Source organism: Oncorhynchus tshawytscha, linkage group LG04, assembly GCF_018296145.1.
Source record: "Oncorhynchus tshawytscha isolate Ot180627B linkage group LG04, Otsh_v2.0, whole genome shotgun sequence".
In the NCBI taxonomy this organism is placed as follows: domain Eukaryota; kingdom Metazoa; phylum Chordata; class Actinopteri; order Salmoniformes; family Salmonidae; genus Oncorhynchus; species Oncorhynchus tshawytscha.
The window spans coordinates 26,939,563-27,083,741 of record NC_056432.1 but is presented as its reverse complement, the minus strand read 5'-3'; the positions used below and the strand labels follow the sequence as shown (position 1 = coordinate 27,083,741).

At 41.8% G+C, this 144,179-nt stretch overlaps 2 protein-coding genes and 2 pseudogenes across 2 annotated transcripts in view; 3 read left to right on the top strand and 1 right to left on the bottom strand.

The window, feature by feature from the left end:
- The window catches only part of LOC112248443 (leucine-rich repeat transmembrane neuronal protein 4-like), a 31,229-nt gene extending 2,046 nt beyond the window's left edge, over positions 1-29,183 (bottom strand). Inside the window, exons 1-11 of the mRNA XM_042320159.1 lie at positions 28,889-29,183; positions 28,188-28,527; positions 28,041-28,074; positions 27,092-27,474; positions 26,922-26,993; positions 26,682-26,818; positions 26,439-26,550; positions 26,195-26,340; positions 20,289-21,346; positions 19,788-19,934; positions 17,914-18,030 (exon numbers count right to left, since the gene is read on the bottom strand). Of these exons, the coding sequence (XP_042176093.1) occupies positions 17,914-18,030; positions 19,788-19,934; positions 20,289-21,266 (1,242 nt within the window). The 5' untranslated portion in view covers positions 21,267-21,346; positions 26,195-26,340; positions 26,439-26,550; ... (4 more) ...; positions 28,188-28,527; positions 28,889-29,183. The remainder of the gene's footprint in view (positions 1-17,913; positions 18,031-19,787; positions 19,935-20,288; positions 21,347-26,194; positions 26,341-26,438; positions 26,551-26,681; positions 26,819-26,921; positions 26,994-27,091; positions 27,475-28,040; positions 28,075-28,187; positions 28,528-28,888) is intronic.
- A 42-nt stretch (positions 29,184-29,225) lies between these two features.
- LOC112248442 lies at positions 29,226-30,691 on the top strand (annotated as a pseudogene).
- A 174-nt stretch (positions 30,692-30,865) lies between these two features.
- LOC112249490 lies at positions 30,866-50,662 on the top strand (annotated as a pseudogene).
- An 8,395-nt stretch (positions 50,663-59,057) lies between these two features.
- LOC112248441 (leucine-rich repeat transmembrane neuronal protein 4-like) lies at positions 59,058-128,267 on the top strand. Its single transcript, XM_024417468.2, has 3 exons — positions 59,058-59,601; positions 70,160-71,729; positions 126,344-128,267. Exons 1-2 carry the CDS (start codon positions 59,598-59,600, stop codon positions 71,701-71,703), a joined length of 1,548 nt encoding a protein of 515 aa, XP_024273236.1. The 5' UTR covers positions 59,058-59,597; the 3' UTR covers positions 71,704-71,729; positions 126,344-128,267.
- Positions 128,268-144,179: the final 15,912 nt, after the last annotated feature.

The window sequence follows — 144,179 nt, the reverse complement described above, 5'->3', positions numbered from 1 at the left end:
TCCTCAGTTCTTTGCTCTGTGTTTGAATGTTAGCACCCAGCCCCAGCGATGCTGTGAACATTTGTTGCGCCAGTTGGACTGTCTTGTGGTACTCTGTTTTTGTTCTCATTTATTTTGGATTATCTTTTGAGGCTTTTTTTCTGCTGTACCTACCACCTTGTGGATTTACCTTTTGACTTGGAGGATTATCTTTTTCTCTTGGAATGACTTTTTGACGTTGTGGATTTATATTTTTGCCTTAAGAACGTTCCTTTTTACTTTATTAAAACACCGTCTCAAGTACTGCTGTGTCACCTCATCTTCTGGGTTCTGCCGACTATTAGTGGCTCAGTTTGCTAAGTGACTGTTTCTCACACCGGAGACCCGAGTTCGTAACTGGGTCTTGACAGATTACAGCCTCGAGTCTTCTTGGGTATGATGGGTTGAGCAGAGAATTTCAAACACAGATTCAACCATTAAGATCAGGGAGGTTTTCCAAAGCCTTGTAAAGAAGGGCACCTATAGGTAGATGGGTATAAATAAAAAAGCATGCATTGAATATCCCTTTGAGAATGGTGAAGTTATTAACTACACTTTGGATGGGGTATCAATACACCCAGTCACAACAAATATACAGGCGTCCTTCCTAACTCAGTTGACGGAGAGGAAGGAAACTGCTCAGGGATTTCGCCATGAGGCCAATGGTGACTTTAAAACAGTTACAGAGTTTAATGTCTGTGATAGTAGAAAACTGAGGATGGATCAAAAACATAATTGTTATTCCACAATAGTTTTTCCCCCCGGATAAGGATAAATGGAATATAGCTAAGCACAGGCAAAATTCTAGAGGAAGATCTGGTTCAGTCTGCTTTCATACAGACACTCGGAGACAAATTCACCTTTCAACAGGACAATAACCTAAAACACAAGGACAAATATACACTGGAGTTGCTTACCAATATGTCATTGAATGTTCGTTAGTGGCCTAGTTTCAGTTTTGACTTAAATCGGCTTGAAAACCTATGGAAAGACTTGAAAATGTCTGTCTAGCAATGATCAATAACCAACTTGACCTTGCTTGAAGAATGTTTTTGAAGGAGCTCTAATCTATTTTTCCAATAAACAAAAAAATCATCAATTTTATGTTTCAAACATTTTTGTGGAAGAACAGTATTTCAACATTGAGCCACATGGTAGTAAAAATCAACACTTATTTATCATAAACATAGAGTATATAGTATGTTCACAGGACATGATGACCTCTGATAAAGCTCTGCTCTAAAATTAGTTGCCAACATCAATCTCACATTCCTATTCTACACACATAAAAATGTACAAAAATACAACACAAACACACATTGCCTCCAGCTACAGTATTAGAGTTGTGATGGTGGACATCAGAATCCAAGAATGTATGTTTAATCTGCCAAAGACAGTGTAGTTTGGCAGAGAGGGAGGATCCATTGAGAGTGTGGTCTCCCAAGCCTTGCCTGGAGGAGAAGTGGAAGGAAGTAGGAACTGCCACTTTCTGATAAACAATTTCGCATGACTTTCTCCATCTGTTTCATGTTCACATTTCTAAGAATCTGCCTGTCACAGATTTGAGGAAGTATATTGAAAAGTGGACGGTTAAATCAATCATGTAAAATGGCTGGCTCAGTAATACAGACATGCTCAAATTTGTTGATACCCCTCCACAAAATACGAAGAATGCACAATTTTCTCTGAAATAACTTGAAACTGACAAAATTGATTGGCATCCACTATTGTTTATTCCATATTTAATAGAAATCAGACTTTGCTTTTGATTTTCTCATACAACATAATATTGTAAATAATAAAACACACGAAAGTGGCATGGACAAAAATGATGGGACCCGTAGCCTAATGTTTTGTTGCGCAACCTTTAGAGGCAATCACTGCAATCACATGTTTTCTGTAGCTCTCAATGAGATTTCTGCACCTGTTAACAGGTAGTTTGGCCCACTCTTCCTGAGCAAACTGCTCCAGATGTCTCAGGTTTGATGGGTGCCTTCTCCAGACTGCAAGTTTCAGATCTTTCCATAGACGTTAGATAGGATTCATATCAGGACTCATAGAAGGCCACTTCAGAATAATTTTTTGTTCTTATCCATTATTGGGTGCTTTTAGCTGTGTGTTTTGGGTCATTATCATGTTGGAGGACCCATGACCTGTGACTGAGACAGAGCTGGGCAGTACGTTTCACTCCAGAATGCCTTGATAGTCTTGAGATTTCATTATGTCCTGCACATATTAAAGGCACCCTGTGCCAGGCGCAGCAAAGCAGCCCCAAAACGTAACCAAGCCTACTCCATGTTTCACTGTACTGTTGGTATGGTGTTCTTTTCTTTGAAACCTTCATTTTTTAGTCGGTGACCATAGAGCTGATGTGACTTGCCAAAAAGCTCCAGTTTTGACTAATCTGTCCAAAGGACATTCTCCCAGAAGGATTGTGGCTTGTCAATATGCATTATAGCAAATTCCAGTCTGGCTTTGTTATGTTTTTCTTTCAAAAGTGGAGTCCTCCTGGGTCTTCTTCCATGGAGCCCACTTTCGCTCAAAAAGCAACGGATGGTGTGATCAGAAACTGACGTACCCTCACCTTGGAGTTCAGCTTTTATCTCTTTTGCCGTTATCCTTGTTTCTTTTTCTACCATTCGCACTCTCCTTCTGTTCAATCTGGGGTTGACTTTCCTCTTACGGACACGCCCAGGGAGGTTGGCTACAGTTCCATGGACCTTAAACTTCTTAATAATATTTGCAACTGTTGTCACAGGAACATCAAGCTGCTTGGACATGGTCTTGTAGCCTTTACCTTTACCATGCCTGTCTATTATTTCCTTTCTGATCTCCTTCTTTGCTTTCTCTATTCCATGTTCAGTGTGGTGCACACAATGATACCAAACAGCACAGTGACTACTTTTCTCCATTTAAATAGGCGAAATGACTGATTTCAAGATTGGAGACGTGTGATACTAATTAAAGAAACTAATTAGTTTGAAATATCACTATAGTCCAATTATTTATTGTATTTTCTAAGGGGTACCAAGAAATGTGTCCAGGCCATTTCAGAATATCTTATAGAATAAGCAATAATTCATCTCTTTTCACAGCTTCTTCGCCTTATTCTATGACATACCAAAGACATGCAAGTATACATGATAAAATAGGTTTTAATTGAATCACTTTTCAGGAGGAATGAAGCATTATTTCAATGAGCTGTAAGGGTACCAACAAATTTGAGCACGTCTGCAAGTAAATTCCTCTTTACTTCCCATTTACAAAAGGCATTTTCTTCGCTATTGCTAGCTAAAATGTTATTGTTGTCATTGACCACTGCCAACTAATGTGGGACATCGGGCAACAACTGAATATGAAAGTAATTCCATGTTATTGAATGCAGCTCATGTTGCATAATCTAGAACTGTTTATGTTCCTACACAAACCAAATGATTAATTATGTGCCATAGTCTTCTTGTTATTTTAATTGAGAATGCAGGAATCTATTTAATTTCAAACTCAATATTGAATAATTTGAACAGTATGAAACTGTCACTTGCTTATCAGAGGTGTCTCTAAAGGATGGAGAAAAAAGTATTGTTTGAAAAAGCTAGCCTTAGCTTTCCTAACTGTCTGTGTATATTGGTTCCTAACTTCCCTGAAAAGTTGCATATCACAGGGGCTATTCGATGCTAATGCAGAACGCCACAGGATGTTTTTGTGCTGGTCAAGCGCAGGCAGGTCTGGAGTGAGCCAAGGACTATATCTATTCCTGGTTCTACATTTTTTGAATGGAGCATGCTTATTTAAGATGGTGAGGAAGGCACTTTTAAAGAATAACCAGGCATCCTCTACTGACGGGATGAGGTCAATGTCATTCCAGGATACCCCGGCCAGTTCAATTAGAAAGGCCTGTTTGCTGAAGTGTTTTAGGGAGCGTTTGACAGTGATGAGGCGTGGTCGTTTGAATGCAGAACCATTACGGATGCAGGCAATGAGGCAGTGATTGCTGAGATCTTGGTTGAAAACAGCAGAGGTGTATTTGGAGGGCGAGTTAGTTTGGTTGATATCTATGAGGGTGCCTGTGTTTACGGATTTGGGGTTGTTTACGGATTTGGGGTTGGTAGGTTCATTAATAACTTTGTGTGAGATTGAGGGCATCAAGCTTAGATTGTAGGATGGCTGGGGTGTTAAGCATGTACCAGTTTAGGTCACCTATCAGCACGAGCTCAGAAGATAGGTGGGGGGCAATCAATTCACATATGGTGTCCAGGGCACAGCTGGGGGAGAGGGTGGTCTATAGCAAGCGGCAACGGTGAGAGACTTGTTTCTGGAAAGGTGAATTTTTAGAAGTAGAAGCTCAAATTGTTTTGGTACAGACCTGGATAGTAAGACAGAACTCTGCAGGCTATCTCTGCAGTAGATTGCAACACCGCCCCCTTTGGCAGTTCTATCTTGGCAGAAAATGTTATAGTTAGGGATGGAAATTTCAGGGTTTTTGGTGGTTTTCCTAAGCCAGGATTCAGACACTAAGACATACGGGTTGGCAGAATGTGCTAAAGCAGTGAATAAAGCAAACTTAGGGAGTAGGCTTCTAATGTTAACATGCATAAAACCAAGGCTTTTACGGTTACAGAAGTCAACAAATGAGAGCACCTGGGGAGTAGGAGTGGAGCTAGGCACTGCAGGTCCGGGATTAACCTCCACATGACCCGAGGAACAGAGAAGTAGGATTAGGGTACGGGTAAAGGCTATAAGAACTGGCCGTGTAGCACATTCGAACAGAGAGTAAAAGGAGCAGGTTTCTGGGCACGATAGTATAGATTCAAGGCATAATGTACAGACAAGGTATGGTAGGAAGAGAGGAAGAGATGTGATGGAAATAAGCAAATTGTATGATGGTAAAATAAAAATGATTATATACTGGAGGTACAAATACATAAAGTCATAATTTTGTTGCTCTCAGGATATAATGTGATTTTCTCTGTATGTCTGACAACAACTTAGAGAAATACAGACCATTAATTATATTCACTGAATGGTAGGTGTATATTGAATTCATAATGAAATCAAATTGATTAAATTAAACATTGTGCTTTAATAAATTAAAAATATGGGTGGTAATGTTGCAAGAGCAATGGTTTGCTTACACTAATTGTTCAACCCTTTCATGTGGTAATTTGCTCAATGCTTGCTGCTCTCATAATGACTGTACTAACACCTGCATCATCCAATGAGGAATTACTTAAATGTTACACTGTCAGACTTGGTGATAGAAACCCTGTCTCCTCCCCTTGAACATAAACAAGCCACTACAATAACTAGTTAATTAAGGGAGGGGAGAGGAGGTGAGGCTGTAGGACTGAATCTTGCTGTCTTTCTTCAAATCAAGGAGGCAGTCTCAATGAAATGTGAGTCACTATTTTGACCAGCGGAAACAACTGGAAAAATCCCAGTGGTTCGTAAGATAGTGGGGAATCAGTGTGTCCTGTTCACTTGAGATCCCACTAAGACATTATTTTTTTTTGGGGGGGGGGCCTGATGCAAAAAAGAAACACATTAGCTGTGCTGGAGATGAAGATTCACTGGACCAGAGCCAGGGCCTCTGTGCAATTACAGAATGTCAGTGGAGAGAGTGTTCTTTTCTAACCACTGGAGTGGTCAATGCCACAGAGGTGACCAGGAGGCATGGTGCTGCTCCATACAGTATGAAACCCCCATTAAACAGAGGTTAATAAATAAATGGAAACAATTCCAAACTCCAGAGATCCCATGGGGATCCAACAGGAGTTGATCATTTGAAACATTGGATACGTTGACTCATTTTGTGCCCTATGATTTTACAAGGACATTTGAATCTACAGTATGTAGTACAGTCTAAAATGAAGGTTACAGTAGGTTTGGTTTGGGCCTGTAATGGTTCCTGGTGGCATTGGAGTCCTCTGGAATGAATATAGTGTTTAGCCACTGAGCGGTTTGTCAGTGAACTCTGGGTAATCTCCAAGCCATGCTCCTGGTAAAGGTCTTGGATTCGTTCTAAGTGAGGCAATGAATAAGAAAACAATTAAATGTTAACATGAGACATTTCTATAAAAGTTTTGTATAAATAAATTAATTATCACAAAATCTGAGTGCAACTGGTATAACAGTTGTAAGCACCTACAATGCATAAAATATGAGATATTTTAAATCTTACCTTCCTATTTAATTACCATATACATAGTGTTAGAACCATTGGCTTTAATGCAAATACATAGGTTAGCGTCACTTAGGGGGCAGCGGCTAGCCTCGAGGTTAGAGAAGTGGGCCAGTTGCTGGTTCAAATCCCAGTGCTGACGTGGGGGAATATCTGCCGGGGAGTGAGCCGGCAACCGGACGGTTGCTGGCATCAAAATCTCAGGTGCCACCTACCACCGGTGTTCCCTTGACTATGGAACTTAACCCCCTAAACTGTTCATTGGGCTGCGGATGTCCTCTGCTCCAGCCTCCCCAATTAAATGTGTGTTTGTGGGTATGTGTATATTGGAGCAGAAAACAAATGTCGATCTCGCGTGGACTAGTGGAGTGGAAAGTATATCTAATATAAATGGCATTGGACCACTTTCCAGGAAAACTATTAATATAGAACAGCATACTACAGAGAAGCACCCATACTGATCATTGCACTCATACTGAGCATTGCACTCATACTGAGCATTGCATTAAAAAGCAAGTTTGCGGCTGTTAGTGATGCATATTCACTAAATTACCATGAATACATTCAATAAATGGATGCAGACTGAGTACTTCACAACATAACACGTTGAGAGGAAGGGAGGATTCAATTAAAATAGTGTTTTATCGCAACATTAAATTAATTACAAAAAGCATTATGAAATACAAATTATTGTCATCTGTAATAATTAGTACATTACAGTATGAGTTGGTCTGGAAGGAAAGACATCAGCCAGAGTATACCACAACATGCAATGGAATGCTCATCTTAATCAATCGTTGTGAAATCAAATAGGTTTCTTGCTCACAGCTAGGGTTAGAAAGGGTCAGAAACTTTCCGGTAAATTTACAGAATTTTCCATGGGAAAATTTGGGGAATTTTGCTTAAATTCATCAGAAAAGTTAGCTTATAACAGTTAACCTTTTTTTGTGGGATACAAATAAGGCAATTATAGGTCTTGTGGCATATTTTGGTGGAATTATCCCCAATTCAATGGAATTGCAACCCTCTGCATGCACAGTGCACTCTTCCATCACATGTACAGCGGATTCTCAATATCTTGCACACTAATGAGATGCTAATGAGCCCACACTACTTACTACCCTGTCTGAGCCATGGACTACATGCTTCTGGTAAGTTTTGATTACAACACTGGGTGTGAATATATTTTATATATAACATACATAATTTTTTGTTAACTGGTAAATAGTAGCCTACAGCAAAGTGTGTTTAAATCATTTCTATCTTGTTAACAATTTCTGCTAGTTTGTTTTTGCTACCATGTGGGCTTGCTTGAGCATGCTAACTGAGAAGTGTTAATTCACCTGTTTCCATACATTTATCTTACAAAGGAGTTGTTTAATCTAACTGCTTAACTATTTATCTGTACATGGAATTGTATTTGTGGTTTTTTTACTAATTATTTTCAAATCTTTACAGGAAAATTCCACGGGCACTATCTGATGTGTGGAGACATTTCACTGCATCTAATGTAGAAAGAAAAGCTATGTACATTTGCAAATACTGAGCCAAATCATGTGTGAAGAATGCAACAAAGATGCAGAATCATCTAGCCAAGTGCATAAAGTTCCCTCAGAACAAGCAACCTCTGACAAAAGTCAGAATCAGACACCTTATCGATAGCAGAAGCTCATGGTCCTCCTGGAATCAGAAGTGTTTTTGACTCAATGGAGGAACGTAGTCAGAGAAATGCTGATGAATGTCTTGCTCAAGCTGTGTATGCAACTGGTTCACCTCTGATGCTCACAGGCAATGTGTATTGGAAGAGATTTCTGAATGTTCTCCGCCCAGCATATACCCCTCCAACCAGACATGCTTAATCTACTAATTTGCTGGATGCAGATTTCAAGTGAAGGTCAAGCAAATCATAGATAAAGCAGACTGTATTGCAATCATCTCTGATGGGTGGGTGAATGTTTGTGGGCAAGGAATAATTAACTACATCATCTCCACCCCTCAACCAGTATTCTACAAGAGCACAGACACAAGGGACAACAGACACACCAGTCTCTACATTGCAGATGAGCTGAAGGCAGTCATCGATGACCCTGGTCCATAGAAGGTATTTGCACTGGTGACAGACAATTCTGTGAACATGAAGGCTGCTTGGTCTAAAGTGGAGGAGTCCTACCCTCACATCACACCCATTGGCGGTGCTGCTCATCCATTGAATCTGCTCCTCAAGGACATCATGGCACTGAAAACAATGGATACACTCTACAAGAGAGCCAAGGAAATGGTTAAGTATGTGAAGGGTCATCAAGTTGTTGTTTTTTTAACTAGGTGTCACGCCCTGGTCTTAGTATTTTGTGTTTTCTTTATTTATTTGGTCAGGCCAGGGTGTGACATGGGTTTATTTTGTGATGTGTTTGTGTATTGGGGTTTTTCGTAGGTTTTGGGATTGTGGCTTAGTGGGGTGTTCTAGCAAAGTCTATGGTTGCCTGAGGCGGTTCTCAATCAGAGGCAGGTGATTCTCGTTGTCTCTGATTGGGAACCATATTTAGGCAGCCATATTATTTGAGTGTTTCGTGGGTGATTGTTCCTGTCTCTGTGTTAGTTGTCACAAGACAGGCTCAGTCACTTTGTTTTTTTCTTTTTTCCTTGTTTTGGAAGAGAAGAGAACGAGCGCCATTCTCCTTGCGGAGATGGTGCAAAATACATCAACACGGTCGGTCCCTGGGATTGGGCTGGCCAACACGATTCAGTTTGCTTGGAAGGAAAAGGAGTTGGAGCCTTTAGGACGGGAAACTTTTGGAAGGATAATATTGATGGGGATTCTAAAGCTGACGGTGAAGGACGTGTTTTGTTTCCAAGGCAACTCGTTGGAGGGAGCATACGACGTGGCACTATATACAGAGGAGAAACACGATGATATCCTGAGAAGGGCAAGAGCAGTGGGAGGTGAGAGGCCGATGAGCCACTATGAAATAACAAGCCTGGCGAAGAACAACTTTAGGGTTGTAACTGTCAACATTTACAACCCATATGTTAAGGACGAAGAGGTGAGGGCCTTTCTGGGGAGATACATGGATAATGTCTCCTCAGCAAGGCACCTCAAAGACTCCCTTGGGTTTTGGAATGGGAGGAGAGGCTTCCAGGCCCTCCTCAAGGAGGACCCAAAGGGACATGGTGGCTACCTCCATCCTCCTGCTATGTTCTCCCTAGGGGCTGACAGGGGGACGTTGTTTTATGCACGTCAGCCCCCATTTTGCAGGCGCTGTATGGCCTACGGCCACATATTTGCTTCGTGCAGCACAAGAAAATGCAGATTTTGTGGATCTGAGGAACACGAGGCGAGGGATTGTGACAAGCCTAAGGCGTGCCACGGGTGTGGCTCGTCAGCACACCTGTGGCGGGGTGCCCGGCCCGTCAGAGGTCATATGCGTCTGCGGCTGGGGGGAGCAGGAGCGGGGGATGGGGGAAGAAGAGGAGGGGAAGGAAGCACGCCTCATGACCAGAGTACAGGTCCAGAGGGGAAGGCCGCAAGGAAGGAGGAGGAGCAAGAAGCGGCGGATGGAAGAGAGAAGGAAACAGAAGGCACGGGAGTAGGAGAACCAGGAAAAGCGGCGGAAGAAGGCAACCGAGTGGAGGAGCATGAGAGAGAAGAAAGCGAGGGAGGAGTGTTGGAGAAGGAGACGGTGGAAGAGCAAGTGGACTGGGGGGAAAGTGCCCTGGTGGAAGAGATGAGGGGTATGGTGGAGGAGCTGGCGGGGGGGGGTGGTATCTCTCCACTGCCGCCATCACCAAAGAAGAGAATGAAGAGGAGGGTGAGATTGGCCGACAGTGAGAGGGAGGGGATGGCCAAGAGAGTGATGGGGGTGGGAGAAACCTCTGGGTTGCTGCTGGTTTCCCCAGGGCCTCAACTTCTGTTGGGTGGGGACACACCTAACAAGACTCAAGACTGGGTACAGGAGGAGGTGGGGAGTTTTTTGTTTAGGGACTCAGCCTCCCGATTTTTTCCAAACCAGCTGCAGCACTGGGGAGGGGGAGGAGTGTGGGGGTAGACCCAGGGTGCAGGGCACCCCGGAGCCAAACACTATTCCTGCATCCTGGGTTGATGAGATGGAGGAAGAGGGGGATGTCGGGAGTACGGATGGTGTTCTCACCGGTAGATATGGAGCAGGGAGCATCGGGTGAGTCTCCTGTTTTTGTTTTTTTTCTGTCTGGGTTTAGTATTTGAGTGTATTACATGTTTTTATTTTATTCTTTCATGGGGTCTAATTTTACTTTTGTTAGTTTAAATGTAAGGGGTTTAAGGGATTTTGTTAAGAGGAGGGTGGTTTTTAGTTATTTGGAGGTTGTGGGGTTTGATTTTTGTTTTTTACAGGAGGTTCACCTGAGGGATGGAGGGGATGTTAGTAGGTTTAAGAGGGAGTGGGACAAGGGGAGTCGGTTTGGGGTATTGGGGGTGCACTCATCGGGGTAGGGATTTTGTGTGGGCACAGGGAGGTAAAAGTGGAGGATTATTTTGTGGTAATGCAGGGGAGGGTTATAGGGGTGGATGTCACGATAAGGGATTGTAAATTTAGATTAGTGGTGGTGTATGGGCCACAGGTGGTGGCAGACAGGAGGGAGATGGTGGACTGTCTGACGCCCCTGTGTGTCACAAATAGGACATTAGTGATAGGGGGGATTTTAATACAGATTTAGGAATAGGGGGGATAGCAGTGCAGGCGCCATTACCGGGCTAATGGCTTGCCATGGTCTGGTTGATGGTGGTCTGAACACCACTCCGAAAATGGCCGGTCCTACATGGCGCAACTCCAGGGGGGTTGAGCGGAGGCTCGACTATATTTTTGTACCCAGGTCTTTGGGTAAGTTGTGACGGGGTGCTCCTGCAGGTGGGGTCACCAGTCTGCCTCTTTGGTAGGGGGTACTGGAAGTTAGATCGGGATGTGCTGGAGGAGCAGGCTTTTGTTGACGGGTTTTATGGTTTCTTTTGGAGGCTTGAAGGCCTCCGGTCCATGTGCGAGGGGGTGTTAGAGTGGTGGGAATTAGTTAAGGTGAGGATTAGGGCTTTTATAATAGGGTATTGCAAGAGGAAAAAAAGGGAGGAGAGGAGGGAGGTGGATCGTATCCAAAGGTTAATTGAACTCGAGTACGAGGCAGGCAACCTCGGCGGGTCGTTTGACTGGGAGAGATCCGCTACCCTAAAGGCGCAGCTCAGGGAGTTGAGACTTGTTCTGCTATGTTCTTTAAGTCTGTTAGGGCCAGACAGAGTAGGAAGGTAATGCATGGCGTTAGGGAAGAAAATGGTAGTATAGTTAGAGAACCAGAGGATATGGTCAGGGTGACAACTGATCATTTCCAAGGTTTATTTAAGGAAAGGGAAATAGATGTAGAGCAGGGAAATGTGTTTTTAGAACACTTGTCCAGGCGGTTGCCGGAGGACATTAGAGAAGTGATGGAGGCCCAGATTTCACTAGAAGAGGTTGAGAGCGCTCTTAGGAGGATGGGAAAAGGGAAGGTGCCTGGGATGGATGGGCTGCCAGCTGAGTTTTATCTCAAGTTTTGGGGTATACTTGGACCAGTGGTCCTTGAAGTCTTGAAGGCCATCCTTGAGATGGGGGTCCCGGGGGGATCAATGGCTGTTGGTGTGCTGTCACTTTTATATAAGAAGGGGGAAGTAACAGACCTTGGCAACTGGCGGCCGTTGACCATGCTGTGTGTAGATTACAAGCTACTTGCAAAGGTTTTAGCAGACCGGTTGCGCACGGCCCTTCCCTACGTCATCCATGAGGATCAGACGTGCGGGGTAGAGGGCCGCTCTATTAGATGGAACCTACAGTTAATCAGGGACTCCATCGCTTGGGTTGAAGATAGAGGACTGCCTTTAATGGTAGCAGCGCTAGATCAGGCGAAAGCCTTTGATCGCGTGAATAGATCCTTTTTATTCAGAGTGTTAGGTCGATTAGGATTTGGGGAGAAGTTCATAGGATGGATTCGTACATTATATGTCGGAGCGGGGTGCCGAGTTAGTGTAAATAGTCACTTGGGTGACGTTTTTGACCTCTCGTCTGGGGTCAGGCAGGGGTGCCCACTCTCGGCTCTCCTCTTGGTTCTGTACATGGAGCCTCTGGGGGCTGCCATTAGGGCAGACAGGGGTGGAAGGCTTGTTGATCCCTAGAAGTGGTGGGCTGCGTGTTAAGATGACGCAGTACGCCGACGACACTTCCTTGCTGCTGTGCAAGGACTCGTGCCTGACAAGGTCCCTTGCCATCTTTGGGGATTTCACCCGAGCGTCGGGAGCAGTTCTGAACCATGCAAAGTCTTCCGTCAAGTTTTTCGGAAGATGGCGTGGTAGAACGGATGTGCCCGGGGGGTTATCTCTCTGTGAGGGGGCCCTGAGGATTCTCAGGGTCCATTTTGAGACCTCCGGCTCAGCGACGCTAAACTGGAACATGCGTATCGCAGTGGTAAAGAGGAAGCTAGCAATGTGGAAGGCTAGGTATTTGTCTTTTATGGGCAAAGTCCTGGTCCTAAAAGTGGATGTGTTGCCGTCTCTTTTGTATTTGGCGTACATCTACCCATTGCCGGCTTGTCTGAGGAGGCCTCTAGTGCGGCTTGTGTTTCAGTTCATGTGGAGTGGCAGGTGCGAGTGGGTCGCCAGGGCACGCATGCTCTGTCCCATCGGGGAGGGAGGTAGGGGGGTACCACATTTCCCCCTCAAGCTGGACGCAATTTTTGTTTCTTTCTTGTTAACGGAGCTTGCTCATCCAGTGATACACCCGTCCGGTTACCTCCTGTGGGTGTTCTTCTCGTATCAGGCGAGAAGCGCAATGGTGTGGTCTAACACGGGTCCTCGGGCGGAACAGCTGCTGTGGCACTTTGGTCATGCCGCCAAGTGGCTGCGTGCGCACCCTGAGGTTGAAGTTGCCCGAGTAGGTTTAGATCACAGGCATCTGTACGAGGAGGTCAGAAAGGCAGGGAGTCCGGGGCCTGTAGTGGGCATCTCGGAAGTGTTCTGGGAGGGAGTGCAGGCGCGGGGTCTGGACAACAGGCTCAAGGACCTGAATTGGTTGAGCCTCCATAAGTGCTTGCCGGTACGTTCCATCATGTACCGGTATAGTTTGGTGCAATCCCCCACCTGTCCAAGATCCACTTGTGGCAGGGAGGAGACTGTGCGCCATGTCTTTTGGGACTGTGCCTTTGCCGGAGTAGTATGGGCTAGGGCACAGGTGTTGTTAGGTTTGGTAAGGGGGATTTTGTATTGACGTGGGCCAGGTTAGAGAGAGGTGTAGGGAGAGCGAGAGGGACGGATAGGGACAGGTTTCTGCTCTGGCTTCTCATGAATCTCTTTAAACGGGGGCTGTGGGAAGCCAGGCAGAACATGGTGAAGACAGGGAGAGATTGGGGGTGGAAGGGATAGTGAGGAGGGTGGAAGGAGATTTGAGGGGAGGATGAAGAGGGAGGAGAGGAAGTGGGGGCAGCATGCTGCTCGGGAGAGGTGGAAGGGGGGTTTAGGGCTGGGTGTCATTTAGATTTGTAAGGGGATAGATTAGGGACGGGGAGATAGGGAAAGGTAGTTTGTAGGGTGATGGGGAGGGAAGATGCTCCCCTGAGGTTTTGTTTGGGGTTTTTGTTTTGTTAAATTAAAATACCATTGTTGGAGTATGTATGAAAATTATGAGTTGTAAAGAATGAATGGTATTGAAGGTAATAAATTATTTTTTATAAAGAATTTAAAAAATAGGCTGTATAGGTTTTCACGTTCCGTTTGTTGTTTTGTATTGTTCGTGTGTCATCTTCATTAAAGATGTATATTATCAACCACGCTGCATTTTGGTCCGACTCTCCTTCGACGGAAGAAAACCGTAACACTAGGCAAGTCAGTTAAGAACAAATTCTTATTTTCAATGACAGCCTAGGAACAGTGGGTTAACTGCCTTGTTCAGGAGCAGAACGACATATTTTTACCTTGTCAGCTCAGGGATTCGATCTCGCAACATTTCGGTTACTAATCCAACGCTCTAACCACTAGGCTACCTGCCACCCCAGTTAGCAGCAATCTACCTCACCAAGCGAAGTGAGAAGAATAAGAGCACCACATTGAAGCTGCCCTGCAACACCCATTGGGGTGTTGTTGTCATCATGTTTGACAGTCTCCTGGAGGGGAAGGAGCCTCTCCACAGTCTGCCGATATGGACAGCCCCATCAAGAGGATCCTCCTGGATGATGTATTTTGGGAGAGAGTGGTAAGTAGCCTGTGACTCCTGAAACCTATAGCAGTAGCCATTGCACGGATTGAGGGAAACAATGCCATCCTGTCTGATGTTCAGACTCTGCTTGCAGATGTAAGAGAAGAAATCCATACTGCCCTGCCCACTTCACTGTTGCGCCAAGCAGAAGAAACTGCAGTTCTGAAATACATCAAAAAGCATGAAGACTTCTGCCTGAAGCCCATACACGCCGCAGCATACATATTGGACCCCAAGTACGCTGACAAGAGCATCCTGTCTGGTGAAGAGATCAACAATGGTGTCATCACTACCGTGTCTTGCCACCTTGGCCTGGATGAGGGCAAGGTTCTTGGCAGTCTGGTGAAGTACACTTCCAAGCAAGGGCTTTGGGATGGAGATGCAATATGGCAGTCGTGCCAACATACCTCAACAGCAAACTGGTGGAAGGGACTTTGTGAATCTGAGGCTCTTTCCCCTGTTGCCTCCATCATCCTCCAAATCCCACCAACATCAGCCACCTCAGAGCGCAACTGGTCCTTGTTTGGGAACACACACACCATAGTACGCAACAGGCTGACCAATACAAGAGTTAAAAATTGGTGGCCTTCCGGGCAAATTTGAGGATTTTTGAGGAATTTTGAGACTGACAACGAGCCATCCTCAACAAGGTTGGAAACGGACAGTGAAGATGAGGCCTCATAGTCTGATGTTCAATAGATGGACATTGAGGAGGTCCAGGAAAAAGACATCATTTTACAGATGTATGCTGAAAACATTTCTGGGAGATGCGATGGATCATTGGGGATCATTCAATATTCCCTTTCTTTTGTTGTTCAGTGAAATCATCCCATGTGAAGAGTCAACTCATTTAATTAAATTACTCATTTAATTAAATTCAGAACTAAATAGTTTTTTATATTTAATCATTTGCAATTATGTCTACTTATGGTCAAAGGTTTATGTTTCTGTCTCCATATGATATGGTAAATATATCCAATGCAAAAAACATCTACATTTAAATGGTATTAATATTCATTTGCATATATTTCTGTTAATTCCCATATATTCCCACAGAAAGTTTCCACCACTGAATATTCCCCAAAATGTGCAACCCTACTCAGGGCACACAGTGTGTTGTCAAATCTGTGAATGTATTGTAATGTTTTTAAAATTGTATAAACTGCCTTAAATTTGCTGGACCCCAGGAAGAGTAGCTGCTGCCTTGGCAAATACAAATGTAACCTTTTTAAAAATACAATTATCCATGTTGTATTTAAGCAATAAGGTAGAGGAGGTTCAGGGCTGTTCCACGGCTCAGGGCTGTTCTTCAGCAAACCCCGTGCTTCACAGTTGGGATGGTGTTCTTCGGCTTGCAAGCATCCCCCTTTTTCCTCAAAACATAACGATGGTCATTATGGCCAAACAGTTATATATATGTTTTTCATCAGACCAGAGAACATTTCTCCAAAAAGTATGTCCAGTTGCAAACCGTAGTCTGGCATTTTATGGCGGTTTTGGAGCAGTGACTTCTTCCTTGCTGAGCGGCCTTTCAGGTTATGTCAATATTGGACTAATTTTACTGTTGATATAGATACTTTTGTACCTGTTTCCTCCAGCATTGTGATAAATTGCTGGGTTCGTAGTCTGAGTCAGGCACAGGACACAGGTTTGAGAAAACACAAAAGTCTTTACTCAAAATATTCAAAACCGGAATATCTCCAACAAGGAAACATAACGTATAGAGAGAACCCTCCAACACACACGGTAACACAAAACAATCACGGACAAAACAGAAAGGGAGACGAGAGGGTAAATAAGGAACATAACAATAAGGGAATAGAAATCAGGTGTGCATAATCAAGACAAAACAAAAGGAAAAAGGGAACATGGATCGATGATGACTAGAAAGCCGGTGACGTCGACCGCCGAACGCCGCCAGAACAAGGAGAGGAGCCGACCTCAGCCGAAGTCATGACAAGCATCTTCACAAGGTCCTTTGCTGTTGTTCTGGGATTGATTTGCACTTTTCGCACCAAAGTATGTTCATCTCTAGGAGACAGAACACGTCTCCTTCCTGAGCGGTATGACGGCTGCGTGGTCCCATGGTGTTTATACTTGTGTACTATTGTTTGTACAGACGAACGTGGTACCTTCAGGCGGTTGGAAATTGCTCACAATGATGAACCAGACTTGTGGAGGTCTACAATTGTTTTTCAGAGGTTTTGGATGATTTCTTTAGATTTTCCCATGATGTCAAGCAAGAGGCACTGAGTTTGAAGGTAGGCCTTGAAATACATCCACATGTAACACCTCCAATTGACTCTAATGATGTCAATTAGCCTATCAGAAGCTTCTAAAGCCATGACATAATGTTCTGGAATTTTCCAAGCTGTTTAAAGGCACAGTCAACATAGTGTATGTAAACTTCTGACCCACCGGAATTGTGATACAGTGAATTATAAGTGAAATAATCTGTCTGTAAATAATTGTTGGAAAAATTACTTGTGTCATGCACAAAGTAGATGTCCTAAACGACTTGCCAAAACTATAGTTTGTTAACAAGAAATTTGTGGAGTGGTTGAAAAACGTGTTTGAATGACTCCGACCTAAGTGTATGTAAACTTCTGACTTCAACTGTAACTACAATATGGAAGGAATGAGATCAATTTACCAGTTTTATAATTTTCATAACAATGCTCTTTTGTTCGCATAGGAAGGCACCATTTGCATTCCAAACAGGAATGTATCATAATTGCAGCATGTAGCTGAAGGCATAATACATAACATGGGTATATAAATCTTGCTGCCAGCAGTACCTCCTCTACTGGAGACAAATTAAAACGTGCCATACTTAGAAAGTGAAATGAGTGATGGGAAACATAAATCATTTTGCTATCAAATGAACATCAACCATTCTCAATGTTTGTACACACTCTATTTACGTCACATGATGGCCATGGATACATCATCCCCCTGCCATATTTCAATATATGACTTTTCTGTACAGACATGCCGTATGAGTGAGTTGTAGTTAGATCTTTATAACTGTCTCTATTGGCCTCAAGAACAGTGATCATTATGAATTTAAAAATCTATACACACTATTGGTGGTTAATAACCAGCAAGTTGTCCAGTAGCTGCTAATACCAGCCTATACACAACACCCAGGAGGAGAGTCTCCAAGTCTGAGGAATGACATGTTTCTAGTTCAGGACCAGTAGAAGGATATTATTGTCCTCAAATGAAAGACTGCGACTGAATTCCACCCCTTTTTGATTACGTAGGATAGCTCACGGATATAAATCGTTTTTGAATGCTGGCACCAAGTTGCCCTAATCCTGCCTGACTTACCACATTCACACATGCTTCCTTGCCTACATTTATTTTCCTTTCCTTTGCGGGAGCTGACAAAGGGAGGGAGGAGGAGAGGAGAAGAGAAAACAGATGGAGGCGGGTGGCATTTTTCTAATAGGAAAAGTGCCCTGACCCTTACAGTACCTGTTTGCTGAGTGGCTGTCGCCCCTGTTCTTTCCCTTGCCTGTTACACAGCATGAACACATGACCCTCCCACACCAACACAAGCAGACACAGCATGGAGGGAGCTGAATTAGGTGTCTGCCAGTAGGATAGAAAAGAGGACAATCACAGAATGGTAATGGGGGGAGGGGGCATTTTGGCAAGTTACTCACTCTTACGGCTGCTTTATACAGTGCAGAGGACAGTATCTGCAATATGAATGCTCAGTCATATTGGTGTACTGTCATACAATGCCAACTTCAGTTGACAACCACTATGTCCATTTACGCTTGGTTTTGGATATTGACAGTATCTAATAATGTCAATGTCCCTACTTGTATAGCTATGCAACATACTACTGTAAATATACAAGGGATGATTGATAGTCATGTGAAAATTATAGAACTCCAATCTGTTATTCATATCCAATCTTCACAAAAATCACACCTGCTTTCCTATGAGTTTTTATTCAGCTGATTCAAGAACATGCTATTAATAAACAGCCATTTCCTGTACAACATCAATTGAGTACATTGGCAAAAATCATAATGAGCCAGTCAATTGATGAAACTACTTCCATAGCTAGCCTTGATTTGGCCTGTACTACTTTGAAAGAGTGCTGTGCCATTTTTAGACAATATCAAGCTGCCTCATGGAAGTACGCGTCTTCCTTATAAGGATTATTTTAGTCAAACATCACTTCTTTGTATGATATAAGTCATTGTATCTGTTGGGAAAGAAATAATGTTGAGGTACTTAAATATTCCCTTAAACATAAGACCTGTTAAATGCATATGGTGATTAAGTGAATGCAATTAAGGGATTCTGCATCATGAAGCAAACAAAGGAACCCATACTTTTAAAAACCAGGAAGGAAAGCCTCTTAAAATGAAGCAGATATTTAGACAGAGTAAGATTCAGAGCCATATACAGTAGACTATGCTATAGTGCTCTGGAAACAATAAGCAACTAAAAGGAGGGCAAAAATCTATCATGTGAAGTGTAAATAAAATCTCAATGGAAATGTACGTTTCCATAGTAGAGCCTAGATAGAAATCTGCCCTGTGAAGCCTATAAGCTATGTGATCAAAATCACCATGGCTGCATTTTTCATAGCCTTAGTGGGGTGTTATACCCCACACAGCCATGAAACATTTGTCCCAGGTGTTGGATCAGACAGGATAATCATGTAGATTTTTTTATTTATTTATTGCAATTTTCAGCTGTCTTGTTACACGTCATGGTGAAGTGCCCCAAAAGAAAGTCTACTAATGCTGTTGGACTTTTTGCTACATTGGTATAGTATGAAGATCAAAAACAGGAACATAATCTTGCAATTATGTTTCTGACACCCATTATTTAGTAACTACCATTCACAAGTTTAATGACAATTAAATTACACGGTGATCATATAATTTCATAAAATGAACAAAAGCTAAATATTTAAAAAAACTACACATAACATGTATCAGTTGCATTTATACAAGTACAATAAGATCTCAATATCATCCAAGGATAACAAAAAGTGAAAAGCAGGGTCATTTGTAATCAACAGCAGATAACCGTAACAAATGTGCAGATATAAATTAGGTTTATACTCACAAACAGGATTAATATATTCAATCACTTTGTTCTAATGTGATAACGTTAATTTAAAACAACAGTAAGAACAGAGTCAAACAGAGGATGGATATTTAACTCAGTCTCCATTCGCTCAGAGAGGTTTACAGTGCATCCCTGTGGAAAACATTTCCCTGACTCCCAAGCAGCTGGAGAGTGTGCTTTTAGTTGGCGGATCATACCTCACATTCTCTGGATCCTGAGATTGTGCAGGTGTAGGCCCTTGTCTCATTTACCAATGCATCCATGGTCTGAGAGTTTGTATAAGTCAAATAATACTCTTGTAACTGAGAGTTAAGGTTAAGCTTCTGCTTCCGGGCCTTTTTTCTGTGCTTGCGGTTGACTGAGTGCTGCTGCAGCTGCCTCATGCTATTGGGGTAGCGCTTCCATGAGACATAAATTACCAGCAGGATCAATGACACAGAGAGAAATAGGGCTACACTGCCTGCAATGATTTTATGGAAGGCCATATGCTCAAACTCTAGTTCTGGGAAAAATGATGAGGATTCTGGAGAGATTGAGGTCATGAGTATGGACTCCCTTGTGTATTTTTCTGTCACAATGGGAGAGACAGGTTGTGGAGTGAGTCTTTGTACTGTTGATGCAGATATATCTTGGGTTGTTGTGGTCGTGGAAGGAGGAGGTGTGGTAGGCTTTTTGATGTCCACAACTGAGGCTGTGGTTTGCCTCATGATCATAGCTGTGGTTTGCTCTTCAACTGATATGTTCACACAGACTGTGTAGTTCCTCACTATGTCCATTACTCTGTCTCCCTGAACTGACTTGGGGCTGCTGCATATCATTTTGATGTCCTTTGAGCCTCTGAAGTTCTTCAGCCAGGTCACCAGGGGGCAGATGGTAGGGCTGCAGTCCCAGGCATTACCCACCAGGCTGATGGTGGTGAGGGAGACCCAGGCTGAAACCACATCCTGAGACATGTTGCTCAGCTTGTTGGATTCAAGATGGAGTATTTGTAAGTTTGGCATACACTGGAAAACAGCTGGGTCCAGGATCTGGATGTCATTTCCTGAGAGGTCTAATTTCTGCAGTGTATGCCAGATCCATGGCAGGCCCTGATTGACGGCTCGTATCCGGTTCCATTGCAAGTAGAGGACCTGTAGATTGCTAAGGCGTGGGAAAAGGAACAAATTAATCCTTGAAAATTGATTATGCTCCAGATGAAGCTCTTTCAACTTGAACAGCCCCAAGAAGGTGGTGCGGAATAGGGTGCGTAGGTGATTGTAACCCAGGTCCAGGAACTCCAGGCTGCGACACTCCAGAAAAGTCCGTACAGGTATACTGCTGAGACCATTGGACCGTAGGTGAAGGTTTTGGAGCTTACGCAGACCATAGAAATGACCTGGCTGCAAAGAGTGTAGCTGGTTGTAGGAAAAATCAAGACTGCGCAGGTTTGGTACAGCATTGAAAGCCTTATTGTGTAAAAGTGTGATCTTGTTGGAGCTAAGAATCAGTTCTTTGAGCCTACGCACGCCCTGAAAGGCTAAGCTATCTATGGCGGTGATGGAATTGTGGTCCAGGTAGAGCCAGATGAGCTGGTTGAGATGAGCGAATTGGTAAGGCAGCAGAGTCGCTAAGCGGTTGAAGCGCAGGGACAGACCCTGGCATCCAGTAGAGATGTTTTCTGGAATGTCTTGAAAAATGCCAGACTCGCAATAAACAATCTTTCCTTCGCAGCGACAACTTGCTGGGCACATTCTCTCCCCCTTGCTGAGCAGCAGAAGAAAAGACGTCAGGAGAAAAAGACATGACAGCCTCCTGTCCCAAACTCGGGAACCTGTAGAAGAGAAGAGATTGAGTGCATGGGGCTATCATAGCACATACACCCCCATTTCAATATGGTGCCATGTCACTGTGCAATGTCCATGACAAAGTGGATTGATTTTCACACCGATTTTTTTTTTGCAGTGGCAAGTGACAATCTGGTAAAGTGACAATCCGGTAAAATATGGGTGATGGGTGTTTCTTTCTAAGCCAGAAATGCACAGCAGTAGATAACGGACTCTGAAGAACTTTCACATTTCGCATCGTATCAGCTCCAAATAATTACATTGTTTTCACTTCAAATCTAACACAAATGGAACATGGCTAATTTATATGTAATGTACCAAATATAAAAAAGGAAAGGCATATTTATCAGTGACCAATCTATTTTTATTTTTTTTACATCTGGATTAGAAAACCCTATATAATACATTTGCTGGTTGTACATTGACTAGGAAAAGCAAGCATCAACGAATGTCATGTAACAAATTTTCAAGCGCCATGTAACTTTAATGAAATAGATAGATTTGTCATTTCATTTCGTTTCATTGGTGGTCACTTACTCATGGCGTTAGTAAAATAGCGGCCTTTCAGCACCAGGGAACTGTCCAAATAATTCATTTAACTCCTTTCATTTGACACACGCCTGCTCTTCCACTAGAAAACTCAAATTATTGACTGAATTGTCTCACGAGTTTCAAGAGAGATGCTCACAAGTGTATATCACTGATGATAAGTACGGCATATTTTAAATCAGAATAAAAGACAACAAATAGCGTAAGTAATCTTCCCAACAGTTCAATATATCCGCGGAGGATCAATGAGACGAGGCATAATGCACTCCTCCCTAAATAGTCTGTTGGACTGGTATAGTGTCTTCTTCTGGACGCAGAAAAAAAGCGAATTACTGGCTATGCGCAATAAACAATTCCGTTTGAGCGTGTCTGATTGCACAACCAAGTGCAAATGCAACACCTTGCTCTCCCTCTCGCTCTCTACGCACACATGCACGCACATTCGCTAACACACACACAGAGAGACAGAGAGAATTCCGCTGTAAAAGAATCGGTAACATTCCAGTTAATTAAATAAATCCATACTGTGCATTATTTATTGAATGTTGAAATATCAACGTACCTCAACATACTCCGATTATGAAAGATATATATGTATTTACAAAAGCTACCTAATTAACGAGGAATTCAGGAGAAAGAAATGTAGTCTCCACAATCTGCCAGCTAACATGGGTGAAAAATCGAAAGACTAATATCGCTGTTGTATAGTAGGCCTACTGCCCACAGTATATATAAATAGCATCACAATAAAATACTACACAATATTAATGTTCTAGACATGTTTCATGGGAAGTTGCAAGAACATTCATGTGTCCAGTTCTCTGAGGGTTAGGAGAATATTCCATCAAATTCCCACCAAACATACACAGAACATGGTTGTCATAACATAAGATATTGTTCTATACATGTTTCATGGGAACGTTACAAGAACATTTCAGTGTATCAGTTGTTAGGCTGTAGCCTGATAGTCCCAAAGAAGTGTCCCCCTTTTACTGTGCCAATCAAGGCCCTGATTGGTGAACCACTGACAGCACTTTGTCAGTTGGCAAGGTAAGGGACACTCACACATAGTGCTTTCAATTTATTTGACACACATGATTACACTGTGCATGTTCATTTATACAGTAATTATTATTCAACAGTCCTCACCTGGGATTTGAACTCACAACCTCTTGGTTCACTGTACATCGATCTGCTATACCACCATGTCCATCTCAGGCATTGGTTAATCTGACTATTCTCATCAACAATTTAAAAGCTTTCTGTATAGTTGTCTAATGTTGGTGGTGCATGTTAACCTGTTTTAATGATACTACAATAACAAACACCTTAACCACTGTCCCAATAAGTGATATCTCTAGGACATGCTTATTGGGCCAGTGCAGTTAGGCCCTGTCCAGAAATAACCCTACGCCCATCTCCCTAGGCACTTGTATAGATCTGAAACAATTTGATAGGGGTAGCAATAGGGTAAACACACTTTGAAGTAAATCTCAGCTCTGTTAAAAGTACACTCAAGAAACACTTTTATTGATAATAGTATCATTAAAACAGTTTAACGTTCCCCACCAACATTAGACAACTATACTGAAAGCCCTTAAATGTCTGATTAATCAAATCAATGATGAGAATAGTCAGATTAACCAATACCGGAAACGGACATGGTGGCGTAGCGGGAAGAATGAAGTATGTATGTAAGTTGAAAACACTATGTTAAAATCACTGTGTGCATCCCTAACCTTGCCAGCAGACAAAGAGCTGTGACTGGATCAGTGGTTCACCAATTAAGGCCTTGATTGGCTCGGCAACAGTAACAAGGCGTGATGTGTTATGAAACCCATTTTTTGGGAGAGTGTTTCTTTGGGACCATCACGCCACATCCTGACAACTGATACACATATGTTCCTGCAACGTTCCCATGAAACATGTCTAGAACAATATCTTACGTTCTGAGAACATGGCAACCATGTTCTGTGTATGTTTAGTGTGAAGTTGGACTATTCTAACACACAGAAAACTGGACACATTAGTTCTTGCAACGTTACCATCTAGAACATTGATATCTTATATTCTGGGAACATGTCAACCATGTTTGGTGGGATGTTGATGGAATTTTCTCCTAACCCTCAGAAAACTGAAAACATGAATGTTCTCACAACGTAACCATGAAGCGTGTCTAGAACATGTGCAGTTCAGGTCAGGAATAACAGAGAGAACAATCTCTCCTAATATCTCAATGCATTTGGGAAATCAGTGCCGTTTATACTGATGACAGGATAAAAGGACATTTTGGCCTTCTGCGATTTCTTATCAGACATAAGATTGGATTTTAGTTTTTAAATCTCTAGCCACCACACGTCAGGACGGACATGATGGCACTATACTTTTGTAATGGGTCGTTGTTCACACAGTGGGTCATGTGAACTCTGCTACCAATGCTCAGCAGTGTTTTTTAATTGTTAATTTCATCATGAACTGTCACACCCGTCCCCCCCCCCCCTTCCAGGTGTCGCCCATCTTCCCCATTATCCCCAGTGTATTTATACCTGTGTTCTGTCTGTTGCCAGTTCGTCAAGCCTACTGTACCAGCGGTTTTCCCCTTGCTCCTGTCTTTATATAGTTCCTGTTTTGAGCATTCTGCTTGCCGTTCTGTACCTTGTCACACCACCATGGATTATTGAACTCTGCCTGCTGTGACCCTGAGACTGCGTGCCATTCTGTACCTTATGGACTCTGATCTTTAACTAAAGCATTTACACGGAAGAAAATGATATATAAATGCAACATGCAACATTTTCAAAGATTGAGTTAGTCATAAAAGGAAATCAGTAAATTGAAATACATTCATTAGGCCCTAATCTATGGATTTCACATGACAGGGATGTTAACAAAATTGTGCACAAGATTGTAGATAATGAAGCTTTTTGTGAGTATGGAACATTTTTGGGATCTTTTATTTCAGCTCATGAAACATTGGACCAACCCTTTACATGTTGCGTTTTTTTCAGTGTATTATTTAATCAAATATGTTTTATTGTCACATACACCAAATAGGTGCAGTGAAATGTGTTGTTTTAACACAGGAGCAAAGCTGTTTTACAGAATATTGCTTTCTGCAGTGATCTCATTTCAGCCTTGGCCACACATCCACATCATCTCCATTGCTCTTTGTGTACTATTTTGTTTTGTAAGAGCTTTTCCAGCTCTTGCAGTCTTTCCAACCCTTTTCCAACACAAATACTGTCACAGGAAGGCAGAACATCTAATAACATTCATTGCATATAAAAGCTACAACAACAAATACAATTTAGCCAATGCAGTTACAGGTGTAACGATCAAGCTATGTACGTCCTGAAGAACTGTGGTGCATCGTAGTTCACAACACATTTCACCCCGTTGATGACAATGCCTCTGGCAGCAGCATCAGTGCTGGTCAAACTTGAACGGAACAAATATATATTATTATATATTTGGCAAAGAAAATAGAACATTAAATTATCCTCAAACAGACACTCATTCTCACAGTCTTTCCCTGTTCAAACTCCTTAAGGGTTCTCCTCCTGTCATTGGGAGTCGTGAGGAGAACTCAGCTGCCTGCACTCCACTAAAAAGCTGCACTAGCAGACACAGTCTGTTAGAGAGAACAGAGAGCAAATCATATGGCTGTGGACATCATCAAATAATGCATTAAGGAGAAGGCCAGGGAAGATTAATCAACCTGTGAGCGGATTCTCTGGAATTGGTGAAGCACAGAATGGGACTAAACTTCAGGCACAGTATGAAATGGAGGATGAGGAGGGGCCTCTTAGTCAGAGTGCAGGGCACATAGTACTCTCCAAAAAAAGAGACCACAGTGACATATTGCTCTGGGATATAGGAGAAATAACAAATCTATTGCAATAATTTTTTGGTAAAGAACTGTCAGGCCCTGGGGGAAGTTGAACCTCTCTTGAGACTTAGGGTGGGGCCGTTGACTAACTATGGACCGAGCTGAAGAGTCTGGGCTGATGCAGGCCTAGTTGCTGCAACTTCTCTGGATTCTGAGTCAGTGTGGCTGAGAACAGGAGCTTCCGTTAGAGGCATGAGGTGGTGACAAGCTGCCACAAATAAAAAAAACAGAAATGTTTAAATCACCGAAATGCATATATCCGAGAATAATGTGTGAAAGCACACAATCCATAGGTGTAGTACAGTTTGTATTCTCTAACAAACAAACCACATAGTTGCCGGTCCTGAATTTCTAGTACTGTCTGAAAAGAAGTGAGAACTGAGAAGTGAGGTCTTACCTCGCTGCAGTGATAAGTGCAGGCTCTGTCCTCTTGAAGATCTAGACTGCTTCAGAACCCCTCTTGGATCTGTAAACTGCCTTGGTCACCTGACTGAGCCAAGACTGGTGCATGCTGTCAATCATCCGGTCTGCCTCATCAATGATCTGAGAGAAGGATTTATAATGAGAACATCATGAATTATGAATACATTATTTAAATACTGTTAGTCATAACATCCATGCAAATAAAATGGACACTGTACTTGTATTAGTGACCCACAAGGAAGCGGAGGTGTTCCAAACTTATTGATGTGATCAACCAGTCTCCCAGGGGTTGCGACAACAATGTCTGCCAAACTGTGGCTTGTTCCACCTCTGTAAAAATAGTAAAAGGTATCTCTTTCAGACTGATTCTCTTTAAAATCATGGTGTCATTTATGCACAAAGGACTATTTTGAGTGAAAGGAAACTCTAAGCTTAAACAAATAGAATAATTTAATATCTACCAAGGAAGAAAGACCTTGATGTGTCTTGACTAGGTTTCAGAGAGCGATGCCTGCTCTTTGGCAAAAAACTTTTGACCAGCGATTATAACCACTTTCAAGCTGGTGCCCTCCGCATATGAACTGAATACTTTTCAAACCTGTTTGAGGAAAAACATTCAACGTTTTTCAGTGGATGTGAGCTAACCAAAAACAATCACAAGTTATCTCCATCATGGAGATTGAAGGTTTGACCCTAGTTACCTGCTGTGCAAGCTCTTTGGTGGGCAACACTGTCAAAACACGGATGTCACATAAACCTCGCCCCATCAGTGCCTAAAACGACATGGGAAGATCAAATTGATTACCTTCTATCTAATGAAAGAAAACACACCTTCCATAAAAAAATGTATGCCTGATGGTTTAATTCATACCTGAATAACAGGTATAACGAATGCCAGTCTTGCCACTCCCCGTTGGTGCTGACACACAAATGTTTCTGGGTTTGTAGCCCCTCTTCCGATCAACAGACCATGAGACATTCTCTAAAATGACTGGGATGACCTCTACATGTACTGCACAGTGGACACAATAGAATTTGAGTACCCCCCCCCATATTATGACAGCAAAACAGATTTTAACTTCTACTCCTTCATGCCTGCTAACCTGGAAAGAGGTGCTGAATTCCATTGCCCTCCAATTTCCGTTGCAGTCTAGTACAAATTCCTGGGACATCACTGATGGGGACTAGGTTGCTTGTAATATCTCTCTGGATCACATCTGGCTCAGTAAGCCACTGGGGCAGGACTCTTTGTACCTAACATATGAAATACATACAATTGTATCTAAAGATCAATATTGACATATTACTAGCTCAAAACATTTTCATCTGCTATATGACAAGTGAATCTGTGGGTAATGAGGATTTCAGATAAAAATCCCCCCCCCCCTAATAGAATAGTAGGCCTGGGCGATATGGACAAAATATCATATCACAATATTTTTCACGGTATGGCGGTATTTTATGATATTTTATGTTTTTTAATAATAAATGTTCTAAATATGCTTTCTGAGTAGTTCATGACCCTAAGATGGCAACACAAATTCTAAGTGATTTCAATGGGCCTTTTAAAATTTATACTGTTCAATCCAACTTCAAACAAAAATAAGTTTCAGCATTTTCATACATTTCCTGCACTTTTATTACCATTTCGTTCCACAAATCGAATTGCACCGAATCGTTTTAAACTAAAAGTATTGTATCGTAGCCCATGTATCTAGATGCGTATCGAATTGTGCTTGTAAGGAGAGATGCGCATCTCTAGGACAATTTCCACTACAAGTTATATCAATGTGATAGTGCACTTAACCAAAATACGGTACCTTTTGAATAATCTTTTTCTCAAAATCATCCCATCTAAGAACAAGAAGAGAAGCAAAGACAAAATAAGGAATACAAATATAAAAATGTATTCTATGAATGTTATACTATTTCAAATGTAAATGTGTGACAAAATGATAGATACAGACCTTTGTCTTTTGTTAGTTGTATATTTTTTGTAGCATTTTTCTTCTTTGCATGCATTATCACCTTTGGAAAGTTCTTCAGGGTCAGGTGGAGACATGTTGGTTTACTTGCTCTTTCCTCTTCTTTGGGCGTTTTGTCTCCTCGAGGTTGTCTCCCTTGTTTTTTATTTTCTTCTTCGCAGAGGTGTCCCTGTCATTCTGAACTATTGTTTTTGACTTATGTTCCCCTTGACATGCCAAGCTCTGTTGCTCCTTGACTTTGGTCTTCCTCTGAAGCTTAGCCAACAATACTTTGGATCGAGACTCGTTGCTAGAGCCATCACCTTCCTCATCTCCAAGGTATCTATGAGAAGCATAATTGTCATTGTAGTTCGTTTTAGGTCCTTACTTTATTTAACGTTACTGTACACTTTATAAACACACGTATTACTACATTAATCCAGGAGGTTGCTAGCCATCACACAACAAACACAAACAATGAACATACATATTAATAAGTAAGATAGCTATTGTTCAAATGTTGAAACGGGCTACAACAAAAAGATGTGGGCAAACTTCATGTAGCTCTATTAGCCTATCCACGGATGGCTAGCTGGAAATTAAGTCAGGAGTCTACAATATCACAATGCATTTTTCAAACAGTTCATTATGTCAACTATTAAGAGTCGATACAATTTAGATCTCAGCGTTTGCTTTGCTTTTACCAAAGATATTAGCCACAGTTCTCTGCTTTTACACACATGTATTTTCCTGTTGACAGACGCTTTAAAACGACGTTGGTCGCTTTTTGATGCGAAAACAGAAGGCTTGACCACTTAAAAAATATAAAAAGGAAATGTTTTCTTCCTATCTTGTGAGTAAGTAAAGCTATTCTAATTATCTTCTTTGTTAATAGATATATTGTTCATATTTTGCTTAGTGATAACAATATTTTTATATTTTAAAAATGCAGTGAACGCGTTATAAAACAAGCAGCTTTTTCTTTAAGACCCCTTCCACCCTGTAACGTGCAGCCTTCCAAATGATGACGCACTCCAATGAAAAACAAAGGATGAGACAGTGCGCTAATTTGATTCTACAAACCGTATTCATCCACAACCCACTCTCTTTTAGCGGTGAAATATGGATAACGTGTAGCTAGTTACCGGAGAATATTACGTTCGAAAACATAGCTGAGAACATCAAGCGGGTCAACTTTATAAAGTAGGTTGTTTTGGGACGCTCCCGACCGACTGGAAACCAAGTAAACAAAAACGTTACAGAACGTGAGCCACATGAGTTCTGACGCTAAGCCCGAGCCTAAAAAAGCCAAAATGGAGAATGAAAGCAAGTATATCCCTGAGCTTCTGGCAGAAAAAGACCGTCTGGATTCTTTATTCACACATGCAATGAAACTTATATCTACAGAGATAGAAAGGATTCAGAAAGGAGGGACAAAGAAAGAGACAGAAAGAGAAACTTACCTGGGCCTGTTTACCACAAAGAACATCAAGGTCAAGGAACGTGTACTCATTCCAGTCAAACAGTACCCAAGGTTCAACTTTGTTGGTAAGATTTTGGGACCCCAGGGGAACACAATCAAGTGCCTCCAGGAGGAAACTGGAGCAAAGATCTCAGTATTGGGCAAAGGTTCCATGAGGGACAAGATGAAGGAGGAAGAGCTGAGAAAGGGTGGTGAGCCCAAATATGCTCATCTGGGCATGGAACTGCATGTCTTCATAGAGGTGTTTGCTCCTATACCTGAGGCATACCTGCGCATGGCTCACGCCATGGACGAGGTCAAGAAGTTCCTCATCCCTCAGGACACCATGGATGGTATATGCCAGGATCAGTTCATGGAGATTGGCTACCTGAATGGCGGTCAAGATTCACAATCCAGGGGACGAGGGGGCCCTCCAGGCAGGGGAGCACCCCCACCCAACTCGGTAGGAGCCAGGGGGTGAGGAATGCTACCTCGTGGAGGAGCCCCTCGTGGAGGCACTCAAAGTGGTGGAGCTTCCCGATGAGGACCTCCCAGGGGTGGGTCGTCCAGAGGGGCTCCAGCTGGTCGGGGTGGACCCCCCCCCCTCTACACCTGCTAGAAGAGGCACTACACCCCGTTCCAGACCACCCACCCCAGGGACACCAAGGATTCTACCAGCCCACTCCCACCAGCAGCACCACCACCCAAGGCTGAGGCCTACAATGAATATCCTGCCTATGAAGAAAGCTACGCTGAGCCTGCATATGAAGGTTATGACAACTATTACAGTCAACAACCTCCACAAGCGGACACAGAGTACTATGACTACGGACATGGAGAGGCTCAGGAGGCTTATGAACCCTATGCCCAGGATGATTGGGAGGGTTAATGGTCCTCCACTGGAGGCAAAGCCCCTCCAGCGAGGCAGGATAAGAGGGGGGCCTACAGAGAGCATCCATATGGAAGATACTGAACAGTCTCTGGCAGAGGGTTGCCATGGCAACTATCTCCCATTGTAACTCACTTAACTCTCCAAAGTAATTTCCCTAAATGTTTTTCTTTTAAATTTTCTGTAGTTTAAAAATAAATAAAAAATGATTTGAGAGCAGGACAACTGGATGTATGGTATCGAGTGTGCATAGCAAGCAATTGAAGGATTTGGATAATACGTTTTCATTCAATGTTTGTTTCCACTGCATCATTGACAGTTTTAAGATCTAATTGAATGGTTACTTAGAGAAATGTGATACCTTGTATAGTGTTAAATGTTATTTAAGGTTTGTTTCAGTCTGTCTTGAAATGATTTGTGGCAGTTGCAATCTCATTTAGATTGCATTTCTAACGTATTTTTAGCTCAAACTTGACGTCAATGTAACATCGGCAACTAGACTAAGAATATATGGGGAACAACCAAAATAATTTTCTAGACAAATCATTTTTGCAGAAACTAACATTCCCTATAGAGGCATAGATTTCAATGCTTTTTATTTTCTTAGAGTTTAGAAATCTAGCCTTATTAGACACTGAGACAGTCTGTCCTAAAATATCTCAAAGTATTTTTAAATTCGACTTTGTAGTAAGTACATTCTACTTTAGATAACTTTTGTTTGGCTTACTTTGGTCTACATCTTATTGGGCTGACTTTGATAGAAATGCTGATAAATTGCTCACTTTGTTTGAGTGGTCCTACAAGAATTTGGACATGGTCCTCACATGGTCTTCATGTAAGGGAAAACTGCAGCCATCTCAATATTATATGCATACACTTAAGAACGTTTTGTATATTGCTTTCTAAAGTTGTGCCGTCTCAAATGCATAGTGCTACGTACGTGTGTACTCTTGCCTAAATAGGATACTAAATATATCCAAAAAATGTTTTTCTGCAGTGCGTTGTATCAATAAAGCCTAATTTGTTCGTTTTTTTATCACAGGAGAAAAAAAAGACTGCGCTAATTTGCAATCAGCTTTTGGGGCTAGCCAGAAAGCTAACGTTATTCATCAAGTGAAGGGTATCGCTAGCTGACAGGGAAATGGACGACTTTTTCACAATGGCAGAGGAATCTGCTGTCAAAGTCTGTGTACGCGTTCGACCTCTCATAGAACGGTGAGGCTGTTTTCTCACCTTAAAATATAGCTAGTTAGTTTACTGAACAAGTACCGTTAACAATTTTGATTAAAGTTAGCTAACGTTAGTTCGCGCTGACTTAGTTCTAGTTACAGTAAGTTAGTAGATAACTAATTAATCTAGCAAGCCAACAGATCTGATTTGTACCAACTAATGATTGTATAATAACTGTAAACTGATCAAGTTGAGACATTGGCTTGCTAACTACCTACAGTAGCTTTATCTGTGGTGGAGCTCTAATGTTGTCGTCGTAGGGAGGAAACTGCTGCAGAAAGCGCCGAGCCGGTCAAGTTGTATTGGAAAGCTGATAAGCAGACAATTCATCAGGTTGACGATGGAAATTTTACCAAGAACTTCAGTTTCAGTGAGTTTTCCTAAAGGCGAGTATGAATGTTGGACGAACAAGCAGGCAATAACGAGAATCACTTATTTGTATGATTTGTTTCCTTAGTGTTGAAGAAACAACTCTATAGCTGTACCAGGAACATGCAAAGTCTCTTGTCTCCACTGTTCAAGGTTATAATGGTAAGGGATTGTGAACAGTGTTGCCAACTAATTTTCAGGGTAAGTTGCTAGAGGCAGTGACAACTTCAACAACCGGGGATGAATCAATGAGCATGTAGTGTTAGTGGGTCCAGATCGAAGTGGGGCAATTGGGGTGAAATCTAATTGTGGTTGAGGTCATAGAGGCGCTCGAAGGGGAAGTTCTTTTCAATCTTCTTGATGACTTCCTCTGGGAGCTTCCTGAACTGACACAGAGGAGACATGGACTGCCACCTGTGTAGGAGAGGGAAACATTCAGACAGAGAAGACCAGAGGAACATCACATTTCATTCTAGCCTCGTCATGTACACTAGAAAAAAATATAAACTCAACATGTAAAGTGTTGGTCCCATATTAAAATAAAATATCCCCAAAATTATACATACACACAAAAATGTTATTTCTCTCAAATTTCGAGCACAAATTTGTTTAAATCCCTGTTAGTGCGCATTTCTCTTTTGCCAAGATAATCAATCCACCTGACTGTTGTGGCATATCAAGAAGCAGATTAACAGCGTAATCATTACACAGATGCACCTTTCGCTGGGGACAGTAAAAGGCCACTCTAAAAAGTGCAGTTTTGTCACACAACACAACGCCACAGATGTCTAAAATTTTGAGGGATCGTGCAATTGGCATGTTGACTGCAGGAATATCCACCAGAGCTGTTGCCAGATAATTGAATGCTTATTTCTCTACCATACACCGCCTCCAATGTAGTTTTAGAGAATTTGGCAGTATTTCCAACCGGCCTCACAACTGCAGACCACGTGTATGGTTGGCGTGGGCGAGCGGTTTGCTGACATCAACGTTTTGAACAGAGTGCCCCATGGTGGCTGTGGGGTTATGGTATGGGCAGACATAAGCTACGGGCAACACACAATTACATTTTATCGATGGCAATTTGAATGCACAGAGATACCGTGGAGAGATCCTGAGGTCCATTGTTGTGCCATTCATTCGCCACCATCACCTCATGTTTCAGCATGATAATGCACGGCCCATGTCGCAAGGATCTGTACACAATTCCTAGAAGCTGAAAATGTCCCAGTTCTTCCATGGCCTGCATACTCACCAGACATATCACCCATTGAGCATGTTTGGGATGCTCTGGATTGACATGTACGACATCGTGTTCCAGTTCCTGCCAATATCCAGAAACTTTACACAGCCATTGAAGAGGAGTGGGACAACATTCCACAATCAACTGCCTGATCAGCTCTGAAGTAGCTGTGTTGTGCTGTATAAGGCAAATGGTGGTCACACCAGATACTTCACACCCCTACTTTTTTTCTCCTTTAAAAAAAAAAGAAGGTATTTGTGACCAACAGATATATCTGTATTCCTAGTCATGTGAAATCTATAGATTTGGGCCTAATGAATTTTTCAATTGACTGATTTCTTTATATGAACTCTAATTAAGTAAAATCTTTGAAATTGTTGAGTTTATATTTTTGTTCAGTAGAGATTATATTATGTTGACCATATAAATATATTTTGAACACTTTGACTTGTTTATTGACATAGCTATATTAAATGGCAAACATTTTCTCAGGAACAATATTTGCTTATGGACAAACTGCATTTGGGAAGACATTTCCTATGATGGGGAGTTCTCTTACTCCTGGAGATATACCCTTTGCCATGGAGGATGTCTTCCAGACTATAAAAAACGTGAGTAGTTGTAGATAGAAAATAAACAGTCATATGCATGTGTAAGATGTGTTGTAAATGGTTTGCTTTTAATTTTTTACTTCAGTGTCCAAAAAAGGAGTTCCTTCTGAGGGTGTCATACTTGGAGATCTACAATGAAACGGTGACAGATTTGCTCTGTGGCAGTTGGTAATGGAAGCCTCTAGAAATCTGAGAGGGGAACAATGTAAGTTTGATGGAAACATTGTAAAACAATAGAACTGTTGAACTACAATAACCAAAATATGACGGGTGTTTTTAAATGGTGAAATGTCTGTCTTGGCAGAAAAATGTCTATGTAGCTGACCTTACTGAGGAACTGGTGACATCTACTGAGCAAGCCCTTGTGTGGGTTAGAAAAGGAGAAAGTAAAATGTTCTTATTACTTATTTAAACCATCATGTTAGATTAAATACAATCCATGTATTGACTTTAACATACTGACACTATTCAATGTTAAATGTACGCCTAGAGAATCGCCATTATGGAAAGTCAAAAATGAGCCAGCGACGCAGTTGTTCACACACAATTTTCCGCATGGTAAAACACTTTATTATACATCACAATAGACCATGCATGTCTGGTTATCTGTGTGCTGGAGATAAAGCTGGTGTTTTTTCTCAGATCTTGGAGAGTCGTGACGGGAGACCTTGCATCTGGTGAAAATTCCGACAGCGCCATTATTGTGTTCCATTTGGTAAGCTGCCACAGGGAAGTGTGTTTGGTGAACTCAGATGTGTCCTCCATTTTGTATTTTCTTACCAGTCTCATTTTCATGTAGAATTTGGTTGACCTGGCTGGGGCTGAGAGAACAAGTCAAACAGGCGCTGAAGGTAAGTGGTTTGATATTTGTGCTAATGTAACAACAGTGTGAAATATCTGAACAACCTTCCTTTGGTGGTTGAGTTCAGTTGCATTTTGGGATTTTTGACATCTTATATTGTAGGTACACGTTTCAAAGAAGGATGTAATATAAATCGCAGCCTGTTCACCCTCGCTCAAGTGACCAAGAAACTGTCTGATGAAACCCAGAAGTAGGTGTTTGGTTACTTACCATTTTCCACAGCATTTGTATAACTTATGCAATTTGTTTGTTCATTAATGTGATTTTTATCCATACATTCAGGGGTTTTACTAACTACAGGGACAGTAAACTCACCCGTATCCTCCAAAATTCCTTGGGTGGAAATTGTAAAAACTCATCTGCACAATCACCCCCGTTACTGTGGAAGAAACGCTTAGCACTCTTCAAGTGGGTGAAATATTTGTCCATCTTAAATCCTTATTTTAAATGATTAATATCAGACAAATGTAACATTTATTTTTAAATCAAGTATCTGCCCAGCTCAACAATGTAGTTTGCTAGTGCAGCAAAGAACATGAAGAATGTCAGAGGTTTCTGATGACGGAGCCCTTAGAAGAAACAGAAATTAAATTGTGGACCTCAAGCACCGACTTCATGAGGCAAGTCTAGCTGTACTGGCTATTGGGGTTCTTTAGAAATGTTGCCGGCTTTCCTTTCAAAGAATTTACCCTTTTTACAACTGCAATTTCAACCTTTATTTTTGTGCACTGTCTTAGGTCTCCTCAGTCACTCAAACAACCGTGACAGAAGGAGACTCTGTCCCAGATTTTGCAAGAGAAGGATCAGGTCCAAAGAGAACAAGAAGACAGGATTAAGAATTTTACCAAACTTCTAGTCACCCCCTCAGACTTGTTTCCATCAAAAAGGTTAACTTTTAGTGCCTTACAGATATGTATTGGATGCTTAATTTCTTAACAGTTGTACTTTTAGGTTATTTTTACTTTGTTTTACCATGTCTTTATATTTGTAAAGATGCCAAAATGGAGGGTTACCTGCGGTGGAAAACTGCCATCACCAGCCTTCCACCATGCCGGAGAGTCTGAACAAAGCTTTGCTGAGCCTTTTCTCAAAAAGAGAAATGCTGATATGTCTGTCTTGACAGAGCAGAATGAGGGTAATAACCATAGGAAAAATAAACTAAATATCAATGTCAGTGGTAGCTTTTATTCTGCTATACGGTATGCTATATTTTGCCATACTGGCGCATAAAATCATGTTCAATAGCTTTTTTTCTGTTTGTGTATTCACAGATGGCGATGAGTTAGATTCTTCTACCTTTGACATGGAGATGAACCAGAGAAGTGTGACTGTGCGTAGTTTATCAGAAAGGTGAACATGGACTATTGCCATCTTAACGTGCAATCCGTTTTGTCACCAAAGCCCCATATACTACCCACCATTGCGACCTGTACGCTCTCGTTGGCTGGCCCTCGCTTCATACTCGTCGCCAAACCCACTGGCTCCATGTCATCTACAAGACCCTGCTAGGTAAAGTCCCCCCTTATCTCAGCTCGCTGGTCACCATAGCATCGCCCACCTGTAGCACACGCTCCAGTAGGTATATCTCTCTAGTCACCCCCAAAACCAATTCCTTCTTTGGCCGCCTCTCCTTCCAGTTCTCTGCTGCCAATGACTGGAACAAACTACAAAAATCTCTGAAACTGGAAACACTTATCTCCCTCACTAGCTTTAAGCACCAACTGTCAGAGCAACTCACAGATTACTGCACCTGTACATAGCCCACCTATAATTTAGCCCAAACAACTACCTCTTTCCCTACTGTATTTCATTAATTAATTAATTTTGCTCCTTTGCACCCCATTATTTTTATTTCTACTTTGCACATTCTTCCACTGCAAATCTACCATTCCAGTGTTTTACTTGCTATATTGTATTTACTTTGCCACCATGGCCTTTTTTTTGCCTTTACCTCCCTTATCTCACATCATTTGTTCACATTGTATATAGACTTGTTTATACTGTATTATTGACTGTATGTTTGTTTTACTCCATGTGTAACTCTGTGTCGTTGTATGTGTCGAACTGCTTTGCTTTATCTTGGCCAGGTCGCAATTGTAAATGAGAACTTGTTCTCAACTTTCCTACCTGGTTAAATAAAGGTGAAATAAAATAAAATAAATTGTAACGCTGCATTACCTTCTTGTTGTCCTTCATTCTCATGTTCCTGCGTTCTCTTCTGTTCTTCTGAATTTTTATTTATTTAACCAGGAAGGGCTCATTCAGATTTAAAATCCTGGCCTAGATAGGCAGCACCAAGTCATTACAAATATTGCAGACAAACAACATGAAAAACTACAAGTAATCAAATATAGAATTCACAAGAGTATAACAAAATCAAAAACAGCTAATTAAAATCATTGACAGGTCAGGGAATCAGTCTCAAGATCATTCATCAGTGATTTAAAAATACCAATCGGGACAAGTTCTTCCAAGACAATGGCACAGAGTACATAAAAGCCCTTTTACCAAATTCAGTTCGGACATTTGGAACAGTTAGCAGGATAAAGTCCAGCGAACGAAGAGAGTACCAACCACATTTCTGAACAATAAAAATGACCAAATAAGAAGGTAGTAAACCCAAAATGGCTTTGTAAATAAAAGTATATCAGTGACTGAGCCTACGAGTGACTAGAGAAGGCCAGCCAACCCTGGTATACAAAGTGCAGTGGTGCGTAAGGGTTTTGCAGTTTAAAATAAATCTCAAAGTGCCATGGTAAAGGGTGTCAATTGATCTCAAACACTGAGCGGAAGTATTCATATATAAAATATCCCCATAGTCTAGTAAAGGCATAAATGTAGCTGATTACTAGCCTCCTCCTGGTTTCAAAAGAAAAACAGGCCTTATTCCTAAAATAAAATATCAATTTCAGCTTCCATTTTTGTGTAAGTTGCTGAATATGCAATTTAAAAGAGAGGCCGTCATCAATTAAAATTCCAAGATATTTAAGAGGTTACAACCTCAATCTCCTTGCCATTTTATCTCCAAATGAGTTGAACAAATTGTCTGAGAAGGTGTCCCGTCTGGAGATCCAGCTGTAAAATGAGGCTCGGCAGAAGCAGGAGGCCATGGAGAAAGTGGAGACTTTCGAGAGGAGGGTTGCCGAGATGGAGTTAGAGAAGTTGCAAATGCCCACTGATGCACAGCTGGAAAACGAAGTTCAGCAGAACCAGGAGGCCATGGAGAAAGGGGCGGTTTTTGAGAGCAGGGTTGCTGAACTAGAGAAGCGGCTAGAAGAAAAGTCACAAATGCCTGCTGATGTGCAGGAGGCCATGGTGAAGGTGGTAACTTTTGAGAGGAGGGTTGCTGAACTGCAGAAGATGCTAGATTTCCACTGACTCACAGGAGCAGGTTGGCTATCACCAATGCCTTCTCACTGGTTTATCATGCAGAATGTCAGAAATAATTGAATCTAAATGCAAAAATGGTCCAACTGTCATTCTTTACAGATGAAAAGGGGATTTGAGGAGACAATTAAACTCTGAGACGTTGGTGTCTGAGAAGGTATCTAGCTATAATTTGTTTTTCGGTTATTTTTGTATTGAATTCTCAACTCCCCATGTGGTCTGTCAACAGGAAATGGTTGCTGCTGAGCGTGATTATCTCAAGCAGGAGCTCAACATTCTAATGGGATGGACTAAAAACTTGAAGAAAAGGCTGCACTTCTTCAGGAGATGGAGGAGAAGAAAGAGATGGATGAGTTAAATTTTCTGGAAGAGGAGAGCAAAAGAGAATGAGGTAATACAGACTGCTGCAAAGATTGCGTAGATTTGTCAAAAGTTATATAACCAATCTATTTCAATGTAGTAGTTAAGCAAATTGGAATGTACTATGTATGGCATAAGACAATTGCAAGTCCATGAATTTCATAGGGACTTACTATAAGTCATTAAGATGGTTTGTGCTTGTAACCTTTTGTATAACTACAGAAAGAACTACTGAATGAAATGTCCTTAAAGAAGGCTTTGGAGGCATCTGGATGCAAATCTCAAGAGCTTTAGGTGAGACTACAAAATGTTTAGGCAGGAGCAAGAAGCGAGGCTTGCGAGATGTATTGTATGTCAATGAGTGCTGGGCTGCATGGCTTTTGATTGATTTGCCAATTTACGGTCCATCCCTAGGCTAATCTGGTGGCAATGTCAGAGGAGCTGAAAAAGAAAGATGACTGGGCAGAGGAACTACAAAGATCGGTACATTCATTTAAAATCATTTTAGGTCATTGATTTGTGCCAAACGTGTTCACCACACTGGTGTAACATAGCCATCATACTTTTCTCTTTCAGAGTGACATTGACTTGGTCCAACAAATGAAGCAGCTGCGACGCACTCTGGACGATGCTGAGGGACTGAGTTGTGACACTAAGAAGGAGTGGGCCCACCTGCGCAGTGAAAATATCTCACTCAAAGAGAGGGATGTGTCTTCAACCTCAGTGTCAGTTTGCAGCCTGTATTTAAATGCAAACTGCGCTCAATGGATTGACCATTATCGTATTGCATTAGCTTTAACTCTATGATTTGGCCTTGCTTTCATGTCACATGGATGGAAGCTGAGGGGAATGGCCTTAGCTATCAGTTGGAGACAGAAAAATCACGCTTCAAAAAGATGCAGGTGGACCTTCAGATTTAGTCACAGGGAGCCTTTGAGGAGAACACCAAGCTTACTACTCTCCTGGATGGAAAAGCTCAGAAAACTATGTAGTTAGTGTTGGTTGTCTTTTGTATAATATTTCCTCTCTTCCCCAACCTCTTGTTTATTTGCTATCATGCGGTCTCCTCTTTTTGCTTAGATCTCATAGACAGCATTGAACTGGAGAAAAAAAGTTACTGACCTGAAGAAAGAGCTGGAGAAGTCTCATGAAGATGAGAAAACCCTACAAGCTAAGATCAAGGATTTGAGTCCACTGCAGGATCTTCCAGATAAAGTGTACAGTTTGATGAAGCAGGTAACCCCCTTGTTGTAATGTAAAGCAATAGAGACTTGTCTTTTAAGAGAAGTTACTTTTACTGAATCCCCTTCTCTGGCTGTTCAGGTATATGTCCTCAATGAGGAGTTGTGTGCAGTCCAAATAGCGAGGGAGAGCCTGGGTGTCTGCTAAGGAGGAAGCTCAGCAACTCAGAACATTTCCAGAGCTTCCAGGAGCAGCAAGTCAGACTGCTAGATGACCTGAGTGAAGCAAAGTTGAGGGAAAACGACCTAACCCATCAGTAAATCGACATCACTGAACAACTGGAGACTCTCCGTAAGGACTTGGTGTGCTCCTCTGTGGAGAAGAGTCAGCTTCTTACTACTGTGGAAGAGTCCAGCCTGAAAGTAAGTCGGTCCTTGTCAAATCACATGACCTTCAATTTGTTTTTTGTTGTTGAATTGTCTGTAAGGCTGTCCACCAACAATATATTTATAGGCAATTAGCAAGACACCCCCAATAAAGGAGTGGTTCTGCAGGTGGTGACCACAGACCACTTCTCAGTTCCTATGCTTCCTGGCTGATGTTTTGGTCACTTTTGAATGCTGGCGGTGCTTTCACTCTAGTGGTAGCATGAGACGGAGTCTACAACCCACACAAGTGGCTCAGGTAGTGTGGCAAGAAGTGGCAAGAAGGTTTGCTGTGTCTGTCAGCGTAGTGTCCAGAGCATGGAGGCGCTACCAGGAGACAGGCTAGTACATCAGGAGACGTGGAGGAGGCCGTAGGAGGGCAACAACCCAGCAGCAGGACCGCTACTTCCGCCTTTGTGCAAGGAGGAGCACTGCCAGAGCCCTGCAAAATGACCTCCAACAGGCCACAAATGTGCATGTGTCTGCTCAAATGGTCAGAAACAGACTACATGAGGGTGGTATGAGGGCCCGACGTCCACAGGTGGGGGTTGTGCTTACAGCCCAACACCGTGCAGGACGTTTGGCATTTGCCAGAGAACACCAAGATTGGCAAATTCGCCACTGGCGCCCTGTGCTCTTCACAGACGAAAGCAGGTTCACACTGAGCACATGTGACAGAGTCTGGAGACCCTGTGGAGAACGTTCTGCTGCCTGCAACATCCTCCAGCATGACCGGTTTGGCGGTGGGTCAGTCATGGTGTGGGGTGGCATGAGATGAGATGAGACCGAGATGAGATCCTCAGACCCCTTGTGAGACCATATGCTGGTGCGGTTGGCCCTTGGTTCCCCGAATGCAAGACAATGCTAGACCTGTAGTGTGGTTTTCCACTTTAATTTTGAGTGTGACTCCAAATCCAGACCTCCATGGGTTGATAAATTTGATTTCCATTGATCATTTTTGTGTGATTTTGTTGTCAGCACATTCAACTATGTAAAGAAAAAAGTATTTAATAAGAATATTTCATTCATTCAGATCTAGGATGAGTTATTTTAGTGTTCCCTTTATTTTTTTGAGCAGTGTACATTGTGTGGAATGCAAGAAGTCATGAAAGACTTGATTGAGAAGCTTGCTGACAGTGAATCATTCAAGGACCAAAATGACAATCTATCCCAAGAACACCAAGATCAGGTGCAGTGCCTCTCAAAACAACTAACTTCAGCTGTCTCTCTACAGTAGGTAATTCATTTAGTTAATTTGTCCTTCAGATAAGGCAACTGTGAGGAGCTTGAGTCTGTGCGATCTGAGTGAGATAATCTCCTGTCTGAGAAGACAGACAGTCCTCAGAATCATGCAGAGGGGTTGGTGCTCTCTACTGTGACCTCCCTGACTGAAGAGAGAGACCAGCTCCAGGAGATACTGGGTGGAGTCAGAGAGGAGAGGAACCAGCTGAAGAGAGACCTGGAGGAGAATGTTGAGATGGTGATTAGTAACTGTTGTATCCTTAGGAAGGTCATTTTGTTTGAGAAAAAATTGGAGCATCAAGCTGTGAACGGGGATGTAAGAGGAATATGCCATTTTCACATAATACATGTCCAGGCAGAGCTAAAACGGCAACATCTGAACTCAGAACAGCAGACGTGGCCAACAAGATGATCAACTTCAGCAACAAGTCAGTGCCAGTGTCTTTTATCCATAAGTTACTGTCTGGGATCCTTTTTAAATGGAAGATTTCACATGTGATATTTCCAATTTGTTCAGATACAGGAACTAGATGCTGCATTTTTATTTTTAATTTTTAATTTCACCTTTATTTAACCAGGTAGGCTAGTTGAGAACAAGTTCTCATTTGCAACTGCGACCTGGCCAAGATAAAGCATAGCAGTGTGAACAGACAACAGAGTTACACATGGAGTAAACAATTAACAAGTCAATAACACAGTAGAAAAAAAGAGAGTCTATATACATTGTGTGCAAAAGGCATGAGGAGGTAGGCGAATAATTACAATTTTGCAGATTAACACTGGAGTGATAAATGATCAGATGGTCATGTACAGGTAGAGAAATTGGTGTGCAAAAGAGCAGAAAAGTAAATAAATAAAAACAGTATGGGGATGAGGTAGGTAAAAATGGGTGGGCTATTTACCGATAGACTATGTACAGCTGCAGCGATCGGTTAGCTGCTCAGATAGCAGATGTTTGAAGTTGGTGAGGGAGATAAAAGTCTCCAACTTCAGCGATTTTTGCAATTCGTTTCAGTCACAGGCAGCAGAGAACTGGAACGAAAGGCGGCCAAATGAGGTGTTGGCTTTAGGGATGATCAGTGAGATACACCTGCTGGAGCGAGTGCTACGGATGGGTGTTGCCATCGTGACCAGTGAACTGAGATAAGGCGGAGCTTTACCTAGCATGGACTTGTAGATGACCTGGAGCCAGTGGGTCTGGCGACGAATATGTAGCGAGGGACAGCTGACTAGAGCATACAGGTCGCAGTGGTGGGTGGTATAAGGTGCTTTAGTGACAAAACGGATGGCACTGTGATAAACTGCATCCAGTTTGCTGAGTAGAGTATTGGAGGCTATTTTGTAGATGACATCGCCAAAGTCGAGGATCGGTAGGATAGTCAGTTTTTCTAGGGTAAGTTTGGCGGCGTGAGTGAAGGAGGCTTTGTTGCGGAATAGAAAGCCGACTCTAGATTTGATTTTCGATTGGAGATGTTTGATATGAGTCTGGAAGGAGAGTTTACAGTCTAGCCAGACACCTAGGTACTTATAGATGTCCACATATTCAAGGTCGGAACCATCCAGGGTGGTGATGCTGGTCAGGCGTGCGGGTGCAGGCAGCGAACGGTTGAAAAGCATGCATTTGGTTTTACTAGCGTTTAAGAGCAGTTGGAGGCCACGGAAGGAGTGTTGAATGGCATTGAAGCTGGTTTGGAGGTTAGATAGCACAGTGTCCAAGGACGGGTCGGATGCATTGGAGACCATGAACGAGGAAAGTAGTCAGTTGAACAGTGACCTACAGCAAAATATGTAGATGGTGAGGACATGTCCAAGTGTTTTTGGTCTTCCAACAGCTGCACTTTGGTGTAGCTAACTCAACAAAAACATCAGTGTCAGTTTTATTCAGTGCTTGACTTGGTCTGAAATAGGTTCTGGTACTCGTTTTGGGGGCTGGTACTGTTTATATTTAAATGCAAGAGCTCCACAATACTTTTGTGCTAATATTCAATTAGAAGAACAAGCGTTCAAATAGTAGAAAATTGGTGGTGCCGGTATTCAGCTCCGGTGAGCTACTGCCCAAGTCAAGCACTGGTTATATTGTGATATTATTCTCCTCTCTAGGCTGCAGACTCGTGGGCGTCTCTGTTCCATCCAAGAAAAGCTCAGACAACAGAGACAACTGAACTCTGACCTCGATAACCAAAGTTTATAGGAGTCTCTCCTAGAATAGCAGGTTCATTTCTTTGACAGTTTGATTTTTCTTCAATTGTTTAGTAATAATACAATTAGATCATATATTTTTTCTCCTCATAGGAGAAGCAGCTGAGTGAGGAGCTTGAGTCTGTGTGAGCTGAGCGAGAGCGTCTTCTGTCTGAGAATACAGACAGCCCTCAGAATCATGCAGAGGAGTTGGTGCTCTCTACTGTGACCTCACTAACTGAAGAGAGAGACCAGCTCCAGGAGATACTGGGTAAAGTCAGAGAGGAGAGGAACCAGCTCAAGAGAGACTTGGAGGAGAATGTAGAAATGGTGAGTTGTACCCTTAGGAAGGCCATTTTGTTTAAGAAATAGATTGGAGCATCAAGCTGTAAATGGGGATGTAAAAGGAATATACTTTTCCCCCTCAGATGATACATATCCAGGCAGAACTGAAACAGCAACAACATCTGAACTCAGAACAGCAGACTGAGAGGGAACATCAAGAAGCTCAACTTCAGCAACAAGTTAGTATCTGTCAACCCTTTTACATTCAGGTTACATTAGAACATTGTTTAAATACTGGATACATTTCTTATTTTTTGTTTTGTTCAGATACAGCAGCTAGGAGAGGAACAGGAAACCATGACAGAGGAGAGGTGTCAGTTGAAGGGTGACCTGCAGGAAAATATGGAGATGGTGAGGCTGTGGCCAAATGTTTTCTAGTTCAACAACCCTCAGTGACTTTGAAGTGTTCACTGTGAGCACCATAAAGCTTCTACTGCTACAAGTGTAACACATTATTTTTATTCTAGGCTGAAGAAACCCAGGGACTTCCCTTGGATGGAATGGAGGAGTTCTGACAACAGAGCCAACTGAACCCTGACCTTGAGAGCCAAAGTTTACAGAAGGAGTCTATTCTAGAACTGCAGGTTAATGGCCTACTCTTCCTTACTTTTTGACACTGTAGCCTCTTCAGATCACATGCATATTGATGAAACATTTCACCGGTTTCCCCCCTGATAAAAGCTAAGCAGCTGAGAGAGGAGGTTGAATCATTGCAAGCTGAGAGAGAGCATCTCCTGTCTGAGAAGACCGATAGCCCTCAGAATCATACAAATTAGTTGGAGAAGCTGCTCTCCACTGTGACCTCACTGACTGAAGAGAGAGACCAGCTCCAGGAGATGCTGGGGGGAGTCACAGAGGAGAGAAACCAGCTCAAGAGGGGCCTGGTGGAGAATGTGGAGATGGTGAGTGATTTCATCGATTTTAAATACAATATTTAGAAAATGCATGCATTGATAATTGCAATCAAAAGAAGCTTTTTAAAATTCTACTAATGTACCTTTCATCATTTTGCAGATGATTGAAAACCAGGAGGAGCTGAGGGTGGCCTTAAAAAGATTCACCATCAAGAGGAAAATATGAAACATATGGATACTGCACATCTGTTACATCTAGTTGAACTGCAAAGTCAGGTAAAATGTGCTTTTACTTAACGAATTTAATTGACAATATCAATGGCGCTGGAGAAGAAGGCTGACGTTTTGTGTCCCCAACCGATTGTGTTTTTTAATTGATTTGTGTTTAACTTATTTTTTTAACTTATTTTGTACATGATGTTGCCGCTAAAATAACTTCTGGACATCAGGACTGCGATTACTCACCATGGACTGGCAGAATCCTTTTTTTCCTTTAACGAGTCTGATGAGCCTGACGCAAATTATATACTGATACACTGCAGTGAGTAAAACAAACTTAGGGAGGAGGCTTCTGATGTTAACATGCATGAAACCAAGGCTTTTATGGTTACAGAAGTCAACAAATGAGAGCGCCTGGGTTAACCTCTACATCACCCAAGGAACAGAGAAGGAGTAGGATGAGGGCGTCCGGCAAAAGGGAAGAACAGCCGAGAGCTGCCAGTGGCACGAGCGTACCAGAAGAGCTAAACTACTTCAATGCTCGCTTCGAGGCAAGTAACACTGAAACATGCATGAGAGCACCAGTTGTTCCGGAAGACTGTGATCACGCTCTCCGCAGACAATGTGAGTAAGACCTTTAAACAAGTCAACATTCACAAGGCCGCGGGGCCAGATGGATTACCAGAACGTGTAGTACAAGCATGCGTTAACCAACTGGCAAGTGTCTTCACTGACATTTTCAACCTGTCACTGACCGAGTCTGTAATACTAACATGTTTTAAGCAGACCACCATAGTGCCTGTGCCCAAGAACACTAAGGTAACCTGACTAAATGACTACCGACCTGTAGCACTCAAGTCTGTAGCCATGAAGTGCTATGAAAGGCTGGTCATGGCTCACATCAACACCATTATCCCAGAAACCCTAGACCCACTCCAATTTGCATACCGCCCCAACAGATCCACAGATAATGCAATCTCTATTGCACTCCACACTACCCTTTCCCACCTGGACAAAAGGAACACCTATGTGAGAATGCTATTCATTGACTACACTAGCATTCAACACCATAGTGCCCTCAAAGCTCACCAATAAGCTAAGGACACTGGGACTAGTACCCCCCCTGTATGTAATCTCATTATTGTTATTTTACTGCTGCTCTTTAATTACTTGTTACTTTAATTTCTTATTCTAATCTGGGGGGTTTCAACTGCATTGTTGGTTAGGGGCTCGTAAGTAAGAAATTCACTGTAACGTCTACACCTGTTTTCGGCGCATGTGACTAATACAATTTGATTTGTCACATCAATTGAGATATAGATTATAATATAAATTCTAACCGCACTGTTCAGATGAAGCAGCTGAATGAGGAGCTTGAGTCGGTGCGAGCTGAGAGCGAGCGTCTCCTGTCTGAGAAGACAGACAGCCCTCAGAAACATGTAGAGGAGTTGGAGAAGCTGCTCTCCACTGTAACATCACTGACTGAAGAGAGAGACCAGCTCCAGGAGATTCTGGGTGGAGTCAAGAGAGGAGAGGAACCAGCTCAAGCGAGAACTGGAGGAGAATGTTGAGATGGTGAGTTGAAGTTAAACATTCTCTAATCACATTGTTCAGAAACCATTATTATGATTTATTTTGTCCATAAATATAATTTGAAGTCTTTGCACCAGTCCATCAAAGTCCAGGAGGAGCTGAAACAGCAGCAACATCTCAACTCTGAGCAGCAGGCTGAGACAGAACAACAAACAACTCAACTTCAGCAACAAGTCAGTAATAGCTTCAACTCATCCAGGTGATGGTGTCTCCTAGTTTCTTGTTGACAGTTTCGATCATTGTATGTTGTTTCACCTTGTTCAGATACAGTAGCTAGAGGAGGAACACGCACACATGAAAGATGAGAGAGCCCAGCTTCAGAGAGATCTTCTGAAAAATATCGACATGGTGAAGCCTTTGTTAGTTTTAAAATATGAATTTTTATATATGAATTATTATTTTGATGTGGTCTAAAGTGAAATGTCTCCCCAGCTCATACAGGTCCAGAGGACATTAGACCAGCAGCAACATCTGAACACAGAACAGCAGGCTGAGAGAGAACAACAAGAGGCCCTACTTAAACAACAAGTAAGTCGTAGTTAAACCATATACCAGTACAAAGCTGGTGGTGTTAGGCCATTTGGGGAAATATATTTTAATTCCTTGAATGTTGTTTTGCAGGTCCAGCTTCTTGAAGAGCAGTTGAAGATGGTGAAAGATGATAGGAGCCAGGTGAAGAGCAACCTTCAGGACAGTATGGACATGGTGAGAGTCTGTGACTGTTCTGAACTTAGAGAAGCAGTCATAATGTGAGAGAACCAAGATCAGAATGTTTTGGTACAAGTGGTTTTGGCTAAAATGGCATTAAATGGTTCCTTTGCATTGCCCTCCGATGAAGCAGTTGAAAAAAGAATTGCAGGGCTTCAAAGAAGGACAGTCTGTTTCCTTCTGGTGTGTCTGAAGTTGCTGTGGCATTTTTCTAATTAACTTTTGCCCCCATTCCTGATGCTCAGTGATGCAAATGTGACCATCTCCATATTGACAGAGCAGTTCAATAACATGGAGCGCAAAGTGTTTTACCACTAGCGAAGCAGAGGGAATTTGATCCAGACTGGAGGCTTCCACTCAGCAGCTCCAGATGGGCTAGCACTGGATTTTCTGTTTCAAAATCTATACAAATGCATCATTCGATGACATCATAATAAAAATAATTTTATCCCTTTGCAGGCGTCCTTCGTGAGGCTCCAGCTTGTTATCAATGGTGCTTCAAAGCCTGGACATGGGCCCCTGGTCGATTTCACACAAACTGACGAAGTCATGATACTGAAACTGTTGTCCCTTCTTCCGAAGTCCACCAAAAACATCTGTAACAATGTCAATAGAGCTACAGTCCAGATAACTAATGCGGCTTGGGATACAAAGGTACGAATAGTCACACGTTCATAATCATTTCTATTTAATTTTGAACTGCAATAATAAACTCAGTTTGCTAAATTGAGTCAAAACATTTTAGGTGCTGCTGAAGCTGTATGCCAAGGATTACAAAACACACTAGGAATCCCTGGTCCTGAATTACTTGGCTGTATTTGAGGAGAAGAGACTGCAGCACCTGCTCATCTGTAGAGCCCAGGCACCCAGTCACTCAGTCAAGGTGGCTGAGAACGAATTCCTTGGAGTCTGGGACCAGAGGCTGTCAGAGCTGCTGGACAAGAGTGGCGATTACCGCCAGGTAGGTAGGCCTCACATTACTGCACCGTTTTGTCTTTAAAATGAAATGACAGAAAATGCATTTATACTGTATGTTGGGAAACTAATTGTGTTCATGGGTTATCAGAATAATAATGTTTTGGATAAGCTTAAGGAGTGCCTGTCCACTCACCCAGCAGTGGTGTCAGAGGAGCTGAGGGCGTGAGAGAGGAGCAATGAGGAGGCTTGTGTGTCAGTGTTTTCCTCTTGCCTTACAGGGATTGTGAGATGAGCACCGTGGTCTGCTGAAAGAGCTAGGTGTGGTCCGAGCACAGGCTGACAGTCAGCTGAAAGAAGAGCGGAGGAAGACCTTTACTCTACTGCAGATACTGGAGAATGCCCCAGTCAAGACTGAAGCTGACCAGCTGAGGGACAACCAGCATCTTGCCATGCAATGTCAGCAGTTGGAGGGAGAAATCAAGGTACCGTTTTAACCTGTTTTTAATCTCATGGATAACTTCCATTGTTCTTCTATCTGAACCCATGACTAGTTTACAATGTATATTTTGTGTTTGCAGGAAATGCAAATGAGAGTTGAGCACCAGATTAAAGCTGCTAATAGGGTCTCAAACCACAAACAAGCCACCCAGCTCCTACGAACTGAGCTTCAGGATGCTTGTGCACAAGTCAAGGATAGGGAGGGCTCTATCCAAATCCTCAAAGAGAGACTGACGTAAGGATTGGAACAAGGTGGAATTTCACCCCTAGGCTTTTTTGTATTTTGTGTGGGATGTGTTCAATACTGTATAAACTGTACAATACTGTGTTTTTTTTTCTTGTTTGTAGGTTCTGGCCAAGAGAAGAGCATCACCTTGTGCTCTTGAGCTTGAAAAGCTGAATGCTAAAGTTGTGAAGATGGAGATGACTGTATTGTCCTCTAAACACCAAGAAGGGTAAGGCTTAATTTGTTTTAATCATGAGCTTCAATGTCATTTTAAATGTATATTCTTCCTTTGATTCCATCAGGTTTGTACCACTACTGAATTTGAGCAGGGCTTGTTAAAGTATCTCTCCATGAGTCACCATTGGAGAAGATGCATGTTTATGACATTCTGCATTTGTTTTCCCAAGGTTACTGAGGATGACCACGCTCCTGAACCACAAAGAGGACGTTCTGAGGACGCTGAAGGAGACTCTGAGCAGATCACAGCAGGAGGGAGAACAGTTATGTAAGTCTGCCCCAGACAATATTAAGAATAGAATTGGAAATGACCACAAAACAACAGGTGAATAGTTATGAGCCCTAATTGAGATGTTTGTTATTGCAGTCATGGGGGGAGAGGATCTGCATGCCAGACTGACAACCACCAGAGGACGTACGGTCCAAAGCAACATTCTCCTTGAAAAGAACAAACTTGAGGAAGTGAAACGGCTACAAAAAATAATTTCTGAATTGGGGAGGTAAAGATGAATCTAAGATTACTGTAATGTTTAGAAGTTTCTTGAGATATCGTATCACTGACATTCTGCCATTTCTCTCTGTTTTCACAGCCATGTTTCCACTCAGCAAGGAGATATTTCCAAGTGGAAGGCTAGAGCAGTTAAGCTGAAGGAGAGGAGGGACGTGGTTGAAACACCTCCATCTGCATGTACTCATACAAAACGACGCCTTCCCATGACTTCTGAGGACCTCAACTCTCCCAAGAAGTTCCTTGACTCACCCAAGAGGAAGTTCTTTGATGTCCGTCCAGGCTCTGAATGTCAATTAACTGTCCCAAGCAGTTTTTTGATAACTCCAACCTTGGAACCGTTCAAGTTAATTACAGTCAAATTTACCGGAGTTTACCTTATATTTAAAGTTTGTATCCGGTCACCAAACAGCAGTTGGCCTTAATGAAATCACATTTTACCAGAAGTGGTGTGTATTCCCATAATATCACATATGGAGGCTGCAGGACGTGCAGAAGTGGGTAATTGGTGTAATGTTGTCCCCTGTGTTTGTGATAAAATGGTGGTGTTATTATTAATTGGAGCACAAAAACCTTCTCTTCTGGCAGTTAATGTCACTTGTCACGTACTGGTTTAATTGCGTAAGATACTGTATCATAGGGGTTGGTAACAAAACTTGGATAACACTTAATCACTGATTTCTCTCTAACACTTCCTCCATCTTTGGAATTGTAACCTATACCCAGTGTTTCCTCCGGAATTTTTGCTAAGCAAAGGTATCGGGGGTGGGTCTCTTCACTGCACTGGTCTGGGCTCAAGCCCCCTGGGATATTTGGAATGACTAAGAAGGTTACTTCTGGTGACTTTAAAGAAAGATAGTTTACTCCAAAATGCATAAAAATGTAATGATGCGTGCCACTGCACTGTAGGGAGATGAGGAGCAATTGGTGGCTATGCGCTCGTGGCTCGCTCTGTGTGCTTCAAATATACAGTACCAGTCAAACGTTTGGACACATACTGATTTAAAGGGTTTTTCTTTATTTGTACTATTTTCTACATTGTAGAATAATAGTGAAGACATCAACCACGAAATAACACATGGAATAATGAAGTAACCCCCTCATTTTTTTAAAACTATATATCTATTTCAGAATCTTCAAAGTAGCCACCCTTAGCCCTGATGACCGCTTTGCACACTCTTGGCATTCTCTCAACCAGCTTCACTTGGAATGCTTTTCCAACTGTCTTGAAGGAGTTCCCACATGTGCTGAGAACTTGTCGGCTGCTTTTCCTTCACTCTGCGATCCAACTCATCCCAAACCATCTCAATTGCATTGAGTTCTAGTGATTGTTGAGTCCAGGTCATCTGATGCAGCACTGCATCACTCTCCTTTTTGGTCAAATAGCCCTTACACAGCATGGAGGTGTGTTGGGTCATTGTCCTGTTGAAAAACAAATGATAGTCCCATTAAGCCCAAACCAGATGGGATGGCGTATCGCTGCAGAGTGCTGTGGTACCCATCTTGGTTAAGAGTGCTTTCAATTCTAAATAAATCAGACAGTGTCACCAGCAAAGCACACCATACCATTACACCACATGCAGAGTAGAGGTCGACCGATTATGATTTTTCAAGCCGATACCGATTATTGGAGGACCAAACAAGCCGATGCCAATTTAATCTGCCAATTTTTTACATTTTTTTTGTAATAATGACAATTACAACAATACTGAATGAACACTTATTTTAACTTAATACATCAATAAAAATCTATTTAGCCTCAAATAAATAACGAAACATGTTCAATTTGGTTTAAATAATGCAGAAGTAAAAGTGCAATATGTGCCATGTAAAAAAGCTAACGTTTGAGTTCCTTGCTCAGAACATGAAAACATATGAAAGTCGGTGGTTCCTTTTAACATGAGACTTCAATATTCCAAGGTAAGAGGTTTTAGGTTGTAGTTAATATAGTATTTATAGGACTATTTCTCTCTATACCATTTGTTTTTCATATACCTTTGACTATTGGATGTTCTTATAGGCACCATAGTATTGCCAGTGTAACAGTATAGCTTCCGTCCCTCTCCTTGCCCCTACCTGGGCGCGAACCAGAAACACATCGACAACAGCCACACTCGAAGCAGCGTTACCCATCGCTCCACAAAAGCCACTAGTTTCAGAGCGAGTGACGTTTGAAATGCTATTAGCGCACACCCAGCTAACTAGCTAGCCATTTCACATCGGTTACACCAGCCATTAGGCTGATAGGCTTGAAGTCATAAACAGCGCTGTGCTTGCGAAGAGCTGCTGGCAAAACGCACGAAAGTACTGTTTGAATGAATGCTTACGAGCCTGCTGCTGCCTACCATCGCTCAGTCAGACTGCTCTATCAAATCATAGACTTAATTATAACATAATAAAACACAGAAATACGAGTCATCAATATGGTCGAATCCAGAAACTATCATTTCGAAAAGAAAACGTTTATTATTTCAGTGAAATACGGAACCGTTCGGTATTTTATCTAACGGGTGGCATCTCTAAGTGTAAATATTCTTGTTACATTGCACAACCTTCAATGTTTTGTCATAATTATGTAAAATTCTGGCAAATTAGTTCGCAATGAGCCAGGCTGCCCAAACGGTTGCATATACCCTGACTCTGCGTGCAATGAACGCAAGAGAAATGACACAATTTCACCTGGTTAATATTGCCTGCTAACCTGGATTTCTTTTAGCTAAATATGCAGGTTTAAAAATATATACTTCTGTGTATTGATTTTAAGAAAGGCATTGGTGTTTATGGTTAGGTACAGTCATCCAACAATTGTGCTTTTTTTCCGCAAATGCGCTTTTGTTAAATCATCCCCCAGCGTTGCATCGATTATATGCAACGCAGGACACGCTAGATAAACAAGTAATATCATCAACCATGTGTAGTTACAACTAGTGATTATGATTGATTGTTTTTTTTATAAGATAAGTTTAATGCTAGCTAGCAACTTAACTTGGCTTCTACTGCATTCGCGTAACAGGCAGGCTCCTCGTGGAGTGCAATGAGAGGCAGGTGATTAGAGCATTGTTAACTGTTGCAAGATTATATCCCCCGAGCTCACAAGGTGAAAATCTGTTGTTCTGCCCCTGAACAAGGCAGTTAACCCACCGTTCCTAGGCCGTCATTGAAAATAAGAATGTGTTCTGAAATGACTTGCCTAGTTAAATAAAGGTATAAAAAAATCTGCGCCCAAAAATACAGATTACCGATTGTTATGAAAACTTTAAATCGGCCATTCAGATTAATCGGTCGACCTCTAATGCAGAGATCATCCGTTCACCTACTCTGCGTCTCAAAGACATGGCGGTTGGGGCCAAAAATCTCACATTTGGACTCATCACACCAAAGGACAGATTTCCACCGGTCTAATGTCCATTGTGTTTCTTGGCCCAAGCAAGTCTCTTCTTATTATTAGTGTCCTTTAGTAGTGATTTCTTTGCAACAATTCGACAATGATGGCCTGATTCACACAGTCTCCTGAACAGTTGTTGATGTGTCTGTTACAGGAACTCTGAAGCATGTATTTGGGCTGCAATTTCTGAGTCAAGTAACTCTCTAGTGAACTTATTCTCTCTGCAGCAGAGGTAACTCTGGGTCTTCCTTTCCTGTGGTGGTCCTCTTGAGCCAGTTTCATCATAGCGCTTGATGGTTTTTGCGACTGCACTTGAAGAATCTTTCAAAGTTCTTGAAATTTTCCAGATTGACTGACCTTCATGTCTTAAATGAATGATGGACTGTCATTTCTCTTTACTTATTTGAGCTATTCTTGCCATAATATGGACTTTTACCAAATAGGGCTGTCTACTGTATACCACCCCTACCTTGTCACAACATAACTGATTGGCTCAAATGCTTTAATAAGAAGGAAAGAAATTCCACAAATTAACTTTTAACAAGGCACACCTGTTAATTGAAATGCATTCCAGGTGACTACCTCATGAAGTTGGTTGAGGGAATGCCTTGATGACAGCTTTGCACACTCTTGGCAAAGGGTGGCTTATTTGAAGAATATAAAATGTATTTTGATTTAACACTTTTTTGTTGTTGTTGGTAACTACATGTTTCCATATGTGTTATTTCATAGTTTTGATGTCTTCACTATTATTCTACAATGTAGAAAATAGTAAAATTAAAGAAAAACCCTTGAATGAGTAGGTGTCAACTTTTGACTGGTACTTGGTTATAACTTGTCACGCTGATCTTAAAGGGACAGTGCGAGATTTTGTCAATTAAGCACTTTTTCTACTTACCCAGTTCATGGAATCCGTAAACTCATGGATACCACTTATGTCTAAGCATGCGGTTTTGGCATATATTACAAACAATATTTGGTGGCGGTGACAAAAATGAACAGAGGAAACACTGCCATACAAGGCTTGCTTTGGTTTTGCATGGTGGTTTGTTTGCTTTGGTTTGGTTTTGGCTCATTTGGTCTTCTATTTTTACTCTTTTCAGATGCAACTGTGGATTAAAAAGGAGGAATGGTGGCCTGTCACCAAAGCAAGCTGATCTATGCAAACAGCAGTAAATGATTTACCTAAATTGCACTAATCATTCATTGTTTATCTATTTTTCAGTATTCAAAGTGTTTGTTTTCGATAGCCTTATATTTTAAAATAAAGAGCAGTTTATTTTAATAAGACTCATCTTTACCTGCTCTCTATGTAATAGCACTTTCAGATGTTCTGACAGCAGATGGCATGCTTACACCATTTTGTTTGAGAATGTTTTATTTTGACAATGATGGAGGATTTTAAACTTGGTGTCTATGCAAAGTGGTCTTGATGTTCAGTTTCTCCCATTAATAATTTTCAGACTAATGCTTTTACATTTTTAACCGTAGATTGCAGTTTTTGAGGATATTGTACATTCATGGGACTTTCATGACTCCTCATTGGAGTTAAATTAAATGTTTGAAGATGGAACAATTGGGTAATTAAGCTATATGGCAGAATTAAACTCAGAATTATTCTAAATAACTGTATTTGCCTGTATGTTGTGCAGGTAAACAGGAGGCCTGACTCAGTCCACTTAGACTTGGGTCTCAGTAGCTGCCCCACAGCTACATTCTCTTGGTCGCTTCCTCTGCATGGCTTCACATTTCATTTAAGAGGGTGCAGTAACCGCATTCTTCCTGTTCTCTCTGTTGGGATTACTGTAAGAAGGGTACTGTGCCTTCAGAAGGAGAACTGGCACCATGGTAAATAACCTTTAGAGTTCTGTAGCACATCATCAAAGGTAATTTGATCACAGGTTCCCAAATGGAAGAGAATTAAGTGATGTTTTCTGATTGCCTGGCAAAGTAAAGAAGACAGATCTTAAGATACACGGAATGCATTACTTAATTTGTACTCCAAGACATTCCAGTGACTGAGCCCTGCATACTTATCATGCAGTAGTTTTCTGTAACCTAATGACTGCACCAGCTAAAAAGACACGACCGATTGGGTTTGAAAGTGCAACAAGACTGGTAGACTTCTGAGCTGAAGTCTCTGCATTACCTTTGAGAGTTAACAGGTTTAGGCAAGATTATTCAATACACATGTGCTCCAAAAGTTATTTTCATTAAACATTGTGATGCCATCGAGGCTGAAATACTTTATTTACCAAAACCTCTAGCCGGAGAGGAGTAGTGGTTTTCATTATTTCACAAATATCAACATACAGTAACTCTCAAATCTGGAAATGGAAGAGCTGAAGTCTGCACTCAGATTATCAACAAAATACATTTTTCCCAAGCTTCTCTTGTACACCTAACTCATTAATAGTATTATCAAGACTTGGTATCTTTTGATACTTTTGTTCCAAGGATATCACAATATTGATGGTAAATAGGTTTGCCAGTTTTCTACAGGTTTTTTCTTATGTAGGCAATACAAGAAGAAGACGGAACACAATTGGTCAGAAAAAGAACAAAGTCCTTGTGAAGAAGTTCAAGAATAAAGGGAGACCTTCTTAAAAGGGAATTACAGTCTCAATACTGAACCAGACATTCCTCAAGCACAAGTTGTCGGAGTAGCCCTCATTGCAATTAAAGTAAGCAAAAGTGTCAAAGTTTGAACCTCTCCCGGCAGCCCACCTAATTGCTGAGGTGGCTTGTTTCATCGAATAGTATTATTTGTATATTTCCATAATGTGTTACAGTGGGAATCATCCAGGACAGGTCTTTCCCTTGTTCAATTATTCAGGGCTCAGTCACAGACAGTCATTAAAGTTTCATGGGAGGCAATTTGGAGGCAGTGCTGGTTGCTTTAGAAAACAAAAAGCCCTCTCTGCCTTTGGAAGTGCATGTTGTGAACTTGTGATGGAGGTAAAATGAAATTCATCATTACATTTGTGGACTATTATTGACCCAGAAACTAAAAGGTGGAATTGTATGGTGACCAAATGTATTTGATTAGGTATGTCACTCAAAGTTCTTCTCAAAGATAGCAAGTTTAAGTTATCTATAAGGCTAACTCATTTGCTGTATGAGACTGAGGAACACATCCACAATAGTCAGGAGTTCTCAAGAAAACATTTAATACTGATGCACACAAATAGATGCCCCAAAAAGTTTGTCTCCTTATAATTGTCAGATTTAGAAATGTATTCTTGCCAGTGCTTAAAAACTAAGAGGTAACATGCACACTTAGAAATAACACTTGTTTTGGGAAATACTAATATTACAAAAATATTACTTTGATCATTCTGCATGCCTTGAATCCTCTTAACAGCAAAATCACATGCCCACATAAATATCCTTGAGTAGAAAATGGGTCATGTAAGATTTTTTTAGGGAGGTAATTAAAACTTTGAGTGTATGTGGCTTGACATGGGATAATACATACACAACAGCAGCTTACTGTAATACTTTGCTGGTAAAGATTAGGTTGGAAAATATCTGAATCTCCTAAATACAAATTTCAGGCAATTTGTTTTTAGAGATTACAAATATTTTACAAATAAAGTGCAGTGCTCTAAATTGCTGACAGAAATCTTACCGAGATGGGAAAGGAAGTAAAAATGACATTCTTTCTCAAGGACAGTTAAGTTGTTCAGTTGAATTGCAACAGCAATATTCAAACATGCACAGGCCAGGGACAGTGCATGACAGGCAGTCCTGGGCAGGCCAGTTTCTCTCATGAATTCACTGTTAAAGATGTTTGAAAATGTTTTGTAGGAGGACCATCATACTACATTTTCTTCTCTATTCTTCTGTTTATTCTGTTGAAGTCTGAATATGTTTATTCACATTTACTCCTACAATAGGTCTTGATATTGTTCCTTTCAGGCATGTTTTCACGTCAGTGGCTATTTGAAGGATTTTATGCTTGCTCTATTCTTAGCGCCAACTCACACTGGTAGCATGACTACTTGCAGTGTTTTAATTTCCAATTGTCAGGGTATAAATATTCCATTTGCTCTGGGCTCCATTCCCAGAATAAGATGTGAATACATGAGCTGAATTAGACTTTTTAACACCCTGATTACCAAAATAAACTAAATGAACTAAAATGTGTTGGTTATTTGTCCCTTACATTTTTATGTGGTTATATGCAGGTGTAAAATGTGGATTTTGGACATTGCATTGTGATGGAACTCCATTCCTGGTTAATCCTCCAATGTAACAACTATCTTTAGTCAATCTTTGGTCAGTCTATTAACTTACTTTCTGCATTCATAAAACGCATGATGGCATCACAATGTTATCCCTTGGGCTGTGCTGCCTGCCTAATGGCTTGATTGGTGTCACCTGTTTTGTTGTCATATCACATGCCAACTGCAGTGTATTAGTGATGTGAGCTAAAGTGTCCATTTTTGTAGTTAGTGTGGTCACTAAAAGGGCCACACCAGAAATGACTGTGAGCTTGAGTCAAAGTCCCATTAAGAGGTCATGAGAGGCAGCGTTTGTTTATTCATGACACATTTAAGTGAGTAAGTGCAAAGTGCAACAATGGCTGAGTAGTGGCCAAAAGTATGTGGACCCCCTTCAAATTGGTAGATTTGGCTATTTCAGCCACACTTGCTGACTGACAGGTGTATGAAATTGATCACACAGCCATGCAATCTCAGCTAGAACTGCCCCGGTCAACTGTAAGTGCTGTTATTGTGAAGTGGACACAAGCCTAAGATCACCATGCGCAACGACAAGCGCCGGCTGGAGTAGTGTAACGCTCCCTCCGACGTTGGACTCAGAAGCAGTGGAAACGTGGTCTCTGGAGTGATCAATCACGCTTCACCATCTGGCAGTCTGACAGACGAATCTGGGTTAGGTGGCTGCCAGGAGAAAGCTACCTGCCCCAATGCATTGTGCCAACTGTAAACCTTGGTGGAAGAGGAGTAATGGTCTGGAGCTGCTTTTCATGGTTTGGGCTAGGCCCCTTAGTTCCAGTGAAGGGAAATCTTAACGCTACAGCATACAATTACATTCTAGATGATTCTGTGCTTCCAAGTTTGTGGCCACAGCTTAGGGAAAGCCCTTCTTTTTCATCATGACAGTGCCCCATGCACAATGCGAGACCCATATAGAATTGGTTTGTCGAGATCGGTGTGGAAGAACTTGACTGGCCTCCACAGAGCCCTAACCTCAACCCCATCGAACACCTTTGGGATGAATTGGAACACCGGCTGCGAGCCAGGCCTAATCGCCCAACATCAGTGCCCAACCTTCCTAATGCTCTTCTGGCTGAATGGAAGCAAGGCCCCACAGCAATGTTCCAGCATCTAGTGGAAAGCCTTCCCAGAAGAGTGGAGGCTGTTATCGCAGCAAAGGGGGGCCCAACTCCATATTAATGCCATTTATTTTGGAATGAGATGTTCGACAAGAAGGTGTCCGCATACTTTTGGTCATGTAGTGTATCTTTACTGTGCCTCTAAGCCTTTTATTTCCCGGATGGTTTAAATGATGAATGGAACGAAATAAACTGCAGAACATATTGCATATGAAGAGAATTTCTACCGAAATTACTAGTGTAGTCTACACCTGATGCCTTTTTTTCTTGATATATGGGCTAGATGCTTTTAGCCTTGGCTTTAAGTTTAGGCCTGCAACCTTATATGCTTGTTGAAATCAATAAATAATCAGCAACGTTATGTTATTGTGTAGTAGCCTTACAGTTCATTGTTCAGACATAAAAAATGGTCTATTCATTTTGTGTATATTCTTCCATCCATTTGATGGCAACTGCTGGCACGCGTTATGGCCAGGAGAGGGCATCCTTAAAGCCTTGTCTGGCGAGGCTGAGCGCACTGGCATTCGACAGAACTGTATAATTGTATGTATTTCTCTCATCAGGACCAGTTGCGACTAGACTATGGAGCGAAAACCTTTGCCAGTGATCTGCTTGGCTAAATCCCACCAACATAGGCTTTAACTGGCGCTTGCTGACTGGATTACACGCTTGCTGCTCGGAATATCAGCGTATTTTGTTACTTGATAGGCTATTAATTTGGCGTTTCTTGAGTTAACCCACACATAGGCCTAAACTTATTTTCAAAGTGTATTTTCCCATTGGTGGAATGCTGTTTATGGGCTTTTTACATCATCATCTGTTAGAGTACAACGCTTTGCTTTGCTTATGTAATTGGAGTCGTGGTATGCAACTGATATAAGGATACGAGCGCTAAATAAGGCTACTCCATACTTACAAGACTTTTGATCACAGCGGCAGGTGTGCACAGTGCAGTGCCTTTGGCTGTGGAGCAAATTGGCTGCACTGACTTCGCTGCACTGGTTAGTTGAGCGGTGTTGGTTATTTGTCCAACCAAATGAGGACTGCGCGTGACATGCGGGCTTTGGAGTCAAGCATCAGAAGGCTCTAACCTGTGGAAAGAAGCCGACAGCACGCAGACATGGGTATGTTGAAGACAATATGAAAGAATGTGTTCCATTTGTCCATATACATTGTGCTCATGTTAGGCAAGACAACAGCTCAGAAACGAAGGAATCACGTCATTGATTACATGATTGTGTCAAAACCCATGTGTTATGTATTTCCTATGCTACTGGAATATATTGATAGGCCTATAATTTCTTCACAAAATAGAGAAAATCCCTAGAGGCATAATGCCATGCAGACCCTCACACATTGAACGGAACACCATTATCAATCTGCCGCATGCCAATACGAATGTGCCTCAGGGGTAGGTTAGGGTAGCAGCCTTTATGAAATTAGCCTACCAGGCAGACAGCAGGTTTAGAAACGATCTTGTATCTCAAATGTCTTGCTATTAAGTTATAGCTTTGATAACTTTATTCCTTGTCTCGAGATTGTAACCAGAGCAAGGACAGACTATGGTCACTACACATAATACAGCTTTTATATATAATAGCCTAGATAAATCGTTTTCACTTTGATCAACAGGTTTGCTATGTTTTTGGTTTTATCAGTGTCTGCCTTCATTGGATGATGTTTTGACACTGTTCTCCTGAGCATAATGCCCCAGCTAACAAATCTAGGAAGATATATCGTTTTTGTAATGTTACCCATAATGTTCCCATAATGTATGAGTGTCCAGTTTTCCTGTTAGTTAGGGGAACATTCTATCTATGTTAGCAAAAACCTTCTGAGATTGTTTTTGTTGGTTCCCTTAATGTATGAGTGTCCAGTGTTTCTGTTAGAGGAACATTCTATCTATGTTAGCAAAAAAACTGACATTTTTTTTGTTGTTGCATGTTTTGCTATTAAATTTAGAACATTTCACCAACCAAACATACACAGAACATGGTTGCCATGTTCCCAGAATATAATATATACATTTTCTAGACACGTTTCTTGGGAAGTTGGAAGAACATTCATGTGTCCAGTTTTCTGAGGGTTGGGAGAATAGTCTATCAATGTCCCACCAAACATGGTTGTCATGTTCTCAGAATGTACAATTTAAATGTTCTCAACACGTTTCATTGGAAGGTTGCATCAGTTGATAGGGAGTAGCCTAATGGTCCCAAATAAATGACCTCCCCCCCATACATATCATGCATTGTTACTGTTGCCAAGGCCATGATTGGTGAATCACTGATCCATTCATAGCTCTTTTTGTCTGTTGGCAAGGTTAGGGATGCTCACACACAGTGCTTTTAACATAGTGTTTTCAACTTAGATATTTGACACACAATTACATTGTGCATTATCATTTATAGAGCAAATATTATTCTACAACCTGGGATTTGAACTCACAATCTCTTGGTTTACAGCATTCAGATCTTCCTGCTACACCACTATGTCTATGTCATTTATCAGTTAATTTGACTATACTCTCTCATCATTGATTTGATTGACTTTTTCAACAATTAAGCACTTTCTGTATTGTTATCTATTGTTGGTGGGGAATATTAAGCTGTTTTAATGATACTCCTCAATCACTATGATCAATACAAGTTTTCTTGAGTGTACTTTTAACAGAGCTGAGATTTACTTTTAACAGAGCTGAGATTTACTTAATTCTATTATTTACACATATCAAGTTGTTTCACATCTACACAAGTGCTTAGGGAGTAGGGGTTAGGGTTTATTCTGGTTAGGGTCTAACTATACTGGTCCAATAAGCACATACCCTAGAGATATCCCTTATTGAGACAGTTGTTAGGGTGTTTGTCATTGGTGCTGGTGGCCTGGGTTCAAGACCTGCTAGGGGAGTCACCCTACACTCAGATTCTTAGCAATATATGTTAATAATGTCATTATTTGGCAACAATTACAACACACTTATCTGATCTAATTCAAATTTGTTTCTCATTCAAAGATGGGAATCGGTAGAATTCTAGATAGAGTTCTCTTTGAGATGCTCAGCTATCTTCTTTTTGAAATCCACACCACATATACTATGTAGAACTAACGTGTGTCTCTCATTAGGAATCACATCAGCTCTCCTCATTGCATTTCCAGTGGCATGTATTCATGGATGCCAAGGAAAGCCAGGCTTCCCCCAAAAATGTACCAAGAAAAAAATGAACAAACTGATTTATTATTTAGTCTCTCTGTGTTTCATAAATTTCCTTCAATTCACAAGTGGCTGAATGTATCTCACCAGAGAAAGCATCTGAGCAAATTTAACAGCCCCCCTCTGTCTCAGTATGTGTAGCGTATCTATCTGATGCTGTCAAAAAGAGAATGCCATTATTGCCGCGAGTAGCATTGACTGCAAGGGAAGCCAGCGACCATTTGGCCTCCCTTGATAAAAAATACAAATAATAATAGCCAATCAGTGTTAAGATAAACTGGGTGAGCTCAGCTGTGAATGGTACTGGTGCACCAAAACAAATGTCAAGGAAAGACAGTTTGTATTTGGCTTCAGACCAATCACATCAAAAGCCAAACGTCATTGACAGAACAAACATTTGAATTGTTGCATCTCGTGGCGTTGTTGTCCTCCGGTGGCTAGCTAGTTAGCTAAAATTGTCCCTTTCCTAAGTCAGCCATGAATGGAGATAGGGATTTAGTCTGAGCAATTATTATAACGACGATTCTGATCCAACTATAAATTCGACATGTAGCTAGATGTAGTATGCTAATGTTAATTAGATGGCCTGGGGTATCATTGCCCATGAAAGGAAGTTAGGCTAGCAAGCAAGAATTTTAGCCAGGTAGCCTAGGACAACAAAAAACTAAAATCGTGTACTATAGCTTGTTTCCGGTCACAGGTTCAGGAATGGCTGAAAAAAATCACCAAATTTATCTACAATGAACCCTACAAATAGTACTGTTGTGAGCCATAGTCAATCAATCAACAAAAAAACTGTACTTTTAGTCAAAAGATATCTTAAACCTAGAATTTGTTGATACTATGCAACTAGACCAGTTCAGAATTTATGTGAAACATCACAGAATATATGGCACATGAAAATCATAAACAGGTGGTTTATGGAGATAGGTTGGATGGACTGAGAGTAGCTGAGGGGTGGATTTAAAAGTTCATGTTGTATAATAGTTATGGCTGAAAACATGATGTATATTGTATAAGTACTATCTATCCAGATGTAATGTATATAAAAAAATCTAATTACTTTATTCTTGCTATGTAACTACTGTAATAAAAACAACTAAAAAAACATGTACAGTATGTAAATGTGTGTAGAATGTTCAAACAAGGTACTTTTTTTTTTTACTTCGAAAGGCCCGAAAAATAATAATAATAGTAATACAAAATATAAAACCATTTAGACAAAATGAAAGAAGAGGATGGCATCGGCGTTTCTCTACAAGTAGGGTGAGTCAACATGTTTTTTCTACATACACGCGCATGCAGGCACACACACACACAGAAATCAGTACCATGGAGAGCCAACATCATACACTGCTCAAAAAAATAAAGGGAACACTAAAATAACACATCCTAGATCTGAATGAATGAAATATTCTTATTAAATACTTTTTTCTTTACATAGTTGAATGTGCTGACAACAAAATCACACAAAAATTATCAATGGAAATCAAATTTATCAACCCATGGAGGTCTGGATGTGGAGTCACACTCAAAATTAAAGTGGAAAACCACACTACAGGCTGATCCAACTTTGATGTAATGTCCTTAAAATGAGGCTCAGTAGTGTGTGTGGCCTCCACGTGCCTGTATGACCTCCCTACAATGCCTGGGCATGCTCCTGATGAGGTGGCGGATGGTCTCCTGAGGGATCTACTCCCAGACCTGGACTAAAGCATCCGCCAACTCCTGGACAGTCTGTGGTGCAACGTGGCGTTGGTGGATGGAGCGAGACATGATGTCCCAGATGTGCTCAATTGGATTCAGGTCTGGGGAACGGGCGGGCCAGTCCATAGCATCAATGCCTTCCTCTTGCAGGAACTGCTGACACACTCCAGCCACATGAGGTCTAGCATTGTCTTGCATTAGGAGGAACCCAGGGCCAACCGCACCAGCATATGGTCTCACAAGGGGTCTGAGGATCTCATCTCGGTACCTAATGGCAGTCAGGCTACCTCTGGCGAGCACATGGAGGGCTGTGCGGCCCCCCAAAGAAATGCCACCCCACACCATGACTGACCCACCGCCAAACCGGTCATGCTGGAGGATGTTGCAGGCAGCAGAACGTTCTCCACGGCATCTCCAGACTCTGTCACGTCTGTCACATGTGCGCAGTGTGAACCTGCTTTCATCTGTGAAGAGCACAGGGCGCCAGTGGCGAATTTGCCAATCTTGGTATTCTCTGGCAAATGCCAAACGTCCTGCACGGTGTTGGGCTGTAAGCACAACCCCCACCTGTGGACGTCGGGCCCTCAAACCACCCTCATGTAGTCTGTTTCTGACCGTTTGAGCAGACACATGTACATTTGTGGCCTGCTGGAGGTCATTTTGCAGGGCTCTGGCAGTGCTCCTCTTGGTCCTCCTTGCCCAAAGGCGGAGGTAGCGGTCCTGCTGCTGGGTTGTTGCCCTCCTACGGCCTCCTCCATGTCTCCTGATGTACTGGCCTGTTTCCTGGTAGCGCCTCCATGCTCTGGACACTACGCTGACAGACACAGCAAACCTTCTTGCCACAGCTCGCATTGATGGGCCATCCTGGATGAGCTGCACTACCTGGCCACTTGTGTGGGTTGTAGACTCCGTCACAAGCTACCACTAGAGTGAAAGCACCGCCAGCATTCAAAAGTGACCATAACATCAGCCAGGAAGCATAGGAACTGAGAAGTGGTCTGTAGTCACCACCTGCAGAACCACTCCTTTATTGGGGGTGTCTTGCTAATTGCCTATAATTTCCACCTGTTGTCTATTCCATTTGCACAACAACATGTGACATTTATTGTCAATCAGTGTTGCTTCCTAAGTGGACAGTTTGATTTCACAGAAGTGTGATTGACTTGGAGTTACATTGTGTTGTTTAAGTGCTCCCTTTATTTTTTTGAGCAGTGTATTTATCTTACGTTGATTGGACACTAAATAGTTTTGGCCTTAGGCCTATACAGTATACCACAATGTCAAGGCATATGAACTAACAGGTTATAGAGCAAACAGTGCAATTATCGCAACACAAAGGTTGTAATATGCCTTTTTTTCTGGCTTCCCTGGTGAGTTTACTCACGCACCGCTACTGTGCATTTCTATCTGTAACATTCCTAATTTGTTGCCAAAACATGGCCCAAGTGGTAGTGTTGCTTCTGATAGAAACATGCCCAGAACATGGTTGCCATATTCTCAGAATATCAGAAATGTGTATATTTACAGAAGTCTGTACTTTCTCACATTTGCCATTTAAGCAATGATGATGCCAGTTATACCAAAACAATATACAACACAGAATTGCAGCTCCAAGTTTTAATGTGTAAAAACAGACATTTCGACAGAATCACTTGGGATGAACATCCATTCTTGAACTTGTAAATGCATGATATAGATGGTATGTGGTGTGGATGTCAAGAAGACAATGGAGAGATGCTCAGCTATATAGAATTAATAAATATTGATAATTCATGAAAGGTAGTGGAAATGTGGTCATAATTCGTGCTCAAGGGGTAATCCTACATATTCCAATCTTTCAACGAGACACTCATTTGAAATAGATCAGATGAGTGTGTTGTAACTGTTGCCAAATAATGACATTAATATACATGGCTAAGAATGTGACATTAAGAGGATTCCCCTACCGGATCTCAAACCCAGGCTATCAGCACCAATGACGAGCTCCCTAACCACTCTCCCAATAAGGGATATCTCTAGTGCATGTGCTTATTGGGCTAGTATAGTTAGGCCCTGTCCAGAGGAAACCCTAACGCAGGTGTTCGCAAACGATATTTTGATATCTGAAAATTCTTGCGACCCCAACCATGTTATTAACAGCCAATGTTTACTTTTTTCATTGGGGCTATCGCAGTCAATTGCAAAACAGTATTTCTGATTGTATTCTGAACTCACCATCATATACTTTTAATGTGGGGCTATGACAATCAATTGCAAATTAGTCTGACATATTTATCTTATCTTACCACCACTAATGGAGATGGGTGTGCTTGATGCATGTTGCCTCGGAGCTTCTCAAAGTCAGGAGGCGTGGTCGACATTCAACCTGGATCTATATTTTTTTTTTAATGCAGACGAGAGCACTGAATGAGCATTCCATAAGTTTTAATGCATGGAGGGAAACGGCACAGTATTCTGTTTGAGTCAGGAACCAAAGCCGTGAATGGGTTGTCTGCAGCATTCAGTCACATGACAGCTCGATCAGCTGTTCGATTTCACTTACCAGCATGTCAACTGAGCCAGGATTCCAGTCAGGTGGATTTAGCTGATTCGGTCACTCATCTGTAGAATTTGTTGGTATTTCCCCTGCATGCTTGGGTTCAGTTTGTTGAGTTTCCCAAATATGTCTGTTACCTAGGCAAGGAGACACATTTCTTTTCATTACACAGAAAGTCTACAAAGACTGTTTTTTTTACATCCATTGCGGATGACAACAGCTCCCTCTCTCAATTCGAAAAATATTTCCAACACTCCCCCTCTCTGTGTGAAAATAGAACATCTGATCCCATATCTCCACATAGTTTTGAGAACAGGCGTGTGCAATGTAGTTTACAATCAGTTACGTTCTGAATATCTCAGAGTTTTGCACTCAGCTCTTTTTCCACCCGTTTCTCTCGGTGTATCCATTATAGATAAGTGGGTGTAACATACAATGTGTCCATATGGCAGAGGGAGACACATTCATAACTAGAGTGCAGAGGACTGCCAGCAGTCTCGTGATAGATGGAGTTTTTGAGTCGTTCAGTCAGTTGCCTTTTGATTACTAGCTATAGCATCAATTCTTAGTTTCAGAGGGTTATCTGACAACGGTTTTGATGTGAGCTCCTGTGCCTCTACCTCCCCATACATTGTTTTCATCATATCAATTGCAGCTGATAATATCAAAGTCTCTGTAATAGTGTAGGGTTTCATAGCTTAGTCATTCACCAAATGATTGAAGTGCAGCCTTTTCCCACAATCTAAGGGCATTCTCTGGTTGAATTCTAACTTACTAGGCTTGTCAGTTAAGAACAAATTGTTATTTACAATGACAGCCTATGAACAGTGGGTTAACTGCCTTGTTCAGGGGCAGAACAATAGATTTTTACCTTGTCAGCTCAGAGATTCGATCAAGAAAACTTTCGGTTACTGGCCCAACGCTCTAACCACTAGGCTAACTGCCACCCTGGCCGCCACAATCACCTGACCTCAACCTAATTGAGATGGTTTGAGATGAGTTGGACCGCAGAGTGAAGGAAAAGCAGCCAGATTTAAATCATTTTAATTTAGATTTTTAAGGTTAACCACATTACAATGATTTCGAGAGACAAAGACCATATTATTTTTAAAAAGTAAAGATTTTTAACCAGGATTTTGGAAATGCTCCCGCAATCCCATTTTAATATCAGGTGACCCCACATGGGATCGTGACTCCTAGTTTGGGAACCGCTGCCCTAACCCCTCCTCCCATAGGCACTTGTGTATATCTGAAACAACTTGATAGGTGTAAGCAATAGGGTGAATGTGCTGAGTAAATCTCAGATCTGTTAAAAGTACACTCAAGAAAATATTTTATCGATCATAGTGATTCATGAGTGTCATTAAAACAGGTTAACATGCCCCACCGACATCAGACAACAATATTGAAAGCTCTTAAATAGCTGAAATAAGTTAATAAAATCATTGAAGTGAGAATAATCAGAGTAATTTATACAGTACCTTACACAGACATGGTGGTATAGCAGGATTCAGGAAGATCGAAGTAATGTGAACTGAGAGGTTGTGAGTTCAAATTCCAGGTGAGGTTGAATAATAATTTCGGATGAATTGAACACACACAATGTTATCATGTGTGTCAAATATGTCAATTGAAAACACTGTATGTTAAAAGCATTGTGTGTGAGTATCCCTAACATTGCCAAGAGACAAAGAACTATGAGTGGTTCACCAATCAGGGCCTTGATGGGCTTGGTAACATGACATGATGTATAATGATCTTTTTTGGACACATTTGCAACGTTCCCATGAAACTTGTCTAGAACATGAATATCTTATGTTCTGAGAACATGGCAACCATGTTCTGTGTATGTTTGGTGGGATATTGATGGAATATTCTCCTAACCCTCAGAAAACTAGACACAAATGTTTTTGCAACGTTCCCATGAAACTTGTCTAGAACATGAATATCTTATGTTCTGAGAACATGGTAACATTTGACATTAAGGGAATGGTCTCTTGGAAACATCACAGGAACATTTCTATGAAAACGTTAGTTCATGACCAAATTAGACTCTAAAGGGGACGTTGTGGGTAACAAAAAAAAAATCCAGGGCAATGTGTTACATAGAGACAGAGAAATGAACGGGGCAAGAGAATCATGGGCTGATTCTTATGGCTTTTTCTGTAGAATTGCCAACCAGAAACATAGCCTAGCCTACCACTGACTCTTTAGTCTTTTTCTGTCTCAGTTTTTATTTGCATTTATGCATACATTGTTCACAGTCCCACAACTGGGCTGGCAGATTTTTCAGATACCTCTCTTGCCCCATGATATAGTACTCCACTAAATGTCCAATTACTGCAATGAAAGTATTATGATATGTGAGACGGAAGTTCACCACTTTTATAACAGCTTTTATGCCACATAGACTTCTTGTGGCTTGAGCTCACATGTATGGGTCACTAATAGATTTTCTCAAATTACAAATCCCCATCAATTCTCTTTTAATTTACAAATATTACTGCTTGGCCATTTTAACAGTAAAAAAAATCAAGAGCATGATTCCTTTATAGCTGCTATACCTCTTGAACTACTAACCTTCAATATTACCTCACATTACTCTCAATATCACCCACAGGAATACAACATTGATGGATGTGATTGCTAATTAATCTATAAAAGCACACCAGCAGCTGAACTATTGCAGCATGCAGTTTTTGTATTTATACTGAACAAAAATATGAACTCAACATGCAGCAATTTCAAAGATTTTGCTGAGTTACAGTTCATATAAGGAAATCAGTCAATTTAAATAAATTCATTAGGCCCTAATCTATGAATTTCACATGACTGGAAATATAGATATGCATCTGTTGGTCACAGATACCTTTTTAAATAGGTAGGGGTGTGGATCAGAAAACCAGTCAGTATCTGTCGTGACCACCATTTGCCTCATGAAGCGCGACACATCCTTCACATCCTCGCATAGAGTTGATCAGGCTGTTGATTGTGGCATGTGGAATGCTGTCTCACTCCTCCTGAATGGCTGTGTGAAGTTGTCGGATATTAGCGGGAACTGGAGCATGCTGTTGTACCTGTCTATCCAGATCATCCTAAACTTGCAGGCCAGTATGCAGGCCATGGAAGAATTGAGACATTTTCAGCTTCCAGGAATTGTGTACAGATCCTTACGACATGGGCCGAAACATGAGGTAATGTGGCGGATGAATGGCACGACAATGGGCCTCAGGATCTTGTCACGGTATCTCTGTGCATTCATATTGCCATCGATAAATGCAATTGTGTTCTCTGTCCCTAGTTTATGCCTGCCCATACCATAACCCCACCGTCACCATGGGGCACTCTGTTCACAGCGTTGACATCAGCAAACCGCTCACCCACTTGACACCATACACATGGTCTGCGGTTGTGAGGCCGGTTGAACGTACTACAAAATTCTCTGAAGCAGGTTGGAAGCAGCTTATGGTAGAGAAGTTAACATTATATTCTCTGACAACAGCTCTGGTGGACATTCCTGCAGTCAGCATGCCAATTGAACACTCACTCAAAACTTGAGAGATCTGTGGCATTGTGTTGTGTGACAAAAATGCACATTTTAGAGTGGACTTTAATTGCCCCCAGCGCAAGGTGCACCTGTGTAATAATCATGCTGTTTCATCAGCTTCTTGATATGCCACACCTGTCAGATGGATGGATTATCTTGCCAAAGGAGAAATGCTCACTGACAGGGATTTTAACAAATTTGTTCAGAAGATTTGAGAGAAATAAGCTTTTTGTGAGTATGGAATATTTCTGGGATCTTTTTATTTCAGCTCATGAAACATGGGACCAACACTGTACATGTTGCGTTTATATTTTTGTTCAGAGTAAGTTAGATGTTTTACCACACAGTACCACTCTCCACTATTCCCCTAAACAACCCCTAGGTTTCTCAACCTCTGACCGTGGATAGGCACTGGTCCCTAGGATGAAAGCGATTTATTCTCATCTCAAGTGCTAGTTTGAATGTAAGCGGTTCTAGAAGCGGGAAGGACTATAGCCTGCTGGTCCCCTAAAACAAGTTGATAAAGCTTGTTTAAGAAAATAGTGCGGAAAATTAGATCACATTTTCCCTCCCTCTTCATTCATAGTGTCAACATGTTTATTCTCAGCATGATCATTTTAACAGATACTGACATAAACATATACACTTTTTGAGTGTCCTTATCTTTTTTCCCCATGTCTGCAGGATCCCTGATGCGACGTAGATGGTTCATGATCCCATTGTTGGTGCAGGGCTGGCTGCTAGCGTCTCCAATCAGTGAGCGAGCCTGTCCTCAAAGCTGTAGATGTGATGGGAAAATAGTATACTGTGAGTCCAATGCCTTCCGGGATGTGCCAAACAATGTGTCTGTGGGATGCCAGGGCCTCTCTCTGCGCTACAACAGTTTAGTGAATCTCAGAGCTAGTCAGTTCTCAGGCCTGAGTCAGCTTGTTTGGCTTTATCTCGACCACAACTACATTAACACAGTGGACAGCCAAGCCTTCCATGGGGTACGGAGGCTCAAGGAGTTGATTCTCAGCTCTAACAAGATCACACAGCTACAAAACAACACTTTCCATACTGTCCCTAACTTACGCAATCTTGATCTTTCTTACAACAAGCTGCAGGCCCTCCAGCCCAGTCAATTTCAGGGCATGCGGAAGTTGCTCAGTCTCCACTTGCGGTCCAACTCCCTGAAAACTGTCCCAATGCGTGTTTTTCAGGATTTGCGCAATTTGGAATTCCTCGATCTAGGCTACAATAGATTGCGAAGCCTGACTCGAAATGCTTTTGCTGGGCTGCTCAAGTTGATCGAGCTTCATTTGGAACACAATCAATTCTCAAAGATCAACTTCTCTCACTTTCCCCGCCTCACCAACCTGCGGGCACTCTATTTGCAATGGAACCGAATTAAGTCAATAAACCAGGGTCTAACCTGGACGTGGACGTCCTTGCAAAAACTGGACCTTTCTGGAAATGAACTGCAAGTTGTGGATGCCAGTACGTACCAATGTCTCCCCAACCTACAGACCCTGAACTTGGACTCCAATAAGCTTCGCAACATGTCCCAGGAGACAGTGGATGCCTGGATCTCCCTCACCACCATCAGCCTAGCTGGTAATGTGTGGTACTGTAGCCCTACCATCTGCCCCTTAGTGGCCTGGCTGAGGAACTTCAAGGGGAACAAGGAGACCACTATGATTTGTGCTGGGCCTAAGGAGGCCCAAGGAGAGAAAGTGATCGATGCAGTAGAGACATTTAGTATCTGTAAGGTCACTCCCACCACCCCTTTTGTCTCAACCACAGCCTCCCTCAACATCCCATCTCAGCCTGAGCTCCTGCCCCTTCCCACGTTGTCTCGGGTTGAAGAGGAGTTGACTCGCAGTGCTACGACCATTCCGTCTCCTTCAGGGGTCTCCCCTACCACCCCAGAGCAAGACTTTGAGTATGTGTCTCTCCATAAGATTATTGCTGGCTGTGTGGCACTTTTCCTGTCGGTGGCTATAATTCTCCTGGTTATTTATGTGTCCTGGAAGCGCTACCCCAACAGCATTAAGCAGCTCCAGCAGCGCTCCATGGTCAAAAAGCAGCGAAAGAATGTGCGGGAAACAGAAAGCACTCTCAGCTCACCTCTGCAAGAGTATTATGTGGACTACAAACCTGCAAACTCTGCAACTATGGATGTGCTGGTTAATGGGACTGGACCCTACACATACACAATCTCAGGCTCCAGAGAATGTGAGGTATGATCCATTTCCACTGCTGGGCACCAGAGGTAAATTTCTCAGTGATTTTGGGGATAAAAATATATTTTACATTATCCTCTTGCTCTGTTTGTTTGTTGGATAGGAAATATGAGTCAATGCATTGTGACTTGAGTCATAACATGCCAGGCTAGTTCAGATCTATTTGTAAACCCAGATCATGTTGTAAAGTACAGTATGCCTCTTTCAGTCAAAAAATAAGCATCATGAATTGATTAAGAGAGAGTGAAGCTTGAGCTTTCCTGCACTCCTGTGTGAATATATATCTTACTGTAGTCAAAATAGAATGATTACATTTTTTTTTTACATACCATATCAAGTCACTGTGCAGTGAGTCTTTGCCTATCGTGTATATTCGCTACAACAGCAAACCTTGCCGATGGCTTTTTATGTGGTAAAATGTCACTATTGTCTTATTTGAACTCTCACTCTCTTACTTACTATCTTGATTGTGATAAATTGACAGAGGCTATACCTTTATCACCTCTCAGGTGTAATGGCTGGTATATTACATGACATTAAAGCTCAGTAAAGGTATTTAATTATCAAGTACAGCAGATCCTCAGTAGAGGATAAGTTCAATCTAAAGTATTATCTCAAACCTGGCCTCTCTCTCTCAATGCCTCTTTCATTAGATGTTTCTGGTTCTAGCCAAAGAGGTGCAAAACCAAGCAGGTTTTTGTTGACAATGTACTACCACAGTAAGCAGATGCCCTTGATGTTGTAAGACTGCAATCAGGCTGTTTTCTTACAGTTTATAAACAGGACATTGGAAGTCTGCATTGGAGATCTGAGACTGAGTGAGAGGCTGTGTAGCGAGCTACACTGAGTGGTTTAGAACTGAGTAACAGAGGAATGTATACTGTAAAGCAGTGTTTCCCAACCACTGGTAAGATGCACATGAGGGGTACTTCAGGGGTACTCCGGGCAGAGCAATATTCAGTTGGTGGTACTATAACCAAAAAAGGTTGGAAACCACTGAGGTAGAAGGGAAAGGCAGAGAAGGAAAGTGGAAACAAGGTTCATGGACTAGAAAGGTTTTCCCTTTACTACTTTTACCCTTTAACATATCACCACTATTTTATCCAACCACCTGTGTTTCCTCTGATGTCTCTCAAAGCCTCATTTGATAAAGATTAAGCGGATTTATGGTCATCAGTTCATTGATTTGTTTCCCAGCCAAAATAATTATTGGAAAGAGAGGGGACATTGCGTAATTGCGCCACCAGATGAATAAAAATCTGACACAGGGAGCCCCAGCAGATCTCATACTGTTAAGCTTTACAAATTGAGCATAACAATAATGTGAACTGATATTATGGCCCTCTGGCCCCCTTAATTACAAGCCATCTAATCAGATTAAGCCAGTCTATTTCGCACATTTTACCTTACAGCTGCAGTATTACAGTGTAGCATACATTGAAATAATACTTATCAAAAGTAAAGCAATGGCATTCATATTTTGACTACTGAAGATGGAAATTCATGCTGCATAGCTTCTTTTTACATGACCATTTCTCAGGACCACAGACAGATGCTAAGGGGTTGAGGGAGGAAGTCGCACAGAAATACTTATTGATTTGCCCATGCTTAATTAGGCACTTTTGCGTGTGCCCTCTTTCCCTGATGCCATGTATCTGCCTTCCCCTGTATTGCTGCTGGTTGGCCTTTGGCAGAATAGTAGATAATGATTAACAGGGCATGCTTTGCTTAGGGAGATATAGCAGGGCCACTTAAGTCTGCACCTTTCTCTCTGACTCAGTGTTCCCTTTGGTAGCCAAAAGTCCCATACACATTGGAGTGGAGAAATGTTGCTCATGAATTGCACCAATATTATAGAAGGTAGTTTCTATTTCCTATAATATATTAGCACCACTTACCAGTGCTTTGCCTTGTTGTAGTATGTTTTTCTTCATTTCCTCCTCAAGTATCTCAAATCCCACATAACACACCGAAGGCGAAAGCAAAAATGTATTTTAGATGCATGTTCTCAGTAATGTCATCCATTATTAAGTGCACAGGTGCAGAACAGTTTCTAGTCAAACCAGACTCAATGTGCAGGAGAAAGCTGAGGTGAGAAGAACTGAGGCAGTCTGTCTATCTTGCTCTTATATGAGAATGAGGCGATTCCAAACCAGGACAGCCCAAAAATATTTTGGGTATTTGAAATTGTCATGGCAATTCTCACATAGAAACTTAATAGGGAGGGAGGATGTTTGACATGCTTTTTACATTTGTGTCACAATTTGTTTTTAGAAAATCATGATGAACGTTAAGAATCTGTTCTTAACTGGCTAGCCTAGTTCAATTATGGTTAAATAAAAAAAATTACAATTATTTTATTTTTTATTTCACCTTTATTTAACCAGGTAGGCTAGTTGAGAACAAGTTCTCATTTGCAACTGCGACCTGGCCAAGATAAAGCATAGCAGTGTGAACAGACAACACAGAGTTACACATGGAGTAAACAATTAACAAGTCAATAACACAGTAGAAAAAAAAGAAAAAAAGAGAGTCTATATACATTGTGTGCAAAAGGCATGAGGAGGTAGGCGAATAATTACAATTTTGCATAATTAAAATAATAATAATAATAATAAGTTAGCCTGACGACTCACATTAAAATCCTTCTGCTGCTCTATCGTTCGCTGCATACATTAGTCTGAGACTGCCATCATTGAAGTAATTTGTGGTGATGATGGGCACAAGGGGTGTTATACAAAAAAAGTTTGGGTAGCCAAGCGAGATGAAAGTTGCCATTTTAGGCCCTTTTTAGACCTATACATACTTCCTGTAAGACCCTATTGTCCGTGAACCGTACCTGATACAAACAACATCTTGGTATATTTATGCTCACAAAATGTTACATTAATTTATCCAACATCAAACATATTTATATTAATATTTCAAAAGTACCCTTGCATCCTGTAAAATCCTATGATCCGTGAACCGCACATGATACAGACAAATCTTGGTGTCATTGTAGTCCTTACAGTGTGCTTTAAGGTATTATATTATCTCAATGTACTCCTTTTGATTTTGTTCATTTCTAGACATGTTTTTAGGAAAACATATTTTCAAACCGGTGTGCCTGGCACCTTCTACCATACCCCGTTCAAAGGCACTTCCATTTTTTGTCTTTCCCATTCACACTCTGAATGGCACACATACACAATCCATGTCTCAATTGTCTCAAGGCTTAAAAATCCTTCTTTAACCTGTCTCCTCCCCTTCATTTACACCGATTTGAAGTGGATTTAACAGGTGACACCAATAAGGGATCATAGCTTTTACCTGGTCAGTCCTCCCAATGAAGTATCTATGTGACAATTTCCAGAACAATCTGAGATCCCAAAAATATTTTCGGGCTGTCCTGGCTTGGATTTGTCCAATGTAGTATATGAGAGCACTAAATGGAATACTTAATCTGTTTTCTGTTGGCAGAATAACTAATAGCCTTGCAGATGAAAAGAGCAGAGGTTTTCCTCATCTCTATTATCCCTTGTCCTCTCTTCCTCAATGGGCAGTCAGAGCAGTTGGAAATGTAATAGAATTTCTGTAGTTCTCTCTTATGCCAAACATCAGAATGCAGAGCAAGCTTAAACATGTCCTCTGAATATAAGACAATTAACATTTGAATTACATTTTTGGTCACATTTCATTTTCAGGTGGAAACATTTCAAGCCCCAATAGCCCTACTTTCTTGTCTCTACAATCTCATTTTGCCCTCCCTCTTGCTTTGTAATGTAAAAGCTGTTAGTTTGTGTTTTCAAGCTGTGATCTCATGTTACAACCTGGTCTCAGAGAATTTTGTATGATTCTGTATGTACAGTACCAGCCTAAAGTTTAGCCACACCTACTCATTCAAGGGTTTTTCTTTATTTTTTACTATTTTCTACATTGTGTAGACATCAAAAATAGGAAGTAACACATATGGAATCATGTAGTAACCTAAAAAAAGAAAGTGTTAAACAAATCAAAATATAGATGCCAGGAGTGTGCAAAGCTGTCATGAAGGCAAAGGGTGGCTACTTTGAAGAATCTCAAATATAAAATATATAGACTTTTTTGGTTACTACATGATTCCATGTGTTGTTTCATTGTGTTGATGTCTTAACTATTATTATACAATGTAGACAATAGTCAAAATAAATAAAAACCCTTGAATGAGTAGGTGTGTCCAAACTTTTGACTGGTACAGTAAATCCGAGACACACCATTTAGTATGATATGGTATGGCATGTATGGTATGTATTCATTTGTGGATGTCCATCATCCATTTCGTATGATATGTTACGAATTTGAAAAACGTACACAATGTTACAAATTTGAAAAATGTACAATATGTTACAAATTTGAATAGCTGGCTAACATTAGCTAGGCTAGGGTTTATGGATAAGGTTAGGGTTAAGGCTAAGAGTTAGGTTAAAGGGTTAAGGTTAGGGTTAGAGGAAGGGTTAGCTAAAAGAGTTAAGGTTAGGTTGAGGGGAAGGGTTAGCTAACATGCTAATTAATGTAGCTAAAAAGTAGTAAGTAGTTGAAAAGTTGCTAATTAGCTAAAATGCTAAAGTTGTCCGTGATGAGGTTCAAACAAACAACCTTTGGGTTGCTAGTCATTTGTTTTATACGGCTACTTATCCACCCCAACCAACCACCCTACTTTCCTTTTTGTAACCTTCTGTGTATGTAACCATATCAAACGTAACATATCATACTAATTTGAGTGGCCCATATTTACATTTTCTATGTTACATATATTCTATGAGACCAGGCTGCATGTCTGTGAGTCATTCAGTACAGAGGGAGATGTAATGATATAGTAAAGCCCAGAATCTCTCCTTCCTCTATGGCTCCCCTGGTCTGTTTATGTTTCAAGTATCACTCCCTTTCTTTTGAAATCAAGGAAAGAGTTTCTGCATAGGTTGATTTGATTTATAGAAATTAGATATGAGTATGGCTGAATCAGACAGAGTAATGTCCTTGGTTAAACAGGTGGACAGCATCCCCCCAATATTCCTCAACAGTACTCAGTGGCTAGTTCATGAAACCATTATTCAGATTCATCTTTTAATTGGAATGGAGATGCCATGACCCAGTCCTTTATACTGATCAATTTTCCCTCCATTTTCTGAATGGAAATATATTTGACTGATAATTGTTTACAGGTTCCTATGGTTTTATACCATTCTTACCTCATTTATCATCTCTGCTACAGCTTCTTGTAGCCTATAGTATATCAATAGATGGAACGTTTGTCAATGGAAAACATGATATTTCCAACTCTTTTTCTATGGAAAAATCGTAATCAGATCCATTGTGATTTAGTTTGATAAGGTTTTGTCCATATCAGTGGTGCTGACATCTTCAGCTTTAAAAAAAAGCTCAAGTACTTCATGTGAGGTTATTGCTGTTCTGTTCTGCGCTGCATCCATGTCGTTGTCATGTGCTCCATTTTGTTTTGTTGTTACATTACATTTTGTGTGACAGAGAGAGTGAGTGGATGGAAGTGGATTGGGAGGAAAGGGAGAGAGATCAATGTTCTGTAAAACATTCTCATCACAGATAAATCAGTGGGTGAGATTATCCTTTGACCGGAGAACAGAAGCATTTCATCAATTGGAGATCAGGAATGTGTATCAATCTCCCTCCCCATGCATGTTTGACATTATTGAATCCTCCCGTTTATGGCAATTCTTCTCGATCTCAGTCAATCTCTTTCTGTAGTGATTGAAGCCCAACGTCCAGAGAGTATGCTGGAGGGCATGCTTAGCAAGAGAATGGTACTATCCAGTGTTTACATGAGTGGCAGAAGTTAAGTTGTTTAAATAAATGCATTTGTACCCAAATAAACAGGCGTTTATAAAATACAATGTGACCATCTGTGTACTAACGACCAAGAATATGAAGAGCAAGACACAAACTGGTGTGTGTGTGTGCATGCTTAGAGAATTAACTGAATTTGACACATATTTATGGTTGTGTATTGAATCAAGGCTCTGCATATGGAAAAGTCTTTATTGTGTCATCTTAACATTGAGTCTGGTTTCATTCACAATTGAAGGCCAATCCTTGAATATATGTTGAGTGGGCATTGTTTTGATATTCTTAGAAACTATTTGAATGAAATGTATTGTAACAAATTGGCAGAGCTGCCAACCCAGATATGTAATGGAGCCCAGGCTAAAAGGTTAATTGGTCGTTATCCAGTGATTGATGTCAATGTTGTCTAGACATGCCAAATTAGCAGTGTCTGAGGTGAGATGAAGATGGGTAATGGCTCATGAGACAGGGGGTAGCCTGGAAGTTTATACAGAATTGCTTTGGGAGAAGTTAGATACAATATGCTGCTCAAAAAGCTGTCAGATACCATGAGACTGATTGACTTTTGACTTTTTGGGTATACCGCCCTCGTAGGTTCAATTGATTTCATCACACTCACACTGCTCATGGCAACCTTGTTCTCAACTCTTTTGATCAAAACAAACTGTAGTTGGAGACGTCAGGTTGACTATAGCTGAATTAAAGCACCTTAAACATATGTTGATAAAACCCCATTTCTCACAGACTAATTGTAGGCCTGTTGTTGTATTACAGAATTATCTGTATGCATTACTGAATACTCATCAGCTAGCACCCATTATACAGCCATTACAGAAATCTGAGGGTCTAAATCTGAAGCCTGCAGTACATATTATGGTGGAAAGATGGGGAGGTAAATATTGGTAAGGTAGTGTCAAGATTTAAGGGCACTGACAACCTGCCTGGTTTTAGACCAACTGAGTTATAGCTCTCTCTCTCTATCCCTCTCTCACCTTCCTCTCTCTCGCTCTCTCCCTCTCACCTTCCTATCTCTGCCTCTCATTAATCATTTGCTGGTGACACAGACATTGCGCTGTGGCCCAGTCCCTCTGAAGGTCATGCCTTGTGAATCAGCAGACAGCACCCAGAGAGCAGCTCTACAAACAGGGGCCTGTAGCTGGCTCTGGAGAGATGCTGAGTTCATGTCTTACACTGGGGCGCACAAATATTATGTGTCAGACAAGCAGAGGGAGTTCAAACAGGCTGAAATCTGAGGAAACACTGTGCTTTTTGACATTGGATTGTGTTTGTGTGAGCCTGACTTAGAAGGCTACATTTGTTTTCATTTTTTTTTTACACACTTCAAAAGCACTTGCACTGATATTTGATGTTTGGACCCCCATGTCACTGTTGCCTCTCAAACAAGACTGCAATGAATCAGCATCTGAATACAAACCTACAATGTGTTTTTTAGGACTCTTTTAGTTGTTTTGGCCAATTTAATTAGCTCGAATTTACTTTGTATTGCATTGGCTTGGTTATTTTGACAACATGAATGCTCGTATAGCAGTTGTACATCTGTCCTCAATGGGGGTCTGATGTCGTTTTTAGTGAGGAAAAACCACCCTCTCTTCTTCCCTCTGCTTTCTTCTCTTCTTTCCTCTCCCCTCGTTCCTCCCCCTTCTCCTATCTCCCCCTAAGCTCAGCCAGCCTTCATGGGAGTGCATACAATAAACAGCTCAGAAGGATTAGTGGCCAGGGTTCCTACTAACCAACTCATTGCCCCACAAAATTGTATTTGTGCCCTTATTTCCACCAAGGTCCTCTCAACACTGCCTCGACCACAATGAGGAAAAAGGCCACCAGGCTGGCAGAGATGTTCCATTGGGTAGAGGTTCAGTTACTTCAGTTGTCATGGAGCAATAAATGACAAATGAAGTGGCTGGCACCAGCTACTGCTAGGGGGAGGCCGCTTCAGAATACTAATGTCATTTCTGTCTGAATCTGGACGACGAGGAGGGGGAAGTCTCAGGTTTGGCATTAACTGGAAGGATTTTTCACTTGATATGTTGAAATGGATTCATTGGTAGCGATCTCTTCAATACAGCCATTTCTACAGCATGGACACAACAATAACAACAAATAAGGATGTCATGGAGAGGCATTCCTAACCTTTTTGAAATGACAGTATAACGGGGGGATATTTATTTGTCTATTTAGGCTAGGATAATGACATTAAAACCACACATGCCATTTGTGACGGGGACTTCAGTGTGTGTGGGAGTGATAGAGGAGTGGTCCATCTGAGGAGATTAATGGTTAAACCCTAATCTGCTTGTGTTATTTATTTCTGAAGAGAGCCCTGTTGGATAATCAAACTGTGGCAAAATGGATCCATTAAACCTTGTAATCAATTACATTTAGTGCCCTCAATCCTGCATGGCTGAAAGAACAGATGTAGGCTAGTATTTCACCACCCAAACTCCTGTCAGCATCCTGAGCCTCACCAGTACTGCCACATCAGAATACACAGCTCCCGAATCAGCACTTTCAAAGGGAGCTTTATGAAGATGATTACCAGATGCTCCTCTTCTCTGTAACTCTCCTCGCCATAAAGCCCCCCCTTTGTCATCTGATTTGTTGATGGCTGTGACGTCCTCTCCATCCCTTCTTTTTTTTGTGTGACCAACTTTTATTTATTTAGTATTTTTTTGTGAGGGGTTCAGATCCCAGACAGGCAATACTATTCAAATTGTACATATATAAAGAAACAAAAAACAGTAAATTAAAAAAAAAAAACATTATTTGTCCTGTCTGTCCCATCTCCTCCCCCATTCTCAGTGGGTGTGACCCATTCCTATTCCCACCTCCCTCCCTCCCTCTCTCCCCCCACTGGCTCATGTTGTGGACATATCTATGCATGAAACAAAATGTCATGGGCAACTCATCTTATGTTTGTATAATTATTTGTGGGACCAAGGCACACATGAATAGAATCAGCCTGCATACATCGATATTCGATACAGATATTAAAAATACAATTGATACGTTCAAACATGATTACATTACATGAACTCATAATAAGCTTTTGACCTTTTCGATTCCTCTACTGAATGTATCTAATGTTGTTTCCTTGGCGCTGTTCAAAAGAGCTATGGAGTGCTCTAGTGAAAGAATGTCAAGGAAGTTGTGTACCCCTCGAGTTATGCTGAGTTTATGTGGAGGCTTCCATCTGGTCACTAACATTATTTTTGCCGCAGTCAGTCCAGACAACCATACTTGTTTCTGTGGTACTATGAGAGTCAGTGAATAGTCATACTTCAACAATAATATATTGGTTGAGATAGGGAATGGCAGCACCAACTATACTCGACACAGACCTGGCAACTTGTGACCAAAAGGTCTTCACACTGGGGCAGTCCCACATCATGTGCATGTAGGCTCCAATATTTTTTGAGAACACAACAGACAATTTGGAATAGAAGCAATTTTAAATTGGCAGTGTTTCCGGAGTCAAATAACATCTGTGAATTAATTTGTAGTGTATTAGTTGATGATTCAAATTCCGGGAGGACATTGAGATATTGTTTTAGACTCTTTTCCAATCTGTTTTTTGTTTGTAGTCTTGAATATCTCTATTTCATACCATAACTATTCATATTGGTTTACAGAGGGCTTCTAGTAGTTTTTTTTATATAGATTGGATACAAAACCTCCACTTCTGTTTTGACTGGCTAAAATCTCAGTGAGTGAATGGAATGGGAGTGGTTGACTCTATAAGTGTGCATAGCGGCTCTTAACTGCAAAAAAAAAATCAAAATGATGAACGAGATCAATTCTACATATTTTTTAGGTCATGAAAGGTTAATAAACCTTCATCATTCATTATGTCCAAAAGTTTAATTTCTTGTTCAGACCATTGTTTAAAAAAAGTAGGTTTCCCTCCCAAAGGTAGGGAGTTATTCCTAAATATTGTTGTTTGGGTATGCCATTGCACTTCCCAATTACCCAGTTTCTCAATTTGTTGCCAGGTCTGTATTGAGTGGGCGATGATTGGTCCAAACTGAGTACGGCAAAATATAGGAGTTAAGGCAGAGAATAGTACATCTTTCAATGTAAATGGTGACACTATATTTTCCTCTGTTTCCAACCAAGGAAGAAATTTGATCTTGATCAAGTTGGGTAAACCTAGACCCCCAAAACCTTTGGGTTGCTGGAGTGTACTCATTTTAATTCTGTGACGTTTCCCTTTCCATATAAAATTCAAGACTAAACTTTGGATCTTTTCCCAGTATCCTAATGGCGAGGACAAAGGAAGCGTGCTAACAAAGAAATTGGCAAGACAAGGCAAGGCATTCATTTTGACTATCGAAATTCGACCTGATGAAGTTAATGTTCGTTTAAACCATCTGGTGAGATTTGCTATAATTGCAGTTGTGACATTTTGTAGTTCTCTAAAACAATTTTATTTAGAGAGGGAAAACTGTCAATGCCCAGATATTTAAAATGGATCACAATTGGCGTCTTCAATTCTATATTGAGATTTAACATTGCTTTGCTAAGTGGGAGCAGACATGATTTAGTGAAGTTGATCTTAACACTTGATATACTGCTGAATTGTCTGAATATACTTAATACATTAGGGAATTAGGGAGGGATTGTGGTACATTGTCAAGGTACAATAATATGCCATCTGCATATAATGCGATTTGTTGGCATGTGCCCTTAACTGATATTTGCCCTATACCCTGGGATTGACATATTTGTTTTTAGCTAAAGTCTCCAGTGATAGGGCAAATAGGAGGCTGGATGCTGGACAGCCTTGGCAAGTTCCGCATTTGATGGCGAACTGTGAGGAGCATTGGTGACCCATCAAGACCATTGCAGAGGGGTTACTAGACAGTGTTTTTAACATAGTCATAAACATTTAGCCAAATCCCATACATTCCATATTAGCTGTGGGGAAGTAGTCACAGCACCCCCAAACTACATCTCGTGGCTATGCCTCCTGTAGTATACCAGAGGTAGGACCATTCAAGACAGTCAAAGCCCTTCTATGCATCAATTGAAAGGACTGCACAGGGGGTGGTATATTAGGTGTAATATGTATTATATGTACAGTAGGAGATGTCTCGGATTGTCTGACGTCAGTTGTCATGGAGCAATAAATACAAAATGAAGTGGCTGACTACTGCTTGGGGGAGGCTACTGTGGAAGGATTTTTTGCTTAGGTATGATATGTTGAAATGGATTCATTGGTAGCAATCTCTTCAATAGAGCCATTTCTACAGCATGGACACAACAGTAACAACCAATAAGGATGTCATGGAGAGGCATTCCTAACCTTTTTGAAATGACAGTATAATGAGGGATATTTATTTGTCTATATAGGCTAGGATAATGACATTAAAACCACACATGCTGTTTGTGACGGGGACTTCAGTGTGTGTGGGAGTGATAGAGGAGTGGTCCATCTGAGGAGATTAATGGTTAAACCCTAATCTGCTTGTGTTATTTATTTCTGAAGAGAGCCCTGTTGGATAATCAAACTGTGGCAAAATGGATCCATTAAACCTTATAATCAATTACATGTAGTGCCCTCAATCCTGCATGGCTGAAAGAACAGATGTAGGCTAGTATTTCACCCAAACTCCTGTCAGCATCCTGAGCCTCACCAGTACTGCCACATCAGAATACACAGCTCCTGAATCAGCATTTTCAAAGGGAGCTTTATGAAGATGATTACCAGGTGCTCCTCTTCTCTATATCTCTCCTCGCCATAAAGCCATAAAGCCCCCCCTTTGTCATCTGATTTATTGGTGGCTGTGAATTCCTCTCCATCCCTTCCTATTTCACAGCTAAATTATACATGCAATGGGAAATTACTTGTTCACAAGATAGCTATTCTCATCCTTCCCTTATAACTCCTATAGATTATTGATACCAGACCAGGTCTGGTCAGGAGTAGAGATGGGCACTATTTCTGTAACATGTATTTGAAATATGTCTTTAAATTACTTAATTTTTTTTATTACAAGTGACTGAACTACACTGCAATGTATTTTGTAACAAGATACCTTCGAGAGCTATAATTTGTATTTTCAAAATACTAAATACTTTTCTATAAAGAAATGACATCTGTCCACAATTTCACCCTGTATTGCTATCAGAAGAAGCACTATGGTGTGATAAGAGCGTCTGCTAAATTAACTAAATATAAATGTATTTGTAAATATTAACAATTGCAAAGCATGCTGAGGATTGTTCAAATGATAAAAAAGGCCAATAGTAATACCCAATGTTAGGTGGTGGACCATATGAAGCTATCTTAAAAACAAAACAAATCCAAGATGGCGTAGCAGTGGGAGGTCTGTTTTGACTGTCTTGTCCCGTCCCGTCCCTTGTATATATCGTTTTTCTTCATATATATTTTTATTATTTTAAATCTCATTTTCCATCTATGGACTGAAAATACTCTCTTGCAACATGCCTCACCCAATGTGTTATGGATCTGCTATTTTTACACTTTTGAACCGGAACCCCCTTCAGAAGCTAGCCCGCTAACTAGCTACGAGCTAGTCTTCAGTTAGCCACTGCTAGCGGTCATCACCGTTAACTCGGTCTGCCAGCCTCAGCCCGGGCAACTCCTGCCAGCCTGCACAGTGTGATATCTACCCAGAGCATATTGGACTGCTTTTCTCTACCACATCTCCGGATTCCTACCGCAAGCTCTGAACCTTTACTCGGATCATCGCAGCTAGCTAGCTGCTATCCGGGTGGCTACTCCTGTCTAACGTCTCTGTCCCGAGGCAAGCACCAGTTAGCCTGGAGCTAGCCTCAAACTAGGCTCCTGGCTATCCGAAGAGATCCATCAAGCAATCCCTGGGCTTCAATTTCCTCTTTTGCCAATTGGCCTGGACCCTTTGCTGTCGACACGGAGCCCCGCGATCCATCACGACTGGTCTACCGACGTAACTGTCCGAGGGGGTTTCAACAAGCTCTTCCATTGCGACGTCCCCCTGAGGCCCATCTGCTAGCCTGCTGCTAGCCCCGGCCTGCTAGCTGTCTGAATCGCCGTGCCTCCACCTCGCCTATCTATTCACTGGACCCTATGATCACTTGGCTACACATGCCTCTCCCTAATGTCAATTACCTTGTCTATTGCTGTTTTGGTTGGTAATTTTTGTCTTATTTCACTGTAGATCCTCCAGCCCTGCTCAATATGCCTTAGCTAGCTCTTATGTTCCACCCCCCACACATGGCTTAAATGGTGCCTCTAGAGACAAAACCTCTCTCATCATCACTCAATGCCTAGGCTTAACTCCACTGTACTCACATCCTACCATAACCTTGTCTGTACATTATGCCTTGAATCTATTTTTCCGCGCCCAGAAACCTGCTCCTTTTACTCTCTGTTCTGAACGCACTAGACGACCAGTTCTTTTAGCCTTTAGCCGTACTCTTATCCTACTCCTCCTTTGTTCCTCTGGTGATGTAGAGGTTAACCCAGGCCCTGCAGCCCACAGCATCACTCCCATTCCCCAGGCACTCTCATTTGTTGACTTCTGTAACCGTAAAAGCATTGGTTTCATGCATGTTAACATTAGAAGCCTCCTCCCTAAGTTTGTTTTATTCAGTGCTTTAGCACACTCCGCCAACCCGGATGTCCTAGCCGTGTCTGAATCCTGGCTTAGGAAGGCCACCAAAAATCCTGAAATTTCCATCCCTAACTATAACATTTTCCGACAAGATAGAACTGCCAAAGGGGGTGGAGTTGCAATCTACTGCAGAGTTCTGTTTTACTATCCTGGTCTGTACCCAAACAATTCGAGCTTCTACTTTTAAAAATCCACCTTTCCAGAAACAAGTCTCTCACCGTTGCCGCTTGCTATAGACCCCCCTCGGCCCCCAATTGTACCCTGGACACCATATATGAATTGATCGCCCCCATCTATCTTCAGAGTTCGTACCTTTAGGTGACCTAAACTGGGACGTGCTTAACAGCCCGGCCATCCTACAATCTAAGCTAGATGCCCTCAATCTCACACAAATCATCAAGGAACCTACCAGGTAAACCCTAAATCCGTAACCATGGGCACCCTCTTAGATATCATCCTGACCAACCTACCCTCTAAATACACCTCTGCTGTCTTCAACTTCAAACAGCCACCCCTCATCACTGTCAAACGCTCCCTAAAACACTTCAGCAAGCAGGCCTTGCTAATCGACCTGGCCCGGGTATCTTGGAAGGATATTGACCTCATCCCGTCAGTAGAGGATGCCTGATTCCTCTTCAAAAGTGCTTTCCTCGCCATCTTAAATATGCATGCCCCATTAAAAAAATGTAGCACTAGGAACAGATATAGCCCTTGGTTCACCCCGGACTTGACTGCCCTTGACCAGCACAAAAACATCTTGTGGCGTTCTGCATTAGCATCAAATAGGCCCCGCGATATGCAACTTTTCAGGGAAGTCAGGAACCAATATACTCAGTCAGTTAGGAAAGCTAAGGCTAGCTTTTTCAAACATAAATTTGCTTCCTGTAGCACTAATTCCAAAAAACTTTGGGACACTGTAAAGTCCATGGAGAAAAAGAGCACCTCCTCCCGGCTGCCCACTGCACTGAGGAAAGGAAACAGTGCCACCACCGATAAATCTACGATAATCGATCATTTCAATAAGCATTTTTCCATGGCTGGCCATGCTTTCCACTTGGCTACCAACATCTCAGCACCACCTGCAGCAACTTGCCCAACCCTCCCGCTTCTCCTTCACCCAAAACCAGACAGCTGATGCTCTGAAAGAACTGCCAAATCTGGATCCCTACAAATCAACTGGGCTGAACGATCTGGACCCTCTCTTTCTAAAATTATCCGCCGCAATTATCGCAACCCCTATTACTAGCCTATTCAGCATCTCTTTCGTATCGTCTGAGATCCCCAAAGATTGGAAAACTGCCGCGGTCATCCCCCTCTTCAAAGGGGGAGACACTAGACCCAAACTGTTATAGACCTATATCCATCCTGCCCTGCCTTTCTAAAATCTTCGAAAGTAAATTTAATAAACAGATCACCAACCATTTCGAATTCCACCGTACCTTCTCCACTTTGCAATCTGGTTTCCGAGCTGGTCATGGGTGCACCTCAGCCACGCTCAAGGTCCTAAACGATATCATAACCACCATCGATAAAATACAGTACTGTGCAGCCATCTTCATTGACCTAGCCAAGGCTTTCTACTTTGTCAATCACCACAATCTTTTCGGCAGACTTCATAGCCTTGGCATCTCAAATGACTGCCTCGCCTGGTTCACCAACAACTTCTCAGATAGAGTTCAGTGTGTCAAATCGGGGGGCCTGTTGTCTGGACCTCTGGCAGTCTCTATGGGGGTGCCACCGGGTTCAATTCTCAGGTTGACCCTTTTCTCTGTATACATCAATGATGTCGCTCTTACTGCTGGTGATTCTCTGATCCACCTCTACACAGATGACACCATTCTGTATAAGTCTGGCCTTTCTTTGGACACTGTGCTAACAAACCTCCAAACAAGCTTCAACACCATACAACACGCCTTCCGATTGCTGCCCGCACCCTCCCATCTGACTAGCATCACTACTCTGGAATGTTGTGACCTAGAATATGTGGACAACTACAAATACCTAGGTGTCTGGTTAGACTGTAAACTCTCCTTCCAAACTCACATTAAGCATCGCACATCCAAAATTAAATCTAGAATCTGCCTATTTCGCAACAAAGCCTCCTTCACTCATGCCGCCAAATATACCCTCGTAAAACTGACTATCCTACCGATCCTTGACTTCGGCGATGTCATTTACGAAATAGCCCCCAACACTCTACTCAGCAAACTGGATGTAGTCTATCACAGTGCCATCCGTTTTATCACCAAAGCCTCATATACTACCCACCACTGCGACCTGTATGCTCTCGTTGGCTGGCCCTCACTACGTATCCATCGCCAAACCCACTGGCTCCATGTCATCTATAAGTCTTTGCTAGGTAAAGCCCATTATCTCAGCTCACTGGTCACCATAGCAACACCCACCCGTAGCACGCGCTCCAGCAAGCATATTGCACTGGCCATCACCAAAGCCAAAACTTCCTTTGGCCCCCTTTCTTTCCAGTTCTCTGCTGCCAATGACTGGAACGAATTGCAAAAATCACTGAAGCTGGAGTCTTATATCTCCCTCTTTAACTTTAAGCATCAACTGTTAGAGCAGCTTACAAATCACTGTACACAGCCAATCTGTAAATAGCACACCCGACTACCTCATCCCCATACTGTTATTTATTTTGCCCCTTTGCACCCCAGTATCTCTACTTGCACATTGATCTATTACTCCAGTGTTTAATTGCTATATTGTAATTATTTTGCCACTATGGCCTATTTATTGACTTACATCCCTTATCCTACCTCATTTGCACACACTGTATATACACTTTTTATTTTGTATTATTGACTGTGTTTGTTTATTCCATGTGTAACTCTGTGTTATTGTTTGTGTCGCACTGCTTTGCTTTATCTTGGCCAGGTCGCAGTTGTAAATGACAACTTGTTCTCAACTAGCCTACCTGGTTAAATAAAGGTGAAATAAATAAAAATGTCCCAACACCACCACAAAGTTGGATTTTTATGGTGAACAATATCTTTTAGGCACAGTGCAATTACCACATTCGGACACTTTAGAGAGGTTGAAAGGACACTTGAATGTACCCTGGATACCTTATAACACTACCACAATGTTTGAGTGAGGTTGACATAAAAATTGTGTTTTTATACTGAACAAATAGCATTTAGGGATTGCAAATATGTAATAGCACTGGCATTATCTAACTTGCAGACATATGCCACTTTGGAGAGGTTTAGGGAGACTTGGAAACGTCCCGTGACCACACCTGACACAACTTACTAAAACATATTCCCATTTCTAGTTGTTAGGTCTATCAATCCCATTTTTTTCTGATATTGTTCACATGTTGTGGAAGCCATCTGATATGTTTCCAGCTCTAGTCATCAATAATTCACTTATAGCTTGTCAATGAAAGATGACTTTCAAATTAAAACACAAAACAACAGTTATTTTCTGTGTGCTTGATCTATGTAACTCCAATCTTTTTTCTGATAATTTCCTCATCTTCCAGGTGTATTCTTTTCAAATATACACATGTTTTGCATGTCAGAATCATGTAATTACACATGAATAGCAGTTACTTTTGCGTATGTCTATTTTGACGGAAAACTACATCGTGCCATGAACATTTCTGTTACTTGTTACTGAGGTTGTTGCTGTTCGGGCTGGCTAGTTGCAAATGTATTTCTGTATTTTAAAATACAAACGACATGTATTTTAATTTAATACATTTCGAAATACAAGTATGTTGTAGTTTATTTTGATATATAGATTTTTATGGTATTTTGACATTGTATTGTGTAATAGTATTTAGTCATTTCTGCCTATCCCTGGTCAAGAGGAAATATTTCCCTCAACCATCATGCAGGGCACTTAAGACCAATATTCTGTGACTCCTACCTACATTCTTGTCAGGTCAGCATCTCGTTCTCTTGCTTTTCACCCAGTCCTGTGTGCTAGTCAGAGAACCCCGTAAGTTATCTTCTGTCTCTGTCAGTGGCAGTCAGAGTATGTGAGTGGAGTGGAGCTAGACCGGAGCGTGCCCAATTTGACTGGAGTGAGATTCCCAAAGGCTGGAGCATCGGCCTTCTCGCCTGCTCCAATTTCGCTCAAGTAGCACTTACTTCACGAGCTCTGGCCATGCCAGCCCCAGCATGTACAGTTGAAGTCGGAAGTTTACATACACCTTAGCCAAATAGATTTGAACCCAGTTTTTCACAATTCCTGACATTTAATTCGAGTAAAAATTCCCTGTCTTCGGACAGTTAGGATCACCACTTTATTTTAAGAATGTGAAATGTCAGAATAATAGTAGAGAGAATGATTTATTTCAGCTTTTATTTCATTCATCATATTCCCAGGGGTAAGAAGTTAACATACACTCAATTAGTATTTGGTAGCATTGCCTTTAAATTGTTTCACTTGGGTCAAACGTTTTGGGTAGCCTTCCACAAGCTTCCCACAATAAGTTGGTTGAATTTTGGCCCGTTGCTGCTGACCGAGCTGGTGTAACTGAGTCAGGTTTATAGGCCTCCTTTCTCGCACACGCTTTTTCAGTTCTGCCCACACATTTTCTATAGGATTGAGGTCAGGTCTTTGTGATGGCCACTCCAATACTTTGACTTTGTTGTCCTTAAGCCATTTTGTGTTCAAATTTGGAAGTATGCTTGGGGTCATTGTCCATTTGGAAGACCCATTTGCGACCAAGCTTTAACTTCCTGACTGATGTCTTGAGATGTTGCTTCAATATATCCACAATTTTCCCCCCTCATGATGCCATCTATTTTGTGAAGTGCACCTGCCCTCCTGCAGCAAAGCACCCCCACAACATGATGCTGCCACCCCCTGCTTCACGGTTGTGGTGGTGTTCTTCGGCTTGCAAGCCTCCCCCTTTTTCCTCCAAACATAACGATGGTCATTATGGCCAGACAGTTCTACTTTTGTTTCATCAGATCAGAGGACATTTCTCCAAAAAGTATGATCTTTGTCCCCATGCGCAATTGCAAACCGTAGTTTGGCTTTTTAATGGCGGTTTTGGAGCAGTGGCCTCTTCCTTGCTGGGCTGCCTTTCAGGTTATGTCGATATAGGACTCGTTTTACTGTGGATATAGATACTTTTGTACCTGTTTCCTCCAGCATCTTCACAAGGTCCTTTGCTGTTGTTCTGGGATTGATTTGCACTTTTTCGCACCAAAGTACGTTCATCTCTAGGAGACAGACCGCGCCTCCTTCCTGAGAGGTATGACAGCTGCGTGGTCCCATGGTGTTTATACTTGCGTACTATTGTCTCTACAGATGAAAGTGGTACCTTCAAGTGTTTGGGAATTGCTCCCAAGGATGAACCAGACTTGTGGAGGTCTACAATATTTTTTTCTTTCTTTTGATTTTCCCATGATGTCAAGCAAAGAGGCACTGCGTTTGAAGGTAGGCCTTGAAATACATCCACAGGTACACCTCCAATTGACACAAATGATGTCAATCAGAAGCTTCTAAAACCATTACATCATTTTCTGGAATTTTCCAAGCTCTTCAAAGGCACAGTCAACATAGAGTATGTAAACTTCTGACCCACTGGAATTGTGATACAGTGAATTATAGGTGAAATAATCTGTCTGTAAACAATTGTTGGAAAATGTACTTGTCATGCGCAAAGTAGATGTCCTAACCGACTTGCCAAAACTATAGTTTGATAACAAGAAATTTGTGGAGTGGTTGAAAACGAGTTTTAATGACTCCAACCTAAGTGTATGTAAACTTCCGACTTCAACTGTATTTGTAGTGTACTTGTGTGCTGCTATAGCCCCTTGCTTTACTGTCACTATCATGCAGTTCTCTAAATGTTTTCATAAAGAAACTGATGAAACACACAGGTGCTAAATAAAGTTCACTTACAAAGATGAGGACCAAGAGCAAGAGAGGGAGTGTGGTGATGTCGTGTTCACAACTAAAGAATCATTGTGTAAGCTGAAAAGACACATATCCCAAAAGCATGACGGTGTACTTACTACAGATGCAGATGCTAAAAGAAAGGAATGAGGTGGGTGAATAACGAAGCATGTCATTGTAGCAAAGTATTTATAAACCAAAAATCTGATCTCTTAAACGTTTCATTCATTTTCATTCGATTATCTATACAATAGGCCATAATTGATTTTGGCCCAATAGACCTGGCATATTTCCTTTGTTCAATGAGCTTTCAATTTTGATTGGGTTATTTTACCTAAAAATATTTAGGCCTACCTACAGAAAAAAAACAAAAAAACAACTCTGCATCTCTGCTCAGCCTGGCAAGAGTGGCCAAAAGGGTGTTGTGCATCCCCTGGGGCTCTGCAAGTGTGGAGTGGATATTCTCCGCTGCTGGCCAGCTATCCAGGCACCATCGCATGTGCCTGAAGCCACAGAATGTCCCAACTCATTTTTCTAAAAATGTAATCTAAATTCAAAGGCACTAATGAGTCATTGTTTCGTTTAATTTGTATTTATTTCTAAGTGAGTCAAAGCATGTATGTGCAATTAATAGACTACAATGATCTAATACCACAAAAGGTTGTTTAAATGCTTGTCAGAGCCGTGTGTATAGGTGGCAGGGAAGTCAGGCGCAGGAGAGTCAAACGGAGTGTAAATGGAGTCTTTTAATATAAGTCCACTTAACATGCTCCAAACACTAAATGAATGAATGGGATTGACAGGTAATGAATGGGATTGAAAACAGATGTGTGGGAAGACAAGACAAAACCAATGGAAAATTAAAAATGGATCAATGATGGCTAGAAGGCCGGTGACGTCGACCGCCCAGAACCGCCCGAACAAGGAGAGGCAACGACTTTGAGAGAAGTCGTGACACTGCTGAGCGCTTTAAGTCCCTTTAAAAAAATGTATTTCACCTTTACTCAACCAGGTAGGCTTGTTGAGAACAAGTTCTCATTAACAACTGCGACCTGGCCAAGATAAAGCAAAGCAGTGCGACCCAAACAGCAACACACAGTTACACATGGAATAAACAAACATACAGTCAATAACAATATAGAAAAAAAACACTATAGAAAAAGTCTATATACAGTGTATATACTGTGCAAATGAGGTAAGGCAATAAATAGGCTATAGTGGCGAAATAATTACAATTTAGCAATTAAACACTGGAGTGATAGATGTGCAGAAGATGAATGTACAAGTAGAGATACTGGCGTGCAAAGGAGCAAAAAATAAAAATAAATAACAGTATGGGGATGAGGTAGTTGGATGGGCAATTTATAGATGGGCTATGTACAGGTGCAGTGATCTGTGAGCTGCTCTGATAGCTGTTGCTTAAAGATAGTGAGGGAGAAATGAGTCTCCAGCTTCAGTGATTTTTGCAGTTCGTTCCAGTCATTGTCAGCAGAGAACTGGAAGGAAAGGCGGCCAAAGAGGAATTGGCTTTGGAGGTGACCAGTGAAATATACTTGCTGGAGCGTATGCTGCTGGTGGGTGCTGCTATGGTGACCAGTGAGCTGAGATAAGGTGGGGTTTTACCTAGCAAAGACTTATAGATGACCTGGAGCCAGTAGGTTTGGCGACAAATATGAAGCGAGGGCCAGCCAACGAGAGCATACAGGTCGCAGTGGTGGGTAGTATGTGGGGCTTTGGTGACAAAACGGATGGCACTATGATAGACTACATCCAATTTGCTGAGTAGAATGTTGGAGGCTATTTTGTAAATGACATCGCCAAAGTCAAGGATCGGCAGGATAGTCAGTTTTGAGGGTACGTTTGGCAGCATGAGTGAAGGATGCTTTGTTGTGAAATCGGAAGCCAAATCTAGATTTAATTTTGGATTGGAGATGCTTAATGTGAGTCTGGAAGGAGAGTTTACAGTCTAACCAGACACCTAGGTATTTGTAGTTGTCCACATATTCTATGTCAGAACCGTCCAGAGTAGTGATGCTGGATGGGTGGGCAGATGCGGGCAACAATTGGTTGAAGAGCATGCATTTAGTTTTACTTGCATTTAAGAGCAGTTGGAGGCCACGGAAGGAGAGTTGTATGGCATCCCTACCAGGCTATTGTGTCGCACTCGCAAATACTTCACAATGTATTTATTTGTAGGCTATAGCCTTGAAATAATTGAAATTATATTGCCTAAATAATTCATTTTTGTTCCTTCTTAGGCTCCCTGTCTGGCTCCTGACCTATTTAGAGTGTTTATATAATGTTTAATATGACATGTAGCCTATTTGAAATCGTGTTCGCTTCTTACATTCACCTTTTCATGTTTACTTAAATAGTTTTCATTCAAATCTATATGTTTTGGTTTCAATACTTAAAAACCAATTAGTAGGTCCTGGTAGTCACAAAAATAGATGGATGTTGGTTAAATTGTGATTTTAATGAATGGAGCAAATTTGGAGTGGTAGTTTTTTCCTGTAAGTGCGGAGCAGTTTTTAGTGGAGCGGTTGGAAAGAACATGGAGCAGTGCACACAGGTCGAGAGAGAATTTTGAGGTGACAGACAGACAGTGACCCATTCAATACCGCCTTGCACACTCTTGCCTGCATCTAGCTGATCTAGGGCTAATCTTTAGTCCGACAGTTGCAAACGAGAGTTTCTATTGGACAAATTCAGGTATGTTTATCCCTGTTTTGTTCCGTTTGCTTCCGCCTAAGAAACGTTTTTCAACAGAATCGGTGGAATGAACACCCCTGATCACGCATAAACACAGTTCACTTTCATAGCAGCCACATTGTATTCCTTCTTGCATCTATATGCTTTCCTCGTCTTAAATTCACAACACATTAGCTGTATGTGACCATGCAAAAAAAACTTTCCAAGTCAAACCATATCATAACTGCTACACACAGCCTATATTGTTGTAACCATATTAGCTAAAGTAATGTCATAGTCAACATAGCTAATATAACTAACACGTGTGTAAACACGCTACAATCATGCAGTAATGTTAGTGTATAGTCAGTAAGCAGTTTAGCAGTTACAGTAAATTAGTAAAACCAAGAGCTTACCTTGACTTGGAAGAGTTCCAGTGTTGTGTTGGATAGTCATAGCCAGCTAGCTAACATAGCATCCCTCTGTTTGAGCAGGGTGTTTGAATAGGCTAAACTAGCTAGCTGCATTTGGTAGCTACAGTAATTAAGTGAAACTGAAAGGTAAAAAAAATATATGAAATCTCTCTTCTCCATTTAAAAATGATTTGTTCAAAACTGTTGTCTTTCTCTCTTTGAGTCAACTACTCACCACATGTACTGCAGTGCTAGCTAGCTGTAGCTTATGCTTTCAGTACTAGATTCATTCTCTGATCCTTTTGTATTGAAGTCAATGTACCCAGAGGAGGACGTAAGCTAGCAGAGACGTGAATATATTTAAGATAAAACTTTCTTAAAAGGATATCTTTTTAAATGTTTTAAACATTTTATTTTTATGAAATTGACTGAGGAGGATGATCCTCCCCTTCCTCCTCGTCAGTGGTTACAACAGTCAACGCTCTAGGATCGGTCTTTGTTGAGCTGTCTATTGGGCTGTAGTCCGCTGGCAGGTATACTGTTGTTTCCCCTGTTGATATGTGTTTTCCGATTCTATTGCTTCTTCCTCCTCCACTGCTCTGTCAATAGACTGTTCCTCGGGCATTATACTCCAGGGTAGTGGGTTCAATTCTCCTGGCCACCCATACGTAAAATGTATGCATGCATGACTGTAAATCGCTTTGGATGAATGTGTCTACTAAATGGAATATATTATTAACAATTAATAACAAAATGGTATTAGCCATCATGTTTCACAAATATTCTTCCTGGAAGGAAGCTGCACACATAAACAATATACAGTCATTTGAGACATAATGAAATGCATCAAATGATTGTTTTCTCATTATTCTGCACCTTCCTAAAGTACATTGTTTGTCTTAGTCTGTCAGTGTTATCACAGTGACACACTGTAAAAAATGATTTGTTGTTTCAACTTATTATTTCCAGTCATCTAGTTGCGTGGCCTTTTTCAAGCTCAGAGTACTTCACATTTAACGTTATCCTAGCTTTTATTACATTTATTTAGACTAACAATAGACACTTAATTTGATGCATTATTCCATAAAATCATTTGGAAAGTTTAGTTATTTTAAATGAAGCAACATTTAGGTAAAAAAATAAAATAAGTTAAGTCAACTTTAACGTTTGTCGTTGTAACTGCTATTTTGAGTTTAATCCATTTCCAGTTTTGTAATGTCAAATGTTAACTAATCTTAACTAATCAAATAAATCTAAGTCAACCTAACAAGAAATGTGGAGTTCTAATAACTAAAGCTATATTATTGTTGACAAATAAAAGACAGTTAAGTCCACTGATTCATTTTTCAGTATAACTTACTATTCTCATTTGAATCAACTTAAACATTTATTACATTAACAATAAATGTTGAGTTATCATAGCTAAAGAAACATTTATGTTGACAAATAAAAAAAATCATGTCACTATAACCGACCAATTATAGTTGAATTAATTTCACATTTTGTTAAGTCAACTTTCAATTTAGTTATTGTAACCATGTAATAATAAAGATGTCCTAAATGCTCATTACGTCAGTACAGAGCAAGCCGTTTGGTGTGTTCTTGACCTCATGTATGATCACATGCTTTATCACAAGAGACATGTTTACAATTCCAGCTGGCAATGGGTTGTCTGCTCGACTGCCCTCCACTACAACTAAAATACCAATTTTCACTGGAGGTTGACTTCCTCCATTTAAATCAGTTGCCTTATTTTATCGGCGATTCTATAGGCAATTCTAAATTAGGTGATATAGGAGATTCTCCAGCCTTTAGAAAGGTTTCTAAGACAAGTTGGTGTTGAGTGTGAAATGTTTTTCTAACATGCTGTAAACATTTTCAGAATGCACTGTAGTTAATGGGAAGAGATGATAGCAAATCAATGATCTCTAACAAAAGACAGTTGTAGTTTGTAGACCGAAGGTCACAAGTCAAAAAAAGGGTAACTTAAGTCTTTCCAAAACTGAGATTTGTAAGATTTAGGCAAATAACATCGTTGTCTGAGGAATTAACTCAACTACTGTAAGTAAAACAAAAACACACCAATTAGTTGTCTTAACGAAGAAGACGGTTCTTCAGCCCATACACAGTTTTCTGCACCAATCTTCAAGAATATTTTCTGAACTACACTACACTACCGTTCAAAAGTTTGGGACACACTAATGTACTTGTCCTCTTGCTCAGTTGTGCACCGGAGCCTCCCACTCCTCTTTCTATTCTGGTTAGTGCCAGTTTGCACTGTTCTGTGAGGGGAGTAGTAATCACACCCACAAATGCTGATGCTCCAGATACTAAACTAGTCTAAAGAAGGCCAGTTTTATTGCTTCTTTAATCAGGACAACAGTTTTCAGCTGTGCTAACATAATTGCAAAAGGGTTTTCTAATGATCAATTAGCCTTTTAAAATGATTAACTTGGATTAGCTAACACAACGTGCCATTGGAACACAGGTGTGATGGTTGCTGATAATGGGCCTCTGTACGCCTATGTAGATATTTCACAAAAAATCAGTCGTTTCCAGCTACTATAGTCATTTACAACATTAACAATGTCTACACTGTATTTCTGATCAATTTTATGTTATTTTAATGGATAAAAAAATGTGCTTTTCTTTCAAAAACAAGGACATTTCTAAGTGACCCCAAACTTTTGAACGGTAGTATACCTAAAAAGTATACCTCAAACATTTTGGGTAATCCATGTTCAGACAATAAAGAAGTCCAATCAAAGTGGCAAAGGCATTTGGGACATTGTGAAGCTCATGTATGATCACCTGCTCTTCTATCACAAGGGCAACGTCCACATTGTCAGCTGGAATTGGTTCATCTGCTGCAGCTCCATCCACAATGACAAGGATACCGATTTTCACTCCACATGTCACTTCCTCAGAATCAGTTGTCTTCTGAAAAACAGAACAAAAATAGGCAAAGTTTTGCCCTACAAAACATCCTCCAATACAATTTTTCTGTGAAGCTGTCTGCAAATGTACTGTTGCATATTGATGCAGGCAAGTGGGGTGGCAGGTAGCCTAGTGGTCAAGAGGGTTGCGCCAGTAAACAAGCATGGTCCTTAAGAACATCAGTCAACCATGTTTGCTCCCAGGTCTAGATAGAATGCGTTCTTAGTTGAGGTAAAACATGTCTGTTCTTTTCCTATTTGCAAAAACACGATTGATTGTCCGCTATAGCGCCACAAAGGACCATGGTCATCAAATAACCATTTTAACATGGAGTGTGTGCGGTGCTAACCAGTTAGCTAGCATGTAACATAGTGGCAAATGTCCTTGTTATTCTTGTGCTGAAAAGTTATAATTATTTTTATAAAGGGCACTTGTTAACTTACCCAATAAATATTTATACTGTGTAGGTTACCATGTAGGTAAATAACATGCTAGTGGTTGTATTGTTTTAAAGGAGATAACGTTACTCACCTTTTGCCAAGCTTCTCACTCCTGCTTGGAAAGCTGTTGAATGCAGTAGAGGAGTTGCTGAAGCATGGTCTTGATCAAGCCACTTCCTGAAATGCGCCGCCGCCTATAAATTACCACTGAGTTCTAAAATAAATTGTGCTAGTACAACAAGGCTAAAGTGAATTTTAAAAATGTGTTCGATTCTAAACATTAAACACTTTGTTTAAGAATTAATTGATTACTAGAATTACAAGGAGCAAGTGCTAAACCAAATTAAGTTTGATCTATATCCCTATCGATGCGCAAACAAGGAGCAAACTCTACACAAACATCACACAATGGGATAGGTGATCTCATACATTCCGAGTGTTTTTTTTGTAGTTAATCTGTTTTATAATCAATTGTAACATTACACATATTAATTTCACTACATTGGCCTCACCAAACACAAATTGTTAGATGGCTAGCTTCGGCCCAATATTAGGATCACTAATACATGTGCATGCATAGAGAAATAGTATTTGTAAATCATTCTCTTACAGTTTACTCAGTTAGCAGACACTCTTATCCAGAGCGACTTACAGTTAGTCTTACAGGAATAAGCAATAGGCCTACTTGCTAAGCAAGCAGCTTGGCCTTAGTTACACATGTGTAGACTTTCATGCCGTAAAAACCTGTAACCCTCAGCTAACACAATATGAACCCATAGCCCATAAAATTGACACAGTTCATGCTATGTGGCTCCTTATTCTTTAACATGTGCTGCATTGGTGTCACAAATGAGAAAAAATAGATATTGCATGTGACCTTTGCACTCACAGACAAAAAATGTTTTTTTTTGGCTGCAAGGAATATGGGGGAAGTCACTCCAACAAAGTAGCATCAATCAAATTCCATTTAAAACAAACCGATCAACAAAATGACAATTGTGACAATTGTTGGCACCCCATAGGGATTCTTACTTATGAAAAAAGGAACTGTATTGTGGCCTTCCATTGCTCCCTTTAACTGGGGTATATAGATAAGGTTAACACACACGGAATATGCATTTTTCATCAATCACAATGTGGAAAGGCAAAAACACTCAAAAATTAAAAAAGAAAAATGGTTTCCACTATTAATTAAACAATGATAGGTACACTATTAGGGCAATAATTAAAACGTTCAAACCCAGACTCAAACCCACACAACAGTACATGTGCACCGGAGGCAGTTGCACAGACCACTGATTTGACTTCTTGGTTCTGACTTGAATGTTAAATGAACACATAGGTCTTAGCCAATTTAACTTGTAAGTTAAGTTAATGTACAGATTTGTAGTTATCCTGACTTGACATTTAAAGTCAAGACAACTGTTGACTTCGTTTAGTTCATTTGACTTATTGGATCTAATTTGAAAGTTGAGGAAACACAGTTCATAGCTGATTCAACAAGTTAAGACAATGTAATGACTTGTAGTTATTATAACTTGCCGTTTTTCGTAAACACAACTAGGATCTTGTTTTAGTTTAGTTAACTTATTAGTTCTAATTTGAAAGTTGACTGAGCAAATTGTTCTTTGCTAACTGAACTTGATGTTTTAAGTTCACAGCTTTTGTCGAGTTGAAGTTAACTTAACGTGATTTGTCAAATCAACACATTCTGCATATTTAGTTGACTTAATAGCAAAACTTTTTTACAGTGCAGGGACTGTGACAAGCACTCTGGAGCGGTTGGCTTTGTCAACTCAGTGCCTGGGAGATCCTATCAACTCTACCCTAGCTAGGTGACAGTTGGCTTCCTGCTCATGCCTGAAGAACAAGGGATAATTCTCCACAGAAATGAGACGTCGATCACTGACATACAGCGTTACTCGGGGGCTAGTCACACGGGCAAGGTTCATTCATTTTAATAATCTGGTTCCATGTAAAACTGGAGTAGTGGTTCAGAGTTGTTAGTGGAGTAGAAAAATGCAAAGAGATGAAGGTGAAAGGCCACACCTTCACAGGAGGTTTGTATAATGGCAGGCCCATGGGGATTTATTCAATGATATGAGATCTCTGTTCTCAGCAGTACACCAACACTGAACCGTGTGATGATCTACCTGTTGACAAATTGGCTGTGTTTTCATCTAGCGTAGCTTATTCTACACTCTAAAAATAAAATGTTTTGAACCCCCCACACTGTGTGCCAGAATACTGATTTGTCAGGTGTTTGAAGTTACACTGAAACCACAGTTCTTCAAGCAGATGCAAACTTCAAAACCTTATTGTGGGTTTGTAGCCAATTATTTAGGTGTTGTCCTTATACTGTTTCAATTGAGTTTCCACAGTAGTATGGCTGGTAACTCATTTTAAAGTGTCAGACCATTCTTCTCAGTATTCTGTGGTAAGTTCATATAAGGCCAACATCTGGCTGCCTCATCTCCTTGTCGGCTCACATTTCCAACCACATCAATATTGAGAGAGTGCGCTCAAGTTCAGGGCCCATCTTATATCACTTACACAGCTGGTAAGCCTCCTGCTCCTTCTATAAGACACTTACTTGCACAAAAAAGTCGCCTCAGGATCATCTAAATCTGATCTTACTGAGTGATTCATTTTTACGTTGTCTGCTGCAAATTTTATTATGTATGAGATAACAGAAAATATCCTACAATGTGAACCAGCAGCATGTTTTACACAGCAAAGTATGGCAATTTCCCAAAGAACCATAATAATTTCTGAATCGTTTAGGTGAAGGTCAGTTCATCTGAGTTTAAAAGCTGAGGAGAATCTACGAATATGTTTTACCCTCATCCCCTGTCACACAACAATATAATTGTCTATAGCCTCAGAGTTAGACTAGTCCTGTATTGTTATCACCATGGAAACTGAAGCATAGTGAAAGGCCTGCTGGTGTGGGGGAGCTGACAATGGCATCATAACATGCTGGGGCTTAGACCAAAGACACATGTAGATGAAAGAGGGATTTCTTGAACACAAACTTTTCTCCCAACTCTCCCCAAATATTGTTTTATTTGTTATCTACAGTTGTGTTGCTCACTCTATGAGAACTCTAGTCCTTCAACATAGTGACACACAGGTTAGAGAATGTACTCTACTAGACTCTAGTCGACTAGAGCAGGGTTTCTTAAAATTGGTCCTGGGGACCTCCCTGGGTGCACATTTTGATTTTTGCCCTAGCACTACACAGCTGGCTCAAAAAATTAAAGCTTGATTAAGAGTTGGTTTTTGAATCAGCTGTGTAGTGCTAGGGCAGGAAACAAAATGTGCACCCAGGGTGGGCCCCAGGACCCAGAAACACTGTACACCTGGCAACTGTGCATTGCAGCCGGCCCGCCACAGGAGTCACTAGAGTGTAATGGGACAAGAACATCTCTGCCGGCCAAACCCTCCCCCAACCCAGACGACGCTGGGCCAATTGTGCGACGCTCCATGGGTCTCCCGATTGCGGCCGGCTGCGACAGAGCCTGGACTCGAACCAGGATCTCTAGTGGCACAGCTGGCACTGCGATGCAGTGCCTTAGACCACTGCGCCACTCAGGAGGCCCCTGAAATAGTTTGTTTTATTTAATCTGTTAAACAAGTTTGCAATGATTAAATAATGTAGATATTACTTTGCAAGAAAATGGAAACAAGATCGGTTCCACGCAGTATCTACAATATGATAATTAGTTGGTAGTAGATCTTTTTTTTTGGAGTGCATGCCTTATCCTATATAAATCAGAGCGTAAAAGTGTAGTTTGCATACAGTACCCCTATGCTCTGTAAATAAGATCTGTTACTAGGCTGAGGAATTGTCTGAGTGTGTCACACTGTGAGAGTACTGGTTGTGTAGCGATATGTTAAGAGCTGGTGACTCTGTTTAAGGAATTATTTCAAAGGAGGCATGTGTGGGCACCACTGTTTTTGAATACATTTTGATTAGACGTGATAACTGCGGCCAGCCGTGTATTCCAATTAAATGAAAGTGATGATTGAGACAAAATAGAACATCTCCAGTACCACCATTCAATTACACACCGATCCACAGATATTGTGCTCTTAATGCTGCTAACATTCAGCTTGTCTGGCCTGCAGGGAAGAACTGTTATATTTGTAGTCAATCTTATCTGTTCACCTTTCTCTATTTTCAATCAGCAGCCTTTCCTTTGTTTTGGAACACATTGATGTTCATGGATTTTCCCAAGATAATCTGACCCATGTGTTTATACAAGTTCATAAACCTTGCCTTCTGACCAACATAGAGCCTTTAAGGTTTATCCAGAGGGTGCTTGACTGTGCTGTTTAAACAGCACGTCTTTTATCAGTGAGGAACTGGAGATCTGGCTGATATCTGTATACTGTGTTGGAGAAGGTTTTATCATATGAAATATATTGTCTTATTTCTGTGAACAAGTACTGTACAGATACTAGTCAACCACAACCAGTGCCCTTTCAGTCAGATCTGGGGTGATTGCATTATTATTTTCCTTAGAAGTTAATGTTTCTACTGGTTATTTTCTTATCATTTTGCACTTACTAAAGTATCTCTGTTTTGCAACATTAGCTTGATATCCCATCCAGAGACAGCAGGCTGATAAACCAAATAAATACATTAGGGAATTAAATGGTCTGTCCCTTGCACAGTGGGTCTCTATCCATATGTACACAGGTATTGAAACTGGCTCTATTTCTTAGTGAGAGAGGGAGGAGTACAATTTCTAGAGAATGAAAAACGAAGGTGTTCTCTAACCATGTACTGTAATATTACTGTCTCTTTGAACTTATTTCAAATATTTTGTATCATGTCATTGTGTTTCTGTTTGGTATAATGTACTAAAATATCACTGTCTATTCAGCATATGAATACAATTAATAACATGAATAATAATGTCAAAGGATTTTGCTTATGTCTTTCAACATTGTGTAATATGAAAACAAACACTTAACTAAAGACAGATTGGCTCATGCTGTTACAGCAATAAGCCAAGAAGAAATTAACAACATGTCCTTGCGTAATTTTTTTTATGGCACACTGTGATTTCTCTTGTACTCTGTTAGTTCTCAATTTCAGACAGTGAGAGGGTAGGGGCAGGAATAGCATGTAGGATGCTGTACAAGGTCTCTGTTCTATGTTTGGACATTAAACATTCTTTGAGTGGAAATTTAATTCATTTTGTCAACGCTTGTTGGAATTGCAACAAGGCTTGTAAATTTGTAAGAACACTTCTATGGGCATTCACTTCACAGTACTACTGAGTATATATTCTGTTATCATCACTGTCCACAGCTTAATCCTACAACACATGGTGCATCATGTTTGAATAATGGAAAATAGCTTTATACAGGCTATACTGTATTGGCTAAATAGTACTGAAATTGTTGTCCACAGGGATCTACCAGCTTTCTTAATTGAATATTTGTTGTAAGTTTTAATAATGCATACATATGTAGAATCTTAATTTGATCACCCTGTTGCAGGAGACATTAAACATTTGTTGTGTATTTGAAGTTAAAAATAGTTTTTAATTTCCACTCTGAAATTTCAAGCTTGATTTCCCTACAAAAATGTCCCTTAATTATAATCCACATAATAATTCACATTTTCCTGCTATAACAAACTGTCTCAAATGTAGATTCTACTTCTGAAAGGTGATTAGGAAGGTGTGAAATGCACCTGTTGAAAGCTTAGTCTACTTGATATATTGCCCTAGTTTGTATTGGTTTTTAGTTCCCATTCTCCACTATATTAATCAGTGGCAATCTTCCTTCCAGTTGCAATCCTCATTGACACCCTTCTGAATTATTGTTGCACCATAACAATTGCCAACACAACCTGCTTAATAACATATTTATCAGGGTTTTGAGGAATAAAACTATTTTAATTACCATTTGCTAAAAATAAACTTGCATTGGATTTCTAGTAGCATGTGCAGGGGAGGGAGGGAGGGAGGGAGGGAGGGGGAGAGAGAGAGAGAGAGAGAGAGAGAGAGAGAAAAACATGCCATATATATTTGGATTAATTCAATACACTTAGCCTATAGCATCTGTCTTTAAATCTTAGAGGGGCTGAACTCACCGATTCTGCATGTGCATTTCTGTTGTTCAGTAAAAAAACGAGAATTGCGTCTTGGGGGTGTGGTTCAATGTGGGCATATTATGATCGCTATCTCGTACCTTGGCAGTTATTGTTGCTTTTCTCTCTTGAGACACGGTAGCAACATTTCGCCCTCAAAATAGTGTGAATTAATCTAAGATAAAACAAGAAATGTGTAATTCATTTTGCAGATTTTAAAGAAATGTGTAATTAATTTTGCCGATTTTGCCGAGGAAGTCTTAGTCATGAAAACTAGTAGTGCACTACAGACAGTTTCGAGTCAGCTCCTGCCTGCACTCGGGACTGATTTCTGAGAACATGTCTACGACTTCATCAGCAAGCTGTCAAACTATTGTAAATAAAGCACAAGCAACACGCTGTTTATCACTGCTCAAAATCACTATCTAGTTCCATCTCTGTGTTTGTCAGTTAAGCTAGCTAGAAGCTAGCTTGTTTTTACAACTTTTTGACTATCTATTATCGAAGTGTGTGTCTATCTTGTAGTATTTCATAGCGAATCTGTCACAACTTCCACCGAAGTCGGTCACTCTCCTTGTTCGGGCGGCGTTCAGCGGTCGACGTTACCGGCCTTCTAGCCATCGCCGATCCACTTTTCATTTTCCATTTGTTTTGTCTTTGTTTTACACACCTGGTTTCAATTCCCCAATTACATTCTCATTATTTAACCCTCTGTTTTTCCCATGGTTTTTGTGCGTGTTTCTTTGTTATATTTACGGTCCGTATTGTGGGCTCCGTATTATCTCACTTGTATTTGAAAGTATTGAGTAAATTTACGTGTATCACTCATCTCTGTTGTCCTACCCCTGACTGCTCTGCAACAGCTACACCCAGACCTATTACAGAAACACGCACCACGACGAATGGAGTCAGCAGGAGCAGACGGCCCCTCTTTGGCGGTCGAGGAACGCGTCCAGCAGCATGCGACCATGTTGCAACATTTCGGCACTGCCATGGATCGCGCGCTGCAAACAATGGACCGATGGGAGAGCGGAGGAGTTCTGCCAGTGCCTCCACCGGCACCACTACAACAGGCACCACAGTTTACCCCTCCTTCACCTGGTCCCAGTGGAATTCGGCTCACGCTCCCGACGGAATATGATGGGACGGCTGCGGGATGCCAGGGGTTCCTACACCAGCTGGAAGTCTACCTGGCGTCCGCTCAACCGGCTCCTTTGGGACATGAGAGCGTTTCCACCCTCGTCTCCAGGGAAAGACCTGGAGTGGGCCAACGCCGTATGGGAAAGGAAGGAGAAGCGGTGTTGGACCATTATGCGGAACGTCTGTTCCACTTGAGGCAGGGGACGAGGAACGCACAGGAGTTCGCTTTGGACTTCCAAACCCTGGCCGAGCAGCGCGGGATGGAACGACAGGGCCCTGATTGATCACTACTGGTGCAGTCTGCGCGAGGACGTCCTTTGGGAGTTGGCCTGCAGGGACACCACTCTCACGTTGGACAGGCTGGTGGACCTGTCCATCCGGCTGGACAACCTGCTGGCTACCCATGGACGTCTGGATCAGGGCCTGTCAGTTCCACCCCCAGCACCACCGCTCCGACACCCATGGAGCTGGGAGGTGCTGCGCTTAGGGCGACCGGAGGAGGGGCCGTTCCCTGTACCATCTGTGGCCGCAGAGGGCACACTGCTGGACGGTGCTGGGGAGGTTCCTCTGGGAGTCGAGGCAGCAGGCAGGGCATTATCGTGTCACCCCAGGTGAGTCGGCACACTGTTGAGCACATGTTTTTGTTTATACATTTTCCTGAGTTTTCCCCGCATTCCCAGCATAAGTTGCTCGTAGATTCAGGTGCAGCTGGGAATTTTATTGACAGAGCATTTGCCCATAGTTTAGGGATCCCCATTGTTCCTGTGGATATGCCCTTCCCTGTGCACTCCCTAGATAGTCAACCATTAAGGTCAGGACTAATTAGGGAGGCCACCGCTCCACTGGGCATGGTTACGCAGGAGGGTCACAAGGAGAGAATTAGTCTTTTCCTCATTGATTCTCCTGCATTTCCCGTGGTGCTGGGCCTACCCTGGTTGGCCTGTCATGACCCCACTATTTTGTGGCAACAGAGGGCTCTCAAGGGGTGGTCACGAAAGTGCTCGGGGAGTTGCTTAGGGGTTCCCGTCGGTGCTACTACAGTGGAAAGTCCAGACCAGGTCTCCACCGTGCGCATTCCCTCTGAATATGCTGATTTGGCTCTTGCCTTCTGCAAGAAGAAGGAGACTCAATTACCAGCCCATCGATGGGGGGATTGTGCGATAAATCTCCTGGTAGACGCAGCACTTCCCAGGAGTCACGTGTATCCCCTGTCACATGAGGAGACGGCGGCTATGGAGACATATGTCTCCGAATCCCTGGGGCAGTGGTACATTCAGCCCTCCACTTCACCTGCCTCCTTGAGTTTATTTTTTGTGAAGAAGAAGGATGGAGGTCTGCATTGACTATCTAGGTATGAATCAAATCACTGTGAGGTACAGCTACCCGCTGCCTCTCATAGCCAGTGCAATAGAGTCAATGCACGGGGCGCGCTTCTTCACAAAACTGGATCTCTCAGGAGGGCTTACAACCTGGTGCGTATCCGGGAGGGGGATGAATGGAAGACGGAATTTAGTACCCCCTCAGGGCACTATGAGTACCCCGTCATGCCGTACAGGTTGATGAATGCTCCATCAGTCTTCCAGGCCTTTGTAGATGAGATTTTCCAGGACCTGCACGGGCAGAGTGTGGTGGTGTATATTGACGACATTCTGATATACTCCGCTACACGTGCCGAGCATGTGTCCCTGGTGCACAGGGTGCTTGGTCGACTGTTGGAGTATGACCTGTACGTCAAGGCTGAGAAATGTTTGTTCTTCCAACAGTCCGTCTCCTTCCTATGGTACCGCATTTCCACTTCAGGGGTGGAGATGGAGAGTGACCGCATTTCAGCCGTGCGTAATTGGCCGACTCCCACCACGGTAAAGGAAGTGCAGCGGTTTCTTGGGTTTGCCAACTACTACCGGAGGTTTATCCGGGGTTTTGGTCAGGTAGCAGCTCCCATTACCTCACTGCTGAAAGGAGGACCGGTGCGACTGCAGTGGTCGGCTGAGGCGGACAGGGCTTTTGGTCACCTGAAGGCTCTGTCTACCTCGGCTCCCGTGCTGGCTCATCCGGATCCCTCTCTGGCGTTCATAGTGGAGGTGGACGCATCCGAGGCTGGGATAGGAGCACACTGCTCTCTCAGTGCTCGGGTACGCCACCAAAGCTCCGCCCATGTGCTTTCTTTTCGAAGAAGCTCAGCCCGGCGGAGCGAAAGTATGATGTGGGGGACCAGGAGCTGTTGGCTGTGGTCAAGGCTCTGAAGGCGTGGAGACATTGGTGACACTTACAGAGCTCGCTTCGCCACTCCTCCACTAACCTCTCTCCCTTTCAGTGTGTACTTGGGTATCAGCCGGTTCTGGCACCTTGGCATCAGAGCCAGATCGAGGCTCCTGCGATGGACGAATGGTTTAAGCGCTCGGAGGAGACCTGGGACGCCGCTCATGTGCATCTGCAACGGGCCGTGAGGCTTCAGAAGGCGAGCGCCGATCGCCACCGCAGTGAGGCCCTGGTGTTCGCACCGGGGGACCGGGTCTGGCTCTCGACCCGAAACCTGCCCCTCCGCCTGCCCTGCCGGAAGCTGGGTCTGCGGTTTGTGGGGCCAGTCAAAGTCCTGAGGAGACTGAACGAGGTTTGCTACAGGTTACAGCTTCCCCCAGATTACCGTATTAACCCCTCGTTCCATGTGTCTCTCCTCAGGCCGGTGGTGGCTGGTCCACTACAGGAGTCTGAGGTGCGGGAGGTTCCTCCACCCCCTCTGGACATCAAGGGGCCCCGGTGTATGCTGTTCGAGCCATACTGGACTCGAGGTGTCGGGTGAGGGGCCTTCAGTATCTCGTGGAGTGGGAGGGGTATGGTCCGGATGAGAGATGCTAGGTGCCGTTGGAGGACGTTTTGGACCCTACGTTGCTGCGGGATTTCCACCGTCTCCATCCGGATTGCCCTGTGCCTCGTCCCCCGGGTCATCCCCGAGGTCGGTGTCGACTCGCAGCTGGAGCCGCGCGTCAGGGGGTGGGGTACTGTCACGACTTCCGCCAAAGTCGGTCCCTCTCCTTGTTCGGGCTGCATTTGGAGGTCAACGTCACCGGCCTTCTAGCCATCGCCGATCCACTTTTCATTTTCCATTTGTTTTGTCTTTGTTTTACACACCTGGTTTCAATTCCCCAATTACATGTTCATTATTTAACCTTCTGTTTTCCCCATGGTTTTTGTGAGTGTTTGTTTGTTGTATTTACGGTCCGTAATGTGGGCTCGGTATTATCGACTTGTATTTGAAAGTTTTGAGTAAATGTACATGTATTACTCATCTCTGTTGGCCTGCGCCTGACTCCTCTGCACCAGCTACACCCAGACCGATTACAGAATGATATTACAAAACAGGTCGCTCGATGCTTGCGAATGGGTTTTGAAAATGTTATATTGACAAGTGTCAGTTGGGATGCAATTGTGCATCGTCTCAATTCCCATTTTGCCCAAAACAGTGGCAGACTCGAGTGATCACTATGAAACACATCAGCAAGAGTCCACTCGATAAAGGGCTTAGGAGTCAAGTGTTCTTTCAACATAACATTGGCGAAGTGTTGTCTTATGTAAACAAGTCTGAGGCGCAGTGGTCTGTCTCACTATCTGTAGGTTCTGCCGTAAGATTGGATAGAGCGCAATCAGCGCAGCTGTTTCTCTATGCATAACAATTCTCCCTAGGTGTTACCATCCTGTGTTAGTGGGCAAGTGGGTATGATCGGAATCAAAACCCAACCCTTAAATATCCAATGGATCTAGAAACGTAACAGCTTCCACAAATCTCACAAATCTCTCTTTTGGAAGATACTGACTTTATTATTTGATATCTGTTTTGCCGACGGGCCTGGACACCCACCGACCCATCACGACTGGACTACCGACGTGATTCGCCCTAGGGGGTCTCAACTGGCTCCTCCGACGCGACGTCACCTGAATGCCCATCCGCTAATCCTAACCCTAGCTGTCTAGAGCACATTGGACTGTTAGCTTAAGAGGCCAAAAAAAGAGGACAAATTTTTTGGCCACTATACCTATTTTGCCAACTGGCTTGGTTTACCACACAGAGCCCTGCTGATCTGTCTGCCGACGTAACTGCACAAGGGGACCACAACAGACTTTCTTCTGTCGCGACGTCCCTCAAAGGCCATTCTGCTAGATTGCTAGCCCCGGCCCGCTAGCTGCCTGAAGCCACTTGCTGGACTCCTGTGATCAATCGGCTACACATGCCTCTCCCTGACGTTAATATGCCTTGTCCATTGCTGTTTTGGTTAGTAATTATTGCCTTATTTCACTGTAGAGCCTCTAGCACTGCTCAATACCCCTTAGTACTTTAGTTCCACCTCCCACACATGCGGTGACATCACCTAGTTTAAATGATATTTCTAGAGACAATATCTCTTTCATCGTCACTCTATGCACAGGTTCAACCCCACTGTATTCACATCCTACCATACTCTTGTCTGTATATTATGCCTTGCCCAGAAACCGTGCCCAGAAATCTGCTCCTTTTACTCTCTGTTCTGAACGTACTAGACGTCCAGTTCTTTTAGCCTTTAGTCGTACCCTTATCCTACCCCTCCTCTGTTCCTCTGGATATGTGGAGGTTAATTCAGGCCCTGCAGTGCCTAGCTCCCATTCCCCCGGCGCTCTCATTTGTTGACTTCTGTAACCATAAAAGCCTTGGTTTCATGCATGTTAACATTAGCCTCCTCCCTAACTTTGTTTTATTCACTGCCCTAGCACACTCTGCCAACCCGGATGTCCTAGAATCCTGGCTTAGACCACCAAAAACCCTGAAATTTCCATCCCTAACTACAAGATTTCCTGACAAGATAGAACTGCCAAAGTGGGCGGAGTTACAATCTACTGCAGGGATAGCCTGCAGAGTTCTGTCTTACTATCCAGGGCTGTGCCCAAACAATTTGAGCTTTTACTTTTAAAAATCCACCTCTCCAGAAAAAAGTCTCTTACCATTGTCGCTTGCTATAGACCACGTTCTGCCCCCAGCTGTGCCCTGGACACCATTGGCGAATTGATTGCCCCCCATTTATTTTCAGAGCTTGTGCTTCTAGGTGACCTAAACTGGGGCATGCTTAACACCCCGGCCATCCTACAATCTAAGCTTGATGCTCTCAATCTCACACAAATTATCAATAAACCCACCAGGTACAACCCCAAATCCGTAAAAATGGGCACCCTCATAGATATCATCCTAACCAACCTGCCCTCCAAATACAACTCTGCTGTCTTCAACCAAGAACCTCTCTTTCATATCGTCTGAGATCCCCAAAGATTGGAAAGCTGCCACGGTCATCCCCCTCTTGAAAGGAGGAGACACTCTAGAACCAAACTGCTACAGACATATATCTATCCTATTCCGCTTTTCTAAGGTCTTTGAAAGCCAAGTTAACAAACAGATCACCGACCATTTTGAATCCCACCGTACCTTCTCCGCTATAAAATCTGGTTTCCGAGCTGGTCACGGGTACACCTCAGCCATGCTCAAGGTCCTAAACGATATCATAACCACCATCAATAAGATACAATACTGTGCAGCTGTATTCATCGACCTGGCCAATCACCACATTCTTATCGGCAGACTCAACAGCCTTGGTTTCTCAAATGACTGCCTCACCTGGTTCACCAACTACTTCTTTGACAGAGTTCAGTGTGTCAAATCAGAGGGCCTGTTTTCCGGACCTCTGGCAGTCTCTATGGGGGTGCCAGAGGGTACAATTCTCAGGCCAACTCTTTTCTCTGTACACATCAATGATGTCGCTCTTGCTGTTGGTGATTCTCTGATCCACCTCTGCGCAGACGACACCATTCTGTATACTTCTGGCCCTTCTTTGGACACTGTGTTAACAAACCTCCAAATGAGCTTCAATGCCATACAACTCTCCTTCCGTGACCTCCAACTGCTCTTAAAACTAAATTAATGCTCTTCAACCGATCGCTGCCCACACCTACCCAACCGTCCAGTATCACTACTCTGGATGGTTCTGACTTGGAATATGTGGACAACTACAAATACCTAGGTGTCTGGTTAGACTGTAAACTCTCCTTCCAGACTCACATTAAGCATCTCCAATCCAAAATTAAATCTAGATTTGGCTTTCGCAACAAAACCTCCTCCACTCATGCTGCCAAACATACCCTAGTAAAACTGACTATCCTACTGATCCTTGACTTCGGCGATGTCATTTACACATTAGCCCCCAACACTCTACTCAGCAAATTTGATGCAATCTATCACAGTGCCATCCATTTTGTCACCAAAGCCCCATATACTACCCACCACTGCGACCTGTATGCTCTCCTTGGCAGGCCCTTACTTCATATCCGTCACCAAACCCTCTGGCTCCAGGTCATCTACAAGTCGTTGCTAGGTAAAGCCCTGCCTTAGCACAGCTCACTGGTCACCATAGCAGCACCCACCCGCAGCACGCGCTCCAGCAGGTATATTTCACTGGTCACCCCAAAGCCAATTCCTCCTTCGGCCACCTTTCCTTCCAGTTCTCTGCTGCCAATGACTGGAACAAACTGCAAAAATCACGGAAGCTGGAGACTCATATCTCCCTCACTAGCTTTAAGCACCAGCTGTCAGAGCAGCTCACAGATCACTGCACCTGTTCATAGCCAATCTGTAAATAGCCCATCTAACTACCTCATCACCATATTGTCATTTATTTGATTTATTTTGCTCCTTTGCACCCCAGTACCTCTACTTGCACACTCATCTTCTGCACATCTATCACCCCAGTGTTTCATTTTCCTTACTGTAATATTTTTGCTACTATGGCCTATTTTTTGCCTCACCCCCCTTATCCTACCTCCTTTTCACACACTGTATATAGACTTTCTCTATTGTATTATTACTATGTTTGTTTATTCCATGTGTAACTCTGTGTTTGTAACAGCTGTTTGAAGAAGAGGACCAAGGTGCAGTGTGGTACATGTTCATACTTTTATTTGAACTGAACACTGAAATAACAACAATAACAAAGAGAACGAACGAAACCGAAACAGTTCTGTCTGGTGCAGACACAAAAACAGAAAACAACTACCCACAAAACACAGGTGGGAAAAGGCTACCTAAGTATGGTTGTCAATCAGAGACAACGTTAGATTCTGATTGAGAACCACATCCGGCCAAACACACAGAAATAGAAAACATAGAACACACAACATAGAATGCCCACCCCAACTCATGCCCTGACCAAACCTAAATAGAGACATAAAAGGATCTGAGGTGTTTCTTATTTTTCCCCTTCAAAAGTAAAAAAAATGGCACTTTACATTTTATGTAATAAAACTTTGTTAGGTATGAATGTTCAAAATTATAATTTTTGCATTGAGTAGTGGAGACAATAACGTGTCTTTTGATACTTTAGCTGCAGTCCTATGTTGAGTTAACCTTGAGATTTAGCCAATATTAGCACACATGTCAGTCTGGGGTAAGTTGTCTCAATGACTTTGGGGCAAGTCTTCACATGTGACAACTTGCCCCAGTATACATAGACACATAGAACATGCTCAAATAACATTGTGATATTGTGTAATCAGCTCTGATAATAGTATTAAATGTTACTGTAAATGTATTATTATATATATACATGTAGTTTAGAGGTGTAGACATATCCCTGGACTACACAAGACAGGCTCTGGTGTGTGTGTGTGTGTGTGTGTGTGTGTGTGTGTGTGTGTGTGTGTGTGTGTGTGTGTGTGTGTGTGTGTGTGTGTGTGTGTGTGTGTGTGTGTGTGTGTGTGTGTGTGTGTGTGTGTGTGTCTACTAACACACTACATGCCTACTGTATGAGACAGTATATACACACACACTACTTCATACAGTGGCAACAAGGATAGTAGACAGGGAGGTGGGTGTAATAAGCCTGCAATGAATATGCGATTGCAATGAGGAAATGTGTTTTTGAAGGAAAGAAGAAAGGAAGGAAAGATGGTTAGAAATTATAAAAGAAAGACAGAGAATGGCAGCACACCACTTGGCATAATGTTAAAGGCAGTGAGGCAGGTGAAGTTGCAGAACAAATCAATCAGGAGCACAGCAAAGGATTTTGACATAAATTACCGTACTCTGACCCAGTATTGTCAAAAGATTACCAGAGAAGAAGTTGAAAGTCAGACAGCCATGCCAACAACAGCTATACAAAGCTACGGCCGTTTTTTTCACCTGATTTGGAGATGCAGCTTGTTCAGTATATTACTAGGTCGGCTGACATTTATTTTGGTCTGTCAACCAAGTGAGGTCAGAAGACTTGCCTACCAGTTTGCTGTGGCACACCTGCTGAAGTTCGCACCAATGTGGGCAGAAAAAGAAAAGGCCAGCTCGGAGTGGTTTACAGGCTTCTTAAAGCAGCACCCAACGCTGTCGCTGAGAAAGCCAGAGGCAACTAGCCTTTCCAGGGCAAGTAGCTTCAACAGAGAAAATGTTAATGCTTTCTTCGACAATGTAGCAGAAGTGCTACAGAGATATCAATTTGGACCAGGAGACATATGGAATGTAGATGAAACTGGGGTGACCACTGTACATAAACCTGACAAAGTGGTGGGCAGACGTGGATTCAAACAAGTAGGGTCACAGACTGGCCTGTGCTGTCTCAGCCACAGGGAATAGTATACATCCATATTTTATATTCCCCTATGTAAACTTCTGTGATCATTTCCTGATCAACGGTCCACCTGGCAGCAAAGGAGGGGCAAATCCGTCTGTGTGGATAAAAGATGTGCACTTTGTTGACTTCCTGAAACATTTCATCGAGCATACGAAGTGCTCAAAGGAGAGGCCCCGTTCACTCCTTTTGGACATCCACGAGTCTCATCTGTCCATTGATGGACTCAATTATGCCAAACAAAATGGCATGATTATGCTGTCATTCCCACCCCATTGCTCTCATCGGCTTCAACCCTTAGACAGGTCTGTCTACGGGCTGCTAAAGAGGCACATCAACACCGCATGTGATGCCTGGATGAGGAATAATCCTGGGAAGACAATGTCAATTTATGACATTCCTGGGATTGTGGCAATCACCTATCCTTTGGCTGCAACCCCCTTGCACATTCAGGCTGGATTTAGGGTGGCTGGGGTACAACCTTACAACATAGATGTATTTCTGGAAACCGAGTTTGTGCCATCCTACGTTACAGATCGCCCCATTCAGAACCAAAACCTACCAGGCCCCAAGCACCAACCCTGCCCTGCCAGGCACCAGCAACATTCCAGCCCAGCCAGGTCCCAGCACCAACCTACCAGGCCCCAGCACTATTCCAGCCCTGCCAGGCCCCAGCACCAACCTGCTTGGCCCCAGCACCATTCCAGCCTTGCCTAGCACGAGCTCAGACACTGCCCAGTTCTTATGCTTGCACCAGCTCACCCTTGCACAGCAATGCCATTGCTGACAGTGGACTACCAACTCCAGACGATATCCGGCCATGTCCAAAAGCTGGCCCCCAAAAACCAGCTTGCAAAGGAGAAATGGTGCAAAACAGCAATTCTAACTGACACACCAGTGAAGCAGGCACTAGAAATGGAAACTAATAAGGCACAATCTAGCAAAAGGCTGTTTCCGAAGAAAGGGAAGCAAGGAGGGGGGAGGAGTCAAAATCTGGATCTGCAAAGAACAAGAAGGCAGCTAAAAAAAGAAAAATCATATAAGAGTATTCATCAGATGAAGAGGAATGCTTCTTCCTCGTCTGTGTGGAGCCATTTTCAAACAGCCTTCCAAAGGAGACTTGGGTGAAGTGTGTGAGATGCAACAAATGGGCCCATGATGCTTGCACCTCAGACCAGGCAATTTATGTGTGCCAGACCTGTGACTCTGAAGATGAGTCTGATTAGTCCAGATATGGATGTACGTCGTATAGGCTGTTACAAAACACTAGCGCGTTAGTGTGTTTAAACACCACGTCTGTTTTGTTAAGACTTTAAACATTTAAGCAAGTTATCTGCAGCATTACATTCCATTCCGATTCCATTCCGATTCCAACAATTACCGATCTATGTACACACCAGAGAACGTTCAATTTCAAAGTTCAAAGTAAAGTGGTTGTGCCACTTAATTCATGTGTGCTCTGCCATCATTATTGTTTTGATTGAAAGGCATGATTTGCCAGAGTCTCTAGTGTTGTGTCTTTACTATCATTAAATTGAAGACTTATAGTTTTTATCAAAGATTCTCTGTAATTAGTGTTACGCGATCAACTGATTAATCATGTAACTGTAATTAACTAGGAAGTCGGGGCACCAAGGAAAAATATTCAGATTACAAGGTTATAATTTCCCAATATAACCTTTCAGATATTTTTATATCTGATCAATAGTCTTCTGATTAAGGAATTATTTACTTTACCTCACGTTAGTCTCATTCCAAACGTCGTAAATTGTTGGTTATCTGCCTGAACCCAGTCTTCACTATGAGTCATCCATACATCAATTGTCTTAAATCATTTATTTATTACTAACTAAGTAATTCACAGAAATGCATAAGCAAACAATAAATATGGTTACAAGAAATGATAGGAGAATGTGCCCTAGTGGGCTAAACCGACATCGCGGCTTGTTAGACAAAAGGAGAAGTGGGGGTCAACTGAGATGAGACACTACAAAGTTGATAATTATAACAATTGAAATGCTAATCCTTTGCACATGAATGCTCACTCATTTGGGAACAATTGCAATCAATATATATATTTACGCTCAGTGTGTCGTCGGGATCTTTGTTGAAAAGTTTGTTTCTGTTGGAGAGTTTTGTCCTCTCTCTCTCTCTCACTCTCTCTCTCTCTGTCTCTCTCTGTCTTGGTTAGAGGGGATAGTTCAGAGTGACATTCATTCATTGGTTATAGAATGGATGTTTCGGCGGTTGTCATTCTTCGCGTTCAATGATACCGAATTCCTAGCTGCAGACTAGTAATTAATATCAAAGACTTGTTCTTATTCTGTCGGTATCGATAGTCTAAGAGTTTAACCACGTGGTATGGTTAAAAGATTCAGCAATGTTCTACAACCTTTGTACTCCAGTGAATGAGAGAAACATGGTCTGGTGATAATTTCTCAAAGTTGGGTTTTATTCGGAATTGCAGAAAAGGGCTGTCCCAGGATGCCTGACCCTAACTGGGCTCAGGGGCGGTCCTCTGATTTAGTTCAAATCAAAAGGGAATTGGATTTTCCTTCATTAAACAGTCCAAAATCATATTACACAATTTTACAAACAGTATCATACTCACTCGTTCATCCTTATACAACAATTAGATGTAAACCTCATATCTGAGGCTATTACATAAACAGCGTTATGGTAATGTGGCCACACCGTTTCCCATGAGCTTCCCCAAGTTGTAATAAACGGACCAGTTCGTAGCTGGATTCTTCACCGATCTTTTATACTTTCTCCAGAACATGAACTTTGTTCGTACTTCAAGTTCTGTGAGGTGGAAGAAATTCCTTTGTTCTCTATGAAAATTCACTCTGCCTCTTATTATGTGTGGCCATGTGGCAGGGTCTTCTCCTCAAGAATTTATGACCTCTCTCTGACCACGGCAGCCTAGTTGAAGGAGGCAAGGGGGAGGCAGGGAGAGGGGGGTGGGGCTTGCTATACCCAAAGAGGGCAACGTCATGACACTAGGCATGATTGTTTTTATTTTGAGTTCTTTAATGAAGTTGAATTTGGTTTTGAATTTGAAATTAAAATCAATATTCACCATTAATTAGTTGTGTTCATATTTGTTGATAATCCTACGTGACAACTTACCCGATGTAGTGTGACAATTTACCCGCTGACGGGGAAAATTGTCACAAGTGCACACTCTCTATTTAACGGTGTACAACTCCGTACTGAAATAAGATATGACGATGTAATGAATGCAAAATATGTGCCCAAGACTTCCTTCTTTCATTTGGTATGACATTTATACCATTGTGATGTATTGTGCGCAGTAAATGTTAGACAGCGTGAAAAGTGTGACAACATACCTCGCTCTCCCCTACTATACAGTATATTGATGACAGACATCAGAAAAGTATACATAATGTAGCAAAGACATCCATCCAACCATCGTCAGCTTCAACATTGATGAGCTGGAAATGGGATGAGCAGCGTTAGGGAGCGTTTATTCCCACAGAACCCCATTTGGAATGATTTCACTGGGACCCTTTTACACTATCAATTATAGCTGCCATGACTTGCTTAATAAATTATTTATCAGGGTTTTGAGGATTAAGGCTATTTTAATTACCAATTGATAAAACAACAGTATATGTATTGAGAGTGTGTGTGTATTTGTGAGTGCATGCGTGCCTGCATATGTTCAGGGGGTCAGTGGTCGGTGTGTGCATAATTTGTATGTACCTATGCAAGAAGCATGCAACATACATGGATTAAATCAGCATGTTTATCTCTCTTGGCATGTCTGGCTTCAGACATCAGAAAAATTCCCATAATGAACCAGTAAATAGCATCGATGGTCAGCTCCAGATCATCTGAGCATGCATTGCCAACATTGATGAGCTGAAAATGGGATGAGCAGCATTAGGGGAAGATAAATCCCTACATCTGAAGGATTATGGCTTTTTTGACAACCGTAAAACGCTTTAAAAAAATGTAATTACATGGTGAATTTCAAGTCCAAAAATTGCAATGTAAAAGTTGCTGTGCTGATTTTTCTCTGCTTCTATTTTTCCTTATTGCAAAGCAGTTTAACTACTGGATAGATGGCAGACAAAAGCAATTATAGTATTTAGTTATGGATATTTATGTATAATAGAATGTTTATTAATAATTTTGAAGTAGTGAATTGATAATCCTTACTTGAGATGGGTTGTGTGTATCTTAGACTTGAATATAAACCATGCATTGTTGTCAATGCATGTATTAGTGCAGATCATTTGAGTTCGATTCATAGGATGCAGCCCTACTGATTATCATCTTATCAACTATAATCTGAATTGTTAGCAGACCCATGATATTCTGGGATAATTAGTGAAGTTCCAACCTCTGTGGTCATTCTTGTCCTACGCCGAGTCAAGCTTTATCATCCTTCTAATTAGACCACCTTAATTTCATTATACTCTCTATCTATGGATAGCAAGCAGTGGAGAAAAGGCCCTTGGGTCATTAGTATGCCATTAAGTGCCCATGTAATGGCCAGAGATGATAATAGCAGCCTGGCCATGCTCTCTGCAGTGTTCAGGCCACATACACCACTGAGTGAATTATCCAGCTGATAGGGAGAAGCCCAGCCTGAGGATGTTGTTAATATGCCAATGTGGGCTCATGCTACCCATGGCTGGCTGAGATTGAGGCTGTGCCACGCTGGCACGCTGCAGCTGTCTGTCTCCTAATGGGAAATCATTATTTTGCAGCCTGACCCCAATTCAGAGCAGCGCAAAGACGGAATGACTTGAGTGAATGCTTTGATAAGCATTCCAAACCTAATAGCTTGGAAAATGGAATTAATTACGGTGCGCAGGGACATAAGTGTTTATAGCCTGTTCTCTTTGGTATCCTCAGCACTTGTCTTCTAACATCTGTCATTTCAACTAGGGAAAGGGGGAATGAGTGACAGGTTTTTGTATAAGTCCATATAAGATGGAGCTACAGAAATATGATTTCCTTCTTATATAATGATCAACTGTTATTACTTTGAATTGTGAAGAAATCCCAGGTCCGAATCCTCAAAGGATCCCCGTAGAAGTGCTGATCTAGGATCAGTTGAGGATAATGGATAAGATTATATGGACAGGTGGGGACCAGATCCTAGATCAGTACTCCTACTCCAAGATACTTTGTGGATATGGGCCATGAACTAATAAGTCTTCAAACTTTTCTTCTTCCAGATTATTTTCAAAATGTTTGAGTTTCAGTGAACAAATCTTGTTATAGCCTACCTACAATATGCAACTTGAAGTTATTTTTTTTTTAACTAGGCAAGTCAGTTAAGAACAAATTCTTACTTACAATGACGGCCTACCAGGGAACAGTGGTTTAACTGCCTCGTTCAGGGGGAGAATGACATTTTTTCCCTTGTCAGCTCAGGGATTTGATCCAGCAACCTTTCGGTTACTGGCACAACACTCTAACCTCTAGGCTACCTGCCGCCCCAGTGCTTGGATTTAGATATTTGATATTGTTTGTAATGATAACATAGGACAGATCTTGATAAGCCCAGTGAAAATAGTATTCGGTGTACTAGGGGACTAGAGTAGCCCATTGGCCAATGTAAGGAGACAAATGTGCGGTACCCCGCTCAAATAACTTTGAAATTCAATGTCTTAAATTGATATATAAAAAGGAGAGGCAGGCTGTGATATTCAAAGCTATTAATAGAGATAGAGAGAATTTTCGAGGGTATTCTATTTAGAGTTTTCCAGAGTGAGTAGGCCTATTTATGTTTTTGCAGTGTTCAAATGTGAATAGGAGAAGACGACGTTCTGTTGAGGGAAGATGTCAAGGAGGCCTGAAGCAAACTCCTCTGTCTGCAACATTCAGCCTTTAATGCACGGTGTTGGCTATTGCCCAGGCTACGCTAGCCCTATGAGTCATGCCTTTAAAAGCCCCCACCATAATAGCCAGCTATTCACAATATTCCCGATTAAACCTGGATGGACAATCAAACCAGGAAGCCAAAAAGCCTTTTATTTGTTAAATATTCGTCACTCAGACCTGGATTTAATGCTATTTCAGAAAGGGGTGCAGGGAAGGGGATATTCAAACTGAGTACACTGGATGATGTTTTCAAAAGACAACATCAAATCACTCACTCTATTACAAGGTAAAATAAAAAAAGACTGTCTGGTCAGTGTTGTCTTGGTTATTGCTCGAATAGATCCTAGAGCAGAGGTCCCAATGTTGTTGTGTTTGAGGACAGGAGTCATGTGGTTTAACTTAAAACCCATTTAGCTAAATGCTGTTTCAAAATGTTCTTTACCATTACTGCATAGAGATTAGAGTGCAGATTATGGTTGTAAACTGAGTTTGACACAAAACACATGTAGGACTTCTGATCAGTTAGGTCAATCGCAACAAGTTTAAGCCCTTGTCGCCAAACTGATAGCAAAGTATGTTCACTAGCCCTCCCTGGTAGTTGCGTCCAAACTGTTACAGTATGAAGTAATGTATCTATTCTCACAAAGGAGCACAAACATTGGTCAGATGCAGGTCTTTCAACACTCTTAAAAAGTGCACAGTCCTGTTGGGAAATCCCAGGTGCTGACTTGCTAGAATACAATCATATTAGAAACTAGAAAATAACAGGAGACCATCAAAGAGCTGTTTTAAGCTATGGCCCCCACCTTGTTTAGTGCTGTTGTTAACAGAGAGAAGGGGCCATTTGCTCAATACAATAGGGCCATAAGCTAATTTAATGGTTTCCACATAGACATTTGCCTCCTCCAATTTCACTAATTAGGAAACCTTGTCCTAAAACGAGTCATTCTGCTGACAATTTGTGTGAAGTCATAGATACAGACCCCCTACTGAACACATTATCATTCTGGGTATTCTGAATATTATGTTCCCCAAAGATCAAGCTAGGTTCAGGAACTTGAAGACTGGAAACAAAGTAAACACATGATTTAGGAGGCTATGAAATTATAAATAAATGTCCTGACACCCACAGCAACATTGTAAAGTATACAGTTGAAGTTGGAAGTTTACATACACCTTAGACAAATAGATTTGAACTCAGTTTTTCACAATTCCTGACATTTAATCCTAGTAAAATTCCCTGTTTTAGGTCAGTTAGGATCACCACTTTATGTAAAATGTCAGAATAATAGTAGGTCAGAAGTTTACACTCAGTTAGTATTTGGTGGCATTTCCTTTAAATTGTTTCACTTGGGTCAAACGTTTCGGGTACCCTTCCACAAGCTTCCCACAATAAGTTGGGTGAATTTTGGCCCATTCCTGCTGACAGAGCTGGTGTAACTGAGTCAGGTTTGTGGGCCTCCTTGTTCGCACACACTTTATCAGTTCTGCCCAGAAATGTTCTATAGGATTGAGGTCAGGGCTTTGTGATGGTCACTCCAATACCTTAACTTTGTTGTCCTTAAGCCATTTTGCCACAACTTTGGAAGTATGCTTGGGGTCATTGTCCATTTGGAACACCCATTTGCGACCAAGCTTTAACCTGACTGATGTCTTGAGATGTTGCTTCAAAATATCCACATCATTTTTCTTCCACATGATGCCATCTATTTTGTGAAGTGCACCCGCCCTCCTGCAGCAAAGCACCCCCACAACACGATGCTGCCACCTGCGTGCTTCACGGTTGGGATGATGATCTTCGGCTTGGAAGCCTCCCCCTTTTTCCTCCAAACATAACCATGGTCATTATGGCCAAACAGTTCTATTTTTGTTTCATCAGATCAGAGGACATTTCTCCAAAAAGTACAATCTTTGTCCCAATGTGCAGTTGCAAACCATAGTCTGGCTTTTTTATGGCAATTTTGGAGCAATTTTGGAGCTTCTTCCTTGTTGAGCGTCCTTTCAGGTTATGTCTATAGGACTCATTTTTACTGTGGATATCAATACTTTTGTACCCATTTCCTCCAGCATCTTCACAAGGTCCTTTGCTGTTGTTCTGGCATTGATTTGCACTTTTCACACCAAAGTATGTTTATCTCTAGGAGACAGAATGTATCTCCTTCCTGAGCGGTATGACTGCTGCGTGGTCCCATGGTGTTTATACTTGCGTACCATTGTTTGTTCAGATGAACGTGGTACCTTCAGGTGGTCGGACATTGCTCCCAAGGATCAACCAGACTTGTGGAGGTCTACAATTTTTTTTCCTGAGGTCTTGGCTGATTTCTTTTGATTTTCCCATGATGTCAAGCAAAGATGCACTGAGTTTGAAGGTAGGCCTTGAAATACATCCACAGGTACACCTCCAATTGATTCAAATTATGTCAATTAGCCTATCAGAAGCTTCTAAGGCTATGATATCCTTTTCTGGAATTTTCCAAGCTCTTCAAAGGCACAGTCAACATAGGGTATGTAAACCTCTGACCCACTGGAATTGTGATACAGTGAATTATAAGTGAAATAATCTGTCTGTAAACAATTTTTGGAAAAATGACTTCTGTCATGCACAAAGTAGATGTTCTAACCGACTATAGTTTGTTAACAAGACATTTGTGGAGTGGTTGAAAAATGAGTTTTAATGACTCCAACCTAAGTGTGTAAACTTCCGACCTCAACTGTTTATCTGTATATCTTAGGCCTTTTATTTCTAGTTGAAGAAGGTGCGGCTTAATCAACATAACCTAATTCTGAGTACAGATATCTCAAGCCTTCACCATCAGTTCATAGAAAAAATCCCATTGTAATCCAATGAAATATTCAAAATCGAGACGATATTGTATACAGTGCCTTGCGAAAGTATTCGGCCCCCTTGAACTTTGCGACATTTGGCCACATTTCAGGCTTCAAACATAAAGATATAAAACTGTATTTTTTTGTGAAGAATCAACAAGAAGTGGGCCAAATCATGAAGTGTAACGACATTTATTGGATATTTCAAACTTTTTTAACAAATCAAAAACTGAAAAATTGGGCGTGCAAAATTATTCAGCCCCCTTAAGTTAATACTTTCTAGCGCCACCTTTTGCTACGATTACATCTGTAAGTCGCTTGGGGTATGTCTCTATCAGTTTTGCACATCGAGAGACTGACATTTTTTCCCATTCCTCCTTGCAAAACAACTCGAGCTCAGTGAGGTTGGACGGAGAGCATTTGTGAACAGCAGTTTTCAGTTCTTTCCACAGATTCTTGATTGGATTCAGGTCTGGACTTTGACTTGGCCATTCTAACACCTGGATATGTTTATTTTTGAACCATTCCATTGTAGATTTTGCTTTATGTTTTGGATCATTGTCTTGATGGAAGACAAATCTCTGTCCCAGTCTCAGGTCTTTTGCAGACTCCATCAGGTTTTCTTCCAGAATGGTCCTGTATTTGGCTCCATCCATCTTCCCATCAATTTTAACCATCTTCCCTGTCCCTGCTGAAGAAAAGCAGGCCCAAACCATGATGCTGCCACCACCATGTTTGACAGTGGGGATGGTGTGTTCAGGGTGATGTGCTGTGTTGCTTTTACGCCAAACATAACGTTTTGCATTGTTGCCAAAAAGTTCAATTTTGGTTTCATCTGACCAGAGCACCTTCTTCCACATGTTTGGTGTGTCTCCCAGGTGGCTTGTGGCAAACTTTAAACAACACTTTTTATGGATATCTTTAAGAAATGGCTTTCTTCTTGCCATTCTTCCATAAAGGCCAGATTTGTGCAATATACGACTGATTGTTGTCCTATGGACAGAGTCTCCCACCTCAGCTGTAGATCTCTGCAGTTCATCCAGAGTGATCATGGGCCTCTTGGCTGCATCTCTGATCAGTCTTCTTCTTGTATGAGCTGAAAGTTTAGAGGGACGGCCAGGTCTTGGTAGATTTGCAGTGGTCTGATACTCCTTCCATTTCAATATTATCGCTTGCACAGTGGTCCTTGGGATGTTTAAAGCTTGGGAAATCTTTTTGTATCCAAATCCGGCTTTAAACTTCTTCACAACAGTATCTCGGACCTGCCTGGTGTGTTCCTTGTTCTTCATGATGCTCTCTGCGCTTTTAACGGACCTCTGAGACTATCACAGTGCAGGTGCATTTATACGGAGACTTTACACACAGGTGGATTGTATTTATCATCATTAGTCATTTAGGTCAACATTGGATCATTCAGAGATCCTCACTGAACTTCTGGAGAGAGTTTGCTGGACTGAAAGTAAAGGGGCTGAATAATTTTGCATGCCCAATTTTTCAGTTTTTGATTTGTTAATATTTGTTAATATTGAAATATCCAATAACTGTCGTTCCACTTCATGATTGTGTCCCACTTGTTGTTGATTCTTCACAAAAAAATACAGTTTTATATCTTTATGTTTGAAGCCTGAAATGTGGCAAAAGGTCGCAAAGTTCAAGGGGGCCGAATACTTTCGCAAGGCACTGTATATATTCAGTACCCAGACATCCAGATTTACAATTGTGTATGATTTTTAAAGAAATGGTTTTGAGAACTTAGCTGTAGAAGAGATAATCAATGCTATAATAATGTGATTCATTCAGTTGTGGGGCCCTTGTGAGACTGCTCAGTTCTACTGGATTGCGTCTTTAAAAAGGAAGGCTGACCACCTCCGAAGTAAAAATAAGAAAAAAAAGCAGTGTACAATAGTTGCTTCGAATGATTAACATATTTTGTTAAGTCCCTGTTAGTGCTTCCAGTGTGAAATCAAATGGCCACCGGACTATTACATTGACCCCCCTCCCCCCTTCATTTTTTTTGTCCACTGCAGCTATTTGCTGTTTATTATCTGTGAATAGTCACTTCACCCCTACCTACATGTACAAATTACCTCTAACCTATACCCCCGCAGACTCGGTAACGGTACCCCCTGTATATATCCTCATTATTGTTACTGTATGTTATTGTGTTACTTTTTATTATTTTTTACTTTAGTTTATTTGGTAAATATTTTCTTAACTCTTCTTGAACTGCACTGTTGGTTAAGGGCTTGTAAGTAAGCATTTCACGGTAAGGTCTACACTTGTATTCGGCGCATGTGACAACTAAAGTTTGATTTGAGTGTGTGTGTCTATTTGTGTGTGCATGCGTGAGTGTGCATGTGTGTATGTACTACTAACAGAATCAGTTAAATATTGTGATATTAGTTTCAATATTTAATGGCACATTAATATCATTTGATCTGTTTTAATGAAGTGATAATGCCCGAGAAGCTAGTGTTTGGAGAATATATTGGCACAGGTGTTGTTAGGCATGAGACACAGTCGAGGCCTGGCAAACCGTGCCAATATATCCTCCATACACTGGCTTCGAGGGCATTATTACTTTTATACAAAGGGGTAGCAACATATTCCAATAATGATTGACATATTTTCATGACATTTGTTATTTAATTCATTCATTAATTCATACTATTTCATCCTTCGACAAGATATAGTCCGGACACAAATATAGGGTTGCTACCCAAGCTGGCTGGCCGTTCGTTCTATCGGTTTGGTTGCCAGAGACGCGACCCAGTTGTTCAGTCTTTTTGTTCTGTATCTATGGACGTGAGCGACCCAGTCGTTTGTTCTAAATGTTCTATTGCCATACTAGCTGGCAACGTTATTATCCCTTGCTTGCTAGCTAGCCAACTACGGCTAACTGACAGTCACGTAAAACAGTGCAGCCAAAATAACAACAGTAGCTGCATTTTTTTTTTTTTTCTTTTTTTCTATTGACATTTATTTGGATACATCCATAAGAATGAGCTAATGATGCGCGATTTCACCTGGCAGAGAAAATGTACTCTTTCTGACGTCAGGACACTGTTGTTCAGAGGAGCTAGCCAACAACACAGCTAACACAATCGCTTCAAATTGAAGCTGGAAAGACTGCAAACTAGCTGCACTTCATTTCATTTGACCTTTTTTCAATTGACATTTCTTTGTATATATTTGTAAAAATGATACCACCTGATTCATGATTTCGACTGACTGAGAAACACTGCCTGCCTGTCTGTCTGTCCAGACTAAATGTTAGTGTAAAAGATATGTGAGATAATGTCTAGATGCGTTTTATAGTGGATCAAGTTTTAAATTGCCTGTCTGGGCTGATGAGACAGTGGATTGCACAGTCAGATGGAAGAGAGTAAATAGGCATTTGAACATTATAGATTTAGCCGGTGGTAGTTTGTGGAATAGACACCGGCTGGAGTGCGGTTTTAACCAATCAGCATTCAGGATTAGACCCACCCGTTGTGTAATTGTACATAGTTCAAAGCACTGTAGACCATAGAGAGAGGCCTTTGAATCAGCAAGCGCTTGTAATGTAACAAGAGCCCTCTGCTTAATGGAGTCAAGATTCCATTTAAAAGAGTAAAAGCAAGAATGTATGCACTCTTGCTTAAGGCTTTAATCTTGCATATAATTGAGTTAAGCTGAGTGGGTACTCTCTTACTATTGATGCAAGTTTTTGGTCCTGCATGCAGTGTGGCACATACATATGTCATTTTGGTGTTTAGATTGAGGTAATTCAGTTATTACCTTTCACAAATGAACTCAGTGATCTAAATGTATTTCATGCATTATACCACAACTATTGCATGCAATGATCAGATTTATAAAGCCAGATGTTCATTTCAACATCCCTAATTCAATCACTAGAAGATACAACTGACACACATACTGTTCCTCTCACACATGTTGGCGCAAAACCATTCCTGTCCCTCAAATACCAACTAACATCCCTCAAAAATCTAGACTAACATTTCAACAAACTATCTACTAACCCTAACCTTAACCCTTATCCTTGCTACAGATGGACTATCCAAATAAATTGAGACCAGATTTTTGCATGCAATTTATCTGTAAATTTTCAGCCTATTTCACTTTGCACCCTAACGTAAAAAGAAATCCTCTAGTTCAGAGGGAAAATGTTTAAACCGCTCTTTTTTTTTATCTTACTCTCTCTCCGTCCCCCTCTACTTTTCCTTTGTTTTCTCAGGTACCACAGCAGTTGAGTGCCCTGACGTTGAACAGGTATGAGCAGCCCGTAGTGGATTACTGCCAGGCCCAAGGGGCGCTGCACCTCAACATGGGCTTTGAGCCCCCCTCCTGAGGCCACCGGGCTGCAGTACAGGTCATACAGCTGGTCTCCCCTCTGCACCCACCACCTTGCTCATACGCACGGACCCCCATTCCCTCCAACAGTGACTTGTGACCTGTGCAGATGGGGAGACCAGACCAGTGCTCCCCTCTCCATCTAGGCTACTGAGCATGGTGTTGTTACAGTACTGTATACCGCAGCAGATAATGAGTGAAACAGATACAAATCTGCACTGAGGAAGAACATTCTGACTGGAGAATATGCTATTAATGGAGAGAATACATTTATCTAACACTGAATATACCTTGACTAATGAAAATGAAAATATTCATTAATGGAAATTGCAGTGTACTGTTTCAGTATATTACATGATAGCTGCCCCTTTGATGTCCATTATAATTGAATATAGTCCAGTTACAGTATCACATTCCTTCTGCTTCTAAAATGGTCTCCAGCATCATGGGGAGAAATATAAAAAATGACATGATTCATTACTCTTATTGAACTTATTGACTCTGCTGCTCACAGTTTCGGCACCTTCACTGTTTTAGGTAAGTCATTATCTACAAAATGCAATAATAGATCTGGGGAAACAGTAGGGTGAGCAATGGAATAGCAGAACAAATTAAAGACTAACAGAGCTGAAAGGTTTTATGCTGCTTTTTCTAATAATGCTGCCAGTCAGAGGCCTTACAGATTTTCCAGTCCCCGTAGCTATTTCATTTCAAGAAGTGAGCCACTCAAATGAAATGACCCACAACGACAAGGGCAAACTTGGTAAGTGATGGGCACACCGTTTTCATGTCAAGTGTACAGATTACATTTATTTTCCAGAAGTACATTAATGAATATTTTTATTATTTTGGTGATTTTTATGTTAATTTTACTATAATGCAATTATTATTATTTTTTTTGTTTGTTTCCAAGATGAAAAGTAAAACGTTGATGCGTAATAGACTAATTGTTTTCATGTCAAGTGTAGCCTACAGCTGACATATCTTGTCAGAAATACATATTTGTTATTGTGTTGATATGGATTTGTTCATCATGATCATCATTGCATTTTCATGATTAATGTAATGGCAATTTATTTTATATTTATGTCACGTCAATCGTCAATCTAATTGTAGGATTGTCTCTCACATACCATGTGTAGTTACTTAAAGGGAAGCATTTTAGTGTGACCATTAATTGACTTTGTGACCTCAGATAATGACATTCACCTAGAGATCAGCAATGAATTCACTCATAGTGGAGATAGCTGTTGTAACAGCTTAACCCAGACTGTCTAATATTGATGCCTGTCTGCTCTCCCCAGCTGTGACGCATTAGATCTTTGTATCCCTTTTCCCCAATGTCTACTGTGACTGTTACAGTTTTCATCAAGGAGCCTCATTTGGATGTGGTTCATACTCATACTCCACTTCAAGGACACATGTAATAACAAAAACCCAATGAACTTGTTCAATACTATGAATAGGTATCAAATAAAGTGTCTCGGCTGATTCATGAACACTGCCATTTGCCCATGAAGAGGAGGAGCCTTGTCTGAAGTTCAGATGAACTTGAACATGCCCTGATTTGGGTTTGCAGGCTGGGTATGAGAGTGTGACTGACATTTTGTGAAGTCGAGGACTTGCAATATTGGCTTGCTGTTTGAAGAAGATGTTATCCTGGTTTCTGTTAATTAAACCATATAAAATATCAGCTTGAACTGTCGTCACACGATAAAATTATATTTCAATAGATTTTCTGACCAAATGTTTTTTATGCTCATTGAAGAAAAAATTCCTGTGAACATTAAAATTACTTTTAACATTTATTTACTGAGATTTAATTTTTACCATGAAATTACACTGCTTATCATGTCTGAGAGTGTGGTGTTTTGGGATAATCTTGACCACAAGTAATACAGTGCTGAATGATAACTTTTTAAAATTTTTATGTTCTGCATCAAAGCATCACTGATCTGAAAAATGTATGAATAATTTAAACAAAGTAAAGTCATTATTAACTGATGCAACACCATTTACCTAATTGTCACATCTTTAAACAGTATCGTTTGCTTTTGTAAATTGTGAGATTTTCCTGTGCATGGTGAGGAAGGAGACTACTTTCCACATCATACTCAAACTCAGATAATGAAAAGCAAAGTGTATTGAAGAGGATTTATTGACTTTATAAAGCAATCAAATACACTGATTGAGCTCAATCCGGTGGCATGCTCAGGATAGCATACATAGAACATTTATTTCCCAATTATTCTTCACCCTCTGAGTTATTCCCATCCCAGGGAAATATTAATTGACAGTGCATAACCGCTATCATCAAGAGAGAAGAATGAGATTCTCTCAGTCTTAAATTCGGCTGAAATACTTTCTTCAAGGCTGCCACATCCTGGTTTGTCTTTGTTCTCGACTATGCAAGAATAACAGTCTTTGTCTTCTTTCTGAGACTTAATCATTTTCAATTTGCTCCATTTTCTGACTGTGGACCTAATTTTTAGAAGTGCAAAGTTTGCTGTAATAGCAAGAAAAGTTGGTTATTTTTCCTACCTGGACTCAAGGGTAGATGTAACTTAGTAACCGTAAATCCATGACACTCCAATTAGTATGATATGTTACGTTTCTTATGGTATGTATCCATTTTTGGATGTCCATCATCCATTTTGAATGTACAGTGGGGCAAAAAAATGAGTCAGCCACCAATTGTGCAAGTTCACCCACTTAAAAAGATTAGAGAGGCCTGTAATTTTCATCATGGGTACACTTCAACTATGACAGACAAAATGAGAAAAAACAAACAGAAAATCACATTGTAGGATTTTTAATGAATTTATTTGTAAATTATGGTGGAAAATAAGTATTTGGTCACCTACAAACAAGCAAGATTTCTGGTAAGCAGCTTGGTTTGAAGAAATTAACTGTGGGAGCAATTATTAGAAAATGGAAGACATACAAGACCACTGATAACCTCCCTCGATCTGGGGCTCCACGCAAGATCTCACCCAGTGGGGTTAAAATGATCACAAGAACGGTGAGCAAAAATCCCAGAACCACATGGGGGGACCTAGTGAATGACCTGCAGAGAGCTGGGACCAAAGTAACAAAGCCTACCATCAGTAACACACTACGCCGCCAGGAACTCAAATCGTGCAGTGCCAGACGTGTCCCCCTGCTTAGCCAGTACATGTCCAGGCCCGTCTGAAGTTTGCTAGAGAGCATTTGGATGATCCAGAAGAAGATTGGGAGAATGTCATATGGTCAGATGAAACCAAAATATAACTTTTTGGTAAAAACTCAACTCGTCGTGTTTGGAGAACAAAGAATGCTGAGTTGCATCCAAAGAACACCATACCTACTGTGAATCATGTGGGTGGGAAACATCATGCTTTGGGGCTGTTTTTCTGCAAAGGGACCAGGACGACTGATCCGTGTAAAGGAAAGAATGAATGGGTCATGTATCGTGAGATTTTGAGTGAAAACCTCCTTCCATCAGCAAGGGCATTGAAGATGAAACATGGCTGGTTCTTTCAGCATGACAATGATCCCAAACACACCGCCCGGGCAATGAAGGAGTGGCTTCGTAAGAAGCATTTCAAGGTCCTGGAGTGGCCTAGCCAGGCTCCAGATTTCAACCCCATAGAAAATCTTTGGAGGGAGTTGAAAGTCCGTGTTGCCCAGCAACAGCCCCAAAACATCACTGCTCTAGAGGAGATCTGCATAGAGGAATGGGCCAAAATACCAGCAACAGTGTGTGAAAACCTTGTGAAGACTTACAGAAAACATTTGACCTCTGTCATTGCCAACAAAGGGTATATAACAAAGTATTGAGATAAACTTTTGTTATTGACCAAATACTTATTTTCCACCATAATTTGCAAATAAATTCATTAAAAATCCTACAATGTGATTTTCTGGATTTTTTTTCTCATTTTGTCTGTCATAGTTGAAGTGTACCTATGATGAAAATGACAGGCCTCTTTCATCTTTTTAAGTGAGAGAACTTGCACAATTGGTGGCTGACTAAATACTTTTTTTGGCCCACTGTATGTTACAAATTACAATTCGTATGATATGCTATGAATTGCAATTTGTACAATATTTTACTAATTGCAATTCATACAATATGTTACAAATTTGCTAAATGTATGAAATCCTAATGTTAGCTAGGTGGCTAGACTACGGGTTAGGGTTAAGGATAGGGTTAAGTTTAGGAGCTAGGTTAAAGAGCTTGGGGAAGGGTTAGCTGAAATGCTAAGTAGTTGCTAATTAGGTACATTTCTAAAGTTGTCGATGATGAGATTTGAAGTCGCAATCTTTGGGTTGCTAGACGTTCGCGTTATACTTCTGACCATCCACCCCGACCAACCACCCTATTTTCTTTCTTGCCTTAAGTAACCTTCTCTATTATGTAACCATACCAAATGTAACATATCGTACTAATTTGAGTGTCCTGGATTTATATTTAGTCTATGAGACCAGGCAGATTCTTCACCCTGCTTTTTTATCATCTTGGAAGGATAGAGTTTTTTTTTTTTACTTCCTCCTAAGAGCTATTAAAAGTAAGCCAGGCCACACAGCGCTTTTTATCATTTGGACTTACGTCCTTTTCTTCTGTTTCTGCTTCGGGAAAATTGTCCAGTGGTGTGAGAGGCATCTCTGAGAAGCCTGTCTTCACTCCTGATGGTGAAGAATAGGCCTTGAACCTTTTGAAAAAGGGACAAAAAGGTTTTACATTTAAATGGTGCACTAACCAAGAGTGACCTCCAATACAGGTGATTCAAAACATAATATTAAGGATGCATTCATAGACACATTTTGTGCAGGCTTGCACGGATGATCAGATTTGTACAAGGCCTGTGGAAGTGTTTAACATTTTAGAAACATGTCAGCATGAATTTACATAGAATCTGAAAGCTAGGCCAACACTCTGTTTCCTGTTAAGCAACTTAAAATACTACACAATTTTTGAATAAATATTTTTTTCTCAGAACAGAAGGTACATTTAGTTGCATGGCCTACATTATAAGACACACATTCCCATCCAGTATATCTCTGCAGTAGCCTACTTATCTCGTGCTTCTTAGAATTACAGTTGTGGCATTTGTGATTATTAATCCCCTTTATTTTGTTTGTCCTTTGTATCATGCAAATGACATAACTAACATCTTATAAATAAAGAGATTAGATGACGTAGCAGTAACAGATGAAGTAGTGCTTCAGTACAGTGGTCTTCAGTTTTTCTTTGCCCCTTTCTTTGTTCCTGTGTACTGGGTATTGTCATCTTGGAGTTGTGTTAAGACTTCAAGCAGGCTGGCAGGGCAGCTGTGAAAGCTCCTGATTTCCCTTGGGATGGTTTGGGACTGCTATGCCAACACTTTCAGATTACCTTTGCCATTCCAGACAGAACAAACCCAGTATGGCGTCTGTCCTGCACCCAGTTTATTTTTAAACTCCTCTATCCTCTCAGCAGGTGGTGTTTTTTTTTCTCTAAAGCAGTCCTCTGCCTTGGCCTTGGTTTGCAGGGTCAAGGGTAAGCTACATCATCCCATGGTTTTATATATTCAGTCTTATTCTCTACAAAGGCTAAGAATGAGGCGATTCCTCATATCATACACCGGATCAGTGTTCAATGAAGAACTGTAAATGATGGAATCTCAAAGCAAAATAGCAGTATGAGAAGATGTGTAACACAATGAAAGAGCAGATAAGATCATTGATTCTATTTTTCACTGCCTGTCCCTTGTTTCCCCCCATATTGTTCCATTTTCACACAGTGGAAATACCATGTTTACCGTGGCACTGACTCATTTCTAATGATGGAGCATGTCTATTTGTTGACTGTTTGGGTGATGTCTTTGTTGTCTTCGGCCTCTCTTTATATGTAGTGTTGTGGTGTCTCTCTTGTCATGATGTGCGTTTTGTCCTATATTTGATTAATTTGAAAAAATCCCGGCCCACATCCCTGCAGGTCTTTTGCCTTTTGGTAGGCCGTCATTGTACATAAGAATTTGTTCTTAGCTGACCTGCCTAGTGTTATAGCGTGGACACTATATACACAATTACATTGAATATGTATTGTACTTAACTGAAGTATAGTATGATTGCTAATCATGTGTGCATGGTAATTATTGGCATTGACCGTGACCTTCCCCTTTGATGAGGTCATCATCCAGAGTTGGATCTGTACAAGGCGACTCCATCATATGTTGAGTGGGCTGTATCGTTTTGCTGTATTGGTACCGTTTGTACATGGTTGTACACCTTTTATTTTTTAGGTTGAAAATAAAGGAAAGTAATATAAAAATGCTTGTGGGCATTCCTTGTCAAGTTACTACATCTTTTTGGCAATGAGGATAAAACGTATAAATCTACATGGCGATGCACTAGCTAGCTAAGAAACAGTGGAGGCAGTCAGCTAGCTAGCTTAATGAGCGACTGAGAGCAGCCACCGCTGGGGGGAAACGCTGACAGTGACAATCAGCAGCAAATGAAAATCACTAACGAGGACCAAGAACAAGTTGACGTTATAATGGCAATGTTTGGGACTATCACTGAGTTTGTGGAAGAGAACGAGGACTGGACAGAATATGTGGAAAGGTTGGGACACTTTTCTTTGGCAAATGGAATTACAGATGAGGCTAAGCAGGGCTCTATTCTTTTGAGTGTGTGTGGGGCTAAAACCTCAAATCTAATGAGGAATATGGCTACACCACGGAGACGGAGAGAAATTCCTTTTGTGGATCTAGTTGCTCTCGTTCAGACTCGCCACAATCCAAAACCTTCAGTGATTGTCCAGAGGTTCAAGTTTAACTGCCATTTTTGGAAAACAGGTCAGTCTGTTGCTAACGTTGTTGCTGAATTACGTGAACTCTCGAAACATTGTGAGTTTGGGGCTATGTTAGAGGACATAGCCCCAACAGTGGAAGTGGTACAGTGCATCAGGTGACAAAAGAGGCGGCAGTGGAAAAGCAGTGGAATGTTTCAGATGTGAGGGAACACATTATGCAAACTGCAAGTACCCGGATACGGTCTGTCACAATTGCAAGAAAAAGGGACACAGCTAAAAAATGCAGGGGTCCTGGGAGCAAGCCAGAGGGTGGGCAGACTGGACAGGGAAAGTTCACAGCAAAGAAGTCACTGTCAGCAGCACATTACCTAGAGAGCACAGAAGAGGAGGAAGAGCATTGTTCCTACAACATGTTTAATGTGAGTGAGCCCCATGCAGAGCCTATCTATGCTACAGTGGAGGTAGAAGGAAAACAGTTGAGGATGGAGATGGACACGGGGCTTCTGACTCTGTTATCAGTGAGGAGACCTACAAACAAATGTGAGGCTCAAAACAGGCTTCCGCCTTCACACCGGCAGGGATCAGACTGGGTACGTACAGCAGGGAGAGCATACCATTGCTGGGTGCTCTAGAGGTGGACATTGCATACAACATGGCTCCTGGTGGTGAAAAGGAATGGGCCTAGTTTACTAGGGCATGATTGGCTCACCAAAATACAACTGAACTGGGGTGAGATAAATCACACACACACGAGTGACTGAGGATGCCATTCAAAAGTACCCTGAGATTTTCAAAGATGAACTGGGAACACTGCAGGGCACTGCAGTTAAGCTGTTTGTGGATCCTCAGGCCGAGCCTTGCTTTTTCAAGCCCAGGACAGTGCCTTACGGCATGAAAAAGAAAGTGGAGGATGAGTTGGAGCGGCTGCAAGTAACAAACATCATTACTCCCATTCAGATCTCCCGCTGGACAGCTCAAATCATTCTCGTTATGAAAAGTGACAGAACTGTGCGTACATGCGGGGACTACAAACTCACCATCAACAGAGCCTCTAAGCTGGATGCGCAGGACCTGTTTGCAATGCTTGCAGGGGGCAAGATGTTCTCAAAGCTTGACTTGAGTCACGTCTAGCAACAGCTCCTCCTGGACGAAGACTCAAAAGAGTATGTCCCAGTCAACACGCACAAAGTCTTGTTCAGGTACAACCGCTTGGTTTTCGGAGTGGCATCCAGTCCAGCCTCATGTAGCAGTGTACTTGGACGACAGCCTGGTTACAGGGGAGACGGAGGAGGAGCACCTCCACCATTTGTACCAGATGTAAAAGAGATTCTCTAAGGCAGGGCTGCGCCTGAAGCATAGCAAGTGCACATTCCAAGCACAGAGTGTGACATACCTACGTCACAAGATCACAGTGCAGGGTCTGTGTCCTGTGGAGTTCAAAGTCAGGGCAATCAAGGACGCTCCAAACCCCAAGAACATGTCCGAGCTCAGGTCGTTCCTGGGCATGGTGAAATATGGTAAGTCCCTCACTGAGCTGTCAACAGGGATGGCTCCACTTTATCAGCTGCTCCACAAAGACTGTAAATGGAAGTGGGGGCCAGCACAAAAGAAAGCTTTCAAGGAAGTGAAAGCACTACTACAATCAGCACAACTGCTGGTTCATTTTGACCAATATAAAGAGATCATTCTGTCATGTGACGCCTTGCCCTATTGCGTTGGGGTAGTACTCTCTCATCAGATGGAGGACGGTCAGAGAAACCCATTGGATTCGCATCACGCATGCTGACGAGTGCTAAGAGTGCTTATTCACAGTTAGACAAGGAAGATCTGGCCATAGTCTTTGCTGTGAAACGCTTTCATCAGTACCTCTACGGTCGTCATTCACCATATGCACTGACCACAAACCACTGATGAGCCTTTTCAGTGAATGAAGATGTATTCCTCCCATGGCTTAAGCAAGGATACAGTGTTGGTCCCTCACACTGTCAGCTTACCAGTAAACTATTGTGTACAGAGAGGGGAAGGACAATGCAAATTCAGATGCACTCAGCCGTCTCCCGCTACCAGAGATCCCCGCCACAACTGAGGTGCCTTCCAAGACAATTTTCCTAATGGAGAGATTGTTAAACTCACCTGTGTATGCCAAACAGATCAAACAGTGGACAGACCGGGATCCTATCCTGGCCCAAGTGAAAAGATTCCTCATGCAGGGTTGGCCTCCTGTCATAGAGGATGATGGACTGAGACCTTATGCAAAGTGCAAATCTGAGCTGAGTGTGCAGGATGGCTGCATACTCTAGGGGTCCAGAGTGGTTGTTCTGTCCCCTGGCTGTTCACAGGTCATGGATGAGGAACATGAGGCTCACCCGGGTGCCTCCCAGATGAAGAGTTTAGCCAGATCTTACATATGTTGGGTTAACATGGATTCTGATGTAGAAAACAAAGTGAAATCATGTTCTGAGTGCCAGATCAACCAGAAGATGGCGCCACCCACACCACTACATCTGTGGGAGTGGCCTGACCACCCATGAGCCAGGCTGCACATAGACTTTGCTGGCCCTTTCGTGGGCCACATGTAGGCCACAGGAGGCTCACATCATAAGCAACATCACAGCGACCACAACCATCAAAAAGCTTTGGCAGGTGTTTGCAACCCATGGTCTGCCTGACTATGTTGTGTCTGACAACGCAACAACCTTTACATGTGACTTGTTCCAAGAATTAATGCGGAGAAACGTGATTCGCTATGTCCGCAGTGCGCCGTTTAACCCGGCCTCAAACGGTTTAGCGTAGCGGGCTGTGCAGACAATGAAGGAGGGGCTCAAAAGGATGACTGGGGAACCATCACAAATAAGCTCTCTCTGTTCTTTTTCCAGTATCACAACACGCCACAAACAACAACAGGACAGGCTCCAGCTGAGATGTTGATGGGAAGAAAGCCTAAAGCTCACATGGATCTACTGCGTCCGGACATCAAAGCACTAGTGGAACGGAAGCAGGAGAAACAATAAGAGAGACATGACCACCACGTGAGGGAGAGTCAGTTAAAACCCAATGACGCCGTCTACATCCGCAACTTCACAAGCAGCCAGCGCTGGTTGCCAGGTAACATTCTGAGTCAGAGTGGCCCAGTCTCCTTTATGGTCAAACTGACTGATGGTCGAGTCATGCGCAGACACCAGGACCACATTCGCCTGCGCTATGACGAAGAAAATAGCATGTTTTCAGACGGAACAGCTGCGTGTGGTTAGTATACAAGTTGAAACCCCACAGGAAACAGTATCTGAGGAACAGGGGCATTCAGTGGTTCCTGCAAAGGGTTATGGAATTTCTCGCTCCTATGCCCTCAGACGCGGCTCCACTGGGACACGCCTTACCTGTGGCTTGTGGCACATGAGGAGTACGGCGCAGATTAGTCTAGTCACAAGCCTCCTGAAAGACTAGCTCTGTAGTTGAGACTGAGAGTCTTGTGGTGTTAGTTTTTGTTTGGAGCAGCAGACCTAGTTGAATAGAAATAAGGAATGTCATATCTTTTGTTTTTGTTTACATTTACAGTAACAATAGCAGAAGTTCTCAAGTGTTGTGAAGAACAGAAACAAAAAATTAGCTACCTGGTTAACCGTGTGTTCTTTCCTTACATGGGGGATTGAAATGAAGGGGGAGAAGTGTCATAGTGTGGACACTATTTAAATAATTACATTTGTTGGAATGTGCTAAACTTTGAACATTGAGATATTAAATGAATGATAGGAAATGAAAGAGACTCGGTTATGTTCGAAGTTAATGGTTCTCAGACGAAAGAAGAAGGCTTTGGAATGTGTTTGATGGAGGAGAGGAGAGCGATGTGTTGATACAGGGGAGACAGATGGACATCTGTGTATTAGATGAAAGAGGGGTTGAGGTCTTGAGGTGAGGACAGATTCTTTTAAGAGAGTAATAAATGTTTGGAATCCTGTTACCCTCTTTATTAGCTTCCTGTAGAGCCATAAAATGTAAGGATTGGAGAGAAAGGGGAGTGTCTTAAGTAGGATGCATATAAACTCTGAAATCTTTAGCTGTCTGTTTTCAGCTGTACAGAACCTTTGGGAAGAATAAACTTGGTTAAAGTTCTCTAGTGTCGGTGGGTTATTTACTCAGAAAAATAAGAACCTAACACATTGAATATGTATTGTACTTACCTGTAGTATAGTATTATATCTATTCATGTGTGCATGGTTATTATTGGCATTCTCATTGACTGTGACCTTTTCCCTTTGATGAGTCGGATCTGTACAAGGCAACTCTATCACATGTTGAGTGGACTGTATCGTTTTTCTGTATTGGTACTGTTTGTACATGGCTGTACACCTTTTATTTCTTAGGTTTAACTAAAAAGGAAGGAAAGTAATATAGAAATGTGTGTGGGCATTCCTTGTCAAGTTACTACACCTAGTTAAATGAAGGTTTAAAAAAAAGCAAAATAAATTGAAGGATTCAAACTTAGGGGGGGAAGAGATTGTTTAATCAAACGCTTTTTTAGCAGGTATTGGATATTGTTCCTCTGTTGATGACAAGCATCCTCCTTAGGCAATTGTAAGTTAGATTGTGTGCTCAGCAAGACTGGAGGTTCTAAATTAGTTATTTTGTACCTAAATTAGTTTTTTTGTACCTCTGTTGACGACAAGCATCCTCCTTAGGCAACTCTAAGTTAGATTGTGTGCTCAGCAAGACTGGAGGTTCTAAATTAGTTTTTTTTCTGCACCATTAAAAGAGTAGCAGCTCAAGGCAAGCCCACGACAGAGTTCTTATTCTGAATTACAGCCTCACGTCCTCAGAGTTGCCTCACCACACACTCATGGGCAGTTTGGACGATAAAATAAGAGAATATAAACAGGACATGTTGTCAGGTCATAGAACTGCCCCCAAAAAGCCACACTATTTCATAATTTGAGATGTGTACTATAAATGAACTGTAGCATGATCTATGTGAAATTAGCAAAGCTGACTGATGAAATGCATTTGTCAGGAGTGGCGTATAATGCCTATGTAAAGTATGGCGCAGATCCCGCCTCATTGCCCTTGCTGAAGGCTGAGGAAACATAGAGCTGCAGTCTTTCTCAAAAGAGAACACATCCTTTTTCCATATTGTGTTACACTACAGCCTTATAAAATGGATTAAAACAAAACAAAAATAATACCTCATAATGACAAAGCAAAAACAGGTTTTTAGAAATTTTAGCAAATTTATTAAAATGATAAAACAGAAACACCTTATTTATATAACTTATCAGACCCTTTGCTATGAGACCTGAAATTGAGCTCAGGGTCATCCTGGTTCCATTGATCATCATTAAGATGTTTCCACAAGAACTTGATTGGAGTCCACCTGTGATAAATTCAATTGATTGGACATGATTTGGAAAGATACACACCTGTCTATATAAGGTCCAACAGTTGAAAGTACTGTACATGTCAGAGCAATAACCAAGCCATGAGGTGGAAGGAATTGTCCGTAGAGCTCCGAGGCAGGATTGTGTTGAGGTACAGATCTGGGGAAGGCTACCAAAACATTTCTGCAGCATTGATGGTCCCCAAGAACACAGTGGCCTCCATCATTCTTAAATGGAAGAAGTTTGGAACCACCAAGACTCTTCCTAGACTCGGCTGTCTGGCCAAACTGGGCAATCAGGGGAGATTGGCCTTGGTCAGGGAGATGACCAAGAACCTGATGGTCACCCTGACAGAGCTCCGGAGTTCCTCTGTGGAGATGGGAGGAACTTCCAGAAGGACAACCATCTCTGCAGCACTCCATCAATTAGGCCTTAATGGTAGATTCGCCAGACGGAAGTCACTCCTCAGTAAAATGCACATGACAGCCCGCTTGGAGTTTGCCAAAAGGCACCTAAAGGACTCTCAGACCATGAGAAACAAGATTCTCTGGTCTGATGAATGCCAAGCGTCACATCTGGAGGAAACCTGGCACCATCCCTATGGTGAAACATGGTAGTGGCAACATCATGCTGTGGGGATGTTTTTCAGCGGCAGGGACTGGGAAACTAGTCAGGATCGAGGGAAAGATGAACGGAGCAAAGTACAAATCACATCGTATTGGTCACATACACATATTTAGCAGATGTTATTGTGGGTGTAGCGAAATCCTTGTGTTCCTAGCTCCAGCAGTGCAGTAGTATCTAACAATTCACAACAATACACACAAATCTAAAAGTAAAAGAACGGAATTAAGGAATATATAAATATTAGATAAAAAATGTTGTGGCATTGACAAAAATACAGTTGAATAGAATACAGTATATACTTTTGGGCTCCCGAGTGGCGCAGCGGTCTAAGGCACTGCATCTCAGTGCTAGAGGCATCACCATAGACTCGATCCCGGGCTGTATCACACAGGTGATCAGGAGTCCCATAGTGTGGGTGACATTTGGCCCAGCGTCGTTCGGGTTAGGGTAGGGTTTGGTCATGGTATGCCGTCATTGTAAATTAAGAATTTGTTCTTAACTGAATTGCCTAGTTAAATGAAGGTAATACAGTGGCTTGTGGAAGTATTCACCCCCCTTGGCATTTTTCCTATTTTGTTGCCTTACAACCTGGAATTAAAATTGATTTTGGGGGGGGGTTGTATCATTTGATTTACACAACATGCCTACCACGTTGAAGATACAGTATATTTTTTATTGTGAAACAAACAAGAAATAAGACAAAAAAACAGAACTTGAGCATGCATAACTATTCACCCTCCCAAAGTCAATACTTTGTAGAGACACCTTTTGCAGCAATTACAGCTGCAAGTCTCTTGGGATATGTCTCTATAGGTTTGGCACATCCTAGCCACTGGGATTTCTGCCCATTCTTCAAGGCAACTAAAACAAGAGGCTCCCACGCTGAGGTCTGTCCAACGCTGGTCCGACCAAGCTGACTCCACAGTCCAAGACTGCTTCCATCACGTGGACTGGGATATGTTTCGTATTGCGTCAGATAACAATATTGACGAATACGCTGATTCGGTGTGCGAGTTCATGAGAACGTGCGTTGAAGATGTCGTTCCCATAGCAACGATTAAAACATTCCCTAACCAGAAACCGTGGATTGATGGCAGCATTCGCGTGAAACTGAAAGCGCAAACCACTGCTTTTAATCAGTGCAAGGTGTCTGGTAACATGACCGAATACAAACAGTGCAGCTATTCCCTCCGCAAGGCTATCAAACAAGCTAAGCGTCAGTACAGAGACAAAGTAGAATCTCAATTCAACGGCTCAGACACAAGAGGCATGTGGCAGGGTCTACAGTCAATCACGGACTACAGGAAGAAATCCAGCCCAGTCACGGACCAGGATGTCTTGCTCCCAGGCAGACTAAATAACTTTTTTGCCCGCTTTGAGGACAATACAGTGCCACTGACACGGCCTGCAACAAAAACATGCGGTCTCTCCTTCACTGCAGCCGAGGTGAGTAAGACATTTAAACGTGTTAACCCTCGCAAGGCTGCAGGCCCAGACGGCATCCCAGCCGCGCTCTCAGAGCATGCGCAGACCAGCTGGCCGGTGTGTTTACGGACATATTCAATCAATCCCTATACCAGTCTGCTGTTCCCACATGCATCAAGAGGGCCACCATTGTTCCTGTTCCCAAGAAAGCTAAGGTAACTGAGCTAAACGACTACCGCCCCGTAGCACTCACTTCCGTCATCATGAAGTGCTTTGAGAGACTAGTCAAGGACCATATCACCTCCACCCTACCTGACACCCTAGACCCACTCCAATTTGCTTACCGCCCAAATAGGTCCACAGACGATGCAATCTCAACCACACTGCACACTGCCCTAACCCATCTGGACAAGAGGAATACCTATGTGAGAATGCTGTTCATCGACTACAGCTCGGCATTCAACACCATAGTACCCTCCAAGCTCGTCATCAAGCTCGAGACCCTGGGTCTCGACCCCGCCCTGTGCAACTGGGTACGGGACTTCCTGACGGGCCGCCCCCAGGTGGTGAGGGTAGGCAACAACATCTCCTCCCCGCTGATCCTCAACACTGGGGCCCCACAAGGGTGCGTTCTGAGCCCTCTCCTGTACTCCCTGTTCACCCACGACTGCGTGGCCACGCACGCCTCCAACTCAATCATCAAGTTTGCGGACGACACAACAGTGGTAGGCTTGATTACCAACAACGACGAGACGGCCTACAGGGAGGAGGTGAGGGCCCTCGGAGTGTGGTGTCAGGAAAATAACCTCACACTCAACGTCAACAAAACTAAGGAGATGATTGTGGACTACAGGAAAAGGCAGAGGGAACACCCCCCTATCCACATCAATGGAACAGTAGTGGAGAGGGTAGCAAGTTTTAAGTTCCTCGGCGTACACATCACAGACAAACTGAATTGGTCCACTCACACAGACAGCATCGTGAAGAAGGCGCAGCAGCGCCTCTTCAACCTCAGGAGGCTGAAGAAATTCGGCTTGTCACCAAAAGCACTCACAAACTTCTACAGATGCACAATCGAGAGCATCCTGGCGGGCTGTATCACCGCCTGGTACGGCAACTGCTCCTCCCTCAACCGTAAGGCTCTCCAGAGGGTAGTGAGGTCTGCACAACGCATCACCGGGGGCAAACTACCTGCCCTCCAGGACACCTACACCACCCGATGTTACAGGAAGGCCATAAAGATCATCAAGGACATCAACCACCTGAGCCACTGTGCCTGTTCACCCCGCTATCATCCAGAAGGCGAGGTCAGTACAGGTGCATCAAAGCTGGGACCGAGAGACTGAAAAACAGCTTCTATCTCAAGGCCATCAGACTGTTAAACAGCCACCACTAACATTGAGTGGCTGCTGCCAACACACTGACACTGACACTGACCCAACTCCAGCCACTTTAATAATGGGAATTGATGGGAAATGATGTAAATATATCACTAGCCTTGGGGCTTTTCAGAACTGAGATCATGTGACAGATCATGTGACACTTAGATTGCACACAGATGGACTTTATTAAACTAATTATGTGACTTCTGAAGATAATTGTTTGCACCAGATTTTATTTAGGAGCTTCATTTAGTTATTTATTTTCATTTCACTTCACCAATTTGGACTATTTTGTGTAAGTCCATTACATGAAATCCAAACAAAAATCAGTTTAAATTCCAGGTTGTATTGCAACAAAATAGGAAAAATGCAAATGGGGTGAATACTTTTGCAAGGCACTGTATGCAACAAAATAGGAAAAACGCTATATATATATATATATATATATATATATAACCCTGAGTAAAGCAGTATGTTAATAATGTTAAGCATTATTAAGGTGACTAGTGTTCCATTATTAAATTGGCCAGTGATTCCAAGTCTATGTATAAAGGGCAGCAGCCTCTAAAGTGCAGGGTGAAAGCTGGCAAGTGATGGCTATTTAACAGTCTGATGGCCTTGAGATAGAACCTGTCTCTTGGTCCCAGCTTTGATGCACCTGTACTGGCCTCGCCTTCTGGATGTTAGCGGGGTGAACAGGCAGTTGCTCAGGTGGTTGTTGTCCTTGATGATCTGTTTGGCCTTCCTGTGACATCGGGTACAGTAGGTGTCCTGGAGGGCAGGTAGTTTGCCCCCGGTGATGCGTTGGGCAAACCGCACCACCATCTGGAGAGCCCTGCAGTTGTGGGCGGTGCAGTTGCCATACCAGGCGGTGATGCAGCTCGACAGGATGCTCTCAATTGTGCATCTGTAAAGGTTTGTGAGGGTTTTAGGTGCCAAGCAAATTTCTTCAGCCTCCGGAGTTTGAAGAGGTGCTGTCTTCACCACCATCAGTGATGTGTACGCCGAGGAACTCAAAGCTTTCAAACTTCTCCACTCCAGTCCCGTCAATTTTGGATAGGGGGTGCTCCCTCTGCTGTTTCCGATCAGTTACTTTGTTTTGTTGATGTTGGTTGAGAGTTATTTTTCCTGGAACCACACTCCCAGGGCCTTAACCTCCTCCCTGTAGACTGTCTCGTCATTGTTGGTAATCAGGCCTACAACTGTTGTGTCATCTGCAAATTTGATGATTGAGTTGGAGGTGTGCCTGGAAACACATTCATGGGTGAACAGGGAGTACAGGGGGGGCTGAACACGCATCCTTGTAGGGCCCCAGTGTTGAGGATCAGCGAAGTGGAGGTGTTGTTTCCTACCTTCACCACCTGGGGGTGGCACGTCAGGAAGTCCAGGACCGTGTTGCACAGGGCGGGGTTCAGACCAAAGGCCTCAAGCTTAATGATGAGCTTGGAGGGTACTATGGTGTTGAATGCTGAGCTATAGTCAATAAACAGCATTCTTACATAGGTATTCCTCTTGTCCAGATGGGATAGGGCAGTGTGCGGAGTGATGGCAATTGCATCGTCTGTGGATCTATTGGGGTGGTAAGGAAATTGGAGTGGGTCTAGGGTGGCAGGTAAGGTAGAGGTGATATGATCCTTGACTACTGTAGTCTCAAAGCACTTCATGATGACAGAGGTCAGTCAATGCGGAACATTTCAAGAACTTTGAAAGTTTCTTCAAGTACAGTCTCAAAAACCATCAAGCTCTACGAAGAAACTGGCTCTCATGAGAACCGGCACAGGAAAGGAAGACCCAGAGATACATCTTTTTTTTCTTTCTTTTTTTTACCTTTATTTTACTAGGCAAGTCAGTTAATATTATTATAATCACTGTCTGTGCTCAATGTGGATTTAGGCATGGACATGTCCCCACAGTAAGCACTCTAAAGACTTGAAGCAAAAAAATGCATCTAATTGAAAATACTTTCTTTAAAAAAAATATCTAATAATTATAAACAATTGCCCTGTGGACGTCTGAATTTATGAGATTAAATGTTAATCTCTAAATCCAATAAGAACTTTAGATTTGCCTTGAATCTGCTAATTTTATGGGCTGAGTAAGGACAGTTCCATAAGAAGTGAATCATTGGAAAAGTAGGCA